This window comes from Carassius carassius, chromosome 46, assembly GCF_963082965.1.
Source record: "Carassius carassius chromosome 46, fCarCar2.1, whole genome shotgun sequence".
NCBI lineage: Eukaryota > Metazoa > Chordata > Actinopteri > Cypriniformes > Cyprinidae > Carassius > Carassius carassius.
Window position 1 is genome coordinate 14,797,656 of NC_081800.1, and position 144,179 is coordinate 14,941,834.

The 144,179-nt window shown below is 38.0% G+C and overlaps 3 protein-coding genes and 1 pseudogene across 6 annotated transcripts in view; 3 read left to right on the forward strand and 1 right to left on the reverse strand.

Annotated features, from left to right (window-relative positions):
* Positions 1–16,671: 16,671 nt before the first annotated feature.
* Positions 16,672–83,998, forward strand: LOC132129717 (sterile alpha motif domain-containing protein 11-like). Of its 3 annotated transcripts, none has more exons than XM_059541407.1 (13): positions 16,672–17,345; positions 18,735–18,826; positions 34,649–34,821; positions 46,058–46,167; positions 57,978–58,070; positions 65,466–65,621; positions 72,578–72,722; positions 78,041–78,156; positions 78,790–78,868; positions 79,079–79,800; positions 80,955–81,031; positions 81,512–81,622; positions 82,250–83,998. In XM_059541407.1, exons 1-13 carry the CDS (start codon positions 16,886–16,888, stop codon positions 82,490–82,492), a joined length of 2,577 nt encoding a protein of 858 aa, XP_059397390.1. In that variant the 5' UTR covers positions 16,672–16,885; the 3' UTR covers positions 82,493–83,998. The 3 variants fall into 3 exon arrangements, with proteins under 3 accessions (XP_059397390.1, XP_059397389.1, XP_059397391.1); XM_059541406.1 differs by having other exon boundaries at positions 16,673–17,345; positions 80,955–81,079; XM_059541408.1 differs by lacking the exons at positions 16,672–17,345; positions 18,735–18,826; positions 34,649–34,821 and adding an exon at positions 45,253–45,808 and having other exon boundaries at positions 80,955–81,079.
* Positions 83,999–92,465: 8,467 nt separating this feature from the next.
* Positions 92,466–111,732, reverse strand: LOC132129019 (nucleolar complex protein 2 homolog; annotated as a pseudogene).
* A 502-nt stretch (positions 111,733–112,234) lies between these two features.
* LOC132129788 (kelch-like protein 17) lies at positions 112,235–127,296 on the forward strand. 2 transcript variants are annotated; one of them, XM_059541552.1, is made up of 12 exons: positions 112,235–112,480; positions 116,729–116,990; positions 118,647–118,768; positions 119,262–119,483; positions 121,835–121,951; positions 122,139–122,352; positions 122,432–122,576; positions 123,460–123,627; positions 123,811–123,899; positions 123,979–124,052; positions 126,192–126,373; positions 126,702–127,296. In XM_059541552.1, the coding sequence occupies exons 2-12, from the start codon at positions 116,777–116,779 to the stop codon at positions 126,928–126,930; spliced, it is 1,776 nt and encodes a 591-aa protein (XP_059397535.1). In that variant the 5' UTR covers positions 112,235–112,480; positions 116,729–116,776; the 3' UTR covers positions 126,931–127,296. The 2 variants fall into 2 exon arrangements, with proteins under 2 accessions (XP_059397535.1, XP_059397536.1); XM_059541553.1 differs by lacking the exon at positions 112,235–112,480 and adding an exon at positions 113,816–113,834.
* Positions 127,297–134,212: 6,916 nt separating this feature from the next.
* Positions 134,213–144,179, forward strand: part of LOC132129380 (probable pleckstrin homology domain-containing family N member 1) — a 13,303-nt gene continuing 3,336 nt past the window's right edge. Inside the window, exons 1-11 of the mRNA XM_059540959.1 lie at positions 134,213–134,531; positions 136,508–136,598; positions 137,109–137,264; positions 138,237–138,317; positions 138,905–138,995; positions 140,289–140,422; positions 140,747–140,899; positions 142,763–142,843; positions 142,951–143,026; positions 143,190–143,335; positions 143,432–143,578. Of these exons, the coding sequence (XP_059396942.1) occupies positions 134,458–134,531; positions 136,508–136,598; positions 137,109–137,264; positions 138,237–138,317; positions 138,905–138,995; positions 140,289–140,422; positions 140,747–140,899; positions 142,763–142,843; positions 142,951–143,026; positions 143,190–143,335; positions 143,432–143,578 (1,230 nt within the window). The 5' untranslated portion in view covers positions 134,213–134,457. The remainder of the gene's footprint in view (positions 134,532–136,507; positions 136,599–137,108; positions 137,265–138,236; positions 138,318–138,904; positions 138,996–140,288; positions 140,423–140,746; positions 140,900–142,762; positions 142,844–142,950; positions 143,027–143,189; positions 143,336–143,431; positions 143,579–144,179) is intronic.

The window sequence follows — 144,179 nt, forward strand, 5'->3', positions numbered from 1 at the left end:
AACACGTACTTGTACAAGTTCGTCCTCCCAACTTTTCAAGCATTAATCATTATATTTTTATAAGTGCTTCTGCAAGAGTGTAAAGTCTGAACAAACTAAATGTAGTCAGCTGTGTCGCATATTTTTAAGACAAGACAAAAGCTTTGTTCAACCCGTTGTATTGACATTCAATCAAATTATAAACCTTATCAGCCTGACTCTTGAATATTAAATTGTGACGTAAAGTTCGTATAATAAGTTCATAAAATGGCTAGCACACACTTACCTATGAATGCTTCTGCGCCTAATTAATATTCATGACATATGCTGATAAGGTTTATAGTTTGAACCCCACCCACACACACTTTTTAGAGCATTTCTGATTTTTAAAGGTAATACTTTGTTGTCGTTGTTACTTCCTAGACTCAGTTTGCTCAACATTACCATTTCTCCTATTGTCATTTTTGGATGTTTCTACATTTTCTTAAAGTTTAAATTTCTCTATCACTTTCTGTCTCTGTGGGCCTGGCTAGTCGAGCAGTGAATTGGCCTCTTCTCAATGCCCCAAGGCATGGCCTGCCTCCACTCTGCCTGACTGCACACACAGCCGAGCGCAGGCATGCTGCCAACTGTGTCCTTGGTTTCAGCTTCTCCATGCTGCCAACCTCCCTTAGCTTCTCTCATGTCCTTCAGTGCAGTTTCCCAGAATTAGGGCCACCAGGAAACTTGGCATTTAGGCACACCGATGATTATACGTTGAGGGAATATGTGAAATTCTACTTTAGACAAGAAGCATCTCGGGCAAATTTTAATACGTTATTGCTTTAAAATCTTCAATTATGGTAATGTTACAAGAATTAGGTACTATGTTTGTAACCCCTTGAATCAAAAAGTGTTCTGCCCCCAATACCACTTTTTTTTTTTTAAGTCATTAATTCTTTAAAGATTAGAAAGGGGCAAATCATGACTGTGATATAAATAGCTTGTTTGATATTATAAACCTTTATAAAAAATGAAAGGTTTTTATATTATTTAGGGAAGTCTTCTATTACTTTGGTTTAACAATAGAAACAACAACTCTTTGATATTTTGGGATAGAATATGGTGTTTATTTGTTTTTAAAACATTTTATATAAAAATATAAATTTTATATATAATTTCCAATGTATTACTAAATGATTAGACACCATCATAAATAAATTAATAAAAACACTTTTTATATTTAAGGAAAGATATGGTCAGTAAAAATATTTGTATTTATTAATTATTAATAATATTACTGGTAAAACCATTTCTAAAACCTCTATTTTAACCATTTTCTTTTCTTTTTTATTCTAAGGGTATTCCTAAGGACTCAATCCTCTACTGTAAATACTTATACAGACATTTGTGCATTGAGTGTTTGATTGTGGGCGGTGTGTACAGCTTTACGGTGTACTGTTAGTGTATAGTATCGTTTTGGTAAGCGAGTGGCTAACCCTAGAGTTTCTTGAGGCGTTAAAAGTTCATTGTGTTTGAACTGTGCTCTCTCTAGCCCATGACCTCTATTTCCTCCGCCCAAGGCTGATCTGTGGATAGTCCCTGTTCCCTCTAGATCGATATTCATCTGCCTACCATGTGCTATGCTCGACCTGTAAGTGACCTTACCGTGTGTTGAAGCTGTATCCATTACACGGATGGTGCAAAACCATCTTTGTTGGCTGAGGTCAGTTTACAAATACGTGTTTGTGTGGGTAAAAGTGCACTAATTCTGACTGGTTGAGTATGGTTGCCTACAGAGCTCTGCATGTTATGGTGCTAAGCCAAAAAAAGGTTGGAAACCGCTTTGACAGAACAAAGCACCAATGATGTGAGCGGATGAGTGTTTTGCCACGTTTGTGTGTTCGCAGTGGGCCTCTAGTGTGGTGTGGTGATTAGACTTACCCTGTTTCCTGCTACAGGCTCGTGGTGCGAGCTGCTGCCACTGCTAATCAAACCCCCGTAGGTGAAGTAAGTATGGAGGGATGCAGTAGAAGGAAAGAAAAAGGGGGTGAGGGGGAAGCTTGGGTGAGCCTGTAGTGCCCCTGGGGGTTTGGTCCCTGCAAGCCTGCTCTCCTTGGTCTAAATATCTGGCTTGACGCTCTGGGGCTTCCCTCTGTCTTATCTGCTGATAATTGGGTGCTGTAGCTACACAGCACACTTATGAAATATAGATTTCTTCTACAGTATATCTGTGCAGAAAGTGCACACAAAAACCTCCCAGAACTATTAGTCTGAGGTTTATGTTAGAAACCAAGCAACCTTGCATTATGCACTCATAATTCTGCTAAACAAAAGGGCAAGATTGCAAAACCGAAACAATACTACTTTATTTTAAAGTAGCGTCAGGGTTGTAAAGTGGTACCATTAGATAGTGGCTGATCTCACATTGTGTTCAGCTGGGTGTGCCTCCTGCACGGGCCCCTCCAGCCGAGATATTCCTCGGAGCCTCTCTGTAGACCAGGGATCGGAATTGCCACCGGCTCTCTTCAAATTACTGTATAATATAATATAAAGTGTAAAGTGCTGGTAAAGCAAACCAACCAGAAGCCAATAAAGTTTGGTTGCAAAGGCTCCTGCAGGATACCAAACACACACAGATCTGTGTTTAGTAGTCATAATCAAGGAAAAGGTTCCTTCTATATATATATATATATATATATATATATGTATGTATATATATATATATATGTGTATATATATATGTGTGTATATATATATATATATATATATATGTGTGTATATATATATATATATATATATATATATATATATATATATATATATATATATATATATATATATATATATATATATATATATATATGTGTATATATATATATGTGTGTATATATATATATATATGTATATATAGATATATATATATATATGTGTGTGTGTGTGAGTGTGCAGAAAAATGAAATTTAGAAAACATTTTGAAATCTGCAGTATTAGTGATTGTGATTCTTTATCTTAAATTACAATTTATACACACTAATGCCAAATTAATTGAAAATGTATTTTTTTATGTAGTTCTTTGTAAAATATACAGTATGTTTTTTTGTTTTTATCCATGTATAGAGAAAATAGAACTATAGAGAATAGAGGGTGTCAAATTTAACATTTCAAAGTATTTATTGAGATGCAACAAAGTGATTGACTGCGACAGAAAAGACATTTAGAATGTTGCAAAAGATTCCTGAAAATAATAATAATAATAATAATTATTACGGTTTCTACAAAATATGTAAATCAGTACCACTATTTGCAACATTGCTGATAATAGGAAATGTTACTTGAGCACCAAGTTAGCATATTAGAATGATTTCTGACTGATCAGAGGAATAAATTACATTTTTAAAGTTATTTTAAATTGTAAGTGATACTGAGAATACTGATATTGATCAAATAAATGCATGATGATCATAAGATAGGCTACTATCTTAGATAGGTATCTATACTAGATATGATACCAACCCCAAACTTTTGAAAAGCAAGAGTATATTTTATATCTAAATATAAAAAAGTTACTAATTATTGAATCTAAAGGATCTTATGTGATGAACTGACCTGAAAGTTTGCAGGTCAGATGTATTAGGCCTAGACTGATAACGCATCACAAAGTGTGTAATATATATAAATTTCAGTTTATACCTGCAGTATAATAGCATTTATTTATACCTATCATTCTTTTACAATAGTACTTTTCTACTGCGAGAAGATAAAAAAAATAACAATTTATTTGAAAAATTGTATTGACTGTTGACTTTAAGAAAATTTGAATATGGCACTTTTCCCCATAAATCTACAGCATACCTTTGAGCATGCAAAGGCTCATTAGCATCTGACACCCACACCGAACTTAGCTTGCTCCATCTTCTCATTGGCCCACAGTGAGATGATTGTGTCATACAGTGATGTATAGACCTTACAGTGGATCGTCTGAATACATTTTCTCAATTTCATTTTCTATGGACCACCAGGGCTTTGGTCAATATCAATTGCAATGCCTGGCTCCAGGCAGACAAATTCATTTCAATTACAATTACCATCGTCGCGACGTTGATTTATAGCGTTGTTTTCTTTCCAGCGCCTTCCCGCTCCCATTAATCACCACTTGCCGGTCCGTATGATCTGCAGTTCATCTACCTGCCAAGCTGGATTGCTCCGCCGAGCATTCCTCCACCTCACCCCCCGCCGGAGACCACAGGGAATATTAGTGTCCTTAATTCACACTCCATCTTTCCGCATTTACTCTCAACAATGCTAAGTTACGGGAATGCTAACGTGACGCGGTTCTCAGCTTCCCTCGTTTCTCACTCAGTCAGTATATCCTGCTGATCTGATGAAGTTAATAGGGAAAAATTTTATACTATTTACAAGAAAAAATATCAGTTTTTAGCTTAGGTCTTTTCTAAGATATCATTTCCTGCATGAACTGCATTTTTAATGTATTATAAGGACAAAAAATGTGTTATGTCATTGACCAAAACATAAGTTATTGCTCCTAATGGTCATGTACATGCTCTGTTCATTCACAAATGTCTCCGTTCATGAGACACTCACACAATATTCCCATTCCCTATTCAACAGCTATCCAGTAAACAGCCTAATTACATATTTATGAGGTTTGGCTATTTTCGTAGCCTCATAAATACTGTAGATCATGTGATTGTGGAGATACGAGACAGCGAGCTGCTACGTTCTCTTAATTCACCATTTGGTTGTAATCAGTCTGGTACGAGCTGTACCTATTTTGGATCGTCTGGAAATGTTAAAGACGCTGTCTCGTTTTGTCGGTGCTTCCTCCTCTTTGTTTCATTGTGAGTCAGAGGCTTAGATGTCGTCTAAATTTGTGAACTGGTGCCATTCCAGGGTGAGCGTAGCTGAGCCGGGCTGCCGCTGACATGATTGTGTTTGCAGAGTTCAAATTTATCCCCACGGCTTGGCAGCTGCCGCCGTATCCTGCCGTGCTCTCCCGTGGTCAGCCTGTCTCAAACGTCACGTGAAGAGTGGAAACTGCGTACACATTTGCCGGCGCCCGACAGTTTCCAGAAAAGGCTGTGATTCAGGCCTCCAATAAAACGTAGTGCTGTGGTTCAGCCTGAACAGATTAAAAGTCTGTTTAGACAATATTTTGATTGTCCTGTTTTGGGTGTTGTGGGAAAGTCATTGGGTTTCAACCAACACTAGAAACTACACATTAAAAGTGTAACCGGAGTAATTTGTCACTGGACAGATTTACTCCGGATAAGATTATGGGAATCCTTAAAGGTTAATTTGAGTGTGCTAACATTTACCTATTTGCTGCCAGGAGGAAGAGAGGCTTATTGAATTTATGGCTACAAAGCCTTTGGATCATCTTCCAAAATGAAGTTAAATGGTAAATATTCAAAATAATTTCTTCCTGGAAGGCTCCGTTAACTAACTTGCCAAACTGCCTCCTCTTTTCCAATATATTGCTTCCTTGTCATCTTAAATCAACAAAATAGATTTCAGTGAACTTTGAGTTATGGACACCTGGTTTTTCTTACTTTGGCTAAAGATCATGAACACTATACAACTGGATCAGGTATCACCTGAATGAGGCTTTAGAAGCGAATAAGATATGTTGAAATGGGATGAACCTCGAAAACAACGAAGGTTGTGAGGTAAAGATTATCATTCAGTATTTTTAGAACATCATCATGATGTCTCTTCATCCTTGATGATTGTCTCAGACTCCTGTGCTGTTTTTATTTAATGTAAGAAGCTAATGCAATAGAGTGAAATGATGCATTATTATTTTATTAAAGCTGTATCTAATAAACAACAAATGGCTGATATTTATTAAAATGGTCAAAAATACAAATATATTATCTTTTTAAATGCCACAAGCAAATTTAGGCATCACAACATCATCATGCACAGTATGAAATATATGTAATCATTTAGAAATGATCTGAAAATTACATTAGTCTGTGGATTAATAAATGATTTCGACATAATTTTTTTCATATATGCCGATAACATAAATGGCTGATATTATAATTCTATAATATTTCTAAATAAATTTAAAAAGAGTGCTCAGAAAACTAAAATCAATTATTATAGAAGATACGAGTGAATTTACGCATTACAAGATTATAATTGTACAGTATATAAAAAAATTATATTCATTTTGAGATGATCTGAAGATTACATTAATTGAAGGGTTATTAAATGATAGCAGTAAGCCGATAATAATTTTCATATTATTTCTTAAAAAGGTCCCATATTAAATTTCTAGAATATTTTGTCTAATAAATTAAAAATAAAGACTAAATAAAAAAGTCAATCATTTTAAAGACTACAAGTGAATTTAGGTGTTATGAAATTATTATTGTTTTTAAAGATAACAAAGAGAATCAAAATGTAAGATAAACTAAATGTGATTGCGCAATTAAATATTTGATACTGATCATTACAATAAATAAATAAAAAATTGTATATACTGATCATTACTGATAAATAATAACACAAAAAGTGTATATATTGTGCATCTCTGAGTATTTAGCGCAGTTTCTCTAACATAGCTGTGCTGCTCGCGCAGGCAACTCAAATTCAGATCAGCAACATTTCCTCATGTTGTGCCGTTAACCCTCTGCATCTATTAAAACAGTCAAAAAAGCAGACTGCCACTAATGAGTGAAGTCTGGCGAGCTGTCAGCCTGTCGGTGAGAGAACCAAACCCAGCTCTCTCAGGGCTGGGGTGGTGTTTCTTCAGGAAGTGCAGCTTCTCCACAATGCTGGTCTGATGAAAGCACTATCGATTGGGTTCTGGGTGGAGAACGGCCTGTGGTGGAAGTGAGGCAGAGCTGCTGAAGAGAGAGAGGAGAGCTGGAAGGGGTTCTTAGGACCTCTAAGGGTAGATGAGGAGGGATCTGGGGGAACTCAACCCCCACTTCTCACTCTCTCTCTCTCTCTCTCTACTGCTCTAGTCTATTTCCACAGGGCTTCAGAATGTGCAGTGTAGTGTTGCTGATGAGAACTGTTGGAGCGGAGCATGGTGGCTGAAGGTCAGAAAAATGGCTGACTTTAGGGCTGTTGTGCCCACACACTCCAAACACACACTAGCTAGAACCCAACCTGTGTAAGAGTCTAGAATTATGATTGACTTTATTTCACAAGTTCACAAGCAAGAGTAGTTAAATATGCCAAAATACGTGATGGACCGTTGAGCAGAAGCTGAAGATATTTTCCATTGGGCTAATGTTTGTTTTGCAGAATTTCACTTGTCTCCACAGGTTAGTGACACTGTCCTGGTGGTGGATTGTAGCATAGTGAATAAAATTCCCTTATCAATGTATTACATATTTCAAAAACATAAAAACTACTTTAACATTTAAAACAAGATTGTCAAAGTTATAGTATAGATGTTAGGTAGTGTTTAACATTATAAAGATAGTTTTTTTGAGTATATTTCACTGACTATAAACAGCACCAGCATAAAGTTCTCAACATTATTATTTTTGAGGGGGAAGTCGTGGCCTAATGGTTAGAGAGTTGGACTCCCAATCGAAAGGTTGTGAGTTCAGGTCCCGGGCCGGCAGGAATTGTGGGTGGGGGGAGTGCATGTACAGTTCTCTCTCCACCTTCAATACCACGACTTAGGTGCCCTTGAGCAAGGCATCGAACCCCCAACTGCTCCCCGGGCGCCGCAGCATAAATGGCTGCCCACTGCTCCGGGTGTGTGCTCACAGTGTGTGTGTGTGTTCACTGCTCTGTGTGTGTGCACTTTGGATGGGTTAAACGCAGAGCACAAATTCCGAGTATGGGTCACCATACTTGGCTGAATGTCACTTCACTTCACTTCACTTCACTTCACTTCACATTATTCGCTAGTTGTACAAACTTGAGTTGGATGAAGTGGATCTGCTGAATTCCATGCCTATTTAGTTCTTTTTGTTTTCACTGTCATTTTTTTGTTTGTTTTTATTGTCATTTTCCATTTTCTTCTTCATCTTCTTCTTAAAATCAATGTCCCAACTAAGAGTTTTGCCACCTAGTGGACCCACCAAGCAGTGGTGACAATTTAAGCATAGTTTTATATTACTTTTCTTTTAATCTGATGTTGCATTAATTTACACTGGTCCTAAATGGAAACCTAAATTGTTTATATATATAAATATATATATACATATACAGTGCACTCCATAAGTATTGGATCAGTCAAGACAAAATTGCTTTCTCTGCTGTGGAGTCAAGACATTTGCAAATATAATTAAAAGATATATGCAAAACTACAGAATGTCACATTTTGTGTTTCGACACATAAATGTTTTACCAAATAAAAAGGACAGCACTTTTAGAGTTAATTCCACTATTTGATGTGAGCATGAGTATTGAATTTAAGGCAGATGTAAAAGATTAAAAGCTAATGTTTATTTGCAGATCCATTGCAGACTCTTGGTCTTATGCTTTAAAATGCTTTTCCCCTGCATTTAATGCAGCCAATTCCAACTGTTGCTTGTTTTGGGGAGTTTCTGTCTTTAGTCTCCTCTTCAGCTGGTGAAATTAATATTCAGTCGATTTAAATCTGGAGATTTATTTGGGCAATCTAAGACTTTACATTTCTTTGCCCTGATAAAGTCCTTGGCTGAACTGGCAGGGTGTTTTTGGGTCATTGTCCTGATCCAATATGAAGTGGTTTCTAATGAGTTTGGTGGCATTTCCTTGAATATTGGTAGCCAAGATGATTTTGTACCCTTCCAAATTCTTTCTGCTACTGCCATCATACATTAAGTCATCATTAAAATAAAGAGGTCCTGTTCTAGAGACAGCCGTGCTTGCCCATGCCATGACACCACCTCCACCGAGCTTTACAGATGAGGATGCATGCTTAGGATCATTTGCAGTTCCCTTTTTTTCTCCACACTTTTGCTTTCCAGTCACAGATAAAGGTTAATCTTAAGTCTCATTGGTCCATCAACTCAGTTCCAAAATTCTACTGGCTCACATTTGTGAAGAATCTTGCCTTTCTATTTTCGGTGCTGATCAGAGGTTTGCATCTTGCTGTGTAGCTTCTGTAATTCTGTCAAAATCTCCTACGGACTGTAGATTGACAGAGCACCACCCCAGCTTTCTGGAGGTTGTTGGTGATTTTACAGACATGTATTTTAGGGTTCATTTTCACAACATTTATGATTTGTCTGTCATCAACTACTGTTGTTTTTCTCAGCCGATCAGGTCGTTGTTGGTTGCTGATGTCGCTGGTAGTTTCCCCTTTGCCCTTTTGTTTTTCCTTCAGTTCTAATTGACTTCCCCTTTTATTTTAGCATCCAAATTGCTTGCTTTTCTTTTGGAGTCGGCTTCCTCGTCTTCATCCTGGTTTGAGTGTGTCATCATCAAATGCAAGACTTAGAATGCAGAAGCAATGGATATAACTGATAAGACACATTCCCTGCTTTTAATATCTGTAGAATTAATGCAACAGGACACAGCTGAACACTTAAAAAAGACCGGTGAGGCAACTTATGCTCAGATCAGATAAGGAGATGAAACTCTAAAAGTGCTGATCTTCTTAGCTGGTAAAACATCTCTGTGTTGAATCACCCATTCTGTGACATTCTGTAGTTTTGTCTCATATTTATCTTTTAATCATATTTACAGATTTCTTGACTCCACAGCAATTTTATCTTTACTGTTCCAATACTTATGGAGGGCATTGAATATATATATATATATATATATATATGTGTGTGTGTGTGTGTGTGTGTGTGTGTGTGTGTGTGTGTGTGTGTGTGTGTGTGTGTAAAAATGAAGGAAATGAGAATGCACAATTATATATTTAATATTAATTGATGCCAATAAATAAAAAACCTGTAATATTGTCCGTTAACCGATATAGCACTGTTCTCTTAGTAGTTTGTGCAGATGCTCTAACACATTGAGCATTGCATTAATATGACTGATATGCAGTTATTAATGAGTGATAGACCTTATGCCGAAACGTTGCAGACCTTATGAGTCTGTATTGTGGCGTCTGCTATTCCTCCATTACCCTTTAGCAATTTAATTAAAGAGGGAGAAATGATTGAGTTGACTAGAAACCGAATTACCTCACTGTCATCTGTGTGGCATATTCTCACACACATTGTGAGTTCATACACAGATTTATTTGCATTGCCCTTTCTGATATTTCCCTAAATCATGTACCTCTATGGAACATCTCTCTTGGCGTGACCAGCCTGCGGAGCCAATGTGCCCCGGGGGACAAATCGGCCTGGGCGACGCGCTAATTGAAACGTGTCGGCGACTCATAGACGTCTTGGCTCTTGTTTCAGGGCTATTTCAAACCACAATGCTGATTGCTGGTTTCAGATCACGGAGGGAAAAATCGATATGGCTTGAGAGATCAGAAACTTCTCTTTGTAGGTTTAACTCTTGCTGTAACATACAGATCTACCTGCTGTGTGCTGGTAAAATAATACATCTATCGCCACAATAATAGTTTTATTTGAACATCTATAGTGATTTTTAGGTCTTCATTTAAGAAACAAAATGTAAAAGTTTTTATTTTTAAAGGAATATTCTAAGTATATAAATCTTAATTCTTATAAACTATAAATACTAAATAATAGTGGTAATTTGAAATACAGTACTTTTGTTTATTATATGAAGCCAGGCTTCATCAGGTTTGAAATAATTTTTTTTTCTTTTTCTGTGGCTTAAATAAACGGCATGAATGCAGTTCTGTGGAGGGCTCACTGAACAAAACCAAGAACAAAAACATCAACAAAGGAAAAAAATAAACATGTTATTTTATATTTTACATTTATATACAGACAGTCTTCTATGAACACATTTACAGCTTTACCACATTTTAAGAATAATTTGAGAGGTCCCTAAACTCCATCAAAAAAATTTTATCACTTAAAATATATGTTATCTTTTCCACTGACGTATTTGTTACCATTTCTTTCAGCCAACGTCCTATATTTGGTGCACAAATACTTTTCCAATTTAGAAATAAGCCGTTTTGCTTCAAGATGCATATATTTATAAATATATATTCTGTCTTTTTTAACTTGATCTCCTTATATAAATGAAATAAAAAGAGTAGGTGACCGTGGGTAACACCAAGGGTAATCCCTTTCACACCTCTTCAAAAATTCTTCAAAAATTCTTGACTTCTTTAAAATTCCATATACAATGATATAGCATATCTTTAAATGTTTGAAATAATCAGTATGGGACTAAAACAAAACAGAGGGTAGAAGGCACCTGAATATTTTTATCACATCATACCATACGGCAATGTTTTTACTGCATTGTTAATCAGATAAATGCAACCTTGGCAAGCATAAAAGACTTCTTTGAAAAACATTTTAAAAATCTTGCCCATCCCAAACTTTTGAATGGTAATGTGTGAGTGCATATTTACTTTGTCCATTAAGAATATTACAGTGTTTAGGGAAGGCAAGGGAAGTTGATTTGGTTGCTTTTAATGACACTGACAGCTTTAGACAGTTGGCTAAATTCAGTATTCTCCCAGGCCACCCAACTGTCCAGCTAGGAAATAAATCCCATGGGGTAGCTTGGGCTTATGGATGGGATCACAGACTGCCTCCATGGCCTTTAGATCTCCAGAGAGCAGCGGAGGGTGCCGACACAACAGCACAAACCTGAGGAGATGCTCATGGTTTTACATTACGCAGCATCACTTTACCGGCGCTGCATGAGCTGGCAACTGTGATCTCCAAAGTCCCTCTGGAGAGTCCACTTAAAATCCAATAGAAGCCTTCTTTTATGAGAACCTGTAGAAAACAGCCTTTAGTCTGATAAGGAAATGTCTTTACTAACTTTACACATCCAGACTTTGTAATATTTGCCCACTCTTCTTTGCAGAACTGCTCAAGTTCAGTTCAATTTGTTGGTGAGTGTTTGTGGACTGCAGTCTTCAAGTCATCCACAGACTTTCAGTGGGGTTAAAGTCTGGGCTCTCACTAGACCATGCAAGGACATTCACCTTTTTCTCCTTCAACCCGTGTGTACTCAGTTTTGCTGTATGCTTTGAGTCATTGTCATGTTGGAAGGCAAACCTTCTTCCCACTGCACTGTAACAAATAAAACTGCTAATTTTCTATTTTTACAAAACCTTTTGAGTCTCAAATACAATTTGAAACTGAAGTTTGCTGACTTCATTTAAACTTTTTTGTAATTGTTTTATCATTATTGTACTGTGATGTAAAGAGCTCATCTTTTTAACATTTGATGGTTGTCACCGTTCTTGAGGTTTGTGTGTCTGGTTTTGAGGCCTAGAGTATGTTCAACCACTTAAATCCATTTTCTGGATGTCTTAATCTAGTAACTTGTTTAACAAAGAAAGACAGTATTGTCTGCTTATTAGACTAACTTGTGCTTTCATATTTGTCATTTGTAAACAAACATAAATGTAATAATATTACTTAAAAAAAAAAAAATCTGGAAACAGAAAAAAATTATAATCTCAATGACAGAAATTGTTGTTCCAGCTACTGTTACAAGAATTTTTCTATTAAAAAAAATTAGCATTGCATGAACAAACAAATTTACATTGGCTCAACAAAGTATCTTTATTGAGACGAACTAAAAATCTATTTTTGAGAAAAGTCTTACTGCATCAAGGAAGATTCTTTACTTTTTAGAGTATTCCTGACAAGTGTTATAATGTTAAGTGCTATCCTGACAAGTGCTCCAGTCCTTGCTGCAGAGAAACACCCTCATAACAGAACATTACCACCTCCATGCTTTACTGCAGGGATGGAGTTTTTTGGATGGTGAGCTGTATTGGATTTCAGACAGACATATCGTTCGGTGTTGAAGCCAAATAATTAAAGTTTAGTCTCATCTGCCTCAGAATCTCCAAGGTGCATTTTGGCAAAGCTCAGTCGTGACTGCATGTGGCCTTTCTTGAGGAGGCTTTTTTCTTGCAACCCTCCCGTACAAGCCACATTTGTGGAGAATTTGTGATATTGTTGTCACATGATCACTTTTCCTGCAGCTGCTTCAGAGATGCTGTAGGCCTCTTGGTCGCCTGGTGATCCTTTGGGGTGAACAAAATGGGATTATTTTAAAGGGGGGTTCTTTTCAACACACACAGTATTTATTTATTTATTTTATTGTAGCTGTGCCAATTGCATGACACGGTTGGTCATGTGATGTAAAGATGGCAGCAGGCATGAGCAGGCGACCTTCTCCATGTGAAAGGCAGTAAAAACTTGTTTTTCTAGAAGACTGATATTGTATGTCTTCATCTCATGTGAACTTACATAATTTTAATGCTATTTCTCAAAAGCGCTGTTCATTTCTTCATTTGTAAAACTTTTTTAATTAGAATTACACTTTTAATTACTCTCGCTGCATTTTTCACATTTTTAATGTTGAGGTGGGAGAGAGTAGACTCAGTTTTTTTCCAGTATGGGCAGGCCTATATATTTTTCTGCTCATGTCTGAGAGGCTGGCTCCAAGCATTAGGGGTGGGTTCTCGCTCTCTGATGGTTTTCCAGTGAGTATTTGTCAGGTCAGACTGTGCACCGCCCGGCGGTCTCCGCTCCTCTCCCCGGGTTATTTATTACCTCTCTCTCCCGCCGGCAGCGCTGTGGCTCCAGGATGCTGCCAGCAATGGCGCGGGGGCGGGGACGACTGCAAGGGGGTTCTCCACATCCGACAGGACCGTGGGCATCGACCTACACCGACACAATACGGAGAAAACAAAGTTATTGACATGTATTATACTGATGAAGTTGTGTAATAATAATAGGCAAACCAACAGGACACTAAATCAGAATTTTACTGAAAGTGATTCTGCTTTTAATCAGCAAATTATTGTAAACATTTTGAGGTATTCACAAGTGCATACTTCATTTCATTTATTCGTCCTGTACCAAACCTATAATAGGCTACATGTACTTTATTAAATATTGGTATATATATATATATATATATATATATATATATATATATATATATATGGTAAATATGTATGTTGTAATGAAATTATAAGACAGAGTATCAAAATATATTCTGATGGCAACAATAAGGCCTCATAGATTTTACTTAATATTTGTAGTCTGAAAGGCTACCAAAGAAGAATAGGAAAAATAGAATAAAAAAAATGGAATAACTTTGTTACCAACATTGTAATATCAAGTGGATGAACACAACTCCCTCCAACTGTCTTATAGATATTCAAAACTACAATGTAGACATTGAACGTAAGCATTGTTTACATATTACTATGTGCATAGGCTCTGAACCAGAACAATATATTATTACATTGATTATTAGATCAAAGGTTTTTGAGTAAGTAATTATTTTACACATTTACATTTATCAGCTTGTAAATTGTATTTATTTATTTGAATGTATATAGTTATTTATTCATTCCACTTTGAGTTTAGCTGTGTAGTTATGAGTGTGTGAGAGGGAGGTGACCCAAACTTTATATAATAAAAAAGCAGAGAAGTTTCTTCAACATGCATGTTGTGAAATGTGAAACCATTTCATGTGCTGTGTGAGTGGGTGGCACTTTCATTTTGATGAGCAAGAGGAGGATGCCACAGGACTTGTTCTGCTGAACTGTCGATAATGTGTGGGGGCTGAAAGTTCAGGGGAAGCCGTCCTGAACCAAACTGTAGGTTGAACACTAGATTGTCATCTGTAGATTTAGGGGAACCCCTCCTTCATAAATAGAGTCCCTCATGAGTCACCAGTGGTTATGATGAGAATAGATGTGCGGGGGCAGGGTATCCCCGCGGGGAATCCTCACACTTGGGGTTTTAGGGATCTCCTGAGGTCTCTGAAAACCTTTGACCTTTAGATTTTTTCCAGTTTTCTTCTGATATATCTTTGTGGGGGCGATTTTTGATTGCTAGATTGAAATGATGCATGGGAAGTCTCACAGTCTTGCAAAATCGTTAAGTCCTTACAATCAAACACAAGTGGCTATTAGACCGAGCAGATTCATCAAATGGATCAATGACGATGATCTTTGCCTTTGCCTTATAACATCAATTATATTTACCATTAGCTGCCTGTGCACCTCTGGTACAGTATTCAGCAACACCTAGAGAATCATCTGATCATCTTTGATTATATATAGACTACATCTTATGGTTATGTCAAAACCAAATTAAAGTGTGGATAAAAATCATAAAATAATGAAATGAAAGTAAACCTTGTTGTTAATGTGTAAATAATGGTGATGTTGTATGTAAATAGCACAGTCAACTTCCTCAGATTTGTTTACAATAAACATATTAGGTAAATAATTACATTTGACCAATATAGGTAAGATTTGTCCTTTTATTTTTATATATTGCATAACATCAAAATGTTTCATTATGTTTGAGAGATTAGAGGATTTGGATTATAATTATAAAACTATTATTAACAGGTTATTGTTGCCAAAACATTCAGTAGTATAGCCTTCAATGGCACATTTATTTTTGTTTACATTAAATGGTACATCAGTACATTTTACAACCACCCTGTTACTTTTGTAACTTTGTGAATACATTTTTACTGTAGATTTCTGGTAACCACAGCCTCCATTGTTTTACATTAAGACCACATGATGACTTTAAGTTCAAAATGAGATCAAAGAACGAAAATTGGCCTTTCTGGCAGCTTTCTCCAATAATAAAAAACAATAATAATAATTTTGACATTGTCCTCCAAATAAACACAACACGAGCTGAGCTAACAAACAACACTGATATAAATGCAGTAAACAGAAAATATCATGTTATCAACAACATAGGCTGTAAACCAAACAATAAAAATATGAAAAAAGTTATGTGCAATTCTTTTAAAATGTAACAATTTATATATATATATATATATATATATATATATATATATATATATATATATATATATATATATATATATATATATATATATATATATAATGGTTTACAGCATTTTAGGTAACTTACAGTGATAGTTTTTATTTCTTTGTTTTTTGTAACATTCTTTCTATGCATAATATAGTAACTTGTATATTTATAGTCAGCAAATCTTTTGATAATATATATAAAGGTTACCACATAGCTGTATTTGAATGGAAAATAAAGGGTAAATCAAATGATTTGTATGAACTTCATGCAGTGACTGGAAATAGTGACGCAACCTCGTCCGTCGCGGACCCCCTCGAGTGCGCTCGCGCTCGCGCTGCCTCCGCTGTTTAAATGGGCCAAGTTTGAGAAGCGGCGGAGAGTGCAAATCTTGTTTGGTCTGGGTCTGTGAACTAAAGCGTGACTTCAGCGACGTATTAGGGGTTAAAATGAAGAACGAGAGATAGAGAAAAAACAAAACAAAAACAAAGTCCCATTAGCTCCAGGCATCATTTGCAATCGAAAAGCCGGCATATAGATAGCATAATTATTTCTGTCCTCGTCAGATATGAAAATGCTCCAAAGTAGTCTGACTCACTACCCACTGTGCATGTACTACTGAAGTTTTACATGATCTATACGTTTGTTATGTGTTAAAACATCATAGTCGTATGGTGTCCTCTACTTTCTGGACAGAAATAAACTTAGCACTGGAGTTGACGGAGAAAATAAACACATCGAAGTTGCCATAGTGATTATTTTAAAGGAAACGCGGGATAAACGACCATTAAAGCACGCTCAGCGTTAATATCTGGCGGAGATGTAAAGCATTAGTCCGATTAGATGTGGTGGGCAGGAGCGCGGGAGACCCGTCACGCGAGCAGCGCACTGAGGAGAAGAGTGAAGTGCTGAATGGCTGAACTTAAGCGCTCTGCGACGCGGGAGTCGTGCGTAAACACACCGGTGCGCCTGGAACTCCGCGAAGAGGGACACAAGTTGGGACGCATGAACTGCTAATCACTCGTTACCGGCGCTCCGCTTCGGGTAACATGCCTGCCATTAAAAAGGAGAGACTGGATGGAGAAGACATGGCATTAGCCGCCTTCAACCAACCCGAATACCTGGCTCCTTTAAATGCCACCGCTATACCCGTGGTGACCCCTCATCCGCCGCCGTACGATCACATTTTCGCCCATCACCAGCGCGCGTACTTGGGCTTTCGCGACGCCGCGCTGCATCAGCAGCACCTTCATCACCACCACTCGGACGACTTCATGCTGGAGAGCTTCTCATCTATCCCGGACTTTCAGCCGTTTTTCGACAACGGGGAGCCTTGTATCGAAGTGGAATGCGGGGAAAACAAAGCACTACTGTACATTAACAAACTGTGCCAGGGCAGCAAAGGGCCCTCCATCAAATACCGGGCTGAGTGGCTCACCCCAAACGAGTTCCAGTTCGTGAGTGGAAGAGAGACAGCCAAAGACTGGAAACGGAGTATTAGGCACAAAGGTAAGTCAGAGCTGCGTGTAGCCGAATGGATATTACTTTTGAAATAAGGGCTCATCAACACTCCGTCGTGTTTGTGAATTAATAGAGCAGCTCTTTTAGGGATAAAAATAGGGGTGATGAACATCAGCTACTTTAGTTCAATGAGAAGAGCTCACTGTGCATTGAATCGAACGGCTTTGGGTTCGCACTGCTCGGGAAAAAAAGGTGAAACGTTTTTACGCACAGATATTAAAGTAAAGGAACAGCTTTTTACTTGAATTTAAAATTTATTTGACTGAAGTGCACTTTAATGTAAAGTTGTTTTTGTAATGAAGTGGAGTAGAGCTGGATTATGAGACCGTGGCACATTTTCAAGCAGTTCTAGATTAAGCAACTTGTGTTTACTAAGATTTCAACCAGCAGACTTTTCTGAGGTCTAAAACTTCACACTTGATGTTATATTACGTGTAGTCACTCTGGGCTGAGATATCTGCTAACTCAATTGTTTTGGTTCGCGGGTTTTTTAATCAATGTGTCGTAATAACATTTTTATTTTAATCCATTCAGTTCGTCGCGATAATTTGTCATTTCTATTCAGTTTACGCCTTTTCGGAGTTTTAACTCGATTTTCTTTATCAGATAGTGGTCGATAAGTACAACAAACCTATCTGCAGGTTGTCACTGATTTTTACTTTACATCTTTTAAGACTGCAATTGAACTTAAGTTTTCGTCTTTAGTAAGTTTCTATTTTTAATAAATCATTATAGTTGGAAAAAAAATATTTATAGTTAATATATTGTTCAGGCTGTGAAATACATGCCTATATTGAGTTGTTTTTGAAGTGCAGTACATCAGGATTAAGATACAGTGGGACATTATCATATGAAAAACTTGTGTCTTTGTATATATGTACATTTTGATAAATATTTTATTTTGTTACAATATGTGGAATAACTTTGTGCTGATGTACCAGCTCATCTAAAGAGTTTTATACCGTTTACTTGAGTTTATTTCCAGAGGTTTCAAGTCTTCTTTCGGACAACAGTTAATTTCGGTTCAGACTATATTTGTACATGTGTACTCTGGGTTTTACTCTTGGTCACTTACTATAAATAAAATGAATGTCCTTTTAAGACACCTTTGTTGCATGGTGACTCTGTCCCATGGATGAGTTTGACAGATGGGTGGATGACTGCAGGAGTTAGTCACTTAAGAGGTGCATTCGCTATAGTTTCATTGGAGTCATAAGATGAGGGTCCATTTCTGAATGACTCTGTTTAAAGGCAGATTTTGTTGCTTGATGCTAACATGAAATGAATTCTGTATTTGAATTCTAGATTGTTTACTCCATGTGGGGATACACATTTACAGGAATCTAAAAGGTTAATGATTGTGTTTTTATTTTTTAGGGAAAAGTCTGAAGACACTTATGTCCAAAGGAATCTTACAGGTACATCCTCCAATCTGTGACTGCCCTGGCTGTAGAATTTCATCTCCTGTGGTAAGTGTTTAATTCAGTAAATGGATTAAATGTGCATTTTAAATATATTGACAACATGTTCTTTTATATATCCCTTTAAATGGATAGTTTACTCAAAAATGAAAATTCCACATTATTTTTTTTTTCTTTATGTTGTTATAAATCTGTGTGACTTTCTCTCTTTCAAGAGGAGATAGAGACTCAGTCACCATTCATGTTCATTGCATAATTTTTCCATTTAGTGAAGGTCAGTGTGCTTAACAACTACCAATAAGGACTCATTGGTAACAAAATTGTCAAATTTTGGATGAACTGTCCCTTTTAAAAGTTTCAATAACATTACAGGATGACCAAGTCTGTACATTGTCGTTGTGTGTTGAAATTGTCCTGCATGTAAAGCATAAAGAACATTATTCAGTGAAAAGTTAAGGAGACGATGACACACCACTGCTGATGAATTACATGGTTTGATGCATTTTTCACTGAATTGCATTAGAGATGTTAAGAAGGACGGTGACTTGTTGTTAGTGTTGTCATGGTTGTTTCTCAGAAAGTAAATAAAGACCAAGTACAAAGAAATGTGAAATGGTTGGAATTGATTGTTTTGGTTTGTTGGACTCCGAGCTGCAATGTAAGGTCACAGATTGTCGGTAGCAGATGTTCCATCAAAATAAGCCACACGCTCTTTATTTTCAGTTATTCAGGAAGCTTCATCGATCATGTAGACGACAAAACTAGTTCAGTGTCCGTGTAGGTCGGAAAGAAATTGGTAGTAGTTGATAGATTCATCTCTCTAGAGGGTATTTTTGTTGAATTTTTTTGCTCTGTTTCTGTGACATGGCAATGTCACTGACAGGGATCATATCCCAAAGTTAATCAGTAATATAAATAGGTAATGTATGGACTTCCATATCTCTTTGTTCTCACTCTGTGATATCTCCCACCTCTGTTAAAACAATCAGCTTTGTGCATCATATGTGTGTGAGTGTGCAGCAAGCCGGCTAGTGGTTGGCTGCTTGCAGTGTTTGTCCATGCAGGTGCTGTGTTTTTATCTGAACTGAGCGCATCTATTGCCGCCCCAATGGTTAATCTGGAGGGGAAGGGTGTAAGAAGCTTACTGAGCTACTGAACGTAGCTACCGGTGATTACTGAGGCAGCAGCATGCAAAGCGAAGACACTTCAGATAAGCTGGAGGTGTTTGAGCGATGCAGGTAAACTGTTGAGGAAGGCCTGAGCCAGAGCCAGAGCCAGAGGAGATAAAAACGTAATGTCTTAGTTGTTTGGGGCCCTTATATTAACTCTCACTGAGTGTTAGAATCTCATGGAGGCTGATTTTGAAGATGAAGCCATGGAGGCTCGTCACTAGCTCTGTCTGATTGTTGTCTTATCATTCCCGAAGTGAAAGGGTTTTGTTGTGCCATATCATCCGATAGTGTATGGGTGAATCAAACCCTGATTGAAATTGTCTTGCTTTAATTGATTTAACCAGCTTCCATCTGATCATTTCAACACACATGTAAAGTTCTATTGAAGTTTCAATGTTTACTTTGAAACAGTTACAATTTCTCTTAAGTGCTGTGACATCATCTGCAGAATTTCTGAACTGACTACTTGGCGAGATGGTTGTTTTATTTGATCTTTAATGTGCACTTTTTGCTATACCTTTTTTGATATACCATATATGTGAGTGATTATGAACTGTCACAGTTATCTTTAAATATCTTTATCTTCTATTCTGTTTGAGTAATATCTGGGTTTGTTAATTCGTTCATTTGTTATTGAAGCTTTTAATAAGTTGCATATATAAGACCATAGGTCTTTGGCCTTCCTTTATTTTCTCCCTTAAATTGCCCCTATTATGCCTTTTTGAATATTACCTTTCATGCAGTGTGTCATCAACCCTGTAAGGGACACCTTGGCAATTGAATCTCCATTGGCTAGTAAATTTTTTAGTTTACTCGCCAGACATACTGTATAATACTGTACATGTTTTTAAAATGGCACAGCTTTTTAAATACCTGAAAGTACACTCTTAGCATCAGTCAGTCAAGCATTATAATATGATATCTGGATAATCAAGTATTATTTAATGATAGAACTTATGTTATGATAGTAATGATAGTAATCATAATTAAAACTTTGTAACCATGTATAAATGCATAGACATTTTAACTGATTTAGGACCGGTGGTGGTGCTTTGTTTGTAAGTCAGTGTTTCTGTAAAAAAAAAAAAAAAACAAAGGGAAAAAACTAACAATAATACTGTTAAGATGACAATAATAATAATCCAAATTCTACTAATAAGAATAAGAAATGCACTAAGGATTAACGAGCTGCTGGATTCGTGAATATTAATCAGGTTATGTGCGTTCGCGTGAACTGATTTGCTGAAATCAAAACAGGGACAATAATAAGTGAGCGCCAGACAATGAGATTGCAGTTTTCCGCATGAATTCCGCCTACTACTTGAGATGAACTGAAAAATATCACCGATAGCTTCACAGAGAGTGAAGTTCTGAAATGATCAGTCAGAGTGTTTGGCAAATTGAAATATATCTGTGCTAAACTTATACTTAGCCTCCAACTCATACACTGGCGAGTAAAATCTGATAATTTTTTAGCCTTTGGCTATTATTAGACATAATTTAGTCATCAGATTGAAGGTTTAGTCACATATGCGAGGGATTTATTCACAATGTAGATGGCTGGTCATGCAGCTTTATGTGAACATAAACTATCTGCAAAGTTGTGAAGCTGATAAATAAAGTTGAGTGCATGATAAATAAAGTTATTGTGTATCAAAAAAGTCAGCTCACAATCGCCAAAACGAGTCGTCAAGAATTCAAATCTTATTCTGTTATGGCTGTAAGTCACAAATGAATACATTTGCATAACGTCTGCCCATGTTCTACATGACCAACTTGCCTGCCCACAAAGACATACAAATTTCTGTGTGGTTAACATAATGTCGAGAAAATGCTGTATCCTACGCTGTAAGAGTAAATTTGTTTTATCACATCTTATAATTACCACAAACTTGTTAACACTTGAAACTTACCACTTACGTTCAGACGAGACCGATTCAAATTCGATATTGTGCGCGTACTATTCTGTGTTAATTTTGAGTTCCACAAAAGGCACAAACACATTATAAAGCACCAAAACGTTTTAGTGGACATATTTCAAGTGTTCTGAAGCTGTTCCATAGTTCCATGGGAGGTACAAATTAATATTGAAGTTAAGGCTGGGCGATATGGAGCAAAAAATATATCTCGATATATTTTGCTGTATCTCGATATACGATATATATCTCGATATCATTACAGGAAAAATAACCCCCCTAGAACTACTGCAAAAACAAATATGCCAAATATTACATGTTTAGGGCCCTATGAAACGTTTTATTTTTTCTTCACCATATGTTTTTTTGTGTATGTGTAATTATTTAAATGCATAAAAACAACTTAATTATTATTTAAAAATTCTACACAAATTCTTACAATAGCCTTATGTGAAATGTTTTTTCCCTTCAGAAATTCTGTGTATTTACATTTTTCTGGTTATCAAATGAAGGCATAAAACATTCATTTAATTTATCTATGAATTATTTAAAATTAAGCAAACTTTATTTTTTGGTAAACAAAGGGGATTTACTATTAAAAATAAAACATGGAAGAAATGTTGTGTGATTATTCCTTTAAAAATTGTTCGTTTCTTTTTAATAGTAGTAGTAGTGGGCTATGTACATTCTGCTGAACAATAGTAATAGATTTCTGGCAAATACTTTTATTTTGACGAATCGTTACAGTTCTGTGTATGTGATACTACAGTCTATGATGTGATATATGCCCGCTAGTTTTACTCAAATCAAACGGTCAGATGCTCATGAAGTGACTCTCAGAGCAGTTCTGGAGATGTTCTTCATGTGTTTACGTCCTGATTTAGTGAGATGACAGAAGCTGAAATCACCGCGAGCGTCACGCGCGCTTCCGTGTGTTTAATGAATGAAGACGCGCTTCTGCTCCATTCATTAACACAGACACGCAGGATTCATATTTAAATAGTCCTTTACGGCTTAATATTTGCAGATATTAGTCCATATCGCGATTTGATGTAAGTGCAATGACCTACGTTTGATTAATTCATTCAAAATCTGACAAATTCGGTGCCATTCCGTGTTAAACTGTAAATTCCGTTTTTATGATTCCCTCCACGTTTTCTGCATCGTGGAAATCATTGGGCCATACAGTAGACATCTGCCTGCTGTTCGCCCGATGTCTGAAAACCGAAGTATCTCCATAAAATGGAGCCAGTTGTCCTTTTTTTTTGAGACTTTTTTTTAGACTAGTTCTCTACACGCGAGGGGAGAGGGGACAAAAGCAAGGAGGCGGGGGGCGACGAGCGGGGGCGAGCACAGCACAGAGAAGGCCAACAAGCAAAGTGGCGGAATCAGAATTAAATATAAACAATATATCGATATATACGATATGCCAAAATCCATATCGTGTTTAAAAATATCTCGATATATTTTAAATATCGCGATATCGCCCACCCCTAATTGAAGTCATTAAATTCAAGTTTATGTAAACTCTACTTTCTTCTGCGGCTGTCTGTCATCCTCCATTCAGCAATCAAACTGCATGTCGCGTTTGGTTACTACAGTCAAAACGATGAAACTTTCTTCAAGAGGGCACAGTACTTGAGGTTTAAAACTGTTCAAAGAAAAAGCTAATTAAACTAACGCACATATTTAATATACTACGTATCAATATCTCTTAAATTTATACTAGTGATATCTGGTTTGCGAACCAATTGTTCGATTTAACCGGTTCTTCTTAGTGAACCAGTTGAACCAGTTCACCAAATCAGACTGAATCGTAACTGGTTCGCGTCTCCAGTAAGCATTAATCCACAGATTACTTAATTTACTTAATTACTTAATTATTTAATAATTGTATTGTTGCATCCCTAAAAATTATATCTATTTTTTGAGAAAACTAACATGTTTTTTGACCTTGCATGCATGTAAACCTGTTTTAGGAGACTTATAAAACAATATTAGCAAACATAAAAATGGCATAATGGTTTTTATTGTGTGACTTGCAAAACAGGTAGGCAAGTCCCAACATACTTGATTAGTTGGTTTTAATGTTGCACAAATAAAAAAAAGCCACACTAATTACACTTTTCAAGGAAACAACATCTGGTGTATTCATAATTGGGATAGTAGAATGTGTAGGTATGATGACTCCTGTAACTCTACAACCAGATAAACACTGACAGTATATGGACACTTTCTCTTAAAGGGGTCATATGATGTTGCTAAAAAGAACATTATTTTGTGTATTTGGTGTAATGCAATGTGTTTATTTAGTTTAAGTTAAAAAAAAATAATTTCCACATAATGTACAATATTGTTGCTCCTCTATGCCCCGCCTTTCTGAGATGCATCGATTTTTACAAAGCTCATTGTTCTGAAAAGCAAGGTGTACGCTGATTGACAAGCTATCCAGTGCGTTGTGATTGGCTGAATGCCTCAAGCGTGTGACGGAAATGTTATGCCCATTAACATACTGTGATGTCGTGACTTGCCGTCTCCCGGCATTATAACGGATTATAATTATAATGAATATAATGACTTACACTGTCTTTTTACGCGTTGTGTATCACGCTGCATAAACAAAACCATGTCTGCATTTGTGACTGGAGAAACGACAAACAACAAGTGCTACTCTACACTGCTCAAAACTCACGCTTGGATCATCAGTGGAAATTCTTTAAATATGTAAACGTACTTACAGACTGTCAGTCAGAAGCGCCAGACTGTCCTTGCAAAGTTGGAATATAGAAACACCCTTTGTGCACAGAAGGATTGTGGGATATTGTTCTGGAAACAATCCTCATCCTCCATAAAATGCACTGCACACATCTGAATATTTGGGTTAAACTGTTCTGGAACAGTGTTGTAAATACAACTTAATCACTTTTATCAATTTCTAGTGGTGTCCTCTTTTGGAAGAACAAAAAAAGTAGTTTCGCTTTGACAACGAAACACACAGTCTACACATCATGGCGGCGGCGGCAATAGTGAGAATAAAAGTTTTGTCTGCTTTCTTTGCGTGAACATTTGGGTGGTGTCCACATCGTGATATAGACACGTGGGGGCGTGTTAGAACGAACCATTTTAGGAGGGCATGGTTGACTCTTGACTTTTATAAAGAACATCTCCTTGGATTTGAGACTTTAGTCTTTGTAACTTTAAAGATCTTCTTTATGCACTAAGAGCTTGTGACACTCCAAAGAGAAAGAAAAAATTGCATCATATGACCCCTTTAAAAACACTCACTTTCACACTATATAAATCTTCACACGTTAATGCTTCTGTGTGAAAGAAATATTAACACATCTGTATTACTTTCACTCAGTTTTTTAAATCTATCTACACACACTTTCTCTTTCACTGTAGACAAAGTATGTCAAGAACTTGTTCATGCTTTCTAACTGTAGTTTGCATACTTCTAAAGAAGTGCTCTTAAATGGATGACCTGCATCTTATATCTTACGTTACTTATGTTACTGATGATGAAGAGTATCTTCAATTGCAGGAGGAGTTACAGGAAGAGTGTGAACAATAAACCATATACCTACTGCTTCTTCTTCAGCATTTGAAATTGACAACTGTATATGCTCAGAATATGTGTATGAGTGACTTCAGTAAATGAACTATGTAATGTCTTTAGTGCAAATGTGTCTCCTATTTGAGTGTGGCTTTTATGAATTAACAAGATTAAATGTAAAATGCAAAATTCAAGATTAAATGTAAAAACAAGAACGTGTACAAAACAACAGGTCCTATCATGCTCTATGCAACTGAATATGGCAACATGCTTTGTGTTGGTGTGTGTTTGTCTCTGACCAATCTAAACTTTGAATCATTCTAGAGTCATTCTAAACAGCTCAGTGCCATTTATTACTCTAATTACCCAGTACCTGCATTTTTTATCAGTTTCTTTTTTTTACCCTCAGCAACTATATCCGAGGCAAACCTGCACTATGGTGAAATTTTTTTTTTTTCAAGTTTGAGTTCATCATAACACCTAGCTTAGTTGTGATATGTGACTGTGGACCTTTGAGCTGTTGTGGTTTATTTTCTTCCTGTTAATAAATTATATGTAGATTTATCCTAATGAAGCATGCTTGATGACATAGAATCATTGTTTAATTGCTTCTGTGTGGACAGATGAATGATTGACTCTTAAAGAAACAACAACACAGAGTCATTCAGTTGGCCTGGCTGTTGTCTCCCAGGAGAAATATGCTTCCATTCCCTTGTTTTTTTCAGCGGAACTAGTGGAGGCTGGCAGGAAATTACACTCCGCTCCATCTTGTAAATATCTCTTAGAATCTGGGCTTCCCCCCGCTGCGTCCCGGGTCAAGAAAAAGTTGTCACGGGGGGGTTGGGAACAAGGCTGGTTAAAAAAACACGGAAGATGGTGATGTCGCAGTCTAAACATTTTAGAGTTGGTCCTTCAAAGAGTACAATCTCAGCAGTTGTTGATATATTCATTGCACGGCTGGTACAGCCTTCTGAGGCAAGAAGAAACTGGACGTGGATGGAATAGTTCTCCCAAAAATGAAAATTCTGTCATTATTTACTCACCCTCATGTCGTTCCAAACATGCATGCTGTTATTTTTCCTGTGGAATGCAAAGACATTTTTGAAGATCTTACAGTTCTTTAAATGCAATATTAAATCATAGTGACCAAAAAAATAATGAGGCAAACATGTTTCTATAGATTACTGAAATTTAAGTTGTTATTCATGAATAACCTTCCTTTCTGCAAAGCTTGTGTATAGACTTTTTTTGGAGTGTTGTACGGAAAGAAGTCGTAATGAAGTGCAAATAGCGACAGATATTTTCTTTTGTATTGTGACATGCATCCAATTGTAATGGATTATCAGTTTATTCATTAGTTGTGGATTGGATTTTAAACTGTGGCCGTTGCCCTCAAAAATGAATGTGACTTTGCAATCGATTGTAAGAAAGGGGCGGGGTTTAAGCATGCCAAAGGATTGGAGAAGTCCTACATATGTCAATGAAGAGAAGTCCAGCGTTTCATTGGAAGATCAATTATGACATTTTGACAAGGTCAAAAATATGATAAAAGAAAAGCTTGGATAAGATGGTAAAAATAAGATGTATAATATACATATACAAAATAGAATTTTCATTTCATGCTGACTTTCAAATTCTGTCATAATTTACTCACCCTCAGGTCATTCCAAACCAGTATGACTGACTTTCTTCTGTGAACCACAAAAGAAGATGTTTTGAAGAATGTTGATACTCAAACACTTGCAATACACTGTATGGACAAAAAACACTAAGACATTTCTCAGAATATCTTCTGTTGTCTTCCACAGAAGAACTGACGTCATACAGGTTTGGAATGACATTAGAGTGAGTAGATAAAGACAGAATGTTATTTTTAGGTGAATTATCCCTTTAATGAGGTATCATTATTTTATTTCAGATCTTCCATTCTTCTGTGGGATGATGTGGTAAAAAAGGGTTTGTTTACGGCAGTAATTGAGGTGTGGACTGTGCGACTCAAATTTGCTAGAGCTGCATTAACGGCAGCGTAATTAGACAGTGATGTTTTCGCTGAGGAGCGTGTGGTATTAGGTGAGGTTTGTTAGTGTAGACCAACGCTCATTTGACAGAGTGTTGCTGGAGGGCTGGGTACGGGCTGACGCCACACAGTCTCATAACAGCTCCCTCGCTGTGGGGGGTTAGACTCGATGTGTGTGTGTGTGTCTGTGTGCCGTACCAGGGTTTGTGTAGCAGAGTGTTTGTATCCCTCACATGGAGCCAAGGCTATGCTGCTATGGCAACGGCAGGATCCGTCCTCAGGACAGCAGCGAGCAGCCAGGCAGTCTCTGCAGTGTGTTGCATTCATGAATTAAAGCAAATTAGAGCCCACTAGAAAACCGCACCAAACTCACAACAGGCTTTTTCTGTTGATTTTATTAGCCGGTTTTGTTGAAATGCTGTCACTGAAGTTAGAGGAGTCGGTTACAGGAAAACAGTGCAGGAAAGGCTTACAGGCAGGTGGGGGAAGACTGTGTGTGTGTGTGTGTGTGTGTGTGTGTGTGTGTCTGTCTGTACTGGGTGTGGCTGTGTGGGTGTTGGTGGGAAAGGTATAGGACTTATCTGTCAGCTCCTACAGCTGATCATTACAAAGCCACTAAAGCGGCTATATGGACACACTCCTCCCAGATATCAGTTTTTACATATGGCTGCCCCAGCTCTCAACTGTTCAGATACAGTTTGATAACATCCAACAGAGTTTTCAGACAAAAAAGTACAGCGTCATGCTATACTTTATATAAAGCTTTTCAATACATTATTGTAAAATTATGTTTGATTTAATGTAATTCATTTAATTATTTTGAAATAATATAAATAAATGTTTACTTTTTTATTGAATTCTCAAATGGTCTTTATACACTGTCCTTAAATCGGAATGGCTAAACAGTATTTCAAGTGTGCAGATAATTTGTCCTAAGCATGTGGGCTTTTTAAAAAACTTTTTGTACCATTCCACGTTTTTGGTGTTTGCTGCAATTCTGGCCTGACTTTCTGTCTCTGCACTGCTCAGCAACTCTTATCAGTTGATCCTGCTTTGGCTTTGTTTTGCGATACAAAACATAGACCAAACAATATTATGTCTAAAATGTTATTATTATACTTAATGTTAACTTTACACTGCATTAAATCAAAACCGACAGTTTATAATGTTTATAAGACCGTTAATAAGACATGTATAATGTTATAAAAGATTTCTGTTTCAAATAAATATCATTCTTCTGAATTTTTTTATTCTTCAAAGAATCCTGAGAATTTTTTTTTATCAGTTTCCACAAAAATATTAAGCCTTGCAACTGTTTTCAATATTGATAAAAATATGAAATGTTTCTTGAGCACCAATTCAGCATATTAGTACTAAGGATTTCTGAAGGATCATGTTACAGCAGCAGATATTACTCCAGTTTTCAGCTTTACCATCATAGGAATAAATTATTTAAAGAAATATTAAAATAGAAAGCAGTCATATTAAATTGTAGTAATATTTTACAATTTTACTATTTTTTTTATCAAATAAATGTAGCCTTTGTGAACATAAAATACTTTTTTCCAAAAACATTCAAATCGTATCATCTTACTAACCCCAATTTTTTGAGCAGTAGTGAATAAATATTCAATAATTGTAAAAATATATGTAAAAGAAATTAAATAATAATGCATTTTATTTATAATGCACTTTTCTTAGACGCAAAGCAAAATATAGTACAAAATAACCCTTATGAATTTGTAAGTAAGCTTTATTTGTAAGCTTCGGCTTACTTTATATTAAATGTTGCTTGTACAGCTTTCTATTCATACATTCTCAGTTCCAGCTTCTACATTTTGGACTCTTGGGATTGAGTTGGAGTCAGTATCTATCCATAACGATCTCCTGTGGCTGTCTTTTTTGACGGGAGGGGGGATCCAAATGTAGGCAGAGAATCTTGGCATGCTTGGCTGGACTGCCACTGACCTCCTCGCGCCAGGAAACGCTTCACCACACTGACACAGCCCGCTCACCCTATGGGTCGGGGGGTGGTTGTCGGCCTGGGGGGTTGGGGGTGGTAGGGGTGAGGAAGCACACTACCCTTCAGCGCTCTCTTACTTACCGTATAACTTACTCGATAATTGTTGTACCACCGGCAACAAAATAAAACTTGCATAATTTGGTTTAGTGAAAGGAAGTTTTTTTGCCAGTGTTTGCCAACTGCATACATTGAAAAAGTTGATTAGATCCCGTCATGTGGATGTAACTGCACTCTGTGGCAAATTTGTGGCAAGAAGAAGTTTGCACAAAGTACATCTAATTTCTTTCTCTGAATTATAAAATGTGCCAGTAGATTTAAGTGGGCACTTTAAACCCTGCCACACCAACCCACATGCCCCCACCCCTAGCTTGTGCCAAGTCTGCCCAGTGTCCCGCCTCCACACACACACACACACACACACACACACACACACACAGAGGTAAGAGCAGACAGACGCGTGACTCATTAGGCATTCGTCCCCCGGGGACAGTGCTGGGGGAGCACGCCACAGCTGCAGGAATGTCATGAGCTGCTACTGCTGTGTGCAAATGTGTGTGTGTACCTTAGCAGAAGGGCAGCGCACCTTTCAGAAGATACAGCGCCAAGAAAACGTCTCTCGGCTTTTCCATATCATCCTTACTGTCTGAGCCAACAATAAAAAATGTGAGGATGGCTTTAGAACTCAGCAGTTGACTGAAACACATTATACGGCCGATGATACACCGGATAGACCCAGTCCTACTTGCTGATTAGTCACTAGCGTTCAAGTTTAAAGTGCACCTGTTCACCATATCACTAGTCATCAACTTAGAGACAAACTATTAAACTAAGTGTACTGGAAAGGCACCGTGTTTTCTAGTGTTCATGAAGTTGGAAAAGAAAATAATGTTTAATGAAAAGTTGTGTCTTTTAATATTTTTATTATTTAGTAACTTTACAGTTTGTTCTTTAACCTTATTACGGTCACATTTAGAATTTGAGCATGTGAAATTGGATACAAATAGAGTGTGATGTGAACTCTTTGCTGTTTTTAATAAAAAAAATAATTGTATTAATTTATTAAAGTTCCCAACAGCAGTATTCACCCAGGAATTCATTCATCTTTGGCATTTTCAGTAGATCTTCTTTTGGTCATGCATCTTCTTGTCATATAAATTTGCAGACTAGAGCTCGACAAACTTTTGTATGCATCTGAACACACTTTGATCTTGTGTTTCCTGTCTCCCATATTCAAATGCATATAAATGAAAGTCAGTGGCTCTCAAAGTCTAGTTTGACTCCGGCTACACTGTAGTAAGTTCTTTAGGAAGAAGCTAAGCAACAGTTCAAAAGTTTAGGTTTTAGTCATTTTATTGAATCAAAATACAATACAAAAAAACTAATACTGTAATATTATTACAATATAAAATAACTGTTTTCTATTTTAATATAATTCTAAATGTAATTTTTTTCCCTTTTTATTATTTATCATCGATTTTTCAGCCATTACTTCAGTCTTCACTACTTCAGTGTCACACAAGTTTTCAGAAATCATTTTAATATGCTAATTTGCTGCTCAAGAAACATTTATTATTATTATTATTATTATTATTATTATCAATGTTGAAAACCGTTGTGCTACTTAATATTTTTGTGAAGAACATGATACAATCTTTTTTCAGGAATCTTGATGAAAAGAAAGGTCAAAAGTTTTTTTTAACAGAGAAATATTCTGTAATCTAAACTGCCACTTACTGACAGATCTTACTGGCAAATTTTACTGACCCCAAACTTTTGCACAGTATATATTCTTCAACTTCATCCAGAGGTCACAGTGTGTGTCTTTTTATACCTGCTTATTACAGCCCAATAGAACTTTGAGCAAAGTTTTCTCCTGGCTAGTTATGGCTTATCTAAGGGCAGCTTGACTGTGCTGTAATTCTGCTGTTTTCTTGCTCCCTCATGTGAGGTCTTTTCTATGAGGAGACGGTGAGGACATCTCTTATAAGTTCGAGGCATCTCAGCTCATGAGTTTTATGGGACTTGAGACAGAAACCCCAACCAAGCTGATTACTCCTTTATAGTTTGCATGTGTGAATTTATATTTGCGTGTGTGTGTGTGTGTTTGTACAAATGTATATATAGCGCATCTCATTAAAGGGCAGACATTACGTGTGGGCGAACTTATTCATAGAAATGCTGCTTAGAGGAAATTCATATTCAGTATTTTTCCATGCCTGAGTGACAGAGTATGTGTGAATTTGTGTATGTACATGTAGGTGGGAATTGAAGCCCAGGTTTTTTATGTTTTTGTTTTGAAGCACCCTCCCTGACTCCCTCTGTGCGGAAGTGTTACCGGAAATAGTGCACAGCCGCCCCCGGTTCTGCGTCAGTTACGCTGAATAAAGCAAGGGGGCTTTCCGGGAGGACGTTGAGAAGGGTGGGGGGTTGGAGAGGAGGAATGGGGGCAGGGAAGTGTGTGTGTGGAGGCCTGTCTCTGCTCAGGCCATGTGGGTTACAGCCTTCTCTCAACGCTAACTTTATCAGATAAAGCATCTCTAGTGCTGGCGCACTTCATATGTGGCTTTCATTGGCTGTTAACAGCTCCAAAACGCACTTGCCACACAAACATAATGTCATTTAAAAAGAAGCGTTTGTTTGTGTTGATGCTTTTGTATTCATGACTTTTAACATGAACTTATACAAGATTTAAGTTTAAATAACTTGGACGTTTAAATCAATCCGTTACTTGATGCTGTGCTCAAAATAAATACTGGAAACTAAAACTAAACTAATTTTGACTCAAACTAAACAAATTTTCTATGATAAAATAGGGGATATATAGAAAAAAATATGCTTCCTCTGCCAAAAAAAACAGACACTCGCTGTAAGACAGTCGCTCTGGAAAAAGCGTGTTCAGCCTGCCCATCCTCAGGGATGTTTTCATCTTTTTCGGCTTTTTTCCCTTCTCCTTTTAATGTATGCCACTTGAGAGAATCCAGAGGGGCTGCACCTGTTTGCCTCTTGGCTAGTCTCTCCACCTCCTGCCCCGGCCTGCCACTCACGCCTTGGCTCCCGTGGGATGCTCTGCATATGTGTATGTGCGCGTGCGAGCTTTGGGTGTGGAGGAAGGATAGCTGCAGGGCTCGGCAAAGTTTGACAGAGAACGAGATGCAAGCATGCGCACACAAACGCACACACACATACACCACACATTCACACAAGCAGACTTTTCAGTTGAAGTTTTTCAAAGCTGTATCCATTGCTGTAGATCTCTGAACACTCCTATAGGGGAGATCGGGGTAAGATGTGCAGCTTTTTAATTTTCTGCTGTGAACTGAGTGTATCTATAAGCATCTATAAGATAAAGCTATAGGAATAAGACCTCTAAAAAAAAATGGGGATCCAGTGGCACAAGTTGGCCCACATTAGGGGTAAGCTGTGTCATATCAAAGAAAATATTGAATTAATTGGGGAGTTTCAATATGACAAAAATCTTTAATAAATAAATAAATTTAATGATGCACAAAATTGTGCACAAAATAATTTGTATAAAGCAGACAGGAAAAGTATTAATAATTACTAATATTTGTTGAATTTGTAATATTTTGTGGTCATGTTCATTACAGTATTTCATAAGTATTTCATATTTGGATGCACAGCATACCCCCACTATTAGTTCACTGACACTGTTTACATTTTGGGAAAAGTGCTTCATTTAGGCTAATTTTTAAAATAAAATTGACATTGTTTTTACAATGTTTACAATATGTAAATTAATGGTTACATGTACATATGTAAACATGTATTTTGGGCATCTATAAATGTTCTTTAATTTAATTTCCAGAGCTTTTCCTGTGTGCATCTCTCAGTCACAAGCAGCACGACTGGTGCTGAATAAATATATAGTCACATGGCAAAAATTGTGTAAATTTTCTTGAGGCACAGTGACACAGTGACACAGCAACACAGCGTACCCCTCTATTCCATACTGTTTTTGCAGTCTGTTTAGTCTTTTTTCCCCCTTTTATTTCTTCACTTTCTTAATCTTCTTCTCTTTTTCCCTTCAAATCCTCTTTCTCCCTCTCTGCTCTCTGTTCACTCATGGATAGAGATAGAGGCACAGAAATCTGCACTGACCCCTTCAGGTCACATTAAAGGTCGCCCAGCTTCACACACTAAACCCTGAGGGCCTCTCATCCCCTTCATCCTTCGCTGTCTTTAGATGTCTGATGCGTATAGAGCGAAAGAGGAAGAGAAGGAATCACTATCATGTCTCGTTCACTCATCCATCCTCCATCACTAGTCTCGTGGATCAATGGTCTTTCCCTCTGCTTGGCTCTCTCTGACTGAGTTTTGCTGTTATTTAGGGAGTAGAGCATGTTGTGCATTTCCTTTCGTTCTAATTTAATTTAATAATTCCTTTCGTTCTAACCCCCAACCTTGCGCTTGATAAAGCAATGCTCTACCAATTGAGCTATAGGAACACTAGTTCTGTCATTACTTCCTTGTGATTTGTGACCTATGATTCATCCTTTGAGATTCATAATTCAAATGCAACTACATTAAATGTATTTAAGCCATGAGGCTGATATGTGTAGATAATATGACGGCAGGAGAGACTAGAATGTCAGTTTGCTGGAATTTAGTGAAAAAACAGGGATTTTCTATGTTTTTGAATGGATCAAAAACAATTTTTTAATTGTGAAATTACTTAAATGTGGTGACATACCTTGATTTAGAATATTATAATTTAGGATTAACTGGTAGTAATGTAAATATAATAATAATAAATTAAATAAATTAGTCTATTTAATTTTTTATTATTATTATTATTTATTTTTTTTGTTTGTTGGTGTATTTATTTATTTACATTTTTACACTATTAACTTTGCTATTATTTGCAGAGTATATTGTATCTGCTTGGGTAAGTTATGAATTAACATTGCTTTAAGTCTGTGTATGTACCGAAAACTCTAGTCTTTCATGAATCAAATTACATGAATGCAAATGTGAAAAAACATAATGAAAATGACTGTTATCCATTCAGAATGTTTTTTTATCAGCCTAAAGAGAACAGAAACCTCAACCAGCGTGTGACAGATCGGGGACATTAGCCATTTCTCTGTACCGCAGCTTAAGCCAGTAAAATCAGAGAAGGCTGTTCCCAGAGTCTCAGTCTGTCTGTCCCCTCTGTGCTCCTGCAGAACCGTGGGCGACTGGCAGAGAAACGCACCATCCCCTTGCCGCCAACACGGGTGCCCAAAAAGGAGCTGGCCTCCGTTTTCAGCAGTGACGACAGTGAGGGCAGCGAGCGGGCCAGCGGAGATCATGCAGACATCAAACAGGAAGAGCTGCATTACACTATCATGAGAAAGAGGTGAGATTTTGTTGTGTGTGTGTATATGTGTGAGTGTGTGGGTGGGCAAAAAGTTGAGTGCCAATCCCAGTGCCAAGGACTTATACATCAACCATAATCTGCCAGAAAGAGGCTAGCCATATCAAACATCAGTATAGCACCAAAGAGTTTTAAACACCCCTTAGGTCTTTACTCTCATAGCCCCTTATTTTGACACACACGTACCCTTTAACACACACAAATACACTCATTTACTTTTCTGGCAGACGCTACAGACACACACAGGATGTGCCAACAACATACCCATGCTTGTGAGCCCACAGGATACACACACAGAAATAAACACGAGGCCTTCTTATGAACCAAAAAGTGATCTCAGAACGGTTTGAGTGGCCACCTTATTCGTTTCCTTTGTGTTAAAGTTAAATGAACACCTTTAATATTTCAGCATGTGCCTAAACCGCATGCACAATTCTATTTTGGTTGTAGCTCTTATTAAAAACAGTGGAAAGCAAGAGAGTACTTGGTCACCATCAGAATCATTTTTTCCAGCTGGTGAATGATAAACACTTGAAAGCCAATCGATGGCTGCACTATGGTGGGACCATTTTAGTACCTGAAAGTACCATATAAAAATTGTTGAGTATCATGGTATATCAAAGTCCTTTTTTGTTAGTGCTTTAAATGGCCATTTAGGTTTATTTTAATATTCATAAGTGGCATGCATTTAAAAAATAATAATAATAAAAATAACTTTAAAAACCTAGTGAACTAGATAGGCAATTACTCAAATTACTCTAAACCCAAATATTGATTATAACCTTTTAATTACCCTTGTATTTTGAATAAAGTCAACACAATGCATTCTGGGATTGTGATCTCTGTGAAGTATATATTCAGCGAAGTCTTAGAATTTGACCTAAATGAGACATAATTAAGTTTCCCATTATCTGGAACAGTCTTAATATTTGCTATCCACAAAAAATAAAACTCATCCAATGATGTGCTATAAGTTACACATCTCCATCTCCAATCAGTGCGAGGGAAATGAAGGAATTCAGAGTTCATTAAATCTTCATGAGCTGTGTTTGGCCTCCCTCCTCTCTGGCACACAAGCCTGAAGAAGCTTATGAGCCTGCGGTTGTTGCAGCAGTGAGCTAAGAACAGTGGCTGAAGCGAACGCTTTTTCCGCCAGCGTTTTCGCTCTGTCTAAATGCATCACAGGTGATAACTAGCCAGCAGATTTCAGCCCTGGCAGGTGAGTCTGGGGAACCACTTTTTTGTCAGACCATCTCCTCTTCTACTAAAGAACTTGTTGAAAAGCTTGGCCTTGAGGTTCTGATCTATTATTAAGTATTCTTTAATCACTGGAGCATGCATATTAAAGCTTGCTGTTGCTTTGAGACTGCAGGCTTTCAGTCTTCCGAGGGTCTTTAGGTGATTTTTCAGTATTTGTTAGCAGTAGTTTCGGTGGTGTTTGCAGTGAGAGTTTGTGTTGGCGGTGTCTGCATGCGCTGCTGTGGATAGTTGAATCTCCAGGAAGCTTCAGTGCTTCTAATGAGTAGAGTAAGAGAAGACTATATTCTCTTTTCTCATTAGCCATTCGGCTTTTGCTAAAAATGTCTCCGTTAGCCCTAGCTCCTGTCAGGCTTTTTTAGAGCAACCGCTAATGATAATTTGACTTATTTAGTTGCCTTTCTTGTTTAGCACCTCTTTTCCTGTGAAGATGTGCCATAATAGCTGTAGCTGTGCAGTTATAGACTTTTTCTCTGCATTAAATGGAGAATGAATTCCAATGGTTAAGTCATTTGAGTATAAGAGGCTTGGGTTTATGACCACTGTGTTAAGCAGTAAATTTGGGTCATTACACAGCACTGTTGGGATATCAATCTCAAGGCAGCCTATACGTACACAAGGTCATGCCCTCATCCAGTATAGGCAGGTCATAGCTGGTTCAGTCCATTTTTTAGCCTTGTAAGCTAACACAGGATGATAGCTGTCGTACTCACAAAAAACACCACTTGCCAAAACTGAGCGATGTGAAGGTGCTTTTGCTGTGCTGTGCACTGAAGACACCAGATGTGCTCACTAGAACAACTTGAATATGATTATGTTGTGGAATAAAGAAGGGCTCCGAGTTCTTACCTTGGAGCGGATCAGCCCTGAATGCCCAGGTACAAACCTAAGCCCTCATCTGCAAGACTTTCTTGGTCACTTCCTTCACTCAACCCACGATCTGCTGGCAGCCACTTACCCTGTGACACCAAGGACGGCACAGGAACCAGAACCGGCAAGCTAAACTTATTACAGTGATCTCCCCCCAACACTTCAGACGCCCGCGCGTGAAGATGCTAATGAATTTAAAGAACACTTATGACTAATATCTAGGGCTTTTACCCTGTTAAAGGCGGCGGACTGCGAGGAGCCGCGTCTCTCCTCTGTTCCGGGGCCGCTCACCTCACCCATACTTTACTCAGATGAGAATCTGACCGAAAGAGATAATGGGATGTTCAATCTATGAAATTCAATTTCCATTGAGCTGGACTGGGTAAGTGAGTTGTGGAGGGGTCTTAACAAATTGGATTTAGTCAGTGGATGGTGAAGTATGGGGAATTCTTTTTTGCTTTGCTCGTATTTACGCTTCATCATTGCAGTTTATATAAGTGTTGTGGTAGAGTGTGCATACCATTTCTTCAGTCCAAATGTATCTGCTAATATATACTATATGCAGTGGGGTTCCAAAAAGCATGGGACCGCTTCTGTTTAACATTTTTCAAATTTAATGAAAATTATATTATCAACTTAACATTAAAGTTGCATTTAAATGAACTTCTGAATGTCTCAGTACTTGTTTCTTTTTTTTTTATGAGAACTTTAGCTGCATGGTCGATGTTTGTGTAAAACCTGATGATCATATTGTCCAGCATGATTTGAGATGATCCAAAGAGCTTCTTGTGCGTTTAAAATAAGCAAGAATATCTGACCACTTGTACAAAGTAGTTCAGTGTCACATATTTATTACATAGGGAAGAATCTGATATTTTTATTATTAATTTTTTTTGTGATGTTTCTTTTATGTGTACTCTTTTACAGTTTTATTTTAATTCTAAAATTTTGTTTTGTTTATTTCCAGGTTTAAAAAAGATTTTGAATCCCAGATGCTCAGATTTTTATTGAATCTTAGACTTTTTTTTACCCCAATATACTTTAGTATCATGCCCAAAAATATTTAAAAAACAAATTAAGTGCAATTTTAGATGCGGCCTGACGAATATATGTTTGCGTAATAGTACGTGTTTAGTTTTCAGGGGATTTCCAGCCACTGCCGTGAGAAAAGCTGGTACACTTTGACACCTTAAAGAAGACTCCCTATATCTTTTAACCAGATTAATGTTAATGGTCAGCAGGTTTATAGGTGATTAGTCCTCAGTTCTACTGTATCCTGCAGGCATACAGAGCTTTCTTTTTTTAGAAAGCAAGCTGTGCTTAGGCTGAAGAGTAGTGCTTGCCTTGGTCTATTATATTTGTTTTATATTAGTGATTTTACATGTGGAGGTTGAGGGTCTTCAGGTCATGATGCACTAGAATGAGTCTAAATACCATACTGAATAACACAATAACAAGTTTGGTTTTATAATCTTTGAAATGTAAGTAAAATTGGCTGATAAAGACAACGGCATGCATCAACTGGCCTCCTATCTGAAAAAACGTTCTCTTTCTTGTTCTGCTTTAGCAATAAATTTTGCAGATGTTTGTCATGTTTGTCATAGTATTAGTCTTCAAGGTCATGCCAATCGTTTCCTGAAGCCTACCTGTGCACAGTCAGGTGTGTCAACACCAGGGCTTTGAGAAGTGCTGACTGCTTGTCTGGGTCATTACTGAGTAACCATCATGGATCATATAAGATAGTATACTTACCCAGAGGACAGTCTGCTAAGAAAAGCCTCCAAAAAAGATTGCCCATCCCATATGATCTATTATGTTATTGCTAATGTAACGATAAAACCAATTTCGTCTCTTGTGTAAAACTACCTGCCATTTAATTGTTGATTTAATTTGGATACTCTCACGATTTTTGTTTATTTTTCTTATTTACAACCGATGGAAAAAAACTGCAGAAACATAAGTGGATTAGATGAAGTAGGGGAGGAGGAGGCAGGTTCATTCCAGAATGGTGGACCCTCCCCTTGAGCATGAGGGACAGGGTAAGGAAATAAATCAGACAACTGTTGCACCTGTCTGGATAGAAATACTGTCTGTCTTCTCCCGGGTTTCTGTGGCCTCTTCAGAGAAGGGCCTGACCTGTCTGTGTTTAGCATTAGAAGCGTTTGTCCAGCAAGGCGTGCCGTCCTCTTCCCTGGTGGCTGTCTGGACCCGAATGTAAGCACTCGCCTAGCCAGAAGTGGAAATCAGCTGGTCCAAACCTCAGGACCGAAGCCAACCCAAACCAGCGTCTTTAACTCACTGTGACTGGCCAGGCTCTTAAAATGCTGGTATGTACAGTCAAGGACATTCTCATCTGACAGTTAAACTTTAATTAGACCAATATGGTCTAACACTGGGTATTTTTGGAGATTTTACTCTAATAAACAACAGACAATATAGACTCATATATTATACATTTATGGGACTTTCTAGTAGCCAGGTTGTGAATAATTTTCATTCAAACCTTTTTTGCACTTGGAAAGGTGAACTGAGACTGATGACTGAGAATGATGAACAGCCGCTTGCATGAAATGGTCTATGTTAAGGATGCCTTAACTTTTTTTTTGTTTTTGTTTGGCTGGTTTTGGAACGGTCACACAGGTTTAATAGAATCATTTATATTCAGTCATCTGTGTGGTCTGCCGGAGGAAATGATGTGTATGCAAAAGTTTACTTCATACGATGTGACCATGTGCGCCATCCATTCATTTTTGTTTTGTTAAAGCATTTCCCTGTGCAGTTCTGGAGCGTTTCTCAACACACTGCTGGGAAGGGGACGTGATGCTCTAGGATTCCTGGAAAGAACCCTCTCTTAAGGCAATAATTAGTGGTTGGGTTCCAGTTCTGGAACTTTTAGAATGTCCAGGGCTCTTCTCAAGGAATGGCTGTAGTCTTAACATTCTACAGTTTACTGTTTACAGGAAAACTAATATTGTTTAAAGCCCTGTTTTTGAAAAGTGGACAAATGGATTCTGCTATGTTCGCTACAACAATTTTGATTTATACCCACGCTTTCTAAATTCATGGGGCTGCAATTAAGGCCAAATCCAAAACAACATGCATCACTAAATGCGTCTTTTTTAAACATTATTTTTTAATGCGCTTTAACTGGTATATTTAACTCATCATTTAATCATAGAATAATTTGTCATTTCCCTCAGACATTGAATAGTTTTGGTGTGAAATATATTTTGTACTTTCATTTTGTTTATTCATGTCAGACTTGGCGTGAACCGTTCTGTAGCTTTTGTTTGCAGTTTCGTTATCTCTGCGAATATTTTCAGTCATCCAGGTGATTGGATGTGATATTAAAACAATAAAATAGCTTTGAATGTAACTGTAGACCTCTTGTTTATGTAAAATCAGTCTGTATTGTCCTTTAAATAACTTTGGTATAAGCATTTGCTAGAAAGTAAACGTATCGCATTGAACATCTCCCTGCGCTTCCCTTGCCTGTCAAGTAACGTAAAAAGTTATATCAGTGAAGATGTTTTAATCAGGTGTTGTTTTCCTGTTAGCATCTCCTTTGATTGGTTTTTCTTCAACCACATGAGTTAATCAGTGTCATTAATGTCACATCTACAGAGGGCAGCTGTCTTTAAACAGATGTTGCACCACATCACACAGCTCTCAGGCTTTTTCCGCTGTTCGCTTTTTCTAATTATCCAACACCGCAACGTTCAATGTGGCAAAATAATATTTTGTTTCACTTCTACTTTTCTGGGTTCCCGCATGCTTATCGACCTCCCATCAGCTTTTATAAGGCAGGAACAACAGGAAAGCTCAGGAGAACGCACTGCACTCTCATTTATTTATGTATCTATTTCGATATTTATTTATTGCTGAGGCCTGGCTGCTTGGTCTGAATGTGAAAAAAAAAAAGAGAAATATTGATTTTTTTTACACCCTCAAAGTTTTTAGCGTTGCATTTTTTACTGGTTTTACTGGACAGTATGTGAGTGGACATCTGTGTTCAGAATAACTGTTTAGTAAAAGTAATGGTGAAATTCTCTTGTACCATGTTTGGCCTTTTTTTTTACAGTGCCAGTTAATAGTGAAAAACGTCTGTCACTTTATGTAAAAAAGGAGGCATCCTCTCCACATGCCTTCCCACTTTCAGTTTGGCACCACTTTATGTGTGTGTGTCAGCGTGAGACTATCAGCGCTGTGTCAGTAATGGTGTAAGCCCTGGCGTCAGGATGCCCAATCTGCCAGCTCTCTGTGTGACCTCTATATCTGGCGCCAGCTCTCGTCTCCCGTGTCACTGCAGGGGCACTTGCGCTGGCACTATTTCCCTCCCCGGCGCTCCCGCTGCCATGAGGAACACCACTTCTGTCCAAAGGCCCTCTGAGTGCCTTAAAGTCAAGTCAGTTCATAAATACCTTCCATTTAGTGGATGCTTTTCAATCAGTCATATTTGAATTTTGCAGAAGGTTTTCAGCTGCAGTTAGAATAAATGGGGACTAGAGTTTTAAATCCTAAAAATGTTGATAAATGTCATAAAAATAAATAGTCTGTATAACTTGCTACATAATAAACATCTGTCTGTATACCTGATTAGTGAAACAAATCATTTTTTGGAGTTGCATCTGTTCGGTTCACAAAACCCTTTTGAACGATTCATTGACTGATCCTGTTTGAGTTGAGTTGACTTAATTCAGCTTATTGAATCAGTGATTCAGTTGTAGTGGTTCTTGAGCAGGGCTCACTGGAGGGGAAGATTATCAGTGAATAATTTTCATTTGGTTGGCAAACTATTCCTTTAAATCCCTCGTACAGCTACCTATAGCAGGATTTTATCCCTTTAGCAGCACTTGAATCACAGTTCAGAGTCAACCAGAGCTCTGTGCAGGTGTGCAGCTGGTTTTCTCCACATTCAACCGCAAACATATACTCCTAGGCTTAGTGCTCCTGTATCAGACGTATGTCAAGAACAGATGGAAGTGCTTTCAGCTCTGCATGTGAGTGCTGTGGTGAGGAAATGTGTCTGCTACCAGCAACAACACAGTTGATGCAAAAACCCCTATCTTTCTGGCATCTGAAAGATGTTTTGCTGTTCGTTGCAGTGTCACAGATTTTCATTTCGTTGTAAAGCACTGACTCTGAAGCTGCATTGAATGCCTCTGATTTATTTTTTTGACACCTTCCATATATGGCATTATTTAGGGGGGAAAAGGCTACCATAACTCCCAAGTGTAACTCAATAGACAAGTATGTCCGTCATGTATATATTCGCTTACTTCATGCAACAGCCGCAGGGGCTGAGCTACGTTTCCATAATTTTATATCATGGTAATGGGATATATTTTACAGTATGTAAAAAATATAAAATATTATAATACATATTAATTCTTTTATATTTTATATTGAAAATATTACATTTGCCAGAAATTCAGTCAAAATGTTTTTATACATTAAATAAACATGTAGAATAGTAATGCATGTTTTAGACATTTTAGTGAATCAAATACTTTACAACATAAAAGTATTTATTATTTAAAATGTGATTAAAAGAACCAAGCTCACTGCATATTAGTTAAATTCCATATTAATGCAGCTAGTGACAGCATTGCTTTGCAACCGCAAACTAAATTGTGTGGCTGTTATGTCAAAACATACTATAAATTGTCATTGACATACTGCAGTATAAAGTATAGCATATTTTCAGATATAGATTCTGTATATTATTATACTGACCAGCCCTAAAAAAAATTTCCGCCTCAGTTTTAATATGATAGCTGCTAACAGGTCAGAAAATTCATTTAAAAAAAAAATCAAAAGAAATCAAAGATGTTACAAGATACAGTGTGTATAAAATATACCATAGGTTATTAAAATATATAACCTTTCCTACTTTAAAATAATTTACATTTAATTTTTTTGTTAAAATTTATTCTTGGTATTAAATGTTATTTTCAAGTTTCAAGTTTTAGTCACTATTGAGTCATCTGTGTGTTGCATGTGTGTTTTTTTGGTCATGCACAGTGCATGTCCTCTTCTATTGGGTCATATCTGGGGCAAAGTGTGCAGTTGACAGGGAGGTGTAAGAGGTATTGACCAGTTTAGATGGAGATTATGCTGATCGTCTTCAGTGCGTGATAAGCTACAGCTCATGTCCTAAGCGGAGTTGTCAGGTCCGCCCTGTGCTCCCCTGTGTGGGGATCGCTGACTCAGGCGGCCAGGTCTTAGCTCCAACCCTGACGCAGATTATGACCTTGGCCGCCAGTCGTGGGAGGCCTCATTAGCGGCCCTCACCGGGACAGCCCAGAAAAAGTGTGCTAATTAACCTGCTAACAATGTCCTTGCTTAGTGAGCTCACTGCAGAGCCTCTCTCCGAGGATAATAGCCTTCCTTACCTGCCAGAGCGGGAGCTGAAAGATGGAGCTGCTGTTTGGACTGATGCCCTGTTAAGGGGATGGATGGGGAAACTTGGATGACCTATAGAGAACGGCAGAGTTGTTTCCTAGATAAAGGTTAAATGGACCTTTGCGCTGTGCAGAGTAGCATAGTTTCATGCAAGTTTTTTATAGTGCTGTTGCCAAATTAGAATAGACAAACGTCTAATTCTGAATAATATTTTTTTTATCTAAATGCTGTTTAAAAATAGTTTTCTAATATTGCTTGAGCTGTTTAAGTTGTTTGTATAGTGCAGCTTATATAAATGTAGCATATTCTGTGAAATCACTTTGCATACTTTGCTTGGAATTAATGTTTATTTTATTGATTTATTTCAGTCTCATTTATCTTTGTATTTATCTGGGAGTTTGCCAGCCTCAAATGAAGTATGAGTTTTCTGATCATAGATTTTCATTCTTGTAAATGTAGAGAATGATTGTGCTGTAACTACATTGTGTGTATTCATTCTCTATATTAGTAAAAAAGTTTTTTATATATATGTATTTTACATGTATGTGTGTGTGTGTGTGTGTGTGTGTGTGTGTGTGTGTGTGTGTGTGTGTGTGTGTAAATGTATAAAAGTAGTATTTTAAAATTAAACATTTAAATTTTTTTATTAAATTATGATTTTACAGTTATTTGTAATAATTATTTGACAAACATACTTTTTACATAACTTCTAATTATTTGCATTTAACAGTGCTTATGCTCAATTAACTACAGTATTATCAGTTTCATTATGTATATGTTATGTATAAGTATTGTTCATTTGATATTGTCATACAGTCAATCAGTGTTCTGTCAACCTTCTGGATTCTCGAAATGACAAGTGAATTTGCAGCACAGTTTGGTCATGGAGAATAAATTCCTGTATGTGCTGTGTTGTTTGTAGCTCAACTGAAAGTGTGGCAGGCTGACATTACTGAAGCCCAGCCTGTAATCTACAGAGTGTAAAACTAGCATTTTGACATCGTCGCCCACCACAGAAACACAGCGGATTGCGAGACTATGCCGTGACAGCCCATAAAAATGTCCCTCAGAACTCTCTCGACATTAGTCCGCCCCAAAGACCGCCAAGCTCTGAGAGATACGCATCTTATATTTGCTAAATGCTAATCGGGAATTTGAAATCATTATGCATTATAATGCGATCAGAGCTGTAATCAGATTGCATTACAGTACTTCCATGACACACTTCTATCAGTCTCTATAGAGACAACATGGCCCAAGAAGGACTTACATGGGTTAATGAAGGATGAGAGGGGGAAGGAGGGAGGAACGGAGGTTAAGGGAATGGCCTTGTCCAGTTCTAATCTGTAAACCCTTCAGTTGGCCTTGAAGAGACGACCCGTGAGAAGAAGACAAGTGTGCAGTGCGGCATGGATTCCGGTCCTGGGCTGGGATCAGTTTATCAGTCTGCCAAGAGCTTTAACCCTCTTTCTTCATGTTTCATGTGTATATGATTCACGTGTAAACATTATTAAAAAAGGGTAATACAATATTAAAAATATACAATGATTTAAAGAGTGAATATAATTGTAAACATAATTATTAAAGCTAATGAAATGTTATGAAATTTTATATATATCAAATCAATCAATATTAGTAAGATAATATCATTGATTCTTTGTTGGATCAGTTTTGCTCTGGCAAAAACTTACAATATACAATACAATGAAATCTGTCCAAATGGACCTTATACAGTGTGGATACCTGGGGTCATTGAATCAAATTATGTAATATTTTTCATAGACAAACTTTTAAACATTTTATCAAGTTGAAACGTTGATTGGTTCTTCACCTGTCTAAAACAGCTGACATGCTATATCTCTTGTTGCTTTTACAAGCTTGCATTTAAGGCTTTTTCGACACCAGAACATAAATCCTCCCTTAAATATCACTGGAATTGCATACAAATTTTATTATCCATTCTAATTTCTAAATCCACATGCTCATGTTGAATGGTAAACCAGACGCTTTTATTCGCCACTCATCGGGTTCCTTTATAAAATGGCAGATCTCTAGAGATTACACTTACCCCCCGCACGCCTCATGCATCTCCAGAGTCCCGAACGATTTCAGCATAGCATTCATAAAAACCATGATCACCTGGTTTTAAGCTCATAAACTGCTTATGAGTTGAATGTGTTGATTAGAGCATCTTAAGGTTGAAGATGAGACTGGATGAAACTCAAAATTGCTTGACGCAGGAATCTGTCAGCACTCATTATACGCTTCAAATCCAAAAGACAATGAATGCAGAAGTGAGGCAAAAGAACCAAAGGCAGAGAGCGTTTCAGCTTCAAGGGACCAAACTGGGAGTGATTCAGTTGAGGTTGTTTGTGGTGGAATTACGTTGGGTTTACTTTTTGTGTACTTTATGCATTATTCTCCTTATTTATAACCGGTAAGTTTGATCATTTCAGTTTAATTGGACAGAATTGGTAGTTTTTATTTGACCTTTTTGTAAGGATTTTTATTTTTTTAATCCTGATATGCTAAATGCGTGAGTGTGTGCGAGTGTGTTTCTTTGTGTAATGAATCTGTGATTAGGAATCCCTAGAGATACTTATCCTCCCTCTTTCTCTTTCTCTCACTTCTTCTTGCTATATCTCTCACCCTCTTCCTTTCCCTTTCTTTGCTTTCCTTTTTTCAGTCGTGACAGCGACCTCTCAACGATCATCTCCAACCTGCACCACACTCGACAGCACGGCATGCCCGAGGGCCAGCCCTGCTCCGACCTTAGTCTCGCCTCCGCACACTCAGGTAGGACACACCTAGAGACAGCACACCTGAGACACATTCACACATAATCGTAGATTAGAAATGTTCTGCTATGTTATTAACCATGAGTTTATGGACATGAGGTGAAAACAAACTTATAGAGCCAAAGAAAACACATGGTCATGCATAGGAAGTGGTCTGGGTGAAAGTAGCCAAGAATGCTTTTATGATTATGATACACACTTGTCAAATCTGTGAAATGTGCAGAGTCTGACCTATAGTCTTGAATTATTGTTATAATTGCTTCTGTGGTTTTCTCTGTCTATAATATTCTGTTTTATTGCCATCATGCTCAGTTTTTACAGGGTTTATCCTTTGATTGATGTAGAACAATTACACTGACTGTGTGCTAGTATTTAATTTGGTTTAATTTGCATGATTGAGGGCTGTAAGCTCATTACTCGCTCCATTGTGGCCATATTCATTCCATTACTTAATGCTCTTGTCTTCGCCTCTCTTAGCACACAGCTTAAACCACTGTTAAAACTACTCTCAGTAAATAGCTTTATTTGTCATTAATCTCAGGCCAAACAGAAGGACTACCGGACATACTGTCTGTTAATCTCATTGGTTCTCTGCACCACATGGTCACCCAAAGGTTGAGTAATTTTGACCTGTCTGATTTTACAATTACACTTTAATGTTTTTTGAAGATTTATGTTGGATTTCAGTATTTCAAAAAATATGTATGTTAGGGCTGGGCGATATGGCACAAAAAAATCTCTATTTTACAGAATGTTGACCGATTCTCGATATTTTACGATTTTTAACAAGTCAACTTGAAAATTTAACCACTAGGGATGTGCACGGATAGTCGAACATTCGAATATTCATTCTGCTCTAATTATTCGATAAATAAAAATATTCGAATTTCGCAAAAAAAAAAAAAAAAAAAAAACGTTCACAATAAAACCTAATATCTTCACTTTGTGATTCTCCACGGCATATTTGAAGGTGTATGAAAGCAAAAAATAATTAATGAATGATTAAGGGGCCATTCACATATCGCGCCTAATAAGGCGTGGAAAAGGCTATGCGCGCCGCTTTCTCCTTCTTTCCAAAGCGCTCGGGCAGAAGCGCTCCTGAGGCGACGCGTTCTCTCCATGAAGACGCGGAAATTTCAGCAAAGGATAAATGGATTTGCAGCACAAAAAAAATCGCTTTCAGTAGCTCTGCTACTAAATTTATTTCAAAATGGCAATCCATATACAGCTATGATCAGCTGTTCCTTCATCTTGGCTGAGCTTTCAACGTTGTTAAAGGAAAGGATGAAGCTGAATGTTTAGTTCTTGTCACATGACCTGCGGTGCGCTTGCGGCATTCTGAAAGTTGAGATGTTTTTAACTCGATGCTGTTCGGACGCGCCTGAAAAAAAAAAAAACGGGACCGCGTCGCACCGCGTGCGCATCGCGACCGCGTCGCTTCCATTATGAGCGCGCATACCGCACGCCTACATTGGAAATAACGAACTTGAGCATGCAAAAGACGCGATATGTGAACGCCCCCTAAAAGAACTGCGGTCTTCTAGTACTTCAAATATGCCGTGGAGAATCACAGAAAGTGATACAAGAACATTGTTGCAGCATCTCTCAAGCAACGAATAAACACCGCTAACTTGGAGAATGCAGTGAAAACTCCTCTTCTCGCGTCTGCCCTAGACCCTCGGCACAAACATCTCAGGTTTCTCGATGAAAACATGAGAGAAGTAAGAAAAAAAAACTTTTTTGAACATTATCAGAACATTTTCCTTGATGCGAGTGGTGCGGATACAGTCCCCACGATGAAGATGCAATGCCCACTCGTTGGAAAGTTCTCCAGCGATGATTACAGAGAGTCCAGCCGAGACGAGAGGGAACAGTTCTTGCTGGAGCCATGTATTCCACCAGATGAGGATCCCATTCAGTGGTGAAACGAAAACACGAAGCGCTTCACAAAACGTATTCGCTTAGCACACCGTTATTTGTGAGTCCCGCCAATGTCTGTGCCGTCAGAGCGCGTTTTCTCCGCGGCCGGCCTTATTGTTAACAGACGGAGCCAACTTTCCCCTAATCATGTTTACATGCCCATATTTCTTAACAAGAACATTTGAAACAAGAGAAAAAAAAGCAAAAAAGATTTGCTGACAGTTTAAAAGTTAAGTGTAAGCTACATTCTGTACAATAGCCTAATTGCTGCAGGCTGCTTTACGTTTTTTCTTTGTTCACTTTTTTTTTTTTTGCTTTTAATCTGTACTTTTGTTTGTTTGCACGCATTGTTAAAGGTTTTCAGCTACAAAACACGATGTGTAATGTTCAAGCTTATTGTAAGCTTGTTTAAAATGACGAAAAGAAATGTTGCTGAAAAATAAAGTCTGATTCAAACTTAATTTAAATAAACGGATATTCGAATATTCGTTTTTTGTGAGCTCAAATATTCGAATGTGATATTTGTGGAAAACGCCCATCCCTAGTAACCACAATATGATTCAGGTAACTTTTTATTTATTAACCCTCTAGTTAAAGACATTTCTATTCCAAGTGTAGCACACATGAAGTTGTCAACATGATGTAAACGTTAAACCAATGACTTGTTATATATCTTTGCAAACAAAATGTGTGAACTACAATTATATCTTGTAACTTGTCTTATACATATTATGTGATCAGAAATAATAATAATACTTTAATTATTATTATTTTTTTAAATAATACTTTTTCATAAGTCTGAACCACATTTTATGTTGCTTTTTAATGATATATTTATATATTTTAAATGTTATTTTATTTTATTTAACTTTATTTTATTTAATGTAAATTACTGTTACTAATTGCTTAATTTTTGACAATTTTAGATTTCAACTTTTTTATTTTTTATGTGCACTAAAAAAGTAGTTATTTATTTTTTGTTATAATTAATTTCAGCTTTATAGGTTGTAATAAATACTGCACAGTCAAGTCATACTGTGGATGATCCTATGGGTTTCTGGTAAAATGGCCTTATGTGAATATATGTGTTTAAATCCTATTACAGTAGCACTGGCCCAGTATAATTAAGTCTTAAACTACCACCTTAGTCTATATCTTTCTGAATCGTATGGCTCCAAATATGGATCGAATCACCTTGACTGGGCACTAGGTTTATACCAGACTAGAGATCTAAGGGTTGGGTTCAAAACCAGACCAGTACAATTTCCCATTACCAGAATGGAAGATGCTCAATTAATCTTAATCTTAATTGGAGAAGACACAAAGCAATAAGAGCGGAAGCCACCTGCAGCGCAGCTGATGACCAAAATCTGGCAGTTTGAGTGTTTAAAAGAGGTTTAACGGGTGCTGTAAGCAGCTAGACTCATGTCTGTAAACAAGTCCAATCCGATCACGCAGCGCGTCTAATTCTGTCTGCCAGTGAAATTAGAGAGCCTCCGTCTCTGGGCCAGGTTAGGGGTCGAATGGATAGCACAGGTCCATGTGAAACCGTGTTTTTCACATGCTCAGAGTGATACACATTTATACAATTTTGCATTTGTCCACATGACATTGCAAAATAAAGCATGTTGGATGTAGCAGTATGTTTAAGGTTAACCTTACATAATCTTAAATCAAAACAGATGCAAGTGTTCATTTTTCCATGTTTAACTCCAACAGCTTTTTTTTTGTTCCATCAGACAGTCTCTTTTACTTCCTTTCAAGTCTGACTTCTTCTGTGAGTATGTGGTTGAGCATGAGAGAGAGGAAAAGGTTGGAAAAGTGCAGAACAAATGAATGAGCAGAGCGTCGTATGGTATCAAGGGAGGGTGGACTGCAGTGTGGAGTCGCGAGACAGGCGGAGAAAGAGGAAGCCGACTGCAGCGCTGGGGTTGCTTTGCACCGCAGAGGCCCGTTAATTAAATCTGAGGGACAGAGACATGAGAGCTGACCCAGGCGTCAGCTGCAGCCAGTCAGCGACGGAGGAGAGGCGGCTCCTGCTCCCTCACCCCACTCCCTCCGTCCGGCCGGCCGGCCTGCTGGCCCCAGTGAGGGATGGGGGGGAGGGCAGGGCGCCGGCAGCTTGTCTGGCTCTCTGTGTAGACTCCTAAACGTGGCTTTGCGGTCAGACCAGAGACTCTTAATAGGCATATAAGGTGTTTTTGCTTCTTTTTTTTCTCGCTCCCTGCCGCTCACATGCTTTTCTAAAGGCAAACAGGAGCGTCTGCGTGAGGCTGCTGTATATCTGGACCAGCAAATAGCCATAGAGTCCCTGAATTTGTGTGTTATAATCTACATTTTCTCTCTCAAGACACAGCATCTGTGTGTTTATACTGCAATTGAAGTGTCCAGTCAATTGTTCCCCCCCCCCCCACAAGTCTAGTTGTCCTGTGCATGACCATCATTATATCTATGGGTGGGCCATAGCCCTATGAACTGTAAATCGTTTGGACACAACAGTCTACCAAATACATAAAAATAATATGTTTTATTATATATTACAACCCGAATTCCGGAAAAGTTGGGACGTTTTTTAAATTTTAATAAAATGAAAACTAAAGGAATTTCAAATCACATGAGCCAATATTTTATTCACAATAGAACATAGATAACGTAGCAAATGTTTAAACTGAGAAATTTTACACTTTTATCCACTTAATTAGCTCATTTAAAATTTAATGCCTGCTACAGGTCTCAAAAAAGTTGGCACGGGGGCAACAAATGGCTAAAAAAGCAAGCAGTTTTGAAAAGATTCAGCTGGGAGAACATCTAGTGATTAATTAAGTTAATTGATATCAGGTCTGTAACATGATTAGCTATAAAAGCTTTGTCTTAGAGAAGCAGAGTCTCTCAGAAGTAAAGATGGGCAGAGGCTCTCCAATCTGTGAAAGACTGTGTAAAAAAATTGTGGAAAACTTTAAAAACAATATTCCTCAACGTCAAATTGCAAAGGCTTTGCAAATCTCATCATCTACAGTGCATAACATCATCAAAAGATTCAGAGAAACTGGAGAAATCTCTGTGCGTAAGGGACAAGGCCGGAGAACTTTATTGGATGCCCGTGGTCTTCGGGCTCGCAGACGACACTGCATCACTCATCGGCATGATTGTGTCAATGACATTACTAAATGGGCCCAGGAATACTTTCAGAAACCACTGTCGGTAAACACAATCCGCCGTGCCATCAGCAGATGCCAACTAAAGCTCTATCATGCAAAAAGGAAGCCATATGTGAACATGGTCCAGAAGCGCCGTCGTGTCCTGTGGGCCAAGGCTCATTTAAAATGGACTATTTCAAAGTGGAATAGTGTTTTATGGTCAGACGAGTCCAAATTTGACATTCTTGTTGGAAATCACGGACGCCGTGTCCTCCGGGCTAAAGAGGAGGGAGACAATTCCAGCATGTTATCAGCGTTCAGTTCAAAAGCCAGCATCTCTGATGGTATGGGGGTGCATAAGTGCATACGGTATGGGCAGCTTGCATGTTTTGGAAAGGCTCTGTGAATGCTGAAAGGTATATAAAGGTTTTAGAGCAACATATGCTTCCCTCCAAACAACGTCTATTTCAGGGAAGGCCTTGTTTATTTCAGCAGGACAATGCAAAACCACATACTGCAGCTATAACAACAGCATGGCTTCGTCGTAGAAGAGTCCGGGTGCTAACCTGGCCTGCATGCAGTCCAGATCTTTCACCTATAGAGAACATTTGGCGCATCATTAAACGAAAAATACGTCAAAGACGACCACGAACTCTTCAGCAGCTGGAAATCTATATAAGGCAAGAATGGGACCAAATTCCAACAGCAAAACTCCAGCAACTCATAGCCTCAATGCCCAGACGTCTTCAAACTGTTTTGAAAAGAAAAGGAGAAGCTACACCATGGTAAACATGCCCCGTCCCAACTATTTTGAGACCTGTAGCAGAAATCAAAATTGAAATGAGCTCATTTTGTGCATAAAATTGTAAACTTTCTCAGTTTAAACATTTGCTATGTTATCTATGTTCTATTGTGAATAAAATATTGGCTCATGGGATTTGAAAGTCTTTTAGTTTTCATTTTATTAAAATTGAAAAAACGTCCCAACTTTTCCGGAATTCGGGTTGTATATAAAATTTATAAAAAGACCTAAATATTCAGTGTCACATGGCCCTTTGGATTTGGTGCTGAAGAAACGTTTCTTATCAATGGTGAAAATTGATGCTAAACACAGTTACTGCTGCTCAGTATTTTTGTGGAATGTTTCAAAATTGTATTAAATTCTTTCAAAAGTTTGGTGTTAGAAAGATATTTAAAAGATACTTATATTTTTTTACTGATTATTAAGAAATTAATCATTTTATTTAGCAAGGACATATTAAAATGATAAAAAAAATTACACTACTGATGTTTATAATGTTTCAGGTTTCTGTTCTAAATAAATGCTGTTTTTATATTTTTATTTCTATTTATCGAAGAATACTATAAAAATATATCACTGTTTACACAAAAATATTAAGCAGCACAACTGTTTTCAACATTGATTCATCATTGAAAGTCTGAAAATTCAGCCATCGCAATGACAATAAATCAATTACATTTAAAAATATATCAAAATAGAAAACAGCTATTTTAAATTATAAAAATATTACATGTATATTTCATGATTGTGATGGATGCAAGCCAAAAAAGAAAGATTATTCATAACAAATGAATAAATTTGAAATCAGTGCAAAAACAGCTTCACATTATGTAACTCTTGGGTTGAAAATAGTACATTCAAAAGAGGAAGACTAATTTTATAAGACTTAAAGTTTCAGCTCTTATTTTTGATTGTAATGTGTTAAATCAATTCAGCATCAGTAAACAAAAGTCACATGTTGCTCCAAAAATTAAAACAAGTTTCTGGAGTTTAGTGCATAAAATCTTTTTTTTTTTATTGTTTTTTTTTTTTTGCATTTGTCTGTTATCCATTCAAATATATGTACAATGATATAAACAAAATCTTCACCCTTTTCTATCTCTTGACTCTCTTACGATTGCCTTTCTTGCATCTTCCTGCATTTTCCTCAACCACCTTTTGTCTCCCCGTCTTTATTTTCCCCTCAATTGCAACATTTTTTTTTGCCTAGTTCTTTTGTTTTCTCTTTCTTTTTCCTATGATTTTGATCTCTCTCTTTCTTCCCTGCTTGTTTCCCTCCCTCATTTTCTGTCTCTCTGTCTTTCTGTCTGTCTCTTCCCCAAGGCTCTCAGTGGGGGAGCGGCAGTACAGGGGAGAGGTGCTGAATCCTCTGAGCTGTCGGAAGCACTGTGCCCCCCCCAAAGCCAATCAATGCCATCCTTTCAGTTCTGGCCAAGCCCCGCAAACAGGGGGATCAATAAGTTATTAGCACCATTCTGTCAGCTGTAATGTGGAGATTGATTGGAGGTTGGGGCTCCGCTGCGACGCCCGCTACTTCCCCTGCCTGATAAAGATGACAGATTAAGGGAATAAGAAAAGGGAATTAAGGAGTGTGGCCTGTCCAACTTGTCAGTAGCCAGAGAGGCAGAAGGAGCAGAGAAGGAGGAGAAACCTATCGTTTTGCTATTTCTCCATCCATCAAGCCTCCCCCCACCACCTATTATTAAAGTTCTGCCCTTGTTTTGGCCCACCTCAGAACTGCACAGCCTGGAGTTTAAAGAGTGGCAGCGCTGGCAACCGTGAGTTCCGTGAGTTGGGTAGCATGGCTGAAGCATGAGGCAGCTCCGAGCCTCTCTGTTTGGTGTTAAATGTGAGCATCACAGCTTTAAGAAGCAACATTTAATTGGTATTAAAGGCTTTCTGCCTTAAAATCTCTGACCCTGAGGCAGACAGGCACTGCTTAAACCCTGCCTCTTTCTTGAGCGCACTGCGAGACAGAGAGAGTGCAGTATTCTCACTGCTACTGTGGATTTTTAAAAGCTCTTTGAAGCTGTTTTTTGCATTTATTTTTTTGAATGAGCACTATGTTTCAGGGTGGAGAAGTATATAAGCTGTGTATAGCATATTTTTACTAAAATTACTCTTTAAAAGTTTGTATGAAAGACTAAGTTTTAATTCGGAAAATAGCACACTAGCATATTACTTACTATTTCTGCCTTTTGAGTAGTGCACTAATGTGATATTCCAAATGCAGCCAAAGGCTATGTGTGAAAAACATTATTTTGCCAAAATTTTCAATAAGCAACAGAAAATATGTTGAGACATCCTCTATTGTTGAATGCAGTACTCTCAACTTGACCTTCAATTTCTAGTAAACAATATTGTTTTAAAATTCTATGGCTTTTTTGACTCATTGTTTAATTTGAACTGTCAAATGTTAAGACATTTTACCCAAAATTTTGTAGTATAAGTATAAAGCATATACTCTGCAATAAGCACCAAGAATGGTAGTATGAAATATATAGTTCACACTGTAAACTAAGTATGGAGTATTCTATTACAAACATACCTGAATTGTTAAATCTAAACTTAGATTTAAAAAATCATGCAAACAGAGAAAAATAAATGGATAGGAGCAGGAAAGAAGTTGGTTGACAGTTCACATGAAGGTTTATAAGGAGAAAAGAAACTGCGAGTGAGTCAGTGTCGCTTCCCGCCTCCAGCTCCTCTATGCAGAATAACGGCTTTCTCCTCACGGTCCCAAACTCTCTCTTATTTTGTTGAGTGCATTACTTCAGCTAGAGACCAAAGTGCTAAGAGCAGGCAGAGAGTGCGGTCAGGAGCCAGGTTTCCTCTCCGCCTGTGCCGACGCCACGGGCACGCTGCCCTGCTCCAAAACTTTTCCCCCTTTAACCTATGAAAGCATTTCATCCTGCTAATCACTCTGTCCCATGCTTTCAGATCACATCATGAGAATTTAAAGGTTTTAGAGGTTGTGTATAATCACTTGGGAGGGTTGATTGGGGGGACAGAGTGCTGTGTGAGTTTGAGCTGTAGGTCTGAGTTACAGTTCAGGACCGTTGATTTTGAAGAGATGGAGGTTGAGATGGAGAGGAACTGGACTCAGCCCAGGGCTTTGGGAGTGTTGGTAGGCAGGACCCTGCCTGATAAGACACGATGGAGCTTGGAGAACAGGCTGGGCTGGAGATAGCAGCACTAGGGTGGCTGAGCCCTGTGGGAAAGACACTGCTGAGAGATTAGGGTCAAATAGAGACATACAGAGAGGAAATGAGAGCAGCTCAACATAACTGCTAGAGAAATCAGAGGGTGCTGTGGTATGTAGAAGTGTTTCCAAACCCTTCTCGTCTTAGGTACCTCCATGCTCGTTTCGAAGAGATAGTTCACCTGAAAATGAACATTTTGTCATCACTTACTCATGCTTTGTCCTGTTGCACATAAGAGAAGATATTTAAAAGAATGTTTGTAATCAAACAGTTGATGGTCCCCTATTGACTTCAATAGTGTACTGTGGAAGTCAATGAGGACAATCAACTGTTTGATTACCCATATTTAAAAAAAAAAAATCTTCTTTCATGTGCAACAGGAGAAAGAAAGTCACAGGATTGGAACAACTTGAGGGTGAGTTAATGATGAACGAATTTTCATTTTGGGGCGTGAACTATCCCTTTAACTCGTATTATATTATTTAACACTTTTTAAACTAAAACTTTATCAACTGTCTGAAGTTTTTGCACATCCCTTGCAGGCTTTTGAGCTTTTTTGGCTAATGCATAGACAGGAGCAGCCTATTGATATAGTTTTACACTTATGCAGCGATCGTATCAGTTCCACGTGAAGATAGAGAGTGGAAAATAATTGAATACGCCAAGGGAGATTCTTCACCTCAAAGGCCGACGAAGGGAGAAAAAGTGGAATGGGAGACAGACAGAGGGAGTGTTGTTGTTGTCTTTGGGCAGAGGTTAGGAGAGGAGATGGGGGCCATTAGAGAGGCCCCTTTTTCTCTTTGGAGTGGGATAGACAGCCTTCCCCCCTGATGAGAATACATCAAACAGCGTCATTAGTAAAGCTCGCTCCCCACAAAGAATCCCAGACTGAGCTCTGCCACTCCAAAAGCCCTTTCAAGTGGAGGCTTGCTTTTCTTTCCCTCTCTGTCTCTTTCTAGCACTCTTATCAGAGAGAGGGACGAGCAGTGCGCTTGGTGTCGAGAGGCAGGGGTGTGAGAGAGTAGTTTGTACTTTTGTGTTGGATATATACAGAGATGCAGCCTTTCTCGGTTTTGTGCATGCCATGCAAGAATCTTCCTCTTCACTCTTCTTTGATGTGTAGAGCTTTATTCATGGCTTAAAGATAAGGGTCATCTGGAGTAATGGCTTCCTTTAAAGACCTTGTGAAATCAAAATGAGAGTTTTTAGTTCATATGTGTTAACTGTGAGGCTAATCTACATGCAAGTGCACTCATTAACTTAGACTTAAAGTCCAATGAAGCTTTGGAATGACTGTCAAATATTAACTAATTACAAATGTCAGGTAAATATGACAACTGTTGATTTGAACAATACAGTGAATTATATTTGTATAAAAACAACACATTTTATGTTTACTGCAAAATATTCATATACACTCAAATATTAAAGTAGTTTGACAATGTGACTTAATGGGAGTGGGTCGGTGCTATAGAGTTCTGTTGGTACAGTTGTTTAGATTCTCAGACTGTTGGAGATGTCTTGCAGAATCATGGGTAAATATAGTTTTTTCATTAGGAATTTTGCACCCAGATTTCTTTCAACAGGAAATTTGCCAACATAAGAAAGATCTCTGCGCTTGTTGAGCGATGTTATGAGGTCTTTAAAATGATGCACCCTCAGGGCACCATAAATGTTTTAAAAATAACTTTTCATGATATCCATAGACAATAAAACACAATAAATACAATGAAAAGTTCCAATGCAAGCAACGTGTATAATCCGTTTCCTCTCAGTTTATTGCATGGTCCATTTAGATAACAACAAAATCAGACAGCAACAAAAGAAAAAAAGGAAGAGCATAACTCTGTGGCTTTGACTTTTTTACTTCATGTGGTGCATGAGGGCAGAGAGAGGGAGAGGAGAGTGCAATGACAAACGGTCTCTTCCTTCCTGCATGCATGCACCACCATGCTCTCAGCAGCACCCCTCCCAGCGTGATTAGCAGGATATTGATTTGAGATGTGTTTGGGGGGAGGAGGGTGCTGTAATCGTACACTAGACACCAGCGGCTCACTAGAGCGCTGCATTAGGCTAGTGCAGACAGCCTCCACTTTTCTAGAGAGAGAGAGAGAGAGAGAGAAAAGGGGGAGGGAGAAGAAGAGTGAAAGAAAGGAAGGAAAAGATTAGCAAAAGGTGTGAGCTCTGTATTCACTGAAAATAGAGAGTGAGATTGAGGGAAAAAAAGCAAAAAGGCGTAATAGTATGACAACAGGAGTTTGATAGAAGACATAGGCAAGACCGCTTACTTTTTTCCCTATTTTTTTCTCATCGTCATCTCGTTGTCATTTCTGGAGATTTACTCCGTATTAGGCTGGTGTGAAGACCAGGACATTTGTATGCACAGATAGAGAGATACATAGATAGTCAAGACAAGAAACGACGGTAGAGTGAGGGTAAGTGTAGGGAGAGAGAGTAGAGAGAGCGTGTTTGTTAGAGATAGGAGACACAGAGAGAGAGAGAGAGAGAGAGAGAGAGAGAGCGATCAGGCAAAAGAACCTCTCGTTTCTGCACATGGCTGAGTAAGAACCAGATCTGTCATTCACGCTGGCGCAGGGCCCTCTCATCTCTTCATGACTTTAGTCGCGCACACAGCTCCATCATGTATGCAGGTATAGAGCCAGGCGGTGGGCTGTATGCTGAGGGGTTTAGGGGCCGTATGACCGCTTCTGATCCTAACCTATTTCTCTCTCTTTTTTCCCAACAGATGACATTCTAGGCAAAAGGAGATCCTACTCCCCCAACAGCAGCAGCGAGTGCCCATCTGACAGCAAGAAGTCCCGCAGCGTGTCACCTAAAGGTAAGGGCCCCTCTCTTGCATGTGTGTGCATGTGCGTAAGTGTGCTGAAGATGATAATGTGCTTCAATCAGAACTGTTTAACCTTAGCGCGTAAAATTGAGTAGGTGGGAATAGATGGAGTGAGATTGAGCAAGAGTGGAGGGAAGGGAAGGGGTGGACAGATAGTAAGAGGAGGGAGGAGAGAAATACGCTTAGTGGAAGACAGACGTGACCTCCCGCCTCCTGTTAACCTTTTCACACACTCTCTGCAGAGAGTACAGCATTGCTAATTCATGTATACATTCATGCAGATGATTCAGATGTGAAAAGTTTAGTGAACACGTAATTGTAAATTGAAAAATGAATGTCTGTACAAAGTGTCACATGATCAGTTTCACTAATTTACTTTTAAATAGTGAAAAAAATGTGAACAGTGACTTAGAAATAATGCACAATATTCCATATTGATGTTAATTAAGAATATAATAATAATAATAATGTATATTATTTCCTAAATTTGAATTATTGAAAATCTCAGATTATTTTGAATCTGAGATTTTCATTCAGACAAATATAACAAAATCTAGATGATTCTTTCTCTTTTCTACATTATTTTCTGCCTTTCTCACTAACACACCTCCACACTTGGGTGCCGACATTCAGTTTTTGGTGTATAGGGGTTGTTGTAGAAAATTGAAAATCAGTAAAGTGAGAGTGCTGCTAACGCTTGATTTGCTGTTATGCATGAATGGACTCTGGACACACGGTCATTAACCAAACACACTCACCTTCAGCTGGAGCTGCTAAAAGAGCATCCTGTGGTCAAAGCAGTGGTTATCTAGATCTACAACCCGAATTCCGGAAAAGTTGGGACGTTTTTTAAATTTTAATAAAATGAAAACTAAAGGAATTTCAAATCACATGAGCCAATATTTTATTCACAATAGAACATAGATAACGTAGCAAATGTTTAAACTGAGAAATTTTACACTTTTATCCACTTAATTAGCTAATTTAAAATTTAATGCCTGCTACAGGTCTCAAAAAAGTTGGCACGGGGGCAACAAATGGCTAAAAAAGCAAGCAGTTTTGAAAAGATTCAGCTGGGAGAACATCTAGTGATTAATTAAGTTAATTGATATCAGGTCTGTAACATGATTAGCTATAAAAGCTTTGTCTTAGAGAAGCAGAGTCTCTCAGAAGTAAAGATGGGCAGAGGCTCTCCAATCTGTGAAAGACTGCGTAAAAAAATTGTGGAAAACTTTAAAAACAATGTTCCTCAACGTCAAATTGCAAAGGCTTTGCAAATCTCATCATCTACAGTGCATAACATCATCAAAAGATTCAGAGAAACTGGAGAAATCTCTGTGCGTAAGGGACAAGGCCGGAGACCTTTATTGGATGCCCGTGGTCTTCGGGCTCTCAGACGACACTGCATCACTCATCGGCATGATTGTGTCAATGACATTACTAAATGGGCCCAGGAATACTTTCAGAAACCACTGTCGGTAAACACAATCCGCCGTGCCATCAGCAGATGCCAACTAAAGCTCTATCATGCAAAAAGGAAGCCATATGTGAACATGGTCCAGAAGCGGCGTCGTGTCCTGTGGGCCAAGGCTCATTTAAAATGGACTATTTCAAAGTGGAATAGTGTTTTATGGTCAGACGAGTCCAAATTTGACATTCTTGTTGGAAATCACGGACGCTGTGTCCTCCGGGCTAAAGAGGAGGGAGACCTTCCAGCATGTTATCAGCGTTCAGTTCAAAAGCCAGCATCTCTGATGGTATGGGGGTGCATAAGTGCATACGGTATGGGCAGCTTGCATGTTTTGGAAGGCTCTGTGAATGCTGAAAGGTATATAAAGGTTTTAGAGCAACATAAGCTTCCTTCCAAACAACATCTATTTCAGGGAAGGCCTTGTTTATTTCAGCAGGACAATGCAAAACCACATACTGCAGCTATAACAACAGCATGGCTTCGTCGTAGAAGAGTCCGGGTGCTAACCTGGCCTGCCTGCAGTCCAGATCTTTCACCTATAGAGAACATTTGGCGCATCATTAAACGAAAAATACGTCAAAGACGACCACGAACTCTTCAGCAGCTAGAAATCTATATAAGGCAAGAATGGGACCAAATTCCAACAGCAAAACTCCAGCAACTCATAGCCTCAATGCCCAGACGTCTTCAAACTGTTTTGAAAAGAAAAGGAGATGCTACACCATGGTAAACATGCCCTGTCCCAACTATTTTGAGACCTGTAGCAGAAATCAAAATTGAAATGAGCTCATTTTGTGCATAAAATTGTAAACTTTCTCAGTTTAAACATTTGCTATGTTATCTATGTTCTATTGTGAATAAAATATTGGCTCATGTGATTTGAAAGTCTTTTAGTTTTCATTTTATTAAAATTTAAAAAACGTCCCAACTTTTCCGGAATTCGGGTTGTAGTAGAGGTGACTAGCTTAAAATTGTTGTACTTGAAGTTGTCATACAGGATGACTTGAACTGAATCTGGCCTGAAGTTGTCATACTTGCAATCAAGTTATTAGTGTTCAAATCAATGAGACTCTCTAATGTGACAAAGACTATGTTGTGCCATTTTTTGGGGTGGTACATATTAGGGGTGCTTTCAAAATGTATACACATTAAATTACTACACGCACGAATTAATGGAGACCATGAAGAGTGTTCGTGAATCCTCTTATCTGTCCTTCACGCGCTCCACTGTTTACCGCCTGAGACTGTCAGAGGATTGCGCTCGCGCTCCGTTCGTCTCTGACGCAATGGCTCAGTTTGTCAATGGCTCTCTGCATCTTACCGACGGAGTTACCGGAGCCATCGACAGCTGTGTTTATTGCATGGACGGAGCAGAAATGTAAGTGTCTAAATCATACGCACAGTTCCACTGAATGATAAGTGTGTTTAAACAATGCGGATGAACCGAATATACGAAGGAAACTTTTAAAATTAACCACAGCATTAACAATGACCTTGAAATAAGAGCACGAGATTTATCTGATAATCAGATGCATGAAAGTATCGTTTGTTTCATTAGCAAACAGACATCTGGCGCGTTTTCTCTCAAAATCATTCGCTGATGGAGAGGAAAAGTTAAATAGAGATGAAGACGTTTTCACACTGAAAGAGAAGCGATCTCGCTCTCATAGACGTGCCAGGCTATATCTGCAGCTAAACTGAATAAAAGCAGAATGAACTGATGAAACTAAAAAAAAAACCCACAAACAATTTATGAATGATGCGGTGCTAATTGACATTTATTACAGTACAGAAACTATAAAGTATATTTTCTACCTTATTCTGTGCAGAAAATTTAAATAATTGCTAATTAAATGTAGCCTAGTATAGGCTATAAAACAATCATAAAATTGCCATTAGGAAAAAAATATATATTACAAATGATTGATTATTGTCCAGCAGTGTATTTGATTTATTACAGCTAATTAAAAGTAATTAAAAAAGTTCCTTGTAAAAAATAATTCTTTGTAAAAAAAAATAAAAATAAATAAATAATAATAATAATTATTATTATTATTATATAGGCTACATACATAAAATGATTGTATTTGACATTTCTGTCACTTCTGAAATTATGGCTATGCCCCTGGTGTGACAAAATGTTAGCTTATACATAATACTCTTTAAGCTCTTTTTTAAAAACTTGGCTTACATACATTTTTACGTATGCCATGTCGCATCATTAAACTAGCATTTAACAATGGACAAAAGTTTTTTTTTTTTTTTTTAACCTATGGTTCTCTAACCATAAATGCTACTGTAATTTGCCCCCTGACTAAGCATTTAAATAATTTAGTAGAAGCATTTAAATAATCCCGTGAATGCACTTAAAGAATGCAGAATCGAATTGTTATAATCGAATCGAATCGAATTTAATTGTGAATCGAATCGAATTGAATCGTTCTAAATGTGCAAAAATCGTTCTTGAATCGAATCGAAAACCTATGAATCGTAATCGAATCGAATCGCTGCCTTGCCAAAGATTCACAGCCCTAGTACATATGCATAGCATATTCCACATCCATACTGACAACACACATTCTCCACTAGGTATAAAATGAGACTCAAATGCAGGAAGTACAGATCAGGATTAATCTAATATATTTTGCAGTGGCCTGTTGGAGAGAAAAGAAGAAAATGAGTGAGGGAAACAGTGAGGAAAGGGTGATGTTTGACTTCCTCCTGATGGTAGGAAACAAAATTGTGGTTTCTTTTTCCTTTCAGGAATATGTGTTTGAGTCTGTGTGATAAGCCCACAGTTTTGAGGTTTCTGTATGTTTGGATATCATTTGTACATGTAGTGTCAATTTTTTTCTTCTTCTTTTACAATTATTGTGTAATCAAGAAGAAAGTCTTACATTTTGGACTAAAAGTGAGCTCAAAATCACTAAATTGCTTCTCATATTTAAAGCTAATATTTGGCTAATATGCAAATTGGTGAAGCTCCTGGGTATTGTCAGCCAGCTGAGCTAATGAGGTGAAACAGTGCAACAGGCAGGCAGCAGAAACATCAGGCAGACTCAGTGACACCAAGTCAAATATAATCAAGCATCCAGCAGGAAGTGTTGAGAAGGCAGTGATCTGGATCTGTTCCTTATACCAGTAAGTCTTCATATGAGGCACAAACCTTCAGAGCCATTTTGTAATTTTTGTTCAAAATTTTTTATTAAGTTTTTAGCAAGATATTTACATATGTCTGCATGCTTAGGTCTTTAATACACCTTAATAATACATTAATACAACGTTTCTCAAAGTTTCCAAGGACATGAAATTTATCTTTCCACAATCAAATATAAAATAATATAAAATTTTAGTGCACACATATGCGCACACACACATATACGTGTATGGCATACAAATAACTCATGCTCATATATATATTAAAGGAACTTCAATGTGCTATCTAAAGCAACTCTATACAAAAAAAGTAATGTTGATTAAATTAAATGAAAATAAAATTCTAATAATAGAATTTCACATAACTGCATCTAGTATGTGACATCTGTATATATGTGTCGCAACACATCCACACCCAATAATCAGTCATCTGAGATGCCTTGTGTTTGGACACTGTTGTATTTTGAGGCATTATCTTCTCACTCGTCACCGTGTAGCCAATCAGCACGCCTGCTGCAGTGAGAATGATAAATGGGTGTTATGTGCGTTTTAGTATTGGGAATTACAGTTGGCTTGTGTTGGTCACCCACTGTGGATTAGCATGGCTTTGGAATGCCACTGATCTAATGTCTTGTGTCTGCGTGTCTGTGATCCATCACCACACCCAAACATCATAGCAATGTGTGCGCCTTTGTGTGCACATGTGTGTAGTTTGAGAGCATAGCAGCTGCTGTTGTCTAAGGTCCTACCTCCCAAACACACACACAACTATAGAAATACACACACACACATACACACACACACAGCTGGAGGGTAGTACTGATCTCAGTGCAGCAAGCATTACCCTTAATGACAAAAGCAGCCTGAAAAACTCTTCACCAACACAGAACGGAACACAAGCAGCTTTACAGCTCAGATCCAAACCATCATGTACCCTGCAGCAGAGTTGTGTGTCATTCAGAACTGAACTGTCCTTAAAAGTCTTAAATTTAGTTGTATAAAATTTAAGACTATAAAAAGTCTTAAATACCTTAAATGAAAAAAGTAAAATCTTAATAATAATTCAAGAGGTCCTACATATGGGGATGGAAAGATAAGAATGGATGATTATGAATTAATGTGACGATTAAACTTCAAAAGGCTATAATTTCAATGAGTAAATAAGAGCGCTGCTCGTTTCAAAGTCAAAACGCGGTGTGAGTGTTTTTCTATGAATGTATCTCTGAAGGGAACCAGCTATCTTTAGTAAAGCACTGTTAATTTCATCTTTTCTATAATGCCTGATAATGTAGCCATTTCTGCCACATCAAAAGTGGCACCTAGTGGCAGAAAATAAATTTGCCCGTCTGCTGTTTTTGTTCAGACCAATGTGAAAATCAACCCATGTTTTTACTCTGCAAACGTGTACAGTTATGAATATGAAACGGTTGAGCAAAAACAAGCTAATATGCCTCCTAAAAATCGAAACAAATAAGACAATAAGATATTTATATGTTTTAGATTAATATAATAATTTATAGTCTACGTTTGACTTTCTCCTGAAATTTTTTAAGGTTGAAATGTGATGTTAATAATTTTTTGATTTGTGAAAACCTTTATCTGGACAGTAAATCATGTCCTTTTACAGTTTAATGTTACCAGACATTGCCCCTACCCCAATTCCTATGGCATGAATTTTATTTGTGCAGGGTCATAAAAAGCCTTAAATTTGAATTTAAAAATCCTGCAGATACCCTGTAAATAGTGAAATAAAATTCCTTCCTTGTTATTTGTATTTTGAAAATGTTTTTGATTGAAGTTTTGACTCCTAATTTTCTCCATTAAATTTTTTATTTTTTTTATTTGTGCTACCAAAACCTGATGAGTGCCTGCCCGAAGAGATACCAGGGATTTTGAAATTTTGCAAGCCCCGCTTTGACATTTATAATGTTACAACGATATTTATAATGTTTATGTAAAATAAAAAGCTGTTCTTTTCAGCTCTCTATTCATCAAAAAAATTGAAAAATATTATATATTGGTTTCCACACAAACAAATATTAAGCAGCACAAATGTTTTCACCATTGATAAATATAATTCATGTTTCTTGAGCACCAAATTAGCATATAAGAAGGATTTCTGAAGGATCATGTGACAACTGAATTTTCAGCAGCTTTTACCCATCTTTAACTTTACAATCACAGGAATAATTAACAATTTAAAATATATTCAAACTAAAAACATTTATTTAAAATTGTAAGAATATCTCTCTCTCTCTCTGTCTCTCACACACACACACACACACACACACATATATATGTGTGTGTGTGTGTGTGTGTGTGTAAAACCTAGACCTAAATCCTAAATTCCTAAAATCTCACTCACAAAAACATCTATATAACACAAGCGTTCATACTCATAATGCCTCAAACATCATCCACACACACACACACACACACACCTGAAAGTCTCTCGGGTGGATTATCTGGCACTTGGCAGAACACGCTCCCCCATCCCCTGCACTGGGCCACACTGCTTCTGTTCGTTTGCCCGGGGCCAAGCTCCGGTTTCAATGAGGAGGGTAAAATATCCCCCTTCCACCTCTCTTCCTCCTCCCCATCTCTCCCCCAAGAGTCTCTCTCCATGCGCTGGCTTGAGTTCCTGCTGCCCAGCGTACCAGGGAGAACCGCACATAGGCTTCTCCTTGATTCAAACATCTCACATAAGATCAAACATTTTGGGACCAGCTGATTGAATTTTGCTGCTTCTCATCCCACAGAGAACTCTCACACGCCTGCGCTGGAGCTGGGCAGTCACATGACCCCCGAGGAGCACTACAGGCGCATGATGTCAGCTCTGAACGAGCATGGCTCTTTTGAGGAGCAGCAGCAGCGCCTGTACCAGCTGGCGAACAACATGGGCGTCCCGAGCCACGGTGAGTGTGCGTCACCTGTGTGTGTGTGTGTGTGTGTGTGTGTGTGTGTGAGCTTGTTTCTGTATCCGCTCTAATTACCCATGTAGTCTTATTCCTGGAAACCACACAAACAACTAGAGCTCGACTGCGGAGATTACTGACAATTCTATTTGCGGTCTCAGCCCACCCAATGGTAGGATGTCAGAGTGGGTGATCTGTGACTACTGCCACACACAGTAGTAAATAACACTGCCATTGGGCCCTGAGGTCGACTGGATCGATTTGGCCCTTTGATTGGCTGCAAGCCAACCCTCTAAATTACCAACACCATGAAAATGGCTCCTTTGCTCTCTTTTTTTTCTCATGCCTTTTCAAATTTACGATCACTGACCAGGTACCAGGGTTAATGAATGCGGATTTGTAAGATTTGTAAAACTAAATTTAGTGAGCATTATTTTGTTTTATTTGTTTGGATACATCTTAACAGCGCTCTAGAGCCTTGTTGACGTTTTTCTCTCAGAAACGGTTAATTGCATCCAGCTTTTGTTTTCGGTAGCATGAATTTAATCAATCTCACATGCTTGCTAAATCCAAGCGTACTACTTTAAATTTTATTTGATCAGTAATGATTCTTAATTACTGCTTGCAAATCCAAAGGGGGGAAATGCTATAAAGGGTTTAATTGCCCATCTTGTACATCTGTAAGAAATTAGTGCCACTGTATGTGCTGTTGGCGTCTGGGATTTTATGACAGTGGTGCTGCGCTCTCCTGTCACCTCCACCTAATAGTTTCTCTATTTTTCTACCATCACACCAATGCATGCTGCGGGTGAATTCACTGACAAAACTCTAAATCTACTCTCATAATACACATTCCTCACTTTCACTTTCCCAGTTCAACTTCCTTCCACTCTCTATCTCTACTCCTCACATCCACCAAAAACAGGTAAAACTAAAAAGGTGTGGTTATTTGTAAAAAAGGAATCTGAATCTGAGAAGAAATATCAAAGCGTTTACCCGTCTGTGGGAAATCCAGCGAGAGAGAGCAGTGATTTGTGATTTGCAGGGTCACTGTCGGTTCCTCCCCTAGATTTCTGGAAAAATGTCAGGTGTATAGTTTCATAATGGTTGCCATTGAAAACAGACTCACCAGGCCAAGTTGCTGTTCCTCCCCTGAGGAATGTGAGCGTGCTGGCTTGCCCCTGCACGCTGAGCTCATAAGCCTACGATAAGGCCGTGCCAGTCAACCGCTGCCAACATGCCTGGCTGCCAGGACTTTGATGAGTGAGATACCTATTCTCACCTTTTAACCAGTGGTCTACTGTAGACATCTATGACGTTTCTTCAGTTTTTTAAGGTATTACTTTACCCAAAAATGTCATAATTTAGTCATCCTTGTGTCGTTCCAGATCTGTTACACAAAATTAGACATTGTACTGGTCATTCTTTTTCGTGGAATTACAATGCAACAAAGATTGAAGTACTGAAAAAAAGAAATTAAAGTTGTTGATCACAAATTGTTTTTTATAAAAACAATGTCAGATTGGTGAACAAATAATCTTTTTGTGCTGGATCTTTTTCAAAGCTTCAAAGAGGATGCAAAAGCACTGTATCAGTATCATAACATTAGTCCTTTTTAATGAATCAGCTAATTCAGTTCACATTAAGCACATAATTCAGTCCTAGCTGTTTACAGCTCACTTGATAGGAAGATTATCAGTAAATAACTTAAATTTCATCATATTTCTTAAACAGATCTGTTGTATGACTTCAAAAATCTTTGATTATATTGCACAAGTTGTGTGGACCACTAATATGATGATTTTGCTTTTGCATCTTTTTTGATGCCAGAGTAACCATTTTTTTGTGACTGCAATCACCCCCCATTTATTGCAGTAAATTTCTTCAAAATTCTCCTTTTTTATTACAAAAGTAATTATGCAAGGGTAAATGCATGACTTTTTACTAGGGCTGGATGATTAATTGAAAAGTAATCAAAACCGAAATTTAGAACCTCTAACCGACGTAATTTTCCCATGTCAGTTATTTCGGTTAGTTCCTGTTAATACTTCCCCCTTACAAGCGTGTGTAGCCACATGATTCTGCTAGTCAGTGGCATAAAAGCAAAACACGGACGTGAACGCCGGTTCAACACATAGTGATGGCACGCGAGTGGTGAGCCTAAACTTTGTCAGTTGTATTTGTTTTATGGTTTTGACGTTCAAGCGATTATATGATCGGATGTGTATTATTATATCGAGCTACCATGTTCACGCAGCTGCATTGTGGCACGAAAACTCATAGCTGTGAAGATCGCGCGCACAGAGGAACGCAGTTGTCAGTGCTGTCCTGTGATTTATCACTAAAGTATCTTAGAATCTCAAAAAACTTATAATAGCATATTTTTCTACTTTTGAAGGAACTAGGCTATTTACAATCCCCAGCTTCACAATAATATAGAGACGATATTACTAATTCACACACGCAATTACTGGTACTTTTTACCCTTAATCTTTATTTATCTCTTACACTGAGCAATAATATGTAAGAAATGTTACGAACATAGATAAAATAACTGCTGATAGTGAGCTATGATCGCTCTTTCAATAGGAAAAAATATCCACCTTTAATAGTCGATCTCAACCGTCTAGCTGAGGCCAGTCTAAAAAGACGCTCAGGATAGTTGACAGAAGGCTGCTGCGTGTCGACACAACAGCGTATCATTTCCATGTGTTATTATGCCTTGCCACTTGCAAATGTAACCATTCAAAAGACTTTAAACCATTCAAACACAAGACGTGGAAAAGCTGAACTGAGTAGCTGGTTACTCGCTGGTGCTCGTTGCGCACGTGAAGAGAGAGCCGCGTCTCACAGACAGCAACACTGAACCGACCTCTCGTTTGTAAAGTTCTCCTTTAAGTTCCTCCTGCACCTCAACAAACAAAAACAAATCGCAGTTTAAACAAACAGAAAAGGATGTGTAAGAGCCCACTTCAGCACCACGGTGTTCTGGTGTTCAGGGCTCACGCAGAGAGAGGCGTCTCAAAACACTTGAACACCGAATTTGTCTGTTTTTGCGCTTGTACCGACAAATACATAAAAAAATGTGAAAATACCCATCTTGGATAGTATGTTCGAAAAAACTGTCAGTTATGTGTTAAGTTAAAGTAAACAGTTGAGAAAAAAATCATATGTGTATTATATTGGATGCATTCATTGTCTCTTAAAGTGACCGCGCCTAATAGGGCTTGGGCGCCGCATTGCATTCTGGGACGTGGCAGGCATGTTGATGAACAAATAAACAGAACGAACATACAAATGAAACACTTTCAAACAGGGCCCACTGGTACAACCTGTACTGGGGCCCTGCTGACCCCAGCTACGGCCCTGTTTACAGTACAAACCTTGTCAGTGAACTATGAGGGCAAAAAAACAAAACAGAAACAAAATAATCGTTCATTAATCGTAATCGAGGTAAAATGTTCAATTAATCGAGGTTTTGACTTTAGGCCATAATCGTCCAGCCCTACAATTTACATAATATTAAGCTTTTGTATATTTCACTTTATTTTTATTCAACACTTTTCTAATGTTTAGATTTGCACTTGTGACAAATTTGCTGGTTCTGACTGGCTGTCTGTCCCAAACATTCCCTTCCCATTCATTCATTTTTACCTCGCTTTTCCCCCTTTAACTTGATTTTAATTTATGTTCTCGTTTGTTTTTGTTTTTTTGTTGTTTTTTCAGCGCTGTAGCTCACATAGAGCTGCTTTTTCGGGAGTGAGTTTTCAGAGAAACCTCTCTGGCTCATGGAAGCGTCAGCCCCAGCTGTGTTTTCTCCTCTCTTCTTTACCTCAACGTGCCTCCAGCTCCTTGCTCTCTCCTTTGAGATGCCTTTTTTCTATCGAGCTCCTTTCCTTTCTTCATATCTCTGCACCTTCCTTATGGCTCCGTCTTTATACCCCAACCTCTAGTGTGTGCCTCTGAAGTGTGTCTGGAAGTGTTGATGCATTATAGGGTTCTATACAGTAGAGGCTCCAAAGACCCCTTGACATAGGCAGAGAGTGGGGCCAGGCCCTTCTGACCATCCCCCTCCAGAAACACACTCCCCCAGAATTCTCCACGCACCGCTCTGCTTTTAAATTCTCTCTTTCTTTCCTCCCTCGTTCTTTCTCGTCTGGATCCCCGCAGAGCATCCTTTCATGTGTTTGAAGTGGAGGCCCTGAAATGAAAGGCCGTGAAGGAAACGTGGATAGGTTTGTGTGAGTGTGTGCGTTTGGGGGGGGGGGTATATAAGGTGTTGTGCACCTTTAGCTTTTGCTATGATGAGGTTGCTGTATGTACTCAAATGTTTTGGTCATTCAATTTTGAATGTAAAATATCTCTATCTTTATGATATCAATCTTTTAATATTTATAGTATACTATTTTTATCCACATACACTACCTTTCAAGAGTTAGGGTAGTTGTATTTGAGAAAAAGGCATACTTTTATCCAGCCCGGAGACATTAAATTGATCAAAATTTACAGTAAAGACATTTATGCTTATTACTAAAGATTTGTTCAAAATAAATGCTGTTCTTCTGAACTTTCTACTCATCAAATAATCCTCAAACTAAATTTATCACAGTTTCCACAAAAATATTAAGTAGCACAAACTGAGCACTGTATACTGGAGTAATGGCTGCTGAAAATTCAGCTCTGTATAACAGGAATAGATAGAATTTGAAAATATATTAAAATAGAACACAGAAAAAATAGAGAAGTTAGATTTTTTTCACAATATTTCTTAATTATTGTTATTATTATTATTATTATTATTGTCAAATAAATTCAGCTTTGCTAATGTTAATGTCTTTAAAGAATCTTACAGACTAAAAATATATTACTACTACTAATAATCATTTTTTAAAAATATAATTGTTGTTGTTATAAACCAAGCCTAGTGAAAATATCCTAGTGAAATAGTTAGGGTTTGAACCTAAACAGAATGAATTTCACTAGACTGACACATCCTACGCTCATGTAAGTGAGTCAGAACTGTCACTGGTGTCCCCTCAAAAAAATAGGTCCTTGAATGGGAGTGAATTTAAAAAAGAGAAAAAGGCATGGGCTGCTCTGTCGCTTTTGGATCTGTCATCCATCCCCCTTAAAGAATTCCCGATGAGTATTGTGTCTGTCAGCTGCTCCTGGCACACGTGGACCTGTTGTGCCATACAGACGCTCTCAAAGGCCTGCCAATGCTTTACCACGGGAGCTCTGTGTGTATGTGGTGCAGAGAAAACTAGATCTCCCTTGTTAAAGAATCCACAGTAACACTGACTCAGATGATGCAAATTCAGAGTGTGACAGAGGATGCGGGGTGAATGTGGGTGGGAGATGGTAGCATGGGTGTCAGGGTGTCAGAATGTCACTGTTTGGATGTGTGGTTTGCTTGTACTTGCAGCCCCAGATGACCCTGTGCTAACTTTGTTGCAGGTTAAAGGGAATAATTCATCTCTGGGCAACCGAGGAAAGGGCTTCAGAGCAGCTTTGAGTTCTACCAGATTTTGGGACTGTATTACCCTGATGGGAAGCTGATAGGTGTGTTTTGGAACACGATGGCAGCAGCAGCTGGTTATTAGAAGGTTTGTTGCCTGACCAAAATGGTTTAGGAGTATCAGTGACTTGCTAGAAATCAGCTACCATTTTCCAAAACACATCAGCTGTGTCTGAAATCGCATACTCTATGAGTAGGTACTGTACTTCTTTTAAATAAGTAATTACTTTGCGACCATTAAAAAAGTATGTTCTATTAAGTATGAATGTGTGCAGTATGATGTCATTGTCATATGACCTACTAGTGTCACTGCCATTCACAAATCCTTTCTTATGGCTTCATGGGATAGTAAACTACAATCTCGCAGTAAATAGTAGGTCATTCTGTGATTTGTGCTTATTGTTTTATGAACGCGGTGAATTTAGACATACTGTTTTTTGCCTGCTATATAGCTATATGTGGACAGACTACTAATTTTTTTGGTCATCTGGAATGAGCGTGTGATCAAATGACAAGTGTTGCTGCTTTTCCATTGTGCTTTTCATTCTACCTTTTTTTTCATTCTCTTTTATTCCCTCTCACGGGCTGTTAGAGGTTTGTCCGCTGTCAGTCCGGGCCCCCGCGGGGCAGTGCAATAAACAGATCAATACAGCGGGCCAGTGCACATTAATATCTGTCGCGGTGCCTCCGACCCGATCACTCAGGCCCACACGCCAGCCTCGGAAATGGCCGCGAGCTCCCGAGGGAACCGTCTAATTAAAAAAGGGCCAGAGGAGAGAGGGAGCGAGAAATGAGAGGGAGGGATAGGAAGAGAGGAAGGCATTCAGGATGGATTTCCTATTTAACACCCTTTCATTAGAGTGTATGCTTCCTGTTGTGACCCTGTTAGTTTGGTAATGTTGGGAGATGGTCTGGGCTGGTGTAACATCACAGATTCAGGAGGGAGACCAGCGGCTCCATGTTATCTCAAACAGTTTAAGTCATAATTATTCATATATCGCCATATATAGTATTTATATATTTACTAGCTTGGTTTTACTTTATTGCTTTTTACGTTCAAGCACATCCTGCACTGTTTTTTATGCTACGAACATAAATGATACCTCAAATTTATTTTAATGAAATATCATATATTTGTCAATAAACAATATGTTTCACCTGCATTTACACTCATATATGTCTCCTTAATTGGGAGGTTCATGTTGAACTGTGGAGAAGTAACTTGGAGATGACCTTGGCTTTTCTTAAACAGGTCATAAAGATTCATATTTGAGGTGGAGTGTGAAGTATTGCCTGTGTGGCGGTTAACATATCCTGCTCTGGGACTCTTGGAATGAATCTTACAGTGTTGGTTCAGAGCTAGACTGACGGATTTGGCGCTGAAAACATTGACCGGATGAGAATCTCAATTTAACTGGTCTGTTCCTTCCATTAACAGAGCTGCTGCGTGTGCGTCAGGAAGCCATGGCTGCCGTTAGAAACTCGGGAGGAATGGAAGCCCACGTGACCACTGCAGGCAGCTCCTCCAGCCAGCGGCGAAAGCAGGGCCTTCCTCAACACAGAGATGCACACTTCCCTGAGCGGTAATGCAAAGCACAATATCATATTCTCTGGAATCTCTCTTTTGCATGCTTTTGAGCTAAAAAACTAAACTAAATGTTAATCTCTCCTCCTTTTGCTCTTACATATTACAACCCAACATGGTGTTCTAAACAGACATGACAACATGTTTTAGTGACAAGCATCTAAAAAAGAAGATATTTGATGTTTACTGTAAAATTATGTAGCAAAAGATTTTGGGCCAATGAGATTTCACAGTAGATGGCTCTACCTAGTGCGGTGCAGAAAGAGAGACTAAGCGAGCGACTAAATATTCTATTCCTTGTTACGCTGTCAGCTTGTTTAAGGAAAACTTAGATTTACACAGAAGAGATCACTTGGACAGTGGCTAAAACCTATCTTGACTCTAGGTTGTAGTGTAAAAGTGGATGAGATGTAAGTACATGTGTGTGTGCATGCGTTTGGCTGATAAATGCCCTTCTGCTGAATGGAAACCTCTGAGGCACACTTTAAGACCACGGATACAGGAAAAAATGCTAAGCTTTAAAATAACATGAATATTTTACATTAATAATGAAGCCAACATCCGACTCTACTGAATACTGCATGCACGTTGGAGTGGGTGACTGCCTGCCGAAGAGAAAAGAGGGAAAAACTGAATTATGTACCAAAGAAACGGTAGAGGGAAAAGGGAGGGAATAATGGAAGTTGGCGTTAAGGCCACGGAAAAATAGAAAATCCACTTAATGGGATGTGCCAGTGGGTGTGATCTCTGCGTATGACCTCTTCACAACCCTGTTCGATTTGATCCTGTCAGGAGGCATTTATAGGGCTTAGGACCAAACGGGTCGCTAGGACAACACACGCCGTTCCCCCTCCCTGCAAGTTTATTCCCCCCGAATCTCTCTCCTCCTCCCCCTCTCCTCATCTCAGCATGGCCACTGTGCTTGCGGCGCTCCCCTCCGCCTCCAAACAAAGCCCGGGCAGCGGGAGTAGGCAGGTAATTGCTTGTCGATTATTTATGTGGCGCGGGAAGCTGGAGGATCGATAATGGGCCGCCGAGGCGGTAGGGAGGAAGTGAATTGGGAGGGGTGGCCCAGCGTGGGTGGGGGAACTCTATTCGGTTCCTGGCCCAGTGCAGCATCATGTCAGGAGCTCAGCGTGCAGCTTTGACCAGCCAGCCAACACAGCTCCGCCAGCTCACGGTAATTAGCCACACAGGACCGCTGATGTTAACGAGGCCTGCACACTTCCTAGGTTGTGGGTGAAAAGAGGGAGGGAGGAAAGTGTTTTTTTCTTCTTGCTTCTACATGCTCATTTTTTTGTTCATTGGTTCTTTGACCCATTGTTTAACTGTTTATTTTGAGCGTGGAAAATTGTATTACTGCTGCAATGCACATTTGTGGGTTAAATATCCCAATTCTGTCATCGTTTACTCACCCTGATGTTGTTACAAAACTGTAAAGCTTTTACCTTCACCTTTACCTTCTTTGTAAGGTTTTCTTTACCATTCAATTACAATGAGCAGGGACCAAATATTTCAAGCTTCAAAAATTAAAAAAAAAATCAATCAATTTAGTTTACAAAATTGGTTCATAGAAACACTTTTGGATACTTATATGGTTCTTTTATGTCCTTTATGAAGCTTGAAAGCTTTACTGCAGACAGTGGATATATATGTATTTAGGCATATATATAATACTGTATATATCAATATAAATATATTGTATATATATATATATATATATATATATATATATATATATATATATATATATATACAGTCTGTGCTAAAATATATATGACCTAAATGTTTGGGTGGGTTATAAGCTTTTAGCACAGACATTGTAAACCCTCTAAGGCATCGACAGAGAGTCAGTCTGCCAGGCTAAAATGGTGAGCCGGAAGCCATTCCTCAAGCTCACCTTTCTATCGACTCTCCATAATTGATTATCTGACGCCCATTAGTGGCTATTGTTAAAAACAAATCATTACCAAGATCAATAGTCCTGCAGCCACGGCCAGCCATTTGTCTGGGTTTAAATGGCAGATTGCATTTAGGGAATCTGCAAGGCAAATCCTAATGTGTTTGGCATGTGGGGCAGCACAAGCAACAGACAGTGGTCTGGAGTTGGGGGCTGTGGGTGTGCAAGAGCCTTATGCATTTTAATGTGCTTCCTGTGCAAATGTGTTCCCGCCTCGAGTCAAGTCAAGGCGGGCACGGTGTGGCGAGCGGCTAATCCTCCGTGCTCCTCTCATTAAGGGCCATCCTGTCAGCTCCGCTCTACTTTTCTATCTCTCTCTCTCTCTTTTTCTCTTCTGGCCAGTTTGGTGCTCTGCCTCTACACACACACAAATACACACACACAGGCACAACACTCCACACAGCCGTTGCTTTCAGGCAAGGAGTGACGCCGCTGCCACTCTGACAGGTCGTCACACATGAGCGAACACAAGTGGCGTCTACTTGCCCTACCGCCAGCTAGGTTGAGAGAGAGCTAGTGAGATCGACAGACAGAGAAAAGGAGAGATGGGGCAGGGTGGAGGAATGGAGGCAGTTCTCAAAAGATGTAGAGGTAATTAAGCAAGTAAACTGAGAAACAGTCTGTGTGCTGGAAATAAATTTATAATTTTTAAAGCTGTGCCTTGTGCAATTTTTTTTTATGTTAAAATACTTCCCTCTGTCTTTACTTAAAGGAGTTCACCCAATGTTGAAAATACAGTCAGTTACTTAATGCGTTTCAAATATATATGATTGTTTTTAATCTGTGAAACACAAAAAAGATATTCTGTTATGTTTCAGTTGTTAATGGGGTACTAACACAGATAATTTTTTTTAAAATATCAATATCAATCTATCAGTGAGAGAATTGACATTTTTGGGTGTATCTCTTTATTGATTAAAGAAATGTTAAAGCAGTTTAGAAAGGCAGTTTGAAAACATTTTTGTAACTTCATCTGGTGCCACTAGTCACAGCTTTTAATTGACATTTTGAGTATTATATGACATTAAACCATAATCTATTTAAGCATAATACACATTAAAGCATAATCATAGTCCCTGCTATCCACCATATCTTTCTGTTTGCTTCTTGCTCTCTACCCCATTTTTCTTTTTTCTGTGGGCCAGAGAGCCAGAGTGAAACGGTTAATGCTTGCCTCATTCCAAAATTGCTTCCTATAAAAGGAGAAGCACGTCTGCCGGGCACGTCTCCCCATGATTACAGCTAATTACTATCGAACGGACGCCTCGCAGCCCCAGTCATGCAGCTTTAATTGACCGTTATTCATCTGTGGGCCGCGCAGGGCGGCGCAGACTTTGGCAGGCCTAGCCAGCGCCGCCCGGGCTAATTGTGAGGCCTGAGGGATTAGGCCAGGTGATTACACACTTCACAGTGTAATTACATAAGCATGGCTGGGCTGCCGGCCCGACTCCCGGCCCCAAGGTCACGCGCTCCCTTCTTCCAGATTAATTGGAGCTGCCACAGAAGTGCGAGGCACCGGCGGAAAGCGGTTATACGATTAGCATTAACATTTCAACAGCCACCCAATCGATCGATGATTTCCCCCCGTTTGTGTCTCTCCACACCTTCCTCCACCCCTCCGTACACACACACACACACACACACACACACACACACTTTTTCCATGTATCCCTCTGTTTTTTAGATTTCTTCTTTGTTTTTACTCTAGGAAGACACACAAGGGTTATATAGTTATGAAATGACGTAAAACCTAAGTAGAGCACAGCAAAATGTGGCTTCTCTCCTCATTTGTTTTTTGTTGTCTATTCTGTTTGGATGTTTATGTGTTTGTGTTGTACTGCATTGCTGTCTTTCTCCCCCTGGAGCAAGCGTTGCTCAGTCACAAGTACAAAGCAACCACGCTGTTCTTTCACTTGCTTTAGGCACATTGGGTTTCATTTATATTTATGCATGTGTGAGCGTGTGTTTTGAGGGGCTTGGTGAGGAGTTGCTGTAAATGGAGAGGATTGCATTGGCAGTGGAGCAGTCAAAAGCTTTAAAAAGACACTGCAGGATCTGCCTGGAATTCAACACCTCACCACTAGCAGTGATAGTACACTTCTTCATATTTTTCCCCTCCTTTCTTTTCTCTCCTTACCCCTCTTCTCATTTTCCTTTTTCCCCACCAGGGCTCAATAAACGCGGTCGCTGTATTGTGTATGAACAGCCTGTGTTCTCCACCTCTACAAAACGAGAAAAACATAATTGAGGCTATGCGACACGCCATCTTTTTATTGGCTGAATACAGCAGAGAGACAAGAAGAGGAGGGGGATGTATGCGTGTGTGTTGGGCTGGAAGAGGAAGAACTGTGTTAATCAGTGGGTCCTGCAGCCTGTAGCTCGGGCGAGGCTGGGGGGCTGCCCCAGCTGTCGGAGTATGACATGCTCTTATTGTGCATTCAGGCCTCATTACCAGAGTGGCAGGGCCACAGAGCGCAGCAGAGCAAGAGGGAAGAAGCAAGAGCGAGGAGAGGATGGAGGTTGTGGTGGGGGGGCAAGGATACAAACCGTGACGCTATTCCCAGCATGACAGGACTGATGAGAGGTTATGGTGGCTCGGATGCACTGGATGGAGCGATAAAAAATAACTGATAAAAGAAAATGCAGTATTACCATTACTGTATTGTTAGTATACCTCCACGTTGCAGTAACTGATTGTTGGCAACCTTTTCATTATCACAATGTTGCATAACTTGTACCACACTCCTTAAAAAACTTGAATCATAACTATAACGCCACATAGCCATATTGAACTGTTGGAAATCTGTATTGTTAGCATAACACAACACTGCTAAAACAGACTGTTGAAAATCTGTCTGGTACAGATGTACAGTGTTAAGGTACAGAACCTGCATACCACCACACAGTTGACCCAAAGTGTTAAAAGATCCTGTATCATTACCATAACACCACACATCAAGAAAGTGCATGTGAGTAACAATTTACTACAGTCAACATGACATGACCGTGCTTACTTACATGTACTTACACATTTTGTGTCTTATTGTGTGATTCATGTGTGTACTTTATTCCAAAGAAAAAAAAAGATATTTGCAATCTAAATCTACATTTCATACATTTTTGTTTCACTTTGTAATAAAAAATCAAATGGGTTGTAAACACTGTTTCATGATGACTTTAAGCAGGCTGCTAATCACCTGCCAGTGAGAAAAATAAAATTTGCGAACACTGTACCAATACTGTTGCAGTGCTAATCATGTGCGATGGAGACTTAAAAACAGAAAGTTGAAAAACAGTATCAGTTGGTTAATGTAGCAGCTGGTTAATGATGGTGTGTTTTTTGTTTGTGTACACAGAGACATATCGCACCCTCCTCCATTGTTGTCCCCGCAGAATGCTCCTCACATTGCTCTGGGGCCTCACCTGCGTCCCCCGTTCCTGGGCATGCCTTCTGCCCTCTGCCAAGCCCCAGGTGAGTTAACTCATTAAACCTGGGAGTTTCTTTCATGTGTTATAGGTTGTTTTCCACCTATATACACATTCAAGAAAGGTCTCTGATAAATCAGTTTATTTGTAGATTTATATATATATATATATATATATATATATATATATATAAATAAAACATTTACAGTAGCCCCAAACATAATTTACACATACTTAAAAATATACCTATTTAACAAAATATAAAAATACTGTCATACAGATAGCATTTAAATGCATTTAGCACAAATTGACTTTTCTAAAAATTATATATATATATATATATTAGATTTGAAATTATTAAGGAAATAGATATTGATCAACATTAAAGCAAAAGTATTGAGACACTTTCTGGTGGTCAAATGTTAGTGTAACGTCCATAGTTAATGTCGTGAACTATGCCTGTATGAACTTTAGAAGAGTTGACTTCGTATATCCACAAAAAATTACCTTGAGACCAGTTGGTTAAAAGTAATTGCAAAAATGGTTCAGAGCAAAAAGGTTTAGAAACATTTATTTGGAGCAAATGTATTGATCACTAATGTGTATATTCTGTGAACACTAGATGTACAGTATATTGTACACAGATAGATGTATTTCTTATTTTGCCATTGTCCTGTAGGTTATGGTTTCCTCCAGCCTACTCAGGCAGAGATGTTCGCCCGTCAACAGGAGATTCTTCGTAAACAGAACCTTGCTCGGTAATGTTGTAGAACTGCACAGAGAAATGTGTCTTAGATTCTTAGTAAAATTGACATTTGAGCAACTGCTTTTAGCTATAGCAAAAGATAAGAGTTAATTGATGGTGCACACAAATACTGTGTGGAATTTCATATGACTACATATTAGTTGCAAGTTTCATCAGGAAATGTTTATTTCCGAGTCTCTCTGATTGTGGATTGTTTCACCAGGTTGGAAATGTCTGCTGAACTGTTGAGACAGAAGGAGCTTGAGAACCTCCACAGGCAGCGACTGCTGGCGGACCCGCTGAGCCTGCATCCTGGGCTCCCTGCAGAACACCCTGCCTTGCGCAGCCTGCAAGAAATCCCAGAGGGCCACCCACTCCGAGAAGAGCTCAATCGCCGCAACGCCATGCTGGTTTTGCGGCACAACAACACCCCATTACTCTCCCTCAACCATCAGGGGGCAGCAGCAGGTACTTCCTCTAAAGACCTTAGCAACAGGAAGAGCTTGAGGAAAGGAGGACCACTCAGAGGGGACCAACAAGGGGGTTCATCTGAGACTAAAGAGATCCTCGGGGAGGGCTGTGCACGGGATGGAGAAACAGAGGGACAAGATGAAGACATGAAAGACTTTGAGAATGATGCAGAGGTTGGGGAAGACAGGCCTGAGAGGCTTTCCAAAGTTGACGGACATGGTCTCGGTTCAGAAGTGTGCCAAGGCAAGGATGTGACAAAGTCTAGTGAGGCAGTAAAAGAGCTGGGAGAGGGGTCAGGGAGGCTCAGTGCTCCTTGTAGCTCCACTGGCCAAGAGTCACCAACCCACCACCTCTTCACATCAGGACTGAGCAAGAGTGAGGCCAAATACCTGCCGCCAGGAATCCCACCCTTACCCACCTTACCTGGACAACTGCCCTTCACCTTTCCATACACCAGCCCTTACTTTCACACTGGTGAGTTTAAAGCTTTTTAAAAACCATATTACAATATCCAGTCACATCCAATGAGAGATACTGTATTTTAGAGACATTTAGAGACAATTTTCAGATTCAAAACTCCTCCAATTCCAGTTCAGCAACTCACCCAATGCACTCCTTATTTAAAACAAACATACACAGCACTAGTGTTAGTGACACCATATGCCTGCTCTTCAACTTTAACAATCTGTAAAATCTGGAGTTCAAATAGTATTCCATGTCCTCAGAGAGACAGAAAGAGTGAGCAAGAGAGTTAGAGAAACTGAGAAATTGAGCCCAGAGTGCAAGCAAGCCCAGAGCAAGTTTTAATGGAAAATGAGGCTCCTAATGAGGAAGTGACCAGCTCAGAGAAAGGCTGAACTAACCCTCTTCATGCGTTCAGGAAAAAACTGAACATGCAATATAGAAAAGATTTTGGCTCACACAAAAAAATGCACCAGTATACCAACATACATTACGTACCATTGATAGGATGAGACAGAATGCAAACAAGACCGGTATGGATAAAAACACAACTTACAAAATTGTTCACCCAAAAACTAAAATTCTGTCATTTGTTTACTGACAAAAATAATTATTTACCATAACATGCAGGTTTCTCTTTTCCCTTTAAATGTAAGTGTATGGGATTCATAGCTGTCAGGCTTTATAAAGAGCAACAACAACAACAAAAATACTAGTACCATAAAAGAAGTCAGGAACATATAGTTGGGGTTGTTACTCACAAACAGTTACTTTCACAAACAGGCACTTTCACTGGTACATTTTGGAGCTTGACAGCCACGATCATCATCCATTTTTGTTGAATTGAAAAGAATAGCCTGATCAATATCTTTTAGATATCAACATCAAAGAAGCATGCAAGGTTTAGCCAATAAAGGCAAGTAGCTGAAGTGTTTGTCCCCACCTAACTTGAATGAGTGCAGAGCAACCTTGACCATCTGAAACACATTACCTGCTCCAGCTGAGAGACCTCCTCCAGGAAGGGGCCCTGCCGCTGACCTTTACTAAACTCTGTAATAGGCAGGGTCAATAACAGAGCGGTGTGTAGGCGCAAGCGTGCGTGTAAGACGACAGGGTCCTTCTGTCTCTAATGATTTCTGCTTCCTCTCGGCCCGGCGGGCCCACAGGCGCCATGGGGGGTCTATTCGTGGACGGAGAAGAGGCGGGAGCACCCGAGGACATCAGCAAGTGGAGTGTGGAGGAGGTGTGCAGCTTCATCAGCAGCCTAGCAGGCTGTAGGGAGTATACACAGGTGAGGACAAGAGCAGGAGCAGAGCGTTGGATGCCTCCTCTCCTTCCCCTGCCTTTAACAGGGGCTACTGGAGACATACTGTACAGCACAGAATGAAGATCACGTGCTGCAATTTGTAGACAAGAACATTAGACCAGAATAGCTTGATTTAGATGTTTCTAGAGTTTACTTAAAAAAAATTAGAAGGCCGCTCTGCGCTGCTCTTATCTTTCTCACTCACAGCTCTGTCTCACACATCTCACCACACTGGATGTCAGTCTGTCGCATGCACAGCGCATCACCAAAACCCCACCGTCGACTGCAGCGCACCTCATTTCACTGCAAATGTCGAGTGTGCATGAGCCTTCCTGTGGAGTCACATGAACTGAGTGCATGTGGAGTTTATTGGTGAATGTTCATCAACATCATCTGAAGCGAAGTCATCTATTTCAGGTCTTCAGAGAGCAGGCCATTGATGGCGAGACGCTGCCATTGCTGACGGAAGACCACTTACTCAACAACATGGGATTGAAACTGGGGCCTGCCCTCAAGATCCGCTCTCAGGTAAAGAAAAGACCTGCTGTACCGGGGTGTCAAATCCTGCTCCAGTAGGGCCAATGTCCTGCCCAGTGTAGAGTTTCATGCAGACCTTACTTGAATACACCTGTCTGTAATTGTCCAGTAATCCTGAGAAATTGAGTAGCAGCTGTAAATAGGGCATAGCTAAACTCTACAGGACAGTAGCAATCCAGGAGAATGACTGTAATGAGGACAAGAAGTTGCAATAATAGTAGGCAGATATACCATAGACAAAGTGTGGGAAACTGTCCTCACTGTCCTACAGAATTTAGCTCCAACCCCAATGAAACACACAGGTGTTACAGGTGAGTTTGTTCAGGCACACAAGATGGTCTGTAATAAATGAGCAGTTTAGAACTTCTGGCCAGAAGGTATTTGTAATTTTTACACCTGCGGGTCCACTTTCATGATCTTGCCAACGGCCCCAATAACCTATAAATAGGACCACCCCATTTGTCTTTGTTTCTTAACGTGTAATCACATTTCTACATTCAGTAATCTAAACAGACATGAAAGCAATAATCTTGTATCACTGCTACTGTACATCCTTGTGCACTTCCTGTTGGGTGTACAGTGTGAGAAATAACACTGTCATGTGGCTGCTTTCCTCAGGTGGCACGACGTATTGGCAGAATATTCTACATGACCAGCTTCCCGCTGGCCCTCCCGCTGCCTCCATCTGCTCTGCGCCCCATAGACAGAGACCCCCTGCCCGCCGAGACCCGCCCTCCTTCTACCGGCAGCACTTCCTCACCATTCAGCGTGCCCCCTCCTGCCTGCCGCACCTCCCCCAAACAGGAGAACGGAAATCCCTCCTCAGCGGGAGCTTACGACTCCACTAAACCTCCCTCGTAGAATTGGCCATTAAAACTCTTGACTGCTTCTCCATATGGCAGAGGCAGTGCTTCAAGGAGGAGGTAAAAACGGAGAGAGGGCATAAAGGGGGCCCTCTTTGAACTATTCTTTCCTTCCTCTTACCCCCTTTACCCTCCCTCCCAAAATGAAAAGCAAACTTGAGGACCTTTAAAAAGAGGCACTTAATCTTTTTAGGAGTGTGAAAAAATGAGCAGAAAGAAGACAGACACTGATGTAACACAGGCTAAAACTGCTCCACCCTTTGTAGCGGCTGTGTGGAAGCCAAAATCCAAAGATGTGCAAATTGGGACTTGGGGACGAGACAGGAAGCGTTAGGAGTGTGCGACAGATGAACGTGAGCAGACAGCTGCTCTTAAATGGCATGTCAGAAGGAAGAGAGATGCATCCACTGAATGTATGAGGTACACATACAACATTCTTTTGTGTCAGATGTTGTAGGAAAGCAACATTCAGTGCGATAAACTCTTATGGTACCTAACAATCCCGGGGAGCGGTGAACTTCGAAAGAGACACTTTTTCTGCCAACTCCTTCAACTTCCAGCCGTTTTAAATTCTCTGGAGTTGGTTTCGCTTCAAAGGCTAAATCCTCCAAAGAGGAGTAAATATAAGAAGAGGATGGAACTCATCTGCAGTCTTGACCAGTGCAACTATGCATTCCACAGTCCAACACCAAAGATGGATAAATGTGGAATTTTCAAACGAGATCTAGCGTTGATCTCACCAGTGACAAAACAAGGTACACATACAGGGTGCCGTACTAAAGGAAGTGGAATGAAAAAGGACCTCAAAAGAGATGTGTAAAGCACTTAGACTTCCTGTGACCAAAAGCCATCAGCCAAAGCAATGGCCCAAACTATCACCCAACAAACATCTGGGCCCGTTTTAGTTTCATGACCCCGCAAAAAAAAAGAGCATTAGGGAAGGATGTACATCCCCCCTGATGCCAGTATATAGATGCCATTGTAAGGTCACACTTACTGCTGTGGGAAAGACATGTTATCCTGAATTGTACAGAAACATGCTCAAGATGAGAATATACTGAAGATGAAATAAGTGGTACGTTTTGTTAAATGTAGTTGCACGAGTTAAAAATCTTTATTACTGAACAAAATGTGACTGGCTGACTAAGTGGTACTTTTGTTCATCTTTTTCTGTTTGCTGTGTATTCCAGTTGTAATAGTCATGAGCCCCAATCTTAAATGCCACTTCAGCATATAAATGAGAGAAAAAAATATTTATAGGGATTTGTTTGCTGTATTTAGAGCAATGAAATATTAAATTGTCCTTAAATTGATCCCAAAGAACAACACTTTTCTCTTTGTTGCAGGGAAATGAAGGCACAAAGCTCTTTATGCAAATCTTTGAAATAGTTTTTCTTTTTAAATCTGTAAACGGTTCAAATCGCTAGATTCCCCATCAATGTTTTGTCTTCATCCTATTTTTCTATTCTCTGCTGGGTGAAATAAATCCTATTGAAAACTTGCAGATGCACTTTCCTCTTTTTTTTTTCTCTGAGTAATACGTTTATTTCCAAACTCCTCCACAGTAGGGCAGGGAGTGGCGGCCCCAGCTGGATGGTAAATCCCCTGGTCAAGGGAGGGAGCGCGTGGAAGGGGGAGCAGGGTTCAGGTCAACAACAGCTGTCAGGTTCAGTCGCAGGCCAGGGCCCCTGTGGCCCCAGCCTAACCCAAAGAACAACTGACTCTCAGGGACGTCCGCCCCTCGCCCGTTAAAATATTTTTACTGCACCCGTGACTGTCAGTGTCAGATGCTGCATGTGACTGCGTTCCAAGTGATAGACGCTTAAACCTGTTACGCAGACTTGCGCAAACACAGGCATGACGTATGCGGCAAATCTAGTGCAGACTGAATTTACTCTAAAGCAGCCCAGCTGACGTTCAGTCATGGGGGCCTGAATTTAACGATTCTTGACGTTCTGAACCTCAAGCTGGGAGTGATGGAAAGAACAGGACACAAAATAATGTGTGCTCATAAAGATGCTTCAGCCATCAACAACAGCGGTCACATGCAGTTGTGAGCATAAGAGAGGATGATTTAAATAAGTTAAAGGAATAAAATGGTTACCATTTACTGACCCTTTGAGGTGTCCCAAACCTATGACTTTTTCAAGACACACAAAGACAATGCATGGAAAACCATGTCCAGCACAATTACAGTGAATGAGGATTTTTAAAAAAAGGATGAAGCAACACTATAAAAGTTGTTCGTATGTGTGCTATATTCAAAGACGTCTGACGTCTTATCTGACGATAGGTTTGAGACAGACCTAAATTAGTCATCGTCTGTGAATAGTCTTCACCTCCAGTGAACTGCATCAGTCAGCTGAAATTGAGAACGAGATCAGTCTAATTCCTAAACAAATCATTCAGACTTGTGAACTGGATGAAACAACTCGATTGAAATGAGTCACAAAATTTTTTTTTGGGAATTAGGACAATTTTCATTTTTTGACTATTCTAGTAGAGTAGTTTTTTTTTTTTTTTTTACCAAATTCCTACAGCATCACTAGAGCCGTGTGGAGTTCTGGCAGCTTAAACTCTGCTTTAAAACATTTAGAAAAAGCCAGGCGGTTTCAGAGAGTGACGTGAAAGCATTGAAGGGGAGAGATGTTTTGGCGAGAGAACAGGCTGCTCTCTGTTTTCCTCTCTTCCCACCTGGGCAGCACAGCCTGGCAGTGGACGATACGAGCGTTTGGCAGCCTGGCGCTCAGGGCCGACCCCGTGCTTCCACCTCCTGCCTCTGGCCACCCATTCACAAGCAGTGTCCTCGGCACAACAATGCAACATCTCTGAATACTGAGGTGAAAAAGTCTTTAGTTTTAAAACAGAGTTTTTGATAAGGTCTTTAATTTGAGATTTGACTTTATAAAATACAATGGTGCAAAAAAAGAAATGTAGTTACTACAACAGGGGCTGTACATGGCTCATCATTTCTTGGTGAGCTTTACTTTAATAACAGTATTAATTATGTTTAAATTTGAAATAGCAAAGCATTACTCCGGTGACTTTAGTCCTGATCAGAGAGCTCCAGGTCCTCTACCACAGTGGTTCCCAACCTTTTTCAACTCGCCAAAACATAACATGGTTTTTCAACCAAACATATGTTTGCGCAGCCCACTGCAAAAAAAAAAAAAATTAACTGACCCCGCTATTGTTGGGTTAATAACTTAGTACTCAGAAGCTAGATTGTTAACTTTATTTATTGAATGAACTAGGGCTGTGTCTGTGCGATATGGACAAAAAAAAAAAAAAACATATCGCGATTTCTTTGATCAATTTTGTTATTTCGATTTTAGAATCAGAATCAGAATCAGAAAGAGCTTTATTGCCAAGTATGCTTGCATACAAGGAATTTGTTTTAGTGACATAAGCTTCCAGTAAACAGAGACAACAACACACAGACAAAAAAAAAAAAAAAAAATTTACAGGAGAATTACAAATTGGCAAATAAATAAGTGTATAAACAATTGTGCTATAAATGATAATGGAATAGGATTGAGTGAGATGCAGGAATGTTCTAGGATGGAGGGGTAACAAATAAATATAAGGATATTGCACATTTTTGCATAAGTTTAAGTGGGAAACATTTAACTGTTCATGAGGTAGATTGCCTGGGGGAAGAAACTATTCTTGTAGTTAAAAGAAAAGAAACTATTCTAGAAACTATTAAAAGAAACTATTCTTTTAATCAGAATTTTTACGCACACATATATGCTTTACAGTCATAAATGCATTTAGGATGAATTTGAAACATATTTCCAAAAGAAAACCAATTAGAGCTTTATCCAAAAAATGTAACGTCTCTAGAACAGACAGAAGTCAAAATTATCACTATAGTAAAGGTGTAAAAACATTTATAGACTTATGGCAAAAAAAATAAAATAAAATATAAATAAATAAATCCCGTGTCCAGGGACTTTTTTTTCTTTTTTGCCATGCATTGTTCATAGAGCTCATTAATTGTAGCGGTGCCTCAGTTGTTGAAATAGATTTGTTATACATTATACGGGTTCACACGTTTGCAGTGTGTATACAGTATGTGTAAGCGGTGCAGAAGCAGCAGAGAGAGCGGATTATTGTACCGCGAAAGCACATTAAAATAATGCACGAGAGCGAATCTCTCTGTTCCAGGGATGCAAACACATGTATGGTAAAAAAAGAGAGAGGTTATTGAAGCCCTCGCCCCGTGGCAAATATCCAGATACTTACATAATTGTGATGAATTTAATCCTTTGTAAATTATCATTTTGCATTGTGAGATTACAGTTAACACCTTTAAATATTACATAAATGTATTATGTATTTTTATAAAACTTGTGAGTGTATAAATGAGCAGCAAAAAAGAATTCTTGAAAAAATCTGCACAGTAACTTTATAAAATCTAAACATGTTAATAAAAACAAATTACTATTAGTACATAGTATATTTATATAGCCTACACTACACATAAATAATATACAATTAAATTATGCTTATTTTAAATGTATTGTGTAGGCTAGGTATAAAAAGTCTAGGCTTTTAATAATCTTTCAGTGCGCAAAACCATGATAATATAAAACGCTTCAAAACAGAGCGCACAAAGCGCGTATGCGCATAGCGGGTGCAGAATGATGTGCTCAAAGCAAAATGGGGTCACAGTGTGCTGCTCTGCACAAGTGCGCATTTAGAAGTTCACGGCACAAAGTGAAGAAATGTTGAGCGCACAAATCCTAGTGTATATCTGTCCAACACTTTATTGATCATTTGTTTCTTCACAGTCTTAAATTCCAGTTGTTGTGCGTTTGATGCCGATTCATAGTCCTTGTGATGTGTGTGATCTAACTTAGCAAGCACACGGTAGCGAGTCGTTAAAACAGCGACAAATATGAAATACAAATACACACAATAAAGTCATTTTATGCAAATCCACAGCCTTTTATCTACAGATCAAGCATTATAATGTGAATATATCATATTGGACAGAGTTTTACCGTGTATCCTGCTGTAACCGGACGAGGCGCGCTCGCTGTTTGAATACTGAATGGAGAATGATTGACAGCCGAAGAGGAGGGAAAACGAGTTTCCGTAAACTTTAATTTAATGATGTAAATAGAATTCTGTCCCTCACATTAAGCTATGGAATGGCTTCAGATTTTTTTTTGCAATTATAATCAAACCCTCTCAGACCCAAGTCACCCAAACTGACGTGAAAAAGCGCGAGGCGCCGAAAAGCGCGCTGTTTGCATCCCTGCTGTTCGCACGCAGATTTCCTTTGCTCTGTCACAAAACCAGACGTGCTTGCTCAGATACACGCTGCTCTCACCCAGAGAGAGTGTGTGCACTTTAAACGTGTCTCCTCTCACTTAAACTGCGTCCTGTGCACTCACAACTCTCTCTATGCTCACGTGCTAGCTATTAATTATTTTCGCACGTTTTTATTTCTAGCCTTTTACCGCTTGCAGTATGAATACTCTGATCCATCAACATCGGCTCGGAAAAAAGGCGCATCACAGACTGAGTGTGTGAACCTGGAGTTAGGCATATGCCCAGTCTGTTCTATTCTCACGCTAGGCGCTGCATTCTGATTGGATCAGATAGCATACTGCGGGAGGTCAGGGCCGTGGAAAATCGTGCTATAAAGCGATTTAGAAATCGCGCAGGCTCAAATCATGATTTTATGATGATTTCTATTAATCGCACAGCCCTAGAATGAACTGGCAATGAACAGAAAATAACTTGGACTGGCACCGCTCAGCAAAACGGGAAAACCAGATCCAGGCAGCGGGTAGACAGTCAGCAGAGCAAGCAGTCAGGAGGAAACATGTTGACAGCCATTTATGCATGTTTGAATTAGTTGTTCTGTAGCATATGCAGCAAAAATATCTAAGATAAATTGGCAGTTTATTCTTAAACCAATCATCAAGCTCGAATAGTGGAAGCATAGTTACAGTTTAATATTTATTTTTTGTTATTATATATATGAAATATATTATTATTTCTTTTATTAGTAATTGGCAGCCCACCTGCAATACCACCGCGACCCACTAGGGTTGAAAACCACTGCTCTACCATATCTTCAGCTCTGTGCCCAACATCTTCTTTGGTGTTGTCTTTAGAAGACAGGGGCTTCTTCTGGTCACCATCTGAGACAATGACAAAAATGGGCAAATGTATGCTACATACAGTTAAGACGACTGAAAAATAGGAGCAAAATTATGATGAAAACGATTCCTCAGACATGCAATATAGTGAATATCTATCCCTACAGAGCCAATCCTAGCTCATTACAGAAACATATAAATCACCTGAATCAGAGTCATCTACATCCTCTTCATTGCTCAGGTCTGAGAGGTCCTCAAGGCCTTCATCATCCTCATCAGAGCCCCCTGTTCTTCTGTAAAGAAAATCAGATAATGTCTTCAGAACAACATTGATTTGCATTTATCCAAATGCCTCTACAAGTGATCTTACAGATACAGAGGAAAGGTGAAAATATGGATTAAATTTGCATTTTAATGTCAACATAAACATTTAAATTGACCCTTATTCATTGGTGCATGTTAATCCAAATGAATAGGTTTTTCTTCATAACTTTAAACCTTTAAAATTAGTGTTGCACAATAATTGACAACCAAAATTATTCCAAGAATAAAAAGGGTTTTGTCCGAAATTGTTTTAAAGGGTTGGAATTGTTTTAAACTACCAAAACTGTGACAAAAAATGTTACTCAAAAGAAATATGTTTGTCTTCAAAACCTTAAACCTTCAAAATTTGTGATGTACCAAAAGTTGGACAAACAAAAATCTGATGAAAAACAGTGTAGTAAAAAAGTCGATGTTTAATTTGTGCTTTTCCTCCATCGTGACTACTTCTTAAATAAATGTGATTAACTGTGAATAAAAAAATAAAAGAAAAAATTCAACAACAAAAAAAAAATTGGTGTTTCAGTGAAACATTTTTTTTCTGTGCTTCACTAATCAAAATTCAATGCCTTGGTCTGCCTCTAAAATTTCTTTTTTTCACTGACATCACAAATTCCTCTTCTCACTCTGTAAGGGAATACAAAGTTTTCTAATATAACACATAACATTTTCAAGCCCATCTATGCACATGAATTCCCATTAAACACACTCAACAGAAAGAGCTTGAATGATTTTAGAGGAAGCGTGCTTCTAGAGACTCGACTACGCCACAGCTGACCTACCCATGCTGCTCCCGCATAGGTTACTATTTACATGACAAAAATAGAGGCTAGCTTCTAGCGGCAATTTAGCCTTCCTAATCCAAAGGTGTGTGTGGGAGTGTCTCGTGTTCTCTGAAGAGGACGGGTTTGAAATCCCTGAGCTTTGAAGTGGGATTTAATTAGATTCTGCCTGGGAGGTGAATGGCAGCACAGACACCTCCCCAGCCAGACACCCTCCACCCTAATTACCCAGCACACACTGGAGCCAGCCAGAGGGGGGAGCCAAGCTTAACACCAGGCACATCTTGCCTCATGCATCTTAATTTAACCGGCGACCGGCTGACCGGAGAGTTCAGAGAGGGTAAAGAAAGTCCACCAAGAGCACGAGGCAAAGACTTTAACAACTGCCTGTGGGCTGATCAATACAGTGAGAGGGGGGAAAAGAAAAAAAACAAATACACAGTCTACATGTGACTCTGAGCACGGAATACAGCCTTGACACAGAAACACTGAAGATGAGGGTGTTTACAAAATCTCCACTTTAAGATGGAGAAACCTCAAGCCAAGTCTTTGAGAGCGTTGAAAGCATCAAACGATCTGGCACGCTGCAGCGACAACAAAATAAACACCACTCAAGAATATTAATAGGCCAAAAACAGACCAACTCAGCAGGTAGCGAAGCACACCAAAACTTCAGAGACAAACAAACTAGAAGTTTGGAAAAGACATCAGACTACCTCAAATTAGTAACAGCAATGGATAAAGCACATTAATTGGACAATATTGGGCAATTTGAGTTTATAAGAGCTTGAGTTTGAATACAAATTATGAACTTAATAAATCATGATTTGAATAAAAAAAAACTGTAATTTATGGAATTACAGAAAAATAATCAATGATTGGGGTTAATAAGATTTTAAAATGTTTTTGAAAGAATTGTCTTATGCTCACAAAGGCTGATTTTTTTAATCAAAGATAGTTAAAACAGTAATATTGTGAAAATTTTTAAAAATAACTTGCATTTTGATATAATTTATATAGATATAATTGTGACATTATTTATTGACTGTACTTTATCAATTTAATGTGTCCTTACTGAACAAGTTTTAATTTGTAAAACAAAACAAAAAAAATCTGACCCCAAATTTTTGTTTTTGTTTTATTTGCGAAAAAAAAGTAATATTACAAAAAAGGGATATTACTACTATAAAAGTATATATTTCTAAAATATAATGGACATCCTCTGTTTTCATGATTTAAAACAAATATTGTGCACATTAAGCTAGATAAATATTTGTATTTGTATTATACTGCCCATCATCAATTAATTTGACAAAAGCCCTATTCACACAGGATTAGTTTCACCTGGTGACCGCAAAAGACCTACCATAATTCGCCGAACACCAAGGTCCTGTGATAATATTAGTCCTGTGTGAATTGACATTTTTGTGATTTGGCAGGTCGTATATAATTTTTCGAGGTTTTTATTTCCCGTGTGCCTTTTTTTCCCATCTTTCACGAAGAATGGAGCTGCGTTGGAGTGTTTGATAGTATTTTGGGTGCTGTCATCATATTGCTATCACCATACAATTTGCAAACAACCAGTTGTGCTGTAAGATATTACAGTCAGTTCCTGTAATAGCCTAGCATCCAGGGTATGGACAACTAAATATTGGTTTGTCATGTAATGTGCAGTGAAATTATAAATAATAGTCTCTTCCTTCCACTTCCACCCTTGTCCTTTCCTATTCTCTCACTAGAGCGATGACTCTTGTGGTCACACCAGCCGATTATACTAAATCTCTACCATGTGACTGCCATAAAACCAACTGCAGAAGTGAAAATGTCTTATTCTTAAGTGTTGAAAAATGAAATTATTTGTTGGTTTGGTAAAAGAGCAAATCAGAACAACAAATCAACAACAAACAAGAGCTTTCTCTGACAATATGCAACCAAGACCACAAATTACTATATTAGCGGTCCTGTGACTGTGTTCTTCAGGTCTAAGCGCTGGAGGTATGGGGCCAGTTAAGCCGTGTGGTGAAGGAGCGGCCACTAACATCTTTCCAAGCAAATGTTTTGAATTACAAACCCCCACTGGGATCCAAGTATGCGGAAAAAAAGCTTCCTGTAAGAGAGAACAGAGTAAAAGAGAGCGAGAGACAGAATGAGAGAGAGGTAGGGACTCCACACAATGAGCACCAGATGTAAAAAAGAAAAAGAAAAAAAGAAGCCCTTCCACTCGCCTAACACCTCTATGGGACTTTTTCTGTGGCTGTCGGCCTGTCGGCTTATGGGCGGGAGGAGTGGAAGAGTGTGGCATGTGTCCGACATATGACCCAGCACACAACTCCAGATATAGAGTTAAAGAGGAGAGGCAAGTGCAGGTCTGACAGCTGACCTGCCCTCCACTGAGATTCATTCACAGAGAGAGAGAGAGAGAGAGAGAGAAAACAAGCAATGGATATTGGATATGGACTCAATGAAATGGATTTATTTTGTGCTTTTTTTTTTAGTTTTTGTGTTAACTGTTAATTGTTTCATGTTTTTATGGAAATGCTTCTAAATATTCAATATGAACATCAAAGATTTTTTTTTATTAAAAATGTTCAATGGCAATATGAAATCAAAAATATATGCACATATTTTGGAATATATAAGGAATATTTATCTTTATATACAATCTTTCATCAAAATGATGATAACCTTGCTCCACCTCTATAAAAAATAAATAAATAAATAAATAAAAAGGGAAAAAACTTATCCCTTCAGATGACATCATCAAGCTTTCTTATTTATCAGCTTAATTTTATGTTTGTAATTAGTCAATAAACAAATTAAGATGTTTTTAACTTCAAATTGTTGCATTCGGAAAAAATCTAATTTGAACCAAACCAGTTCTAAACAAAAATGTCTATAGATTTTGATGTGAGAAGACAACAGGTGATAGATTTTTTCACTGGAGGAAATGTTATTATGGACTCATGTTTTGGCCATAAGCGACAGCTTAAAAGTTAAAATGTCTTAATGGCAGATTTGATTCTCACAAACACTAAGGTATTCACTTCACAAAGAGTTAACTGGTGTCATGTGGATTATTGTGATGATTTTATCAGCTGTTTGGACTCTCTGACGGCACCCATTCACTGCAGAGTATCCACTGGTGAGGAACTGATGTAATGTTACATTTTGCCAAATCTGTTCGATGAAGAAAAAAAAACTCATCTACATCTTGGAGGGAAAGTTTTCAACAAAATCTGGGTGAACTATTCCTATATCCTTCCTATATTGTGAGCATTACAATAAAACAGATCTAAAATAAAATTGCACTTTCAATAGACCTCTGGAGTTTATAATTTTTTTATAGTTTTTCAGAACTCATCTGAGATGAGAATCTTCTGACAGCGCAACGCAATGGACTACAGCCTCCCAGTGACAAAGAAAGGCATTACAGGAAAACAAAACTCTAGGAATCTTTCCCATTGGATGTTTAACAAGTAGTTTAGATAATCATGTAGTTTATACATTAGTTGCAATACAGGGTAATATATATTAACATGAAGCCTTCCTTACCTTTGGATTTGAACAGGTCGTCATCGTCGTCACTATCTGACTTAAAAAGACCCTTGAATTCCTTCTTGTTGGCTTTCTTCTCTTCAGCCTTCTTGCATTTGATCTCAGGGAGATTCAAGTCCTCCATCTAAATTAAAAAACGATGAGAAAAAAAAAAAGGATCTTTAAATATTGTCATTAATCAAAACCAGCAAAAAATGAACAAAACACTCCAGACATAACATTAATGAGAATATAATGCTGATGAAATGCTGCTGTTATTTGTTTCAGATTTAATTTTAGACTAAATTGGCTTGAGTGGAAGTGTTTTTGTTTTGAGTTTCCTTCCATCTCATTAACATCAGATGTCACAAAATGAGTCACTGTTGAGACTGAGTATTCAACCTCTTTTATCTCTCTCTCTCTCTCTCTCTCTCTATATATATATATCTTAATACTACAAAGGATTCAAAGTAATATTATATTATAAAAGTTATGTTATTCTCCCCTAAAAACATAATGGGACAGTATGTGTGTGTTGATGGAGGAAGTGGCAGAGGCAGCAGAAGCAGGAGGGAGGCAGTGGTAATCAGATCTGAGCGTGGGGACTCGGTGGATTAAAGCCTGGGACGCAGCCCTGAGCGATATAATGCTCTTCCTGTAGCACTAGCCCTGCCGCCGCCTCCGCCAATCTGCCGCTTCCAAGACGCCAACACTCCGCCTGGTGTCATCTCCATTATCTCCCCATGGACACGCTCCAGCTCCACACATACACGAACACACACAGTAGGTGCTTTCACAGAACCAGCACTACAGTTTTCACAAAGAATACCACATCTGTGCATTTCATGTAAGAATGGCTTTAAAATAGCATTGGGGTAAACAGCCATCTTGATATATATAATCCAAATAATGAAATTCTTTCTGAAGATCAAACTATACAATTGTAATGATGCTCTCACTGGTAAAACATGTCTAAATCCAGCTTCCTCTGAAAGGTGTGGTTGGGATGATTTGGGTCTAATGGTGATCATGGCAGTGGTTTTGCCATTTTTACCCTTTCTTTTCCAGAGATCTCCAGCTGAATCTCATTTTCACTAAGTTTCTTCCACTGGCTGTAATATTTAGTGAGTGGAGAATCTTCCTCTGCTACCCGCTTCTCCCAAGCTGCCTGTTGTCACACCAAAATAAAGATACAATGAATGTTACTGCATGTTCACCCATAGGAAAGCTACACAAAACAGATCTCAATGCACATTCTCAATAAAATAAAACCACAAATTTACTCAAAAAGTATAATTGTTATGAGTGTAGAATGCAGGGTCTAAGTGTATTATTGGAGTATCAGGCAAATCATATCGGACCAAGAAGTGACCCTTGGTGCACAACTTTTCTCCTGAAAAGGCAAAAGTACGTACGTAATGAAAGGAAAAAAGGCAGGGGAGGGTATAAGAGAGTGAATCCCTGTCAGCTTTTCCTTAAAGGTCTTTGTGGATGATACTGACCAGGTAAAATGTGATTGGTTGACCTCCAAACTCAATAAACCATAATAAATATCAACTTCAGTCTACAGTTAGCTAAACTTATTTATAACAATTTGTAGTAGTTTGTAGGATAGTGAAAACGATCAAAGCTAGAAAATGGCGCAATATGCTCCTTCCTTGATGCAACAGACCCAAACAAAGCTAACAGATGTGTACATGACCAGTGAGGATGAGCTTCCCGCCAGACGGGGGCTTCATCCTTTAAAGCATCTGTTCAACTACTGCTGTGCACATTCTGGAAGGAAATCCTGATGCGAACACTTCTTTCACTACTGTTCGAAGGCTAAAATGATCCGAAAGAAAGTTGCAACATTCAGTACAGGTTCACAACACATTAACCTTTGGAGTTCAAGCAGGTGGCAATGAATTTTAAGTTTAAGAGTGGTAAATCTGTCTTACAATCAATATAATAATTATAAATAATTAACAAATAATAAGTAAAATAACGGGCCATATAGTGTGACACTTATTATTTAACCTATGTTAACATGCATGTAAATATAAGTATGTATGTTTTATGAGAGAGAGAAAGACAGACAAAGTAAGAAAGACTAAAACAATTAAAAAACATTTTTAAAATAAAACTAAATTAAATAAACTTATTTCAGTCAGATGCAAAGCCTATATTTTCATGTACAACATTTACCAACTCAAAACTTTCAAATAAATTTTTGAAATAAAGTAAAATAAAAAAGCTAATTCAAAATACTGATATAATAACACTAGGTGGAAAGGTATCTAGATATTTAGCCTCTGTGTGTAGTGTGTCATAGTGTGGAAGTATTAGAGCTGATGGAGGCACAGGTATGACCCATAAAGACAGATATTTTTTTTTGGTGGTACCAAGCCACCCTCGTTACTAAAGGACATTTTTCCCGCTGGCCAGAGCCCAGCGACAGACGCACCCCGGCGTGGTGCCATGCTGTCTGCATGCTCTGCCCTGCTGCATCTCTCCCTACGGCTTAACATTACACAGAGGAGACACACAGACCCTTCCACCCCTCCTTCATTTCAGTCTTAAATGGCCTTAAATATTTATCAGAAGCACGAGTCAGTCCAGAGACAGCGAGGGGCGGGGAGGAGAGATGAACGGGCTGTGTGTCGGCAGAGGTGACAAATGAGAGTGGAGATGGAGATGAATGGAGCCGAGATCTCGCCCCAGAGAGGAAGCAACTTCTCACCTTCTCTCACAACCTTCACCCCTGCAGTCCCCTCATTATTTCTTCCCACCAACCTAGTCATTATCATCCCAGTCAGCACCATGGTTATTACTGTTAACTGAAACTGTTATGAAGACAAAAATTGACATTAAAGTAAAAAAGAAAATGAATTATAAATGTGCACTACAATGTGATGAACAACTAAGCAGAATTATAAAATTATAAATATATATATATACGCACACACATACACATACATATAAAATTCTAATTAAAGTTATTTTGCCAAGAAGAGATTGATATCTGATATATATAGAAAACAACCAACACAGTTCACTTTCTGTATACATTTTCTGAATTTGTGAATCTTAAAAAGGGTGAAGACAACAACAACAATAATAATAATAATTATTATTATTAAACAATTATTATTATTGTTATCATTGTTTTTAAGAAATAATGAAAATAATTGATTATACAATTAATGCATATTATTTAGTAAACAATGACATATTTCTAAAAATAATACATATTTAAAATCCAATACATTATTATATAACAAAATATGGATAAAGCTATACTGAAACTAAATCAATTTGAAATAAATTCTAAAAATAATATATATATATATATATATATATATATATATATATATATATATATATATATATATATATATATATATATATATATATATATATATATATATATATATATATATATATATATATATATATTTATTTATACACCATCAACACTATTTAAAAGCAAACATAAAAACATTGATATTTTCAGTAAGTACAACCACAAAGTCAATCCAATCTGCCACAGAGTTGACATTACCAGACACTCGCAGACAAAGCACTTAACGTCTGCTCAACCTCCTCGGAGTCTCTCGTTGAGAGAAATGGCATTAGAAAGCTTTCGGCCCTTTACTTACATCTGGTCTCTGCCACTGACCCTGTTTCAGGCTACGGCCGTAATAGCATTCCGTGCCACAGTGGTTGTGTGTGTCTGTCTGAAGACCTGTGACTGCACTTCCTGACCTGCAGGTGCTGTGGTCAACTAGGCTCCATGCTGTTTTCAACTGACCACAGCAACATGCATTCAGATGTGTTCACACGTAAACACGCAGGGCTCTGAACACGCAAACACAGACGAAGACTGTGGGTAACCAGCAGTCACCTGCGAGGGGCCGGAAGGCAGGGTGGTGTTTGAGGTGGGTGGAAAGAGGAGGAACTGCAGGGATAACAGTCTTCTTTTACAGCTAAAATAAACATCTGACTGAAATGTCTGGTCCCAAAGCTCACAAATGTCTGACTAGAAGTGCTGTTATGGTCGCTGTGTAATTGAAAAAAACTCTAGAGGGAATAAAAAACAAACATCCTTGGGTTGACAGAATTAATCAAAACAAATGGATAAAAATGTAATTTGCCAGTATAAGTCTTGTGATGAATGAGTTAATGAATTAATAATTTCTTTACGTATGTACAAACTTAAAACAATCTTAAACTATTGGCTGTATTTCACATCAAGCACAAGACAACTGTAAGCAAATAGTGTAGAATTAATATCTAAATGAATTCTTATTCTATTTTTTATACAATAAAAATAAAACCTACTTCAAATAAGAAGCCTTGGACAAACTATGCAAAAAAAAAAAAAACTTTTCCGTCAAAAAGCACCTGATGGAGTTTGAACTTCACATTAAACTGCTTCTGTTTCACACAAACGCGGACACAGATGTGCATGTTTGTATAATATAATAAGATAACCTTGTTTGAAATGGGTTTGGCTAAAATAAAATTTTGGTTTCTTCTATACTACTAGGTACTTGTACTATATTGAAAGTGAAAGTGAAAGTCGTGGTTACCCATACTCGGAATTGGCTGGGTTAAATAGAATGGCATTGCTAAAAAGAGACTAAAATACAATTTTCATTGACTAAAACTAGACTAAATGTCATCAGTTTTTGTCAACTAAAACTAGACTAAACTAAAAAGAGTATGAATGTGACTAAAACTAATTAAAACTAAAATGACAGCTTCACACAAAGACTAGATTAAAACTAAAATTAAAACAGGCCGCCAAAAACAACACTACTGCACACACGACCTTCAACAAAGAATAAGGGACGCTTTAAATATTTTTTCTGTACCATGAAAAAACAAAACAAAAGTACTCACCACAGCTGTGACATCAGCCACGGCAAAAGCAGCTTTCTGCCTTCGTCCCGTGATGTAGCTGCAGTTCTCCTGTATCTTCTCCAGCAGCTGGCACATTTGCTTGCAGTAATTGGCCACTTTGCATTCCTTCAAGAACGCTTTCAGCTAAGGAGACCAACATGAGAGTGCATGCATGAGAGACATTAGTGGAAAGATCAAACATAAATCATCAAAAAAAATTATGCAGAAAGAATTTCTAACTATCCTGAAAGATTAACATTAAAGGGACTGTAAGTAGGAATTACTCCCATCTAGTGGTGAAATTGTATTTTGCATTCAAACTAATTTTGCTCTCCAGCGCCATCTACGGTAGGCGATATGTACCAAAAAGCTTTGACAGGATGTCTTCTAATAGCACTTCGTTTTGGCGATGATGTTTTCTTCTCCTGTGGCGAGGCATATGTATGGTCCATAATAAGAATGCAATCCAGACTTTCTAAACTTGCCGGTGCAGTTTCAAGCTCCTCTCACTGCTCTGCACCTGCGTTTCTGGCTCTGACCGAAAACGCGTTGTGGAAACGCGTTGGCTTAGTACTTTTTGTCCCTCTCTGCTATTATAGTTTTGCAAGATGGTGGAACTACATGGAAGCCTCCGTCGACCTATACATGGGGTATATAAAGATAATAAATTCTTCATTTACGAGGATTAGTTTAAACATTGTAAAACATCTGTGAGAGAAGGCTGAAAGAAGCTGGCTTGTTTTCTACAGTCAGTGTGTTAGTGTGAACACTGTGGTGTATGTGTGCTATGTTGCAAGAGTAAGTGTCGGGATGTGTATGTTGAGGTGTGAGCACTAAAAGGAGCCATTAAATATAACTGTTGAGCATGCTCCATAACTTTCACTTATTATGAGCTGTTGGCAATGTGGTAAATGTCAGGAAGGGATGTGAATAAGTGAAAGCTTATTCCAGATAGAGTGCGAACAGTACCTGAACGATGGTGGGCAAAGCTAGCTCGGGAAAGCCAACGGAGCAGGCCTGTGTGTGGAAGTACTCCAGAATGAGGTCATACAATTGCTCCACTACTAGACCATCCTGAAACAGTGAAAACAAACATTCACAAGTCAACAAACAGGATGCATTCTCAACCCAGAAACAAACTATGCGAACACAGGGGGGGGCGATAGCTTTACATTTCTACTCTACACCATAAAATCCAACATGTGAATGCATCATTCAGGGAAACTTTTTTTTCTTTCATTTCACTGCCCTGCACCTCACGTTTTAAAATGCAGAAGCGCATTCCGTGTGAACCTGCCTGACAGTCGCACAGTTGAGAGAAAAAAAGAGTTTACAATGTAACATGTTCCTGCGTCATGAATTCAACACTAAATATTGGACTTGGGACAGCTAGGACCGTCTACATTCACACACTTCCGTAGGATTTGTTCAGGCCTTCAACAGCATCCATTTACGCCCATTTTTAATTGTTGTATTTGATTTTTAATTTGATTTAATTTTTAGATCTTTGGTCAGAGTTTGCCATTGTAAGCATTGTATTTCTAGGAATGCTGGGTTTTAGTGGAGTTAAAAACAAACTTTTATTACACAGTGGTATTTTCAATAAATGTTCAATAATACCGTTTGATGTTTTTAAAATAAGTCACTAATGCTCACCAAGGCTGCATTCATATGATCAAACATACTGTAAAAACTAATATTGTGACATATTACAGTTTTCTATTTTTAAAGTGTAATTTATTCCTGTCATGACAAAGCTGTATTTACCCCGGTCTTCAGTGTCACATGATACTTCAGAAATCAATCTAATATGCCGATTTACTGCTCAAGAATCATTTCTTATTAGTATGAATGTTTAAAATGTTTGTTTTCAAAAGCATTTATTTAAAATTTTAATATTTTGCTTATAAGATTTCTTATTCAATGTGATTAACGTTACTTTTGATCAATTTATTGCACACTTTCTTCATAAAAGCATTAGTTTCTATAAAAAAAAACTTTTGAATGGTAGCCTAAATCCATTTTAAAAATATGTCTCAAGTTGGAGACATGGTGACATTTACAGAAGAGGCAGAGTTTATTTCTTATTGCACAAACTTTTGTGTCAGTCTAACAAAAATAAAAATGAAAACCCAGTCTCAGAAACACTATGTCTATTACAAATGCCACCTGTTCCTGAGGTCACACACACACACACGCAGTAAATCAGTTTTCCAAACACAGAAATGGCAGCCCTACCCCCCCACAGAGTTTTCACATCTCTACATCTCTAACACCTGGCATACAAGCATTCACACTAATCCTGACCCGGTTTAGTGCTGGGATCAGACCTAAATCCTCTGCCCTACCTAAAATTCACAGCCGCAGCCTTTGCAAACACATTCCTCCGCTATGGAAAAGGGAAAACCCTGCTTGTAACTGCCCTTACAGGAAATATTTAAGATTTAGTAAGTGAGACAGAGATCCCAGACAGCAAGGGTGGAGCGGCGTCTCGGGGGGCCTGTGGCTGCGGTGTCTTGGCCTGGGTGAACATACTGGAAAGCTTCCCCGTGCCAACCAGGAGAGCAGGATAATCCCTTCAGCTTGTGTGGCAATCCTCTTGGCAACAACACGGTGCACGTCGCTTTAGCCTGTGTAGCAGCGTGTTCGGGCTTTCATCTCTTAACCTCAATCCAGTTACATCCAGTCAGCATGAAGCCATGACGGGCTCCTGGCCCAGGAGGAGGGGCGATCTGATGCAAGTGATTGTCTTTTGTTTAATTTTAATATGACTCTTTGCTCATTATTTTGGATTTACAATACCGTTCAAATTTTGGGGTCAGTAAATTTTTTAAGACTTTAGATTTTATTCAGAAAGACTTTTAAATGGATCAAATATGACAGTAAAAACATTTGTAACGTTACAAAAGACTGACTTTTGAAAATTCTACTCATCAAAGAATCCTAAAAAAAAAAAAGATGTTTTCTACAAAAATATGAAGTATCACTACTGTTTCAACATCTGTAATAATAATGAATGTTTCTTGAGCAGCAAATCAGGATTTTAGAATGATTTCTGACACCGAAGACTGGAGTTATGATGCTGAAAAATCATCTTTGCCATCACAGGAATTTTTTAATATTAATATTTAAAAACATCACTATTTTTACTGGATTTGTATCAAATAAATGAAACCTTGGTCAGCATAATTTATTTTATATATACATTTTTTTTTAGCATACCTTTAGGGAAATAAAAAAAAAGAAAAAAAAGTTTTAAAAAATTCAGTGTAAATTTTGGCTAAATCAATTTAAATGTTTAAGCTTTTTAAAATTGTTATAATTAAGCTGTTTAAATTTTAACTTTTTTAATGTCTAAATGTCAAAAAAAAAAAAGTTCAGAAGAAATTCAGTCCACATGCTTTTAGAAAATGTACATTTTTGGGTGAACTATTAAAGTATTATACGCATTCAACCATTTTCAATTAACTAAATGTGGTAACACATTAATTCTGACAGGCTTAGTGAACATACGTAGTCAGAAACTGAAAGAACATGAAGAATTTATGAAGATCTGAAACTCAAAGAAGTACAGGATGTGTGACCTTATAAGCCTTCTCTTGGAGATTGGTCTTGCTGAGTTTGAGGATCACTGCAAAATTGATGGGCTTTATACTCATGCGGCCTGGTTTCTTATTGAAGTCTTCCCGCTGGAGGATCTGAGGAGCAGAGTGAACAAACAGATACATCAGAGCACTGCATCACAGACATGTGTGCACAGAAACACACAAATAAGACTTGACTACAGCAGTAGCCCACTGATTATTCAACAAACACAAACCAGAGAATGACTCAAGGGCTTATAGGAACTTAAAGTATACAATCTAAATCAGGTGTACAGATGAGTGTTTGGGAAGCTTTTCTGAAACTTAAAAGTAGTTAAAACCTTTTGCAACCATTGATAAGTGCATCGAGGCTAACACAGAGAGATTGCCTACTTCTTCATTAACTGATCTACAGAAGTGGTATTGAGGGTGGAAGAGAGTGCTGTACATTCAGTCCCCCCATCTACAAACCCTGTCAGGACCAAGACTTAAACCCGCTACCTTTGGGTTACAAATAAGACTCTAAACATTAGGCCATGACTGCCCCCAATATTTTTAATTTACACTCCTGTGGTCTGGAGGAGTGGCAAGTAATATCCAGACCTTGATCAAAGGCATTTAAGTGGTGGTCTTTTGTTTAATTTTACTGTCTCTTTGCTCATTATTTTGGATTTACAGTACCAAACAAATTACAAAAGAAAAGAAATAAGTTTTTAATTACTTTGAGCAAGGATGCTTTAAATTGATCAAAAGTGACAGTAAAACCATTTATAATGTTACAAAAAATTACATTTCAAACAAATGATGTTCTCTTGAACACCCTGAAAAGGTTAAGCAACACTGATAATTAAAGAAATGTTTCTTGAGCATGAAATCACCGAATTAAAATGCTTTCAGAAGGATCATGTGACACTGAAGACTGGAGTAATGGCTGCTGAAAATCAGCTTTGCATCACAGAAATAAGTTACGCTCTTAAATATACAGTTAATTTTAAACTGTAACAGTATTTAACAATATTTTATTGTATTTTTTATCAAATAAATGCAGCCTTTGTTGAGTAGAAGTAAATTGAAACTTTAAAATGGTAGTGTATTATTCATTTTATTTTTGCATTTTTATTTCATTCATTTATTCAATCTGGAAGCGTAAAACAATACGATAAAAAATCGGCTGGGCGGTAAAACTAACTGGGTGGTTTTTATATAATATAATATAATTTATCATAATCCAAATTTTTAATGGCAACAAATTAGAAAGAATACTTTTAAAGGTCCCATTTTTCGTGCTTTTTTGAAGCTTTGATTGTGTTTACAGTGAGCAATATAACATGTGTTCATGTTTTGCGTGTAAAAAAACAACAGTATTTTTCACACAATTCACTTATCTGTATACCGCTGTTTTCACTGTCATAAAAACGGGCTGATGACTTCCTTGTTCTATAAAGTCCCTCCTACAGAAATACGTAACGAGTTCTGATTGGGCCAGCGGTTCCTGTGTTGTGATTCGACACCAGGTGAGCCCAGGCTGCCCTCCTGGTAACACAATTGGGCTAGTTTTGAGAAGCAAGTGGGCAGGATTTGTTTCGAAAACCTGGCAATGCTGATCTGAACGCACGTGCTGGAGATATACTTATAATCACAGGAGCGTTTTTCACTGACGAGATGCGCATGAAAATCGCATTCGATTTTTGCACAGCCCTAACATCTAGTTAACTAAGCTAAACTGTGTTGCCCTTTGTGTAATAAGTTACAGAAACTGTTAAACGCACCAACTTAAATAATAAAATACACTTACCGGTTGTGGTCCATAAACAACGCCTTCTCCAGACAAAGAGGGATCTGCTCCATCTTTCAAGAATAATCTTTGTGCGAATCCGGCATTAAACTGATTGAGATTGAGGAAGCTGTCCTCAGCAAAATGTGCTGCACATAGTTTTACATGTGGATTATAATTTTTGAGAATCGAGTTAAACATAAATTGTAACCATTGATCTCTAAGTACAGCGTCCCTGGGAAGCCCAAACAAAGGTGATTGGACTCCGAAATGAAAATAAGAGCGTTTCGATGACATGGCGACAAACACAAACGCAGCTCTTCCTCTTCTCCGTCGGAGCGCAACAAGACCACGCCCCCTTTTTTGTGTATTCCTGTGGGTGGAGGTTAGTCAAAAAACGGTTTTAGTGACATCATTACTGCAGGAACTAGAGGGATGTAGTCCAAACGGGGCGTTTTATGTAGGCGAATTCTGTTAAATAAAATATCTCGCTTGCCATTGAACTTTAGAATTTTACAGATATTATTTATACTCTAACAACAACATTACACACTAACTAAAGTTTAAAACATGGGATCATGAAGAACAGGACCTTTAACAATACTTGCTCCATAACTCATATCTGAAAGATGCAGTGACTTCAACAAACAGTCAGCCAGCGTACTTTGGTACAGGGCTGTGACGCATCCCATAACTCTCTCTCTGCGCTTCCGCATTTAAGAGCAGTGGAAAGTGCTTGACGAGTTCATCTAGAACAAGCGAGGTGTGTGTGTGTGTGTGCGCGCTCATGGACGGCCGGTCTATATAAACAGCGGATGTGGTGTCGGCCTGCGGGACACATGAGGAAGTGGTGGTGCATGGTCCCAACCTGATACGCTCAGAGGCTACTGAAACAGGAAGCTTGAAACCATAGGGGACAGATAAAGAGAGAGGGTGAAAGAGCGGGAAAAGAGAAAAGTAAAGAAAGCCATGCTCTACTCTACTTCTCTGCACACCAACTTTTTAACATGAGCGCGAAAACAGGAAGTGGACTGCATCACAAATAAACACAGGGAGCAAGAAGGGGGTCGGTGGGAGTCGCCACACTGACAGAGGATGTGGTCTGTGCAACACATTTGAGAGCTGAGTGAGAACCACAGACCTCCCTCACGTACGCTCTTCCCCCCCAGGCTTTATCGCAGTATGGTCAGGACTGGTGGGAGATCGCAGCCAAGCAGTGACCCCCCCATCCGTTGGTCTCGGCTGCTGTCGCCTCCACGCTTCTATTCTCACAACAGCTGTCACCACAGGGGCCCACGCCAGCCACACACAAACACCCGCCTCACACGGTGGAAAATGTTGACAGTTTGTGACCTCTACTTCTCCCAAAAATGAAGATGCGCAGCGTTCACACACATTAGGATGCGCATTCATGCAGACCGCAAACTCTGGTGTCTATTATCTTTTAGTCTTTAATTCAAAGCTTGCCAACTGTTTAGGTAGCTTGCCTTGTCTTATTTATAGGTTTTTATTTTTCCAATAGTTATCAGTATTATAGGCTCTGCCAGATCCCAAACAGATGTGATATTAGGGAGTGTCTTTTCTTGTGTTCCATAAACCTTATCATTTCTGATTTCCATTAACAACTCACTATAGTTCTATAATCTGAGAGATTTACAAGCTTGAGGTTTTATCCATTAGTAATAAATTTGATTTGTGAAAAGTGGTCAAATGCGAGTTTCCCTAATTAGCTAAACTACGATTTAAAAATGCGGTGTCAGTAAAAACTTTTTTTTGTCTTTTAAAGTATTATTTTATGCTAAAGAAAACTACATTAATTTGATTAAAAATACAGTAAAACAATAATATTAAAACAATATATAATATTAAAATTAGAATACAATTTAAAAGAACTGTCTTCGATTTTATCATATTTTAAAATGTATTACTGTGATGCAAAGATGAATTTTCAGCATCATCATCACTCCAGTCTTCGATAACTTCAGAAATCATTCTAATTTGCTGCTCAAGAAACATTTCTTATTACCAATGTTGAAAACTGTTGTGCTGATCAATATTTTTGTGATAATAATTATAACCCCCCCCCCCCCCACAATTAAAAACAAGAGCATTTATTTAATATATAAATATTTTGTAACATTATGAATTTGTTTAATGTCAGATTTGATTATTTTAATGAATCCTTGCTAAAGAAAGGTTTCTAAAATGTTTAAGCTTTTGAACACTAATGTATTTGGCTGTTGGTTAATGTTTTATAACAGCACTGCCTTAATAAAAATAAGTGAATAAAGGGGAAAAGGAATTATGTTAAAATATATGAATGTATTAAAAATTGTGTATTTGTTACAATGAAACTCACAGTCTAGCAGCATGCTAAACCCCTGCATCTCTAAATTAATTTACTAACAAAAGCAACATTTATTAAAGAAAAAAGATACATTAATTGACCTCACAAACTGCCCCTTCAGTTGGTAGATTCTTCGTAGGAAGAATTCTTGTAATTGTACTTCAGATGTGGAGAAAGGTCAGAGCATGAAGTCTTTTTATAGTTAACTGTAAAAAAGCAGGACGACCGTGATGACAGACGCCGTGGGTACTGTACTCATGCCCAAACCTCGTCCACCCACACATCAACCTGTTTATTCAAGGCAGCCTGGGAGACTTCAGAACAGTTGATGATGGCATGAACTGCAAGTCTCACCTCTAGCAGGAAGGGCCGGGCGGACACGTATGTCTTGGTGTTGGCAGACAGCAGGGTGATCGCTCTGACACATTGCAGTCGCAGAGGTTAATAGCAGGAGATGGGCACAAGACTACAAATACACACTCAAACACATAAATGGAGCCATTAATGACTTGATAGAGAAGTTTCTGTAAGCGAACAAAGTAATGTGGATTTTTTACATAATTTTTTTCCTATCTGCAGGCAGAAATGTAATGTAGTATTCAGAGCTGAAGTTCTTAGCTCAAATTGAAACACTGAGGACTGTAAACTTAAATGTGGCTAATGGCGCCACCTGCTGGTAAAACCACTGTCAATGCAGTAACTCTTAAAGGGTTAGTTCACACAGATAGCAAAATTATGTAATTAATAACTTACCCTCATGTTGTTCCAAACCCGGAAGACCTCTGTTTATCTTTGGAACACAGTTTAAGATATTTTAGATTTAGTCCGAGAGCTCTCAGTCCCTCCATTGAAGCTGTGTGTACGGTTTACTGTCCATGTCCAGAAAGGTAAGAAAAACATCATCAAAGTAGTCCATGTAACATCAGAGGGTCAGTTAGAATTTCTTGAAGCATCGAAAATACATTTTGGTCCAAAAATAGCAAAAACGACGACTTCATTCAGCATTGTCTTCTCTTCCGTGTCTGTTGTGTGAGAGAGTTCAAAACAAAGCAGCTGGATATCCGGTTCGCGAACGAATCATTCAGTTCACCCAATCGAACTGAATCATTTTAAACGGTTCGTGTCTCTAATACGTATTAATCCACAAATGACTTAAGCTGTTAACTTGTTTAATGTGGCTGACACTTCCTCTGCGTTTAAACAAACCAATATCCCGGAGTAATTCATTTACTCAAACAGTACACTGACTGAACTGCTGTGAAGAGAGAACTGAAGATGAACACCGAGCCGAGCCAGATAATGACTCGTTCACGAGTCAAGAACCGGTTGCATCGGTTTTCGGATCACCAGTAGTTCTTTCGGACAACAGACACGGAAGAGAAGACAATGCTGAATAAAGTCGTTGTTTTTGCTATTTTTGGACCAAAATGTATTTTCGATGCTTCAAGAAATTCTAACCGACCCTCTGATGTCTCATGGACTACTTTGATGATGTTTTTTTTACCTTTCTGGACATGGACAGTAGACGGTACACACAGCTTCAATGGAGGGACTGAGAGCTCTCGGACTAAATCTAAAATATCTTAAACTGTGTTCCAAAGATAAACGGAGGTTTTACGGGTTTGGAACAACATGAGGGTAAGTTATTAATTACATAATTTTGCTATCTGGGTGAACGAACCCTTTAATGGCATTTACAGAGCAGTTAACCAAAAATAGATAAATAAACCTTCAGATTTTTCTGAAAAAATTGAATATCAATAATTTTTTTTTTTAGTGCTTGTTTGTAGGGCTGCACAATTTGGCCAAAATTTTGTGATTATCTATCAATCTGCCTATAAAATAATTACTAAAATAATAATTATTACTACTAAAACAATTAAAACTACAAAAAATAAAAATGAACATTACTATTGAAATATTCACTGCAAATTAGAGTAGATCAGAAAACTAAAATAATGTAGTTACTTCACTCGAAAACATGAAGTGCATATTTATTTCATAAACACCGCTATTACAATTTAGATTTTATTTTGAATAATCATGCATGCCATGTTGATGATTTTGATTCTGACAGTGTCAATTTCCAAAAAAGACACACACAAACAAAAATCCCCATACTGGCACATCTGATTCATGACTATGGGTGGAAAATATATTTAAAGATGCGGAGGCAAAAAAAAGCAGTAGGCAAAAAAACATCAACAAAAAACAAACAACCAAACAGTCATACATACTTGATGCAGCCGATGATGACTTTACTTAATGGGTAGATCAATGGCTCCAAAACCTCACTGGGGTAAATGGTGCTCAATACCCGACACCACAGATACAGACAGTGCACATACTGCCAGTTACACACAGACTGATATGTCTCCTGAGGATGTACAAAACAGAAAAATACTGATCAAGATAAGCGGACATCTGCAACTGGACATATTTCTTAGTGATAGAGTATTTTCTCAAAAATATTAGTAAAGTTGGACGAAAAGTGGGTGATTTAGAGTTTGCTACAACAATACCTATCAATAACATCAATTTTAAATTTTTTTTGCTGCAAACAGAAAACTCACTGTTAATAATGAACCATGTATAATAAATATTTTTTCGTCATTACGAATTCAAAGAAAAACATTTTTGTAGAAATCAGTCAATAATTCTAACTGCATAACATCAGTTGCAATATTGCAAATATAACTACATTTTCACTATGTGCGCTATAATTTTAGTCAACTCAAATTCTCGAGCTGCTTATGATATTTGAGAAAACAAGCAATATATGAGAGTACCACAGTCTTGCACACTGCCGTCAGGAACATTTAGTGCAAAAGAAAATTTCATCACATGGGAAATAAACTTATGATATGTTGTAAAACCCAACGTGCCTTAAGAACAGAGTTTAAGTAGATTTCCTGTTTGTGTCTGCAGATTTTGTTGAGAGCCAGGAAGGAGAGGACCCTCACCGTCTCTCCTGTGGTCCAATGTTTGATCAGACTCTAGTGTCACAAACAAAGAACACCACAGATGCTGATTAAAAACATCCATCTCAGTTCACGGAGCACCATTTCTGTCTGAAGTGCCATTGATTTGCAGTGCTTACTTTGAGCAAGTGCCTGCACTGTTTTGGCAGACACAGGTAGTATGGCATCATCTGGTGGGCTTGACGGAGAACTGCAGCTATGACTGTGGCCTGTGTTAAACTAGAGAGGAGCTAAGGAGAGAAAAAAAATGCATCACACCTTAGCACTGGGATTCCAGCTAAAAAAAATAACTGACAAAGATGTGGGGGAAAATCTACCTGAACAACACCAGCAACATACATCTTAATATCAATCTGGTTTTTCTGCCACCTGGGACTTGAAGATGGAAGTATCAATCTGAAAATACAGATTAACACAATGTTACCTGAAGAAATCTAACCAATTCAACCATCTATGTATACAGCAGGAGGAACAGAGTGGTTACTTTTTCTGGCCTTGCTCTGGAGCTTTCAGCTTCAGCATTTTGCTCAGAGCTGCATGCATGTCCTTTATGCAGAACAGGACAAGGGAATAGAACACTGTAATGGGAAACAGGTAGAGGCTGACAGTGAGCACAATAAACATATTCAGTTCTGTACGCAAGTGTCTGAAATAAGCCTGATAGTTACCTGTGCTGTCTGAGATAGTATATCGACACAGCTCCTCAGAGTCGCCCTTCGTTGTAGCCACAGCAGCCTTAAAGGCTTGTGTGATGTCCCTAATCAATTTTGCAGTGGGCTCTTTCTGGAAAGAAAAACGTATAAAAAATTAAATAAAAAAAAAAGATTAAATAAAGAGTTCTAAACCATGAATAAAACCAGCCAGCTCGCAGATTACACTGCAATAATTGTATATATTAGTGCTGTCAAACGATTAATCGCATCTAAAAGTTTTTGTTTATATATGTATGTGTACTGTATTTATTTATTATTTATATATAAATACACACACATTCAGTATACACTTTGAAAATATTTGCAAATATATACTTTTATATATTTATATTATTATATTTCATACTATATATAAATATATGTAATATATAAACATAACATTATTCTTAAATATATACACATGCATGTGTTTGTATTTACATATACATAATAAATATACAAAGTGCACATATATTATGTAAACAAAAACTTTTATTTCGGATGCAATTAATCACAATTAATCGCTTTTATTTCGGATTCAATTAATCACAATTAATCGCTTAAGCGATTAATTGTGATTAATTGCATCCGAAATAAAAGTTTTTGTTTACATAATATATGTGCACTTTGTATATTTATTATGTATATGTAAATACAAACACATGCATACACACACACGGTATGTTTGATGGAATGTGTACATTCATACACGCATACCAAAGTTCAAGAGTTTTTTTTTTTTTTTTAATCTCTGCTCACCAAGGCTGCATCTATTTGATCAGAAATACAATACTGAAATAGTACTGTAATAATGTGAAATATTATAATACTTAATTTCATTTTACAATGTATTAAAATTGAAACAAATAGTTAATTCCTATGAAGGTAAAGCTGAATTTTTCAGCATCATTTCTCCAGTCTTCAGCATCACATGGTCCTTCGGAAATCATTTTAATTTCCTGATTTGCTGCCCAGGGAACATTTATTATCACTGTTGAAAACAGCTGTACTTCTTAATATTTTAGTGGTTCTATTTTTTTTATTTATTTTATTTTTTTAGGATTCTTTGAAATAAAAGTAACATCTTAAAAAAAAAACTATTGAGCCCAAACTTTTAAATAGTAGTGATGTGAGGTCACTACTCTTTTGCCCCAACATTCATTTCACTGATTGGTGGTTCTTCACCAGAAATAACAATATCCCTCCTTATGCCAGTTTCAAAATCTACGACTAGCCATTTCAATGGAAAATTTACATTTTTAGTGTAATTAAATTCAGGATGTCTCAATTACCATAAATCAAACAAACAAACAAAATACATATAACAGCTTAAAAAAAAAAACCTTCCACTACTGTTGACAATGAATTAGAGCTCACAAAAAAAAAAAAAAAAATTAAATAAAAGATGATACAAACATGTTACTGTGAGTCCAGCTCTCCGGTTCTCAATCATTGCTTTAGTGACTTTGGTAGCTTCTTTAGACTTTTTCCACATCCTTTTTTTCTGATTCCTCCTCGTCATCATCATCTTCCTAGTGTCACATAAAAACTGTGATTTTTCAGATTCCAAGGAAAACATACACCTTCACGAAAATTATATTAAAATTATTTATTTAAAATATAATTTATCAAAAGTGCTGTTCATTTTTTAATGCGTAGTGATTTTTTTACTAGCAAAAAAAAGGATGCATGTTTACACACCTTCCCTTCCACTGTAAAGTGAACATGTAAAGAATGTGATATAGAAATTACATTTAGAAAGTCACTGATTACTGAAGTTACAAAGGCAAAAGTTATTTTCTGGAGAATATTCTTCCAACTCTTAAAAGACACATGTAGCTTAAGTACACAAAATAACTATTGCAAGCTCATTTCGGAGCTGATTGTGGTGGAAAATTCAAAAATCAGTTCAGACTTAACTACTGTATATTTACTGTCAAGACGCTCATGTATGTTGAATATATGCTGATCTCCCTGAGTTTTTAGTTAATCACTGGCTAAAACCAGCTAGCTGTCGTCAAATATATAATCAGACAAGAGTCTATGAAATAAACTGAGCTCTGACAACTCGATCTACAGATAGGTTCAATGTTCTCTGAGTCGAGCACTAATATATGATCATGTATGCGAGGTTAAATAGCTAAGAATTGAACATACCTCTTGTTTTTCCCTGCCATGCTGGATAAGAAACTTGCGACGCATTACCCACAATGCATCGCTTTCATCGCTTTTTTTCAATGTTCTCTGAGTCGAGCACTAATATATGATCATGTATGCGAGGTTAAATAGCTAAGAATTTAACATACCTCTTGTTTTTCCCTGCCATGCTGGATAAGAAACTTGCGACGAATTACCCACAATGCATCGCTTTCGGGAGATGAGTTGATCTCTTGTCTAACGTTAGGTTTAAACGCAGAACAAAACACGAAGACTCACAGTCGTTTAACTAAATGTCATTATGTCTGTTTTTGCTAGCTTATGTCTTTCGTAGTATTATTATAAAAAGATTATTTGCCTCTACATGTGGGTGATACAATCAGGGTGGATTGTTTTTTTTTTTTTTTGTATTATTATTATTTTTTCCATAGCAGAATTTTTCCAGCAACTGACAATATAAAAATAGATAAAATAACCCACCAGATACTTGAAATCCACCGATACAGATTTACAGCCACAGAGACTGGTAGACAAGGCACACATACTGACAACGTTGTTAAAACAAAGCCTAGACACATTTTAGGTGGTCGTGACATAATAAACAGATTATTAAAATGTTGATTATTGCCGTTCTGAGCTGAGACACACATCTGTTTTGATGCGATATGTGATGTAGCATGTCAACTAACCACGCACGGCTAAATAAATTACTACACACATCAAAATTAATCATCACACACGGACCAAACTGGAGAGAGCGTTACACAGAGAGAAACGAGTCTCGTCAATCAGACACAAACCACGGCAGGTGAGTTTGGATTCTGATCTCATCCAGACCGAATTGCAACTCAATCAGCTGACAATGTAAAATCAACAATTATTTAATTGTTTATCAGTTAATTGTTTTAACTTTTAACAGTATACAACATGCAAACATACTCGTCGTGTCAAAGCTTCAGTGTTATGAATTTTCTCTATCGCATTGTTGTGCTCTTTGTTCAGACGTCAGTTTGTCATTTGAGTTATGTTGAAAGCTCGCGCATTGACCATTGACTTCTCCATACAATGCTGTAGTGTAGTTTAATAAAGCGTCTGAAATATGTTATGAGGGCTGAATGATGCTTTTTATTTGTCAGCTGTCTGATCTCTGTATGTCTCACTGTATCCTTTTGAACAAAGACAAAATGAGTTAAGTCACAAAGCGATTCCTATTATGTTGATTTTATGTGTTGTTATTGTTTTGTACGTGGACAGCAGACGTTTATTTCCGATACATGCACAATGAGCTTTAGCAATTTCCCGTTAGTGAACGAATCGTTGTTTTTAGTCTTAGTTTTGAATCTTTTCAATGAGTCGGTTCAACACACTCTGGACGATTCGCGTCCCATTTAAATCGTTTCTCGCGTCAGGAACTCGTGAATCTTCTCTCCAGGATGTGTCGGAATGAGCTGATGAGATTTTTTTTTTTTTTTTTGTGAATGAAATGGGTTAAGCATTCAAATTTTGTTTTTAAATTGGAGAAAACATATGTATTAAAAAAACTCTAAAAAAAATAAACTTCAAAAGTAATTAAAAACCATTTGGTTTACTTGGAATATTCAAAGCATGTAATAAGCACCGCGGTGATGTCAAGAAACTTGCGTAAACCTAATTACGTCGTGACCATAGACTGTATAAAAACGGTCGTGACGTAAAATAATTGCTGAATTGTTTTAGAACCGGTTTTTTGAAACGAACTGTAAATGGAACCGATTCGCGGAAATGATTCGGACTTTCCATCACTAGCTAACTGTAGTTAAGGAGGTGTGATTTGAGAATTGTGTTATAGCTTTTTAAGATTAAAGAGGGTGCGTTATCAGATTGCTAGATGACACCTTGTTCAGTTCTGTTTGGATGTGAGCAGTTTCACCAGAGCCACGTTTAAGAGCCAAATCGTTTGAAAAACAAACATCCGGCGCGACCTTAAAATGTGACGTCAGTCTCCAGCACTCATGCGGCTTTCATTTACGTCAACACCACACAAGCTCGCAAAGTGAGGCTTAATGCATTTTTCATATGGACTCTGATGCTCAACTGCTGCACTCTAGGATTCAATAAAAAAAAAAAAAAATCTTCATAAAGCAAATAAACGAAATTAAAGGAAAAGGCGTCCATCAGTTCAGGTAGTGCTGGTTACACTCAGTGTTATTGTGCTGCATGCCTTGTATAGCACAGAGGGGAGATATGCTCTGTCTGTTTGGCACACAGTCTGCTGAGTCAGATTTTACGATACTGGAGATGTTTGTAGGGATTGTCTTTAGCTGTACAGTAAACTCTGGAACAGCTTGTCTAGAATGTAGGAAGAAAAGTGCAATTTATTGTATAATCTGACTGTCACATTTCTGCCAAATACCAGTTACAACAGCTATAGCTGCTGCTGAAAAATTATTATATTATTATTATTATTATTATTATAGTCAGATAATGTTATATTATTTATTTTATCATCAGTTTATTTTTATTTGAGCACGGTTTTATTCTAGTAGCAATGATTTACAATGGGTTACAATAGTTAATGGAGTTAAGTTTTAATTGAGTATCTCTTGATAAACGCAGCATTGCCTGAAATGAATCATCATAATACAACTTTTATTCAGCAGCAGTACTGGAGTGTCTCAGTTTGTTACTGTTTTAAAGGGCCACACAGAGGCATCTGTAGAAGCCCTATCCTGAGTGCCTACCAAACTACAAAAAAACTGTTGTCAACTGTTTCATCTCTTCTGCATGTTTAAATGGTTTACTAGTTACCTCAGGTTTCAGACCGCAATGTTTGCTTTGTATAACTAAAGGATTTATACATTTGAAACCCCACAGCCATTTTGTGGGCAGCCGCACAACTGCTGGCTGTAATACTGAGCCTCTGACTCCATGCACTTTTCATGCTCTTTCACCTGTCGGCTGTTATTTGGAGTAACATGAGTAATGCTTTTAGAGTTGGAGTGGTATTGTAAGGAAAACAGAACCTTATAATCATTCTGTTCATCAAAACATCCCATTGCTGGATGCTTGATTTGATTTAAAACAGTATCTACCTCAACACTATTATCAAAGAGGTGGCATCTTGTAATCCCACCTTTGTCAACTGGATTGACATTTATCACCTACCTTTAAAATGTCTCTCAGCTCCATCCCACTCATTGTGAAGTGTATGACAGATATCAGCACATGTTACCGTGGGTACCTTGGTTTCTATAGTGATGCTTTTGATGGAGAATTGAATGTGTACAGCTGGCTGGCCAACTCATCACGACATGTTCTGGTCCAACCTTTCCATACCTCTGGTCCTTTCAGCTGGAAAACGGTTTCATTTTTATAATCAAGCAGCTGTTTTTTTTTTATTCAGTGAGTGTGCCAGAGTCTTTATGTGCACAAGAGACCAAATTTAAAAATCTTTCAAGTCCTCAGGCCAGTGACAAAAAGCCACTGACTATTGAGGATTAAATCATATAAGCTGTAAAATGAGTGGGAATTTTTGAAGTGATCATTTTCATGATATTTAATGCTTGAGCACTTCAGTCTGGCTCGCCTCTCCCATTGCGATTCTGTACTCATTGTTCATAATGCCTTGAAGCAACCATTATGCTGTATGGAAAGGAAATGTGAACCAAGAAAGCACAAATGAAGATGGATTTACAGCCTGCCAAATAACTCTAAGATTGTTAGAGGAAATGCACAGATGAATTAATAATTAGGTTTTGCTTGAGAGTTCTTAAAAAGCCTTGCGAAATCAGTTTTGATTTCCTGATTTTAACAATTTTTCTATGGAAATTAGTTAAGACAGGAAGGGGGACCTGGCTGTGCTGTGGCTGGACCTCGCAAATGCCTATGGATCCATACCTCATAAATTGGTTGAAGAGGCACTGAACCGGCATCACACCCCGAAGAAGTTCAGAGACCTCATCCTGGACTACTATGCCAACTTCCATCTGAGAGTCTCCTCCGGAACAACAATCTCAGACTGGCACAAGCTTGAGAAGGGGATCATCACTGGCTGTACAATCTCAGTCATCCTTTTTGCACTCGCCATGAACATGCTGGTGAAATCTGCGGAAATGCAGTGTAGGGGGCCCCTCTCTAAGTCTGGAGTTAGACAGCCACCCATCCGAGCCTTCATGGATGACCTGACAGTGACCACAACATCTGTCCCAGGCTGCAGGTGGATCCTGAACGGTCTTCAGGAGCTGATATCCTGGGCTCGCATGAACTTCAAGCTGGTAAAGTCAAGGTCCCTCGTGCTGAAGAAAGGGAAAGTTACTGACAAGTTCCACTTCTCACTTGGCACCACCAAGATGCCATCACTGACAGAGGAACCTGTGAAGAGCCTGGGGAAGGTGTTCAATTGCAGCCTGCGAGATGCATCTTCAACAAAAGCGACCAACCAAGATGAGGATCAGCAGGTTTCTGCACAGGTGGCTGGGACTGCCTCGAAGCCTGAGCAGCATCGCTCTATATGGGCAGAACAACAAGCAGAAGCTTCCCTTGAGCAGCCTGAGCGAGGAGTTCATGGTGACGCGGTCCAGGGAGGTCCTACAGTATCGGGATTCCAGTGATCCAAAGGTTGCCCAGGCTGGGATTGAGGTCAGGACAGGGCGGAAGTGGAGGGCTGCCATGGCAGTGGACGACGCAGAGTCAAGGCTACGGCAAAAAGTGTTGGTGGGCTAAGTGGCACAGGGGAGAGCTGGCCTGGGCAGCAGAAGAACTCCTCGCTACGACAAGGCGGAAGGGAAAGAGAGGAGGTCGCTGATTCTGGAGGAGGTGCGTGCAGGAGTTGAGGAGAAGCGAGCTTGCCAGATGGCTGGGATGCGGCAACAGGGCGCCTGGACAAGATGGGAGCAAACAGCTTTTTAAAGAGCATTTAAATGGAAAAAAATCGGAATAGTGCAGTATTTGTAGAATTTAGATTTCAAATGTGTCAACTTTTAATGCGTTAGTATATAGACAACCTTCAAACTAGGTGTGAAATAAAAGCCACAAAGCTCTATGCTTGATTTCATAGGGTGTTTTTGTCTTTCTTTAGTGTCTTAGAGTGAGGCCTAGGCTCCAGCAGGCCTCGGTGAGCACCGGCATGATGGAGGGGGGTATGCAGCTGCTGAACCGGGATGGCCACAGCATCTCGCACAACTCCAAGCGCCACTACCATGACTCCTTCATATCCATGAACCGCATGCGGCAGCGTGGCCTGCTCTGCGACATTGTGCTCCATGTGGCCAACAAGGAGATTAAGGGACACAAGGTGGTGCTGGCCTCCTGCAGTCCATACTTCCATGCCATGTTTACAAGTAGGTCTATGTTACGATTTAAAACATTTTTAGCATTTAATTTCTGCATATATTTATTACAGATTATTTTTGTGAAATGTTTGGAGCATGTTACCGTATAGATGGTTTTAAAGCTAACACACAAACTAAAAGTCACAAAAAAAATTTTTTTTACTTCACATGGTCTTTAAGGTGTATTGTGTATTGTGTAGACTTCTTTCCGATGTGTACATTTCCTAAGCTTCCTTTTCAAGCCGATGTGTACATTACCTAAGCTTCCTTTCCTTCCTTCCAGTCTTTTATCACCACCTAATGTTTTGTCCACAACCTCTGGACTAATTTGTTCTCACACTTTCTGAGTTTCTGCGCTTCTCTTATAGGGGATATTGGCATTCCCTATAAGAGAAATGCAGAAACTCAGAAAGTATGAGAACAAATTAGTCCATATATCATTTTTTATAATTTTCCAATAGTATGAAGAAAAATAATATCTGAATAGAAATAAGTTGATAGTAATATTGTGGGTTTAAAACGCAAAAGTAGATTACTCCTTTCATAAAATAACATTACATAAGCTTTGTTAACTACACAGTCAATGGGAAATATGAAAAAGAATTGCAGAATAAGAAGTTAGAAAATACAAATTAATCGATGTAGTGATTTATTTAGTGTGGAATGTTAATTTAACCTCAGTGTTATCATAAGTCTCAAACAGTGTTATTTTAGTATTACTTATATACTATTATAGTCATAGTGTTTATTAATAATTAGTAGCCATGGCAACAGTGTTATCATAAGTCTCAAACGGTGTTATTTTAGTATTACTTATATACTATTATAGTCATAGTGTTTATTAATAATTAGTAGCCATGGCAACATTTTTTTCATCTAATGTCAAAAATGAAAAAAGTGGATTCCATTGCAAGAAACAAAAATGTATTGTAAGACAGGGCTACATGTTAAAAAACAATAAAGGCTTTTTATATTTTTCCTGCTATGTGAGTGCCTGGATGTGGATTATTTTTGTTTCTTGCAATGGAATCCATTTTTCATTTTTGACATTTTGTTCCTCTCTGGAGCACCCATAGTCTTGCTCATGAGTGCTTGATGCGCCCCTGGTCAAGACTTTTTTTCTTTGATTTATTTTTAATCTAATATTTTGTTTCAGCTTTATTTAATTAACAAGACTGATTTTTAAAAATAGGTTAAGTTAGCAATAACAACACTGTCTCAAGGTTTGTTCATTCATACGGCGATTTCCGGTGTCATGAACATCATTGAACATGGGCAACACATCAAATCAAGCAAAGTTTATGCAAATTCATGCAAATTATAAAATGTGGCGAAAACCAATTGTTACACGTTACAGACAGTTTGATAGCAGTCGAGTAGGTTAATCTGCTAGCATTCAACAGCACAAAGACTCAGTACTCTGATCAGATGTTCATCCCATTTGCTATCAGATTTTCAAAAGCTATTGCCAGTTGAGCAGTACCAATAACTTTAAGTCATCCAGCAATAGGAACGCCTCCTTCAACAAACAATACAGCTACTCCGCGACCTCCAGAGGCCGCTGTACTGTATGTGTGAACGGGCCATTTTGGTATCATCTAAATCTACCAGAGTTCTGCATAGGCCTTGGTTTAAGAAAAACTGCTGTGTGTTGTGACTGTGCAGATGAGATGTCAGAGAGCCGTCAGACCCATGTGACCCTGCATGACATTGACCCTCAGGCTCTGGAGCAGCTGGTCCAGTACGCCTACACTGCCGAAATTGTAGTAGGAGAAGGAAATGTGCAGGTATGTCACCTTTAGTATCTTTTGAAGTGCATTATATAATTCCTTAGTGTGAGGTCATCTTGTTTGCTTTGTGAGGTACTAAGCAAGACAGGATGTTCAAGATGGTTTAGCTTAGAATTTGCATCTTTGCAAATGAAGAGCTTCTGATACTTGTGTGGTTTCAAAAGAGCAAATGCGTGTGCCGCAGCTTGTTTAGACTAAAGGTGAAGTCATGTTTGCAAAATTTTTGCAACGTTTTCATTATGCAAAAAAGTCCATTGTTGTCAGTAGTGTAATGATGTAAAAACTCACATTCGAATCAAGCAGCTTTCTGTTGGTTAATGCAGCGAATTCACATGCCCAAGTTAAATCTGCGAAATCTGCATGAGGAATGTTTTTGCATTCATGCAAAACTCCTGATTGTGCGGGTTATTATTGAAATGATTGATCTTTGATCACGAAAAAAAAGTTTTCATCCGTTTCACCCACTGTAACTTGTCTATACCTCATGCAGACCCTGTTACCAGCAGCTAGTCTCCTGCAGCTCAACGGAGTGAGAGATGCCTGCTGCAAATTCCTTCTCAGCCAGCTGGACCCCTCAAACTGCCTGGGCATCCGTGGCTTTGCAGACACTCACTCCTGCAGCGACCTTCTCAAGTCAGCCCATAAGTATGTCCTGCAACACTTTGTAGAGGTATCGAAGACTGAGGAGTTCATGCTACTACCACTCAAACAGGTGAGCCAGCTGCTTTGGGACAGTAAGGTAGTTAAATGTACAGTTCTACCAAAAATTTAAAATCTGTCATCACAGTGTTTTTATATCGCATTTTTATTATAGATTAAAATTATTTATATATATATTTTATTATATATATTAGAATATATTTTTACTTGGCTTTAATTTATTTTTATTTTAGTTTTAGTATTTTAGTACTTTTAAGTGCTTGAAATTATTTATTTTAGTCAAATGTTTAAGTTGTTTAGGTTTTACCTTTTATATATCATATGTATAATAAGATTATAAAGAATATATACTATTATGATTTATATTTAAAAAAAATTTCAGCTTTATTTTAATTACTGAAATTTAGTTAAAAACAAGACTGACTGACCCTACAATTTGTTTTATTATATCCTAAACACTCTTTTTCATATAATGATAGGACTGGGGCTGTTAAGCTCCAAAACACACACATACACACACACACACACACACACACACCATAAAAGTACATATACATTATTTGCTATGTATGAGGAACAGACTGAAACGTCCAAGGTCATAAGAAAATTCAAACTTAATTACGGACGAAGAAACTTTGATCCTAGAGGGTATTCAAGAATAGATTTATTCAGGATGTATAAAAAGAGGGGTGTAAAGTGTACCCGTTAAATTATGCATGGAGAGCTGAGCCCTAACAATCTTTGGAGGAATAATAGTTTTGGCTATGGATGTCTAATTATTTATGTCACTGACATCACTTCTTTTTCTGTTTTTACTGTATTTTGATCCAATAAATCCAGCATAAAGTTTTCAAAAACATAAAAATCCTTGAACAGTAGTGTACATATTTTATATATAATTACATATCCCAAAATTATAATTATTACAATAGCATAATGAGATATTTGCATTTTATATATTGCTCAGAAGAAAATGTATTCAGTCAGCAGACACAGGAACATTTGAATGGCTGTGGAAACAGAGAGATGTTTTTGGCCCCAGATAAGATAGTTAAAGCATCTATCAGCAGGAGCTAACTGGACAGTGCTAATCAGCCAAACCTTGTCCTCTTCTTCGACTCGCAAAACCTAAAATGTCAGAACGCATTGCCCCACAATGATGACACTGATATAAGTGCTGTCTGCATCAGCACCTTCAATACAGTGTCAATCATCCACTCAAATATGCGGTGAAAGCACCACGTCAGTGAGAAGCTAAGACAGCCAATCAGCAGAAAGCAGCTCCTGCTTCATATGACACTATGACACTTCATCAGTCCTAATCCGCTGTCTTCACAGAAGAGCGTTCTTTTGAATAATCGGAGTGCTGCTGGTCTTAGTATCTCTGTGGTTTGAGAGGCTGTGATTCCGTGAAATCTCCCTGCTGTTTAGACATTGATTGGAGAGAACCAAGAGGTGCAAGAGGTGGCTGATGACATAGAACTGTGTTCTCTCTCTCTCTCTATGATGCTTTCTCACTCTTAACAGCTGTTGCAAGCTGTATCCATGTTAACTGTGCCCTCTGCCCCAAATACACAAACAGTCTGTGACAGGAACACTACAGAGGCTGTTGTGGTGCTTCTGTGTGTATAGATTAGATGATAGTGTAATGGTAAGCTAAAGTCTTATCTCACAACACAAAGAAAAGAAGGCTAATGTGTTCAGTTATTGCTTCACTAATAGCAGCAAATGGAATTGCAAAAATAGGGATAACCGTTTTCCAAACACTCCTATCAGCCCACCCCCTCCCACCTCCTCATCTGCCATTGTTCAATCTAAACACTCACTCAGCACTATTGGTTGACCCGAAATTTGACATGTTAATGTGAAGTAAACACAAGAAAAACAAAGCAATGTTTTGAAAATAAATCTAACTATACCTAGGCTGTTTTTTCCCCCACATTTTCTGCATACTGTGTGTGTGTATATGTATGTGTGTGTATATATATATATATATATATATATATATATATATATATATATATATATACACACACATTTACATTACATTTACTTTTATTCGTTTAGCAGACGCTTTTATCCAAAGCGACTTACAAATGAGGACAGTGGAAGCAATCAAAAACAAAAAAAGAGCAATGAAATTTAAGTCCTATAACAAGTCTCAGTTAGCTTAACACAGTACTCGTAGCAAGGGCTTTTAAATAATATAATAAATAAAAAGAAAGAAAACAGATAGAAAAAGAATAGAGCAAGCTAGTGTTAGAGGTCTTTATATATATGTATATATTAAAACAGCAATTTGTCTTTTAGTTATGTAAACACTTTAGTCCAACTGAAACCTTGCTGGTCAGACATCCTTTAGTTTTAAGACCAGTTATGAACCCTTTCATGTTTTTTCTACAGGTGCTGGATCTGATCTCTAGTGATAACTTGAATGTCCCATCAGAGGAGGAGGTGTACAGGGCTGTGCTGAGCTGGGTTAAGCATGACATTGATGGACGGAGACAGAACGTGCCCCGGGTGGGTCTGATTCCTCCTGTCAAACTGCGCTTTTAGCAACATCACAGTAAATCACAGGATTAATGCTTATTAAGGATTATGTCTCTGCAGATCGATACTTGTTTCTCTATTCCCTCCTTTTGTATTCTTCTCTAATCCTTTTTACACACACGTCTAATCCACTCACTCTTTCCATCCATGTCTTCAGCTGATGAAGTGTGTGCGTCTGCCCCTGCTGACACGAGACTTCCTGATGAGTAATGTGGATACGGAGCTGCTGGTGCGTCACCACTCCGAGTGCAAAGACCTGCTGATCGAGGCACTGAAGTATCACTTGATGCCCGAGCAGAGGGGTGTTCTCAGTAACAGCCGCACCCGACCGCGCCGCTGCGAGGGAGCCAGTCCGGTGCTCTTTGCTGTCGGTCTGTAAGAGCACGTAAAACACACATGCATATATGTCGGTATGTTGTTGGGTTGATTTAAATGCTAAATGTCTTTCAGGTGGAGGCAGTCTTTTTGCCATTCATGGAGACTGTGAGGCCTATGACACAAGGACAGACCGCTGGCACATGGTTGCATCCATGTCAACACGGCGGGCACGAGTCGGAGTGGCTGCTATTGGAAACAAGCTCTATGCTGTGGGAGGGTATGTTTGTCAGAGCAAACTTAAAACTGAATCTGACACCGTTTTCTTCATGTTATAGCGGCAAAATAAAAAGTGAAAAAAAAAACCCCAAAAGTGACGTGACATTCAGCCAAGTATGGTGACCCATACTCAGAATTTGTGCTCCGCATTTAACCCATCCAAAGTGCACACACACAGCAGTGAACACACACACACTGTGAACACACACCCGGAGCAGTGGGCAGTCATGGCGCCCGGGGAGCAGTTGAGGGTTAGGAGTCAAACTATCTAACCACTAGGCCACAACTCCCCCAAAATAAGACACTTGTGTTGCGGACCTTTTGAGTTTTGACGCATTAACCTGAGTGCCTAACCTGGTCAAACTTGAGATCTATGACAAAAAGTAATAATTTGAAAATCTGAATTATGAAAAAAATCTAAATGTCTAAATTGAGAGAAAAGTATAATTATGACAGTCATTATGATAGGAATCAACTGTCATAATGATAACTTTCTAATAATTTTTTATTTTGACTTAATATCTCATAATTACTTTATTTCATAAACTTGATACAATATCTTAAAAATATGGCACCTATAATGCAAGATGCTGAATAAACAGCGAAATGCGACACAGCAACCAAAGACGCACATAAAGATTTGATTTTATTACAAAAGGAACAGAATGTTCAGAAAGCCATGTTAATTTCTTTAAATGACCTTGTTGAAGCAATCAGGAAGTTACCCCAGGTTACTTAGGAAATGTGTCAGGTGTTGACTAATGAATTTCTGTGAAGGATGATGGTCTTGTCTTTACTTGCATGATAAAGATGCAATATATACAACATCATATGTGAAAGATCTATTGTTTAGCTTTGTCTCTCCTTTGCTTTTCCCAAACCAGGTATGACGGCACATCTGATTTGTCTACTGTAGAGTCGTATGACCCAGTAACTAATGCGTGGCAACCTGAGGTGTCTATGGGAACTAGGAGGAGCTGTTTAGGTGTGGCGGTCCTGCATGGGCTGCTGTATGCAGCAGGAGGATACGATGGTGCTTCTTGTCTCAACAGGTACACCATTCTAGACAAATGTGAAAAGACAAAAAAAAAATAGTTATTTAAAAAAGCATTAAATTTTAATATTAAATTTATGTGAAATTATTATTAAATGATAAATGGTATTAACATTTTTTGATTATGTGAAAAATAAAAAAAGTTTTTTACGTTTCTCTCTCTCTTTGATTTTGTCTACAGTGCAGAGAGGTATGACCCTCTGACCAGTACCTGGACCTCCATCGCTGCCATGAGCACCAGAAGGAGATACGTTAGAGTGGCCACATTAGGTAAAAATATATTGCTAATGTACTATTAAATGTAAAGGATTGTCATCAGAACAGCTGCAATTCTAATTTCTTCTATTAGATGGCAGTTTGTACGCAGTCGGTGGGTATGACAGCTCCTCACACTTAGCCACAGTAGAGAAGTACGACCCTCAGGTAGGTGACATGTGTCTCTCTGACATGTTCAAAACATCTCATGTCAAGTCAAGCTGAGCTTTATTGTTATTCCTCATTCATGTGTGGACATACAGTACAGTGGAACAAAATGTTGTGTCTCGCAGGAACACGGTGCTACATAAATAAACATAAATATAAACATACAACACTAGACGTAAGAACAATTTTCAAATCTGTACATAACTAACTTACTGAAAGCGGTAATCTAACTAGACATATACTACAAATAGTTGACTATACATATACATAACCTAATACAGATTATACGAGTACTTTACATAATAACTGTGTATAACATTGAGCAAAAGAGGTATATAAGGGTTAAGAAGCTAATAGTGCAATAGGATTTGTGGTGGATTCACAAGTAAACATTTGTAAGTCCTTATTAAGTTCTTGTAACATGGACTGTTTATAAGAAAGTGTCTGGTGCATTTAAAAGGAAAAGAGTGCATTTCTACAGGTGGTTTATTCAGCCCACTCACCTGTGTGTAGCACACTCAGAATTGCACAATGTAATTCTTGTAACATGGAGTGTTTATAAGAAAGTGTCTGGTGCATTTATAGAGAAAAGAGTGTGTTTCAGGAGGCAGGGTTGTGGATGAGGTTTTAAAGGAGGGTGAGGTTATTGGAATTGAGGGCTCTCAAAGCCTGGGGTAAAAGGTGTTGAGCAATCTTGCTGAGTGGACTCTGATGCTCCGGTACCGTCTTCCTGATGACAAGAACTGGAAATGATAATGGGAGGAATGGGTGAGATATTGGTGGCTTTACTTGAGCATCACGCAAGGAAGATGTCCAGAATGGAGGGGAGAGGGGTACTGATGATCTTTGCAGCAGTGTTCAATGTCCAAAGGGTCTTGCGGTCAGTAGTCTTGCGAAGCCTAAAGGGTCACGGAAATGTTGCCACAATAACAGGCCGGTGTGTAATACTCTCGGACGTATTTTAAAGATTATATGCCGAGAACTTTAAAGAAATATTTCACATACTTTTGAAACTCCAGTGTTTAGTTGATTCTGATATAGTTGCAGACTTGCCAACCTGTACGCATCTTGCGTAGAGGCTTTGTCGCCCTAAACTACACAAAAATCTAGTGACGCCTTTGTCCACGTGCAGTATTCAAAAAAGCAACAGAAAAAGATGAAGAGGTCAACCAATCAGATTTTTTTCGCATTTAAATAAATTCTAATTTTATTCCTCTCCTAGCAGCCTATAGTTTATAGTTTCAGTTCAAAGTGGCCTGCGCTCGCCCCGTCAGATGTTCTGACAGAAAGGCTGCATGTGAGGCTGACAGAGACACGCTGTTTAATGTGTTGGAGATGTGCTGTTTTCCTGTTTTCACAGCCATATTCTCCATCTGTAAATGTAAAAAAAGCAGTGGAAATACTTCCATTTTGCTGTCAGAAGTGCATGAGCTTTTGCTTTGCGATTCTCCGCTAAACTCCAGACTTCATTTAGAACAAGCGCGCCAAACAGACTGAGTGCAATGAAATAGGTGCACAATAACTCAGACTAAAATATACATTTTGCTGAAATATTTGTAGTTGGACAATAAATGTGACATGTAGAATTCCAACCTATAAGTAAGTGCATGTGTATGATAGCACTGAATGAAGTGTAATGGGGTAATCAAAATAGGCTTTTAACTCAATTAGTTTGTGCTTTTTATTATTTTCATTTTTAGTTTACCTAACTTTAACTTTTGCTCACATTATTATTTTTGTTTTTAAATTGCAATTTTACAATGTACTGTGATTTTAACCCTTTTTTGCACATAATAATTTTGCACTACATGCTTACATTCACTTTATTTGTTTAATCAAAACACAAAATACAGAGATATATAGGCAACTGTACACCGCAAAGCAGGCAAAAAATACAGAGATATGAATGTTTGCTCCGCCCTATACAGAAGACTAAGGGAGCTTTTTTTTTTCTTAATAGCCAAAGAAAAAACTAAATAACAAAAATTAACTACACAGTTACTGTAAACTGTTTACCCCATACATAAGCGGTCAGCAGCACTGCAGGTCTCGTACCAGACAGTGTGATAAAGCTCCAGAGAGTGTTTTGTTTTTTCTCCATGGTTAAAATAATGACTACGGTTGTTATTTTATTTTTAGAGTAATGCCTGGACTGCCATTGCCAACATGTTGAGCAGGAGGAGCAGCGCAGGAGTGGCTGTATTGGAGGGCATGCTTTATGTCGCGGGGGGCAATGATGGTACCAGCTGCCTAAATTCAGTGGAACGATATAATCCGAAAACCAACACCTGGGAGGGAGTGGCCCCCATGAACGTCCGCAGGTTTGAAAGTGACCTTTAAGCATTTGTTAAACCCAAAATGTACTCGTCCACATGCACTTACAAACCTGTAAGACTTTCTCTCTTCTGAACACAGAACAACATATTTTGGGAAGTGTTTTTTTGTCCATACACTGAAAGTGGGCTTGTTTTGGACCCCGGTGACATTCATTGTATGATCAAAAACAGCTGAAACATCATTCAAAATGTTTTCTTGTGTGTTTCACAAGTTTGGAATAAAGAAATACTTATAATTTTTTGGTGAACTACCCCTTTAAGTGCAAAAAAAAAACCCCAGTCAGTTCCTAATGTGCCTTCTTTTGGTCTTCAGGAGCACCCATGACCTGGTCGCCATGGATGGCTGGCTATATGCGGTTGGAGGCAATGATGGCAGCTCTAGTCTCAACTCCATAGAAAAGTACAACCCACGTAGCAATAAATGGGTGGCGGCGTCGTGCATGTTCACGCGTCGTAGCAGCGTGGGAGTCGCTGTCCTAGAGCTCCTCAACTTTCCTCCTCCATCCTCTCCTACTCTTTCCGTCTCCTCCACCAGTCTTTGACAAAGGGTAAAGACCCAGCTTAGCTCCAGCAGCCAGCCCTGTGTAGCCAAGAGGCGCAACTGCTCAGTTTGAGCATCAGACGAGAAGTGTTTCGTGGGGCACAGTGCCCTCCCTCTGCCTGGAGGAACACTGCAGCATTTTGCAAATAATGTGGGTAAAAAGGACGAAAAGAAGAAACACACATTCACACACACACTCCAGGCCTCCACAACTCTCATCCTATAAACCCCAGTGCTTGAAAATGCTAAATAATGTTGCTCTGCCATTTTGCAGTCACTTTGTGTATGATGTATATCTAAATGTATATTTAATTTGTTTACGATTCTTTTTTTGAAATATTAAAGTATAATATATTAAACCGAAAATAATATTGTAGTGCTGCTGTGCCACACTAGGTGGTAGTAATGTGCCATGTTGCCCTGTCTCACCACAGATGAGCATGGACATTCAGAAGCAGAAAATTCACAGAAACCGGTGGCTGGATTCATCACTATGTACACCTGAGTGTGTCAGCAAACAAAATAAATGTTTTACTTATTTTCCTATTTATCAAATGTAATATAAATATATGGCACTATTTCAGAGATGTTGAAGGAACACCTCTGACTTAAGAGGGGAAATATAGTTTTAATGTACTAATGGACATACTTTTTACATATCATAGAAGCACTGGTGTTTGGTATGAAATGCAAGATTTAGGAAGAACAGGTATTACAAGCCTTCGAGAGTTTGAGCTCTACATGAGTACAAACCTACTAATATGACATGTCTATATATCACTAACCAGGTGATATCACTGTCTTTCTAATAAAGACTATAGCCATACCTAAAACTAGCTGTGAGATTAAAGCTGCACTTTCTCATTTTCGAAAGGGTGAATGGTGCTCAGAACCAATCCTGATTAACAGGTAATCAGTAACACTGACACTTCAATATCAAGCCCTTCAATGTAACTCTGCTTTCATGCACTCCTATATGTTGTAAGTCAGATTTATTAGTATTTTGTCGTAAGTCTTTGGTTAGCGAACCATGTCATTGTATATTGAATTTTCAAAATTTTGCTTATTTTCCAGGACTGTCAGATTTGACAGCTTGATCAGATATAGATAGTGTGTGTTGTGCTGTGATGTCATTGGTAACGGCCACTACCAATGCATCTTAACCTCAGACGAGCAGATGAGGGCACAGATCATCCCAAAACAAGGTATAATTCCTCCAAAATAAAAAATAGTTGTTACCACTGTGTTGTTTCAAACCTGTATGACATTTTTTTATTATGTATAACACAAAGGAATAGATTCAGAAGAATGTCCGAGATTGTATGTACAATTTGAAATAAGTGGAAATAAGGATCGCTGAATGGGAAAAGAGCAGGACATCCTGCTAAATATCTTCTTTTAGATGAAATTAAGCAATATAGTTTGAAATGACATAAGGGTGAGTAAATTATTTTCATTCATTGAGGGAACTATCCCTTTAGGTCATTCCTGCTCTTTGCTATTTTACGTAGGTTTTAAAATGTAGCGTTGTATTATATGATTTCAAAGCTTCTGAGAAGTTAGGATTTTGTTTCCTTTTTTTAAGGACTTTTTTAGTTCAGAGAAACTTGTTTAAGGTCATTATAACTTTGTGTCAAGGGAGATCAGAGTACTGTTTATGAGTGTTTCTGTAAAGTTAAATCATCCTGAACTTTGAAAATACATACAAAGCACCACAGGACCACAACCAACACAGAAAAAAATACAGAATATGTATATTACCGAATATCCTGAAATTTTGTGCATTGTCAATTTAACTGTGGCTTTCTTTTTCTTTAATCTCATTTATTTTTGGATTGTAATGTTGTTGAATGTGTTATTTATATTGTGCCAGTTATGTTTTGCTATATTTAAGAACAAACATAATTTTTCTGCACTAATGTCGAATGGAGCAATATACTGCTGTTTAAAATCAAAACACTACCGTAAATGAAATAAACCTGTTTTCAGGTGGAATGTGAGTTTAATCTCATTTGAACAAATACATTTACATTTTATAAAAAAAGGAATAGTTCAGCCAAAAATAAAGATTCTGTCACCCTTATGTAAATCTTACGTTCTTCTGCAGAACACAAAGATATTTTAAAGAACGTTGATAACCAAACAGTTTTGGTGGCTTTCGACTTTTAATTGCACAGACAAAAAAAAAAAAGAAACAAAACACTGACAAGATACGTTAAAAATAATTAGAGTAGTTTAATGATGCTTTATGTTGCTTAATGTATGGTCAAAAGAGCATCCTGGACATTCTGCTAAACATCTTGTTTTTAGCTTAAACATCATAAAGACGACATGAGGATGAGAAAATAATGACAGACTTTAATTATAAGCTGGTCTGTCCCTTTGATAAACAAAATGAATTTTGGATTAAGAGCTAGACCCTCCAAAGCTCAGCCCATTAGAGTTCTGCTCTCTGACTGATGTACGCAAACAGCTGAGCACTCTCGCTTTACCCAACATGACCTCAGCTTCAGAGCCCGAACACGTACAGACACATATGGGCAGTACATCTGATATGTTAGCTCTGGCTTTAAGGAGAAGATTCATTTCAGGACTGCAGTATTGTCCCTGCTGTTTTAGCATCTGTGTGTTTGTGAATTATCCCTCGTAGCCGTCTGTTGTTAGGTAGCTCTGTTAATGGGGGTAGGGGGCTGGGGGCTCTGGTGCAAGCTTCTGCGCATGTCTCGAGCCCTGAAGCACACTGATATGAGAGCCTATGATAGGTTTACAGCCTGGAAAGGCAGCTGTAGGCATAGCTGTACAGCAGAGGAGACACTAACACAGCCCTAGCATCTGTCCAGCAGCTACTCAGTCACCATAAACCATCCTCCGCTAGCTTTATTCACCTGAGCTCAGTCTACAAACATCAGTCCAGGCTCATAAATATGCATTTGCAGTTTTGTATCATATTAGACACACTATATAGGAATTTTTACACTTGGGGTAAGATGTTTTCAAGAAATTAAAAGTTTTATTCATCAAGAATGCCTTAAATGTTTTTATTCAATCAGAAATAGAGCAAAATAATAATACTGTAAAATGTTATTATAATTTAAAATTGTTTTATTGTAAATTAAAACTCTTTTGTGTATCAATATTGTATTCTAGTGATGGCAAGCAACTATTACTCCATTATCAATATTGAAAACAGCTAAGCTGCTTAATATTTTTTGTGGAAACTGTGATTATTATATATTTTTTTTAAGTAGCATATCAAACCTGTAACAACAAACAAGAAAATGTATCTAACATTTACTACCCATAATCCAACCCACTGCATATCAGGATTAAGAAAATAAATTAAAATTGAGATAAATAAATAAAACAACAACAAAAATAATAGTTTAAATGACCAAGATCTCCCTAATGTTTAGCATAACTGTGATTAATTTTCAAGATTCTTTGCTAAATAGAAAGGTCAAAATAACATTAATTTATCTTTAGTAAAATTACAAATGTCTTTTGATCAGTTTAATGTGTCCCCGTTGAAAGAAGACATAAATGAATACAGAAATTTCACTGTCCCCAAACCTTTGACTGGTAAAGTATCAAGTTGTCTTCCCTATATATAGGGATTATCCCCTAATTATTCCCTAGAAGTCGATCTTTCAGAACCTGCATGTTTTCCAGGGAACAAGGAAAGATTTGGCTTCTCGTAGTTCTACTGAATTCTGTGTCAGCAAAAATCCATTCCTAGGGAGCAACCAGTGTTGCCCAGATCTGGCACACATAGATTTCACACGGGCCAGATGTGAGCTGCATCTGAGTCAACACTATATTTTTGGTGTTCTGGCAACATGGTCTCATTTAACACTGTCAACATCTATATCTTCATCTTTATAAACACTTCTGTTGAACACATAAAAAAAGAAAATTCACATCTTTCAATTCTTTCACCTGTTTGATGTGGCCCTTCAAAGCCTTGTTTATGCCACCTCTTACACCCTGTTTTTTTGTACCGTGAGAGCTCTGACACCTGTGGTTCTCTCTTGCACACGTGGTCCATTGAAAACAGCCAGAGGTGTGAAGTTAGCACCCCTTACGAACCCAGTGAGTCTGAAAAAACATTTCATAGGGACTTGCCAGACAGGGTCGTGCTGATAGTCTAGCTCAATGCACAGCTCTGGTACTTGTGTGTGAGATTCTTACTGAAGGATTCATGAGATTTGTCTTATCAAAATAACATTTGAGATCTTTTTTCACTTTTCCTGTAAACTTATTTTAAAAACATCTTTCTTTCAAATAGCGGTCTAGTTGAATGTATGTAATAAATACTGTCTAGTATTTCAGGAGTGTAAGGTACAGGTCAAAGTATGTTCAAAATGACTATTAGGGATATGAATCATAAGTGAATGATGATTACGTTCACATTCTCCATTTGTTTGCCTTTCCAAGCATTTAACCCCATAGGATCCAAACAGAAGATCTCTTTCAGATGAGGAAGCAAGTCATTGTTCTGTGTAAGATCGGAAGAAGAGCTACAACATAAAATGTTGTGGGCGGTCAGATCCTCTGTTGTGTTTGGCTTGGTTTTCCACTTCCTTCCTTTCTCCTTTGCGACAGCTATCAAAAACATGAGCCTAATGTAAACCACCTGTTTTTATGAATTATATAAATTCACAATAGTATTCAGTTTTTTTTACTAGACAATACTTATTCTACATACAGAACATTCATAAACATTATACTTTTTTTTTTACATTATTTGGCCATTTTGTCATAATTATATGGTTCATCATAGTATACAATTACTATTGAACCTTATAATGCCATAAAAAAAAAAAATAACAGAAAACTTGTGTACTAAAATCCCTGTTTATTTTGTGAAAGGTTTGGGGGCCTTTTTAAAATGTTTAAATCTCCCATTTTAATGCTTTTGAATGTCTGCATAGACTTAAAAATAGTGAAAAAGTCATATTTTTTTTTTTACAATTTAATATAACAGTTGTTTAATTTAATATATTTGAACCACACGATCCTTCAGAAATCGTGCTAATATGCTAATTTGATGTTAAAAAAACATTTCTTATTATTCATAAATGTTGAAAACAGTTTGAAAACGACTTTTTAATATTTTTGTGAAAACTTTAAACTTAAAAAAGTATTTTGATTTAATGCATTCTTGCTGAATAAAAGTATTGTTTCTTTTAAAAATTATTTCTGAACTTACTGACAAATAATCAAATAATAAAAAAATAAATGAGCTATATATATATATTTCTTATTCTGTAATTTCCTTTAGGAGGCTCAGAGCTTGATACGCAGGGAGCACTTTGTGACTCATATAGTTTAGTTCTTCATCAGACTGAGAATGGGGAATGATACATCATCTCTGTTTCTTCATAATAGCTCTATGACGAAAAAATGAAAGAGCCATTTCAAGAACTTTTATATATATATATATAATGAATTTTATGAATTTTATTGCTCTGAACTTCAGCTATTATTAGTCTGAATCATGAAACTTCTCAGTAAGCTATAAAACTGTCATTGTATCTGATAAGAATAAACATGTTGTAGCTGTTTAATACAGTGAATTGAGGAATGTGTCAGTTTAGTGCCTCCGGCATGGCCTCATTTACATTTTCTGGTTCGGATCAGCAGCCGCCCCCACACTAGAACAATAACTATAACATTTTATTTCTAAGGGTTTGTTTGAAAATATGCTGTTTGGGAATGAAACCATAAATGGTAAGAGCTGAACTGCATACATGGAGTTTACGTACCCATTCATTTACACGTCATTAGAAGAACCATCCCAAGTATGCATTCAAACAGAGTATGTCTCATACAATAGCTAATCATCATTAAATCACTTACAAAGAGGTAGGCTAGAACTTGTAATTGCATTTGTTATAATGCAATATTCTGTATGCAGACTGCATGTCTGACAGCTGGAAGATATCAGGGATACAAACCCTCACCACCAGGATGGGATTATTCACTTGTGTGCTTTTAAAGTGATTAGATCATATCTTACACAGAACCATACAGTCACAGGTGACATGTTCACAGCAAATACATACAAGTGTAATTTTCAGAAATTTAGATCCTACAATGATCATATTTTTGTAGATTTTATATAGGTAATTTTGTAATGTTATCATTTTTCTTTTTGTTATTTATTATTATTATATATTTCTTTGGCATGAATGTAGATTTTGATGATGCATTGTAAAAAATAAAAACCTCTCCAACTCAAACATTTCTAGTAACTGGTTACATAATTTCAAATTAAATTCACACTAATTAAATTTGGCCAATTGAAACATTTAGATGTGACCACTAACACAAATTAGGTTAGGCCAATTGAAAAATATAGATGTGATTTTGAGTTGGAGAGGTCTGATTTTTTTTTTTTTTTTACAGGGTGTTATGACATTTAAATATATGAATGAATGAAGCAAGCTCCATTTTCAACGAAACTGAAAAAATAAATAACAACAAACACTATTTTTGTTAGAAAAGTTGTGAAAATAGATTATATATTACACATATTATATATATAACATACTTATATAAAATAAAACACTAATACTGTCAGTAACAGTAATACATTAATATTAATAAAAAAATAAAAAAATAAAAATTATTTTTATACATATATAAAATATAAACAAAATAAAATACAGCCAGGAATCCATATTAATAAAAAAACACACATACACACAAATAAATATATAATAAAAAAAATCAAGAAAATAATAAGCATACCATATTTCTGTCTATTTTAAAATAGATTGAGATGCAGAATTGTGTAAGATATTATAAGATGTCAGAGAACATTTTTGTTTCATTTTTTTTTACCACATTGTCAGTTTTTTAAACCTCTATTATTAGTAGTAATATAAAAAAAATCTAAATACTGCCAGAAATTCTAATTAAAAATGTATCAATAATAAACACAAAAAATACATTTTTTAAAAGTATTCTATAACTTTTTGTTTACACATTATTTTAATGATGTTGGTGTGTGAATAAAATAATGAGCCTGAAGTATTCAGAGCATGCATGTCCAGACATGTTTGGTGTGACCTCTTAAGTGACACCAGCAAGCTCCATTCAGACTTTAGCACTCTTTCATCAGAGCATTCAAACATTCAAATCAGTGCCATTTGTCCACTATAAGGTGTGAAAACTACACGTTCCCCTTTGTCTTTTAGGCTTTATTTAGTGAGGGGATCTCATGCAGAAGGTGTGAACTTCATTGCTCCAGTCCCCCGTGTTGTTCTCCCTCCCTCACTCTTGCCCACACACACCTCACTTTATCTCCACCCACTGACACACTCCCTCTCTCATACACTCCCCTCTCGCCTGTCTGCTGCTTCAGTTTCAGTCTGGTCTCGCTGGTGAACAGACACACACTCACTCACTCACTCACTCCAGGGAGGTTGGATTACAACAGGGATCACTAAACTATATTGATCTTGCAGGCAGATACACCAGCGCTCTCTCATCAAGGAGATTCACACACTATCCCACGATCAACATGGGGAGTAGTATGTCATGCATCCCCCAACACAACTTCAGGTTCTCCAGCAAGAGCTTCATACGCAGGAACAGGTAAGAACCATGAGATACTGCCTTAAAACTATCAAGTTTTAAAGGTATGAAGCATGAGTTTGATATTGGACTGAAATGCCAGAAGTTTGGAAAATAAATATCATATTCAAACATCTGTATTTTTGTCTTGTTTTCCATTAGAATTGTGTAATCATCATTAAAATAAGATAAATTCACTTGAGAAGCAATTTTGTGTACACTGAAAACAATTTGATGTAGAAAATATTTTTGCACAAATTTCTTATAAATTTGACGATTAACACAAATGCACACATTTAATTAAACATGACATTTTAAAGCAGAAAACCCTGAAATACTATTTATTGTAAAACGAACTTTAATAATCTGTTTAATTTACAACAAAAAAACTTTTTTTTCCTTCTTTTTCTTCAGTGTATAAGATATTCATTTATAAGATTTGTTTCCAGAAAACTAATTATTATTTATTTTTTAATTAATTTTATTTTCCTCACCCCACTTAACTTATTTTTTACTATGAAAATTACTATTATTATTTTAATTTAATTAAAAGATACATTTTAATTGTATATTTTTATATTCAAAAGAAGGGGGGAAAATCTGTCATAATCTGTGAAAATACTTTTAGTTTTTGCCATATGGCTTATGGCATATATTATGATGTTCTAATGGAAAACAAGGCAAAAAAAAAGTCTCATTGAAAAGTGATATTTTATAGCACACTGACATGATGAACATGGGTTAGTGATTTGAATTTAGCAGTGTAATGATGCTGCCTGTAAATCTCATTAGCTCAGTGTCAAGATCTCACTTCACACTGACTGATACATTCATCTGCTGATAGAATTCACTAGTGTAATGAAGTTAGCTCTATTTCTGTTTCCAGTGCAGCCTTAAGGGAAGGTTCTCAGGTTTTGTGGTTTTTTGAGAGAATTGGATTTATCCTGCACAGAAAGTAATACTATTGTGCTTGCACTGCTAGTGACAGCGATCCATGTAATTTACTGCTGTCCAATTTGGACAACTCCTCTGACTACCTGTCAGTTAAATAGACAGTTGGCCTATTTTAAATCAGACAGTTTGTCTGTTGTGTCTGGTTTGCATGTGCACTGAATGTAAGTTACTGGGTTCAGATAGGGTTCAGAGTCCAAGCCCATAAAAAAGTCTTTGTCGAACATATCAGATCAGAGTTCAGTGTAGCGGGACCCGGCCCCTTTAAAACCCAGGACCCCTATCAGATTTCAAATAAGTGCAGTCAATGGTTGCAGTTTTAATGAAAACAAAAGGTGATCTGCTGGAAATAGTTGATGCCTCTTTCATAAAGTTACAAAGTTGTCGCTGTAAAACTTTCATCACTTTTACAAGCATGTTCTGTCTAACAAACCGCCTACAACCTGCATTCTTCCGGATGAATTCTCCGGATGCCAAACACGTTGATCACTGAGTCCTAGTAAATCATCGATACTTCCTATTATTGTCTGCATGAATGAGCCCAGTGTCGTTATGCTAATTGCATTCAAAGCAGAGACAGATTGACAAAGAGAGAGAAGAAAAACATGGGAGTCACTGAGGATGTGTCTCTCGCCGAGGATGACTTCCTCGCTGACACGGACTTCCTTAGCTTATCGTTGTGTAGGAAAGACTTCATTATACAGATCTGACACTAATGATTATAAATGGGGGTCATGGGTAACAAAAAGGCATTTCATGAGCGGAGCATTGTGGTTTTTAACATAAGCGCTATTGTTTTTTCTCTTTAAATGGTGCAGATAGTGATGTAAATCGTATATGTTGACTTGTGCAAGCTAAGGAAGAATGGACATGTGTAATGGTGAAGTAATCTTTTGTGTGGGACACTGAGCACCAGAGTCTTCAGACAGATTGACTTATAGTGATTAACTGATCATCTTGGGTCAAGATAACCCCTGTGTGGGGTCACATCACTTTTTCTTATCCCACAACCCTTGACTAATTAGAGTCTACTGTTTTGTGAGCAGCAGCCGTTTGTTCCGGAAAAAGTACCCACAAGAGGGCCAGGAGAAGTCCAATAGCATCATCAACATTCTCTGCACCGTCACCCCAAGAAACGTGAGCAACCTCCCTGCTAATGATTCTTCTAACCTTCTCAGTAAATCATGAAAAGTTCTGTGAAGGCTCAAAACACCTATTTTTGTATGTTTTAACAGAGTATTTCTTGCATTATACTAACATCTTGTAAAATGTTACCAGAAAACAAGTTTACGTTCTAAGAACGTTTGAAAAACTTTATTTTTTTAAAAAGTTCATTTAAAATGTCAATTTGTTTTAAATGTTGTAGAAACGTTCTAGAATTATTCCAAATTTGAAGCTTTGAATGTTCACAGAATATTTGGAAATGCCATTATCATAATTTACGACACTGGTCTTAGAACGTAAAAGTGTATAAATATTATTTTGATGCTAACATTTTTGTTTGTAACTTTGAAAAACCTTTAAAGAACATTAGACAAAAGTTCTGAAAACTGCTTATTATTTGGGATTTCACATTTAATGCATACAGCTTTGCATATCAGATGTAATTGAGAAAAGGAACTCATTTTTAACACTGTCTTGACATAGGAAATGTCACCCAAAGATCTCCAGACGATCGAGAACATCAAATTGGACCCTCCCTACGACCCAGCTAGTGGATGGAAAAAGAGTAGCATCAATGTAAAGAACTATGGCAGAATGATCCACAGCTCCAAGGTCCGCTTCCGCTTCCTGCACTGCCAGGTAAGACACACCAACTCACATCTAAAACACATATCCAATCAAACTCCAAAACAAACATGCAGTCGTCAAGAATAATCATTCAATAAACCTTTCAAAACAGACTTTCGTATGATGATTAAGGTGGTCTGAGCTGCCATGACAGTCACTTACTCACTCTCTATGAGGTAATGCATAACAAGCAGATGGAAGATACAAGATGTCACATGGTGGTTGTATGAAGCGCTGTCAGAATGACGTTCATGCGTTTGCTGATTAATTGATGCAACTCGGTTTGGGGAGTTTAGGCCGTGTCTGAACACGTGGAGATGTGAGGTGTTGTGAAATGACTCAGAGTTGCAGAGATTTGGGGCAGAGCACACTGATCAAACTGCTGATATGTTACACATTGGCTCTGAAGCGTGGGAACCTCTTTGGTTTGATAACATGCGGTCATACTGGGAAAAAAAATTGTGTGAAGGAGAAAAAAAGCAAAACAACCCAAACCAGGGTGAGGTCAAAGGGGTAATATAATGTACAGTGGTGATATTACAGTTGAAAGGAAATGTTACCTAACAGTATTTGTGATAATGGCATATTCTGTAACATGGTAAAGACCTAGATCAGATAAAAGGAAATGAGCTGTCAGTGATAAATCAATGTCAGCTGCTTTAAACTAGTCTTTAGAGCAAACAAACACTTCTCAGAAAGTATTCACAAAGACTGCCTTGATTTACACAGGATTATTTAACCGTTCATTCCAGGGACTGTAAACGAGATTGCTACATTTACCACATATTAATGCCCTGGCCAATGTTTTTTTTTTTGAGTTTGCCTTCAACATGACCTTTGAAAATCTTGCTATTCAGACTATGGGAGAGTGAAATCTTTTAATCCGTCAGTGTTGTTAAATTCAAGCCTATAAAGGAGCATTACTTAGAATGATCCTTCTGATTGTGTGGATGCTGAGCTGATGAAATGTGTCTGTTCTTTCAGGATGTGCATGACTGCTATTTGGACCTGTTCCAAACACATCTTCATTTTGTCTCCAACAACACAACTGGACTCACGTACCAGGTAAAAGATGCACCTAATGTATTTCTTTTGTTCCACACAATAGACAATGCATACCACAGGTCGAAATGTAAAGGAGCTCCAAATATGTCCATGCTTGTGTCACTGCCCTAGACAGGAACTGTCGTTTGAGTCATGTGGTAATGGAGACAGATATTACAGACTTTATACTTTAAGATGATGTAAAATGTGTCACCTTTCCATGCCAAAAATGCCACACTAAGTTGTATTCAATCATAAAATTAGTCTCTTTCTATTGTGACTTGTATTAATCAGGTTTTATTATGCCTATTCTTTAACCTGAGTCATTGGGAGGCGACGGTAATAAATTTTCATTAAATATTGTGCAATATTGAAAGTGACAGACATCTGAAATGTCATAATTCTCATAACATTTATATATAAAAAAAAAATCTAAAAACTTTCTAATCATTCACAGGTTTAAATTAAAGTTATTCTTATATAAAATTGTATATCATAAAATATATTATTAAAAAATATAACTTTTTTAAATAATTGTTTTAAAAATAAATGTATAAATAATTTTGAATCCCGTATTTTCAATGTGGATTTTTACATTTTTTTTACAGGGAACACTTCCTCTCAAAGAGCTCACAATTTGCAAGCTGCAGAACAAGAACAGCTTTGGTGATATGCAGGAATTTGCATTCCAGATAAATGGTGAGCTTGCTTGATAATTCAGGGTTGAACAAACAGGAAAAGGTACGCAAGAAACACAAGATAAAGCAACAGGGAGATATAGTGGCATACATATAATTGCCTAATACATAGTTGTATGTATTTCTGTAATATTTTTTTACTTACATTTTGGAGGTCTATTTTTATTTACTTATTTATTAATTTTTTATTTATTTATTTTTATTCTACAGTAAACACTGTTTTTCTCAGTGGTATTTAAGGGTGGGATCTGTGACTCTAAACTAATCAGAAAACAGCATACATTTTTTAAAATTATTTTATTATCTATGTTTTTGTTCTGTCGCTGTCATTATGTTGCACTGCGGAGCTTCTGTCACGAAAACAAATTCCTCGTATGTGTTAACACACCTGGCAATAAAGCTCATTCTGATTCTGATTTTGATTCTGATACATTGTAAAGCCATACTATGTAGGCCCAAAACCACTTTCCATATTTGGACATTCCAGAGGTTCAAAAGCACAAAGACTAACTAAGCCCTCCTCCATTTGCCACTAGGAGGGCTCTTTCCCTCTTCACCTCTCCATCACAGTTAAAGTACTCCACATTCCAGTGCACTGGACCCAGAGACACAAGTTTGCTTACACATTTTTTATGAGAATTTACCACATAAGAAAATATTGACATTTTAATAATACTTTGTCATGCTGGGCAATCAACAAAAAGCTTCAAACTATGCTTAACGTTCTCGGAAGATGAGTCAATGTGACCGTGATTGAATGAAAAAGAATTAAGCTTAACCGTTATGTGATGTTAAATCCCACTTTCCAAATTAGTGAATAAATCTTCTTATTGCCACAACCTTATATCAGATATGACTCACTACTGTATTTTATATTGGAAAGATTATGTCTTAGATTGCTGGGAGTGAGATTTGGGAATCTATGAGGCACACAGCCGCATTTCCAGTCCTGACTAAATATGTAATCTGGGAAAAAATGACCAAGTCTTGCACATGAACATGTGCTTTTGCTAAAAACCCATCACATCTAACTGGAAATAACAGAGTGGTTAGAGTGGTTGATATCTGAACAGATAAAGCCTGGAATGTGAGTCTGATAAAAGGGAGATTCCAGGTTGGATGCATTCTTTCAGAATAGCTGTTTTCAAGAAGTGACAACAGGTTTAAATGCATGGCATGTTGTAATGTTAAGAGCTCTTGAAACAGAAATTTTGCTCTCAGGGTCAGAAGTGTTAACTCTGATATTTTGACATGTCTTCTTCATATTCTGACCCCTTGTCTTTGACCTTTGTAGGGGTCAGCTTGAATCCTATCATTGTGTATTGCTCGACAGAGGAGGAAATGAACAACTGGTTTGGCCTTTTGACAGAACAAATCGAGGCTAATGGCGGCACTGCAATCACACCAGAGACATACACAAGAATTAAGGTATTGCAAATTCGTGATTAATTTTGGTCACTGTCCTTTGGGATCTTATAAGGGAGTTGTTTCTTTTGTGGTCACCTTAGCTGGATTTGATAAAGACATGGTTTCTTTCCTGTTATGACACAACATGCTATTGCAGTAAGTGAGCTTATAGAAAAAAAACACCTGCATCCTATAATTAGCAGAGATGTGCAATCAAGAAGCGATAGATTTCTTTAAAATTCCTAATGCTAATGACACTCCCTTATCTTTCACATGACATAGCAAGAAACATCATGCCAGTTTTTACTTTTGAATATGGATTTAAACTCAATATTGCCTCCAAAGGTGCAGTACTCAGAAGAGACCAAAGTGGAAAAGGATGAGCTGAGGAACTCCATCAGTAAAGAGCCCATTTATGAGTGGGAGGGCTCGCAACGAGAGAGTCTAGGGCCCATTACTTACGTCACGAAAGTCCGGCTGCAACACATGCCTTGTCAGGTAAGAGCTCTCCAAGATGTATGGGATTATTACAGGATTATCTCACCCTTTATTTTGGTTCAATTATTTATACAACCTGAAAAATTTGTAAAAGAATATATTTATTATATAATGGAATAAAAAAACAGCATTATATGAAAGTGACATGACAAATTCCTGCTCTTGGAATTTGTGCTCTGCATTCAACCCATCCGAGTGCACACACACAGCAGTGAGTAGTGAACACACACACACACACACACACACACACACACACACACACACACACACACACACACACACACACACACACACACACACACACACACACACCCAGAGCAGTGCCTTTCTGAAGGGTCTTACCTCAGTCATTGTATTGAGGGTGGAAGAAAGCAACCACTCCCTCCAACTACAATCCCTGTCAATACCAAGACTCAAACCCACAACCTTTGAGTTAGGCCACAATTGCGCCATCCTGTTAATCCTAATATTTATTATAAAGCAAAATCTAAATTTTATTCTAATTTTATTAAATACTCAAAATATTATAAGGATATCAAAATAGCGTTAAGTTCATTTGAACACAGATACATTACACAATTGAGAATGACTCTGAAAAGCATTTGAATTAATTGTTTGGTCTTAGCACAAGGAGGGTCTAAATTCACATCCATGCTTTCTTAAGAGGTGCAATGCAAGATGGGTTTAGACTCAGAGTCTGTTTTGGCATTGCCACTTCCACACCACCCTCATTAGTCAAAGTCTGGATCAAAATGCCTGAATTCAGCAGGTTTCATTGAACCGACAGCAAAAACACAAATCACGTCAGTTCACACTATGGGGACTGTAGTGTTATCAAATATCCAGTGTACGTGTGGCCAAATATCTAAACCTTTTACCAGAGAGTGAGGGAGGGTGAGCAACTGATAGTCCTTCTTAAGTGTACTGTGAGAGAGGATCTGCTCGAGAAAAGGGTGTGTAAACCAGTTGCTTGCCTCAAGCACTTGATTTGACTCACCCAACAGCTGTCTTTGAACACACCCTGAGCTGAGTAAAAACACACACACTCGAGGCCGGGGCAAACCCTTGGGGAAAACTGTGCTTTAAACACTGCTGTGCAAAGTGATGGTCAGCTTTTTTTTATATTATTATACAACAGTTCCGGTCCTTGAATTCTGCTCCAACATGATTGGGATTTTAAACAGTTTGTTTCACTCTGCTTGTCCATATTTGGGTGTTAGTAGTGATGAGGGCATTCAGAACAGTACTTCATGAAGCGTCAATGCTTTGCAAATCTTTTGTTTCGAATCCGTGGTTCTTACCAAACTCACCACGTTAGGTGATTTAAGCAAACAAGGCTACTGTTTCGAAACAAATTCTGAAGGTTCACAGTTAAAGGGTTCTTACTGGTTTGTAAAAAGGTGTCTTTGCAGGTTTGGGTTGAGCTCTTGTTGCATTTACACCATTTTGACCAGTCCAGCAGGTAACGCCAGCTTGCAGTCCGAAACATTGAATCATTTTGCAAAGCAATTGGTTCAGTTGATTTTTAATTTTGAAAAGCTTAATTTCCCCCATCACTAGATGTGAGTCACTGAATCATTCACTCAAACTATTTATTCAAACACATGATTCACTTAGGGATGCAATTTAATGAGTGAGTCTTTTGATCGATTCGTTCAAAAACACTGATTCCTTTAGGAAAACAACTATACTGACGCACTAGCTCTGTTGCTTATTTAGAAATAGTTTGTTGGTGGAGCAAAAAAAGATGAATTAACTTGCAATAAAGCATCCAAAACAAGTTACTCAATATTTACTTCATGCCTTTTTTACTGTAGTGTAAGCAATAATGAATGTGATTCAATTTCTCTGTTTGGCTAACAGGAGCAGTATGATCGCCTGCTGGTGTTGTATCCCAAGTATCTCATAATTCTGTCAGAAGGGAGTGATGGCCTCTTTTACAAGGTAGGTCAATCTGAAAATAATTTCATTTTCACAAATGAATACAGCTGCAACATTACGCAATCCAGTGAGGACTCTGAAAATAATCTTGAATGCATTTGCAATTGCAGGGCAAACTTCCTCTCAATATGATCACAGTTACAACTCCCTGCCAGGACATCAAGCCCAACACATTTATGATTGAGGGTGAGTTAACAAGTCAAACTTCAGTTGCTGGATGTTATCGTTCTTGGCAAAGATCTATGTGCCATAAAGATGAGTGTACACTCTTACTGTTTTCCTTTCAGGCTGTACCCTGTTTCTGCACAGATTCATATATGAATCTAACTCTTGTGGGTTTTGTTGTTAGGGAAGTTGATAAACCCCATCATTGTGTCCTGCCTGGACAAGAGCGAGTTCAATGACTGGATCCTGTATTTCAAAAGCACTGACGTCCCGATCCTCAGCCCTCCTCCCCCTGTCTATGACATAATTTACACTCCAACGCAGAAACAGGTGAGCGCTCACTTCCATCTTGGACATGGTGTTGAATATCTTAGATATTGCACGTAAATGTTGTGAGATATTCACTTTCTCCTCTGTTATTCTCAGGCTCCAGAGTTTGACAGGTGGAGCGGCAGCAGCCATGGAGCTACCGAACCACTAAGGCAGTCCCAGCACAAACGCAGATCCCATGAGTTCCAGCTGCCCAGTGCTGATGACAACCCTGTTTCCCCAGGATATGCTGAGCCTCTCTGTGTAAGTGTCTATCCCAACAGCCCAAACCCATTAATGTTAAGCTGTGAACGTGTTATAGGGAACTATTTTCCTATGTGAATTGCTCTTACAGTTTTAGTTTAATTTGGTGTCTAGTGTGAAATTGAGTAAGGCAGTGGTTATTCACAGATTTAAAATATGGGGCATTATTCATTAGAATGACATCTATGTTTATTTTGGAGGAGTAGCACATGTGGTTGTGATCAAGATCAGTAGAATTTCTGTTAATAATTAATGTGTGTGCAATCAGTTTCCGCTGTGTTACCACCCACAAGACTCTTGTGAATTAGTACTAAACACTATTTACCCATATCCTCCATAAGTATCCATATTACATTCTTTATTCTAGTTATTCAAATTTTCAGCTATTAAAATGTTCACATCTGAGATTTAGACATAAGCATGTGTTGATGTTCAACCACAATATGACAAGATGCTACGACATTTTTTCACCTCTAAGTCAACATGGACTGCCATTTCCAACACATCTTATTTCTGTAAAGCAAAATATTTCTGATTGAAACAGGGGGAAAAGTAGGTCTAGAGATGTTCCCACTAGATTTTATAAAAAAATGTATCCATT

Coding starts and splice junctions, on each gene's coding strand:
- LOC132129788 (XM_059541552.1), top strand. CDS start 116,777: ATGATGGAGGGGGGTATGCAGCTGCTGAACCGGGATGGCCACAGCATC. Junction 116,991..118,646: donor CTTCCATGCCATGTTTACAA/GTAGGTCTATGT, acceptor GTGACTGTGCAG/ATGAGATGTCAGAGAGCCGT. Junction 121,952..122,138: donor GGAGACAGAACGTGCCCCGG/GTGGGTCTGATT, acceptor CCATGTCTTCAG/CTGATGAAGTGTGTGCGTCT.
- LOC132129717 (XM_059541406.1), top strand. CDS start 16,886: ATGCCTGCCATTAAAAAGGAGAGACTGGATGGAGAAGACATGGCATTA. Junction 18,827..34,648: donor GTAGAATTTCATCTCCTGTG/GTAAGTGTTTAA, acceptor GTGCTCCTGCAG/AACCGTGGGCGACTGGCAGA. Junction 81,080..81,511: donor GCTGTAGGGAGTATACACAG/GTGAGGACAAGA, acceptor CATCTATTTCAG/GTCTTCAGAGAGCAGGCCAT.